Raw genomic sequence first — 123750 nt, forward strand, 5'->3', positions numbered from 1 at the left:
TGTAAAAAAAAAAAAAAGACATATCCAATATAATTTTCTTAATGTCCACAAATCCTATGAAAAGTCAAAATCCCACGTGTCAAAGTCTGAATAGCTTCTCACCTGCCAGTTAAATAAACAGCTGGGCATTGTAGTTTTTAGCTAACATTACTCAAACGGCATCAAATTCTAAATTTTGGAGGGCACTGTGATTGTGCTGTGAGTTTGTCCCACAGCAACAGGATGGTTGTGGGACTCGCTGAAAAGTGTCCATGTTCATGGTAATAAAGGAAGGTGCTGCCCAGTGCAATGGAGCTGCTCACTGATGCATTTCAATAGTGCATGGACACCAGTGGAGTTTTATGGCACTAGGTAATAACACACATTCTTCAGGTGTGTATTTTGGTCTTTTCATGGGATTTGCTAGTAATATTAAAAATATCACTAGATGTATCTTTTATTCAATAATACAGAATCAGTACGTCCCATTCTGCTGGGATTTTGGAGCAGACAATGCCAGTGCTATTCCGTTTCAGCCTTCACTTTCACTACCTCAATCTTTAATTCACTGGACCATCTGTGTAAAAGCCTGAGAGGCTCCTGTGTCAGTCACTTTAAGTATTATCTGTCAGTCTCTTCCCTCAGCAGTGTCCCAGCAGTGATAACATACTCCAGTGAAGCCTGCGGAAGATCTTGGATACTACCTCCTCAATTATGATGCACAACAGGGACAGATAAGGAACAAAAGTGCTGTAAGAACAGATTAAATATGACTAAAAATGCTTGATGCATGTATTTCCAACTGCTAGGATTACTGTAAAGGCTGGGCATCCCATCTGCTTTTACTCTTCTCCTGCAACTGCTTATATGGTGTTAATAAGAGAGACAGACAGTGTTCTTCCGGTTCCCAGCAGCTCTCACACAGACATGTAACCTGATGATGATGGAGACAAGAAGGACACTTGAGGAGGATATGATTTAAAAATGAGGGGAAATGGGTAACATAAACTCCCATCGTTATCTTTCTTTCCGTCAAAGTGCTTTTTTGTTTTAAAGTTAAAACTGTACAGTATTCATATACACAATGTCTGGACATAGAGTAGCATGCTAAAAATTCACAGTTAAGCCTGAAAATATTTAATTTTTCTAAAGATGGGTTTATGTTTTCAATGCGTTCGAATGCATTTGAGTCAAAGAATGGTTACCAATAAAAAGGGCCATCACACTGGAGATTAAGGTCTGAATGGATATGCTTGAAGAGACTCGCCTTCAAGAAGGAATTCTGTCCTTCACAATATAGCTGTGTGGGTGCATCAGTTCTCAGACTATATCTATCTTGAAGACTGGTCCGAGATGCAGAGACCTACCCAATATCTAACACATAATGATGTTTGCTGTAGAACATTTTGTTGGAGTCTATAGGGCTCTGAAATGGGGGTATGGCATTGTTCACAGGTTATATGGGACTGAAGCCAGGGGAGGCAGTGTGAGTCGCAGTAAGTGCACATTCTGATCCTCCCTGGCCGAGCTTCTCCACACCATGCAGGCCTCTGTACAGCCTCTCTTCCACTGATGCAACCAGCTTATCTGCCAGGCTGCCCTCTGCCTGCAGGGAGACCTCCGATAGGATAGCTTGACTGCTGTTGTTGTTTCTGTTGTCGACTCTCCGATCCATGTAGCTCCGGTGTGTAGTCACAGTGGTCAAAGACTGGCTAGTTAGGCTTTCTGTGTCCTCGACTGTAGAGACTTGGCACCCATCGCCCTCTACAGCTGACCCTGTACAACCAGAGCTGCTCTTTGCTCCATCCGTGCCTTCAGATATTTTGTCAGCTGCACACTCTGTGGCGTTCCCTGCAGCTCCTTCATCTGATGGATCTTTTATCTCTCGACTTTCTTTGGCTGCTTCCTCACAAGCCGCAACCTCGCTGGCCTCTTCATCAGCAGCACTCGCAATTCGTGAGAGTGTGCTGTGATATCTGGTGTCCAAAGGGTAACCGGCACTGTCACCCCTCCTCAGCGGAGTAAACCTCTGTCTCTCTAGGGATGGGGAGTACCTGCCACCGGTGCCTGACCCTGGGTCGCTGTATTGCTTGTGTCTCTGCCACTGCTTCCGGATGTGAACTCTGGAGCGGTGCCTGGTGCGCAGTGGAGAGTCCAGCTGGTCGAACCGGGGATCATGACGGAGGAACTCGTTGAAAAGAGCATCTGTTTTCTCATCAATGCTGTAGTCACGACGGCGGAGGCGAGTCCGGTGAGGGCTGGAGGGCTGTGAGATTGGCTTCAACAGTGAAGACATCAGCTGTGACTGTGATTCTGGAGGTTTCTGATTATGAAGGGATTTTAGAAGTTGATATGGTTCTTGAAGGGTAAGAGTCTGGCTGCCAGTTTGTCTCTCTGCTGCTTTCTCATCTGTCTCTGTGCTATCTGCCATCTCGTCCTCCAGCTCCTCCTGAAACAGCTTGGCCTCGATGCTTTCACACACCGAACCTTTTCTTCCAGAGCTGGTGAAAAACAACCTTCTCTCAGACGCTGTCTTCCCTCTAGGTGCTCCAGGAGTCCCAAACAGTCGCATCTCCTCAGGGGCCTTGGTTGGTGCTTCAATGGAGGCATAGCCACTGTCCATCTGAAGGAGCTTCCGATTACCTGGCTCACCCTCCCCACCAGCTCCACTTCCCACCTCATTGTCACCACCTGACGCTCCTCTGCTTCCTCCCTCCAGCACCTCTCCCTCTGCTTCTCCTTCAGGGTCATCATCCAGGTCCTGGGACAAGCAGTGGTCAAGGCCAGAACGAGCTCCTGTGCCACCTAAAGATGAAACACTGTCAGCGTCACTGCGGATGGACTCCCGATCCGTGCTGCTTTGGTCTGAGGAGGCATATTGCTCCAGAGAGGCTCTCAAGCTCCAGATGTCTCTGTACAGGGAGGGATGGGCCTCTGAGCTCTCCTGGCGAATCATGAAAGAAAGAGACGCACCTGAGTCTGCCCTTCGTCTGGCCTCAGCTCCTAACACAACCTCATCTCCATCATCTACCTCTGCCTCATCCTTTTTGCTTGTATCTGCTGTCACAACATCTGTCTTTATGTCTTTAGTTTTCCTTAACATGTCTTCAAACCTTTCCTGAATGGCAGCTTCTTGTTGTATCCCAAACAAGTCGCCGCCTTCTGTTGATTCAAGCTCGTCTCCAAATTTTGTGTGTCTTTCTACTCCTGTCCCATTGGTCGTGGCCTCTTCTTGCCTCAGGGCGTAGCAGTCGCCTGTTAGCAAACAGTGTTCGTCTCTCCTGGTGCTGCTGCTACCACCTACCTCCACCATAGCCTCTAGTTTTAGCCTGTACAGATGGACAGCAGTCGGTTAACGGTAATTCTGGAAATCTGTATCTTGCAAGTGATTGGATTACAGACAGGGACATACCTGCTGAGGAAGACTGAGGATGCAGGGTGAGATAAAGACTCTGCAGAGAGAGACTGGAGTTCACTGGTCTGGATGGGAGTGTGCGGAAAAGAATCAATGAGATCATCTTGCAGAGGAGAAGAGTCGCCTTCGGTGTGATCAGTGGTTTCACTTGCTGCTCTCTGTCTCTGGAAGGGCCTTCGCTTGGGGGATCCTGGTAGTAAATCACAGGGAAAGAAAGCTACTTGAGGTTCTTGTCATATGTATTTTGTTTTTTGTTCTAATGTTATTCGTTTGCAATGGTAAGCCAAATCTGACATTTATCAATGCATTGCATTGATTCAAACCTTTGGCATCCAGACTGGCAGCCCGGTGACTGCTGTCAAATTTCCACCTCCTGAAGTAAGGCCCTGCCCCCTCCAGGCTGGCGTGACGCCGCAGTTTAGAGAAGAAATGTAGAACTGAAGTCTGGCCTGGAGCTTGACTCAACTCTCCTCGCATTCCCCTTTCACTTTCAGCCTCTCCCCTGTCCCCGATAACCTCCATCTGACGGAAGAGATAAAGGGAGGGGAGGATGAAGGGAGGTGATGAGACATTTTGGAAGGGCTGAGGCTGACAAGCTGAGACGAATCGTGACGGGCAGAGGCAAAGCCCTCAAGCGACAGCAGTTTGTCATATTGTCACTGAGTTGCAGTGATGACTGATGTTAGTGCATCAGTAGGTATAAGCCTGTGGCAGCTGCACCTCAAAGCTTTGTTTGTGTGTGATACAAGGGTATCAGTGCACACAGAAGAATCTATCTGCAAATGTATTTCTGAGCACAGGCTTCCTTTAAAACTTTTCCCAGACATTCCTAAGAGTCTGACCCTGAAATGTTACCATTTCTTTAGCGCCAAAACCTCAGGACTAAAATAGTGGTTTAACCCAAACCCAAAAATGTTGAGTGTACTGCCATATTAACAGCTCTGTGAGACTGTACTTACAAACAGTGGGACTATGACCTATGGTATCTGCTAATAAGCACTAAATGCAACTAAGACTGATCCAAATATAGTTAGTTTTGCAGGTATTTTGGTAATACATGTTATAGATTAAACCTGATCTGACCCATGACCATTTAAGTCTTAATGAAAAAAGATGAAACGCACTGTCTGGGAACGCGTATGCTGTGTTTTCATGGCTGCTGAGCCCTGTCTGGGTCCCTGGTCCAGGATGATGGAGTGGTGGTGGTCTCCTGGCAGACCTCCACTGAGACTCTGTCCCATCCAGTCAGGGACTCGTCTCTCAGTGGGCTGCAGGAAGAAAACAACACAGGACAGAGATGAGAAAACAAACCTTATTTATTGGTTTTGTATTTTTGAATCAAAGTCAAATTAAAATCTTCAAAGACTGAACCACAGAGACGACACGGTACCTGGTAGATGGTGAGGGGCAGCTTTGGAGCTGCAGTCTCGCTGATGTTGACGGTGCTGCTCTCTGTTGAGTCACACTCCATGATGGTGAGGATCTTCAGGTCACACGGGGACGGTGGCAGGTGAAGGTGAGTCAGTCTGGCTTTTTTTAGGTGGTGGAAGTCACCTTCAGTCAGAGTATACCTGAAGAAGACAAACCAATAATCATCTAACATCTTATCCAAATGAGCTGTAAATGCGTGCCTTAGGCTCAGATAAGCTATACCTTCGTCCTTTGTCCTGAGTCGTCCTCTCCTGTTCGTAAAGGGCAGATTCGTTGAAGGAGACCCTGCGGCCAGTAGACCCAGTGGAGACAAATCGTTCTGACTCTCCATCGTGACAGCTTGAAGCTGAGAGAGCGTCTGATTCATCCAGACGAATGGTGATCTCTGAGTGACAAAGAGGACAGCGACAAATTGAGGGAAGCGATGGAGTAAGTGACAACAGTGGGCTTAGAATACTTGTATAGGATAGATGAACTTAAAAAAACACACTTCTCTGACCTTGAGTGGGCTGAGAATCCTCAGCATAGGTGGTGTTTGTCTTCTCAGGGTCATCGCTCGCTCTAAGAGAAGGGAAAGTATTTTGCTCTTTGTGTTCTTTCACGGAAACAAAAATGCCCTGTCACATCACAGCACTTCATATTCAGAACAGCTTTAATCCACTGCTGTGAATAATCGTGTCGGCTCATGTTATCTTTGTGCGTTTGCAGTCCCACACACTGTGTCACTCAGTAGGTAGCACCCACCTGGAGTAGCGCCGTCCACCCATGCAGCAGCGGTGACAGAAGAGGAGCAGCAGGGAGAGCAGGACCAGCGTCCCCCCGGCAAAAACACTCAGCAGCACCAACAGCAGCACATAGTTCTCCACCTGGCCCGCCGACACGGGCACCTCCTGGCACGGGGTGCAACCAGGAGAAGAAAGGTGTACATGTTTAGTCAGAGCCACATTTTTCATTTTACTGATCACATCACTCTGAAATGAGTCAGTCTTTCATAAAGACTCACAGGCACATGAGGGCTCTTATTCTGTCAGCTGCAGTTTGGCTTTTTAAACACAATATAATTTGGCCTGTCAACAACTTTGAATAATAACAATAAATAATGCAAGTAGAAAACAACTTTTCCTTGCAGATAAGAGTAAAATTTAATAAAAAATATTAGAAATGTCTCTATAAATGTAACCTTCAACGTCCGTATCAGTCAGACCCTGGTACTCACTCTATTATTGTACAGGTTGCATAACATCAATTTAACGTGCATTGCTTCCATTCAGGTGACATAACTCAGGCCTGTATTTGCACAATAAGGCAGCAGCCTACTTATCTCTGTCAGGTTTTCATGTTGTGAGCTGCATTAGTCGTGCTATTACAGTGATAGATTCCTCTCCCTTTGAGCTTTGCAGTAATGTGGAATATATTATGCTGTCAGCTAATCCTAATATTTAATAAGGACTGGAATTAACAGTGAAGGACTTTCTTAAGACATTGGCTCCCCACAACACAACTGCTCCCTTCTCTACTCTCTGATTAATACTCTTAGTCTTGGCTGAGTGAGCCTGGGGATGCTAATCGAAACGTCAGCAAGACCCCTAATTCAATTTCCCAGCTCTTCTCAATGAGGGGGAAATGAGGCCTCGACAGGCTAAATATGGAAAACGGAGGAGGTGGATGAGGAGGAGGAGGAGGATGCAGACGCGTATGAGCAATCCCCACACCAGACTTTCCTGGCTCTTCTTCCGATATCAGATTCAAAAGAGGGTGAAAATAATCGGGCTCTTTTCACGGTCACAAATGGAATAATCATCTATTGCAACATTTTGCATTATGTAACGTACGAAAATGTGAAACCTAGTCATTGTGTGCACAGATCAGCCTTTAGATGATGCTGCAAGGTCATTACAGCAAAACCTGGATGTACAAACACTATGCTTTATTGATTCATCTGCCTATGACTTCCTTAATTTATCATTTATTTTATTTAAATGCCAGAACACATATAGACAACAGTTTTTAATCGTGTATCTGACGAACAATCAGAATCCCCAAAGAAAGATGAGACAAAGAAAAGCAATGAATATTTGAATTTGGATTGAAAACAGAGCTGAGAATATTGAAAATAGCTGCGGATTAATTTTCCTGTTGATTACCTCATCGATCCAGCTCTGAGGTTGCATCGGAGATGGAGAGGACAGAAATATAGCACGTATTAGAAATCAGAGGGTGTGTGTGTGTGTGTGTGTGTGAGAAGGAGCTAAAACAGCTGTTTTTACGGCGATGAAACCAGTAGAGGATGATGATTAAGTGCATCAAAGCAAATAAAAACACCCTGTTTTTAATTTTATCCAACTATGAACCTGCTTCAGGCTAAAACGCGTTGAACAAAGCGCCGTGTCACCACATTAATTCCTGTATAAAACATTTGAAGCTGTGTGTATTTGATACAACATAAAACTGTTACATGCATGTGTGCAGCACCCACATGTTTGTTTTCACTCCTCAGGGGACTTTACATTGACTTTCATTTCATTCATTTCCTGGAGACCAACCCTGATCCTAACATAAGCCTTTCATCACCCTAACTTTACACCCTAGGGCGATTAGTCATCACCTTAAAAATTCATTGATTTGCCTTGTGGGGACCAGTCCCACAGAGTGTCCCAGGCGTGCACACACAGGCTTTGTCAGTGTGTCTGTAGCTTAATGAAATCTGCTGTTTTTACAAGCTCAGCCAAACAGGAAGAACCACACAATCAATGAGCTGCAGCAGCGAAGCTCCTTGCTGATCTTCAAGGCCATGTTTCTAACACTGTCGAGGCAAAAACCAATCTATTCTCCATCCACACAGACAGCTTTAACCATCTATAATAATCACCACTGCTGGCTCAGATATCCCCCCTGTCCTCCAGAGACCACATGGCACACAAAGCCAGCAGCACACTGAGTCCTGCATGGTTTTGAGCCAAATCCTCTTTGGATGCAGATCAGGCCATCCACTATTGTCTCACCTGGGATATAATACCTATTACTGGAGCATTGTCATGTTAACTCAGCTCAGTGGAGGTCCAGCTTGACTCATTAAGCGACTGTGAAAGAATTGTACACCAGACTACAGACACTAGGTGATGAAGGTGTGAACAGCCTGAGCTGATGGTGTTGGATGGAGTGGGAGGGTTGGACGCCGAGGTACTCACAGTGGAGTTCTCAGTCAGAGTTGTCAGAACAGGCAAATCATTGCTCATGGTCCAGGTCAGCGTGAGTGAACCCTGCAGAGGATGAAGAAAGTCAGACAGAGCTGCTCCTCCTACACAGTCACGTGATTTTTGTTATTTTCTACAGGAAGCTCAAAGAGCAACCAATTTAAAGGACAAGACTAGTAACATTCAAGTGTTTTCTTATCAACAAGTGCCAGGAAAAGAGAACCAAATTCAAATTCAACACATAATTAACTCCTGTTTGAGAAACATCTGTTTGAAATTGTAGTGAATATCAATAGGTGGGGTTATGTCTGTAGCTAACATTGAACATATAAAGATATATCTTTAAAATATACTGATATCTTCTGACATTCACCTCTCATCTCAGTCTCTAGACAATCTAATCTTTGTAAAGTGACCAGTTCTGTGTTACTGTGTGTATCTGCGCCAAAAGCAGGAAGAGAAGTGGATTAAGAGTCGGAGAAAGGCAGAGGAGCTGGCAGCACCTAATTATTTAGACAGAGTGTGTCCTGGGTAACATCAGTCTATGACTGTGTTCATTACACACGCTGCTAACACTGTTGCCATAAGAGTCACGTTTTATATAAATCTCTTAGGGTCATAGGTCATTTTGTCCTTGTGTATGTGTCTTGAGGGTTTTGCTCTTGCTCAAACCACACATTTCTCAACACAAGCAAAAGGCAGCTTTACAGTATAAAACCTTAGACTACATTACATATTGCCTTTCGTTCTTGTTTTATTCATTTCCTGTTTGGCACTTTGAGTTTTTTTAGATGACCAGAGACAGATCTGCTGCTGGACACATCTCACAAATAGATAACTATATTGTTACTTATTGTTACTATATGTCCCCATATGAACTAATCTGTCCATGTTGAGCGATTCCAATTTAAAACATCCATTCATCAGTATCTTAACTTAGTCAGTTCCTAGGATGTGATCTCTTCACCTCTATTTTAACACAATATAATCATATTATTATGACACATTTTGAATCAATTCAAATACTTCAATCAAGCCGTTCACATTTTGAGTAGCAGACATTATTACTGTGATTTCTGTTGCAGCTGTTATTAAACACACACTGTGTTTTTCCTAAGCTGAACATCTGCATCCTATTTGTGGCCTAAACAGTAGCGACCTCTTTGCTTCACCATCATTTGGTCTGTCAGTATCTGATGACGGCAAACTGAAAACACTGACCCCGACTGGTGGAGGAAAATAAATCGTGTGTGCGCGCGCGCGCGCGTGTGTGTGCGGGGTTAGTTTCCAGCGTCTGGTGACATGTTACATCCTCGCATCATCCCTGGCTTCACCCTCTGTGGTTCAGCCACACGGGCATCAACATACTTTACAGCGGGACTGCAGTGATGCTGTCCGTGTCTGAAGGCACAGACACCGTCGGTAGGAACTGAATCACGCAGAAGGGGAGAGGGGATGCTGCATATGAACCTGACGTGTGACTGGATGGTGATGTTTTCCAGATGTGCTGTATCTTACGGTGTGTAGAGGCGGCGTTGAAGCAGCTTCTCTCCGCTCTGTGCAGACTGACTACAGCGACCCACTGCAGCCGGAGGCGCTCAGCAGCAGCAGCAGCAGCCTCAGCCTCAGCATCAGCATCAGCAGCATCTTCCCCTCTCCTCTGAAATCCCGTCCATCAAAGCTGTCCCACATGTCGTCTGCTCTCATCCTGCGGGGAATAAATCATCATTAGTCACAGAGGAGCCCTTATGTGCCGGACACAGGGGTCTCCGTCGAGGTCCCGGTCCTTCAAATATATCTCACTAAATCAGATGCTGCGATTATCTAAAAGCGGCTGTGTCACATAGCTCAGATTTAAGATAATAAAACAATACCATAATACCAGAATACACACTGACCAAGCCTGTAGGTCCATGAAGTGGTGCTGATATGAGCTGGACAGAGATCGGACTCACCCGGCTGTAGACTCCGTTTGAAGCGGTCCACAGGCTGCCTGCCCCGTCTGCATACTTTAATTTGGGCTGCAAATAAAGACCGTAGTTATGAATGAAACCACACGCGATTAGACACACCCACCGCCCGCTCCCGACGCACCACGTGACCAGCACTGATGATGATGGTGGTGATGATGATGCGAGATGGAGGAGAAAACCCGTCCTCATTCACAGGAGCTTGTCCCGCATGAATGGCAGCTGCCTAAACAGCGCCTGATGTTATTATGCAAGTAAACGACTCTAAATGTGTATTTTAATATTGTTTTAACATTGTTTTTCTGTTTGATTCGTATTCTGCCTGCAAGTCTTTGTCTCCTGCTGTGGAAAGATGCGTGAGGAGAGATGGCTGTAGTGGGCTTTGTTGTCATTTCATATTGCACCACCTGGTGGCAGCGTTTCACTACTATTTTTATGGTAGGTTACTTAAAATGGAAGTTTTGATGTTTTTTTTATTTTTTTATTTTTAAAGTAAAATTGAGTCCAGACCTTCAGGGATCGTGGCGAGTCTCACAGAGGACTCCCAGCTAAATATAAATCATATTTTCACTTCTTTCTAATTACACTGAAGCTGCATAATTTATTCTGTAATAGTTTTTCTATGAAAGGTAGTAATTTATCAAATTATTACCAACCAGACTGACATACAGTGAAGCAGAGGCCAGGTAGTGTTCCAGTATAGGAGTAGTTACTCCTTCATTTATAAGTGTTTCTATACAGTATAATGACACTGACGTGCAATGTGCACTGTAGTTCATGGGGGACAGTAGTAGGGGCCCAAACAGGTAAATCTGGCCCAGTTGAGACACTGATGTCTATCTCTATGTCTTATTGGTATCATGTACCTACTGAATAGACCACACTCAAGTTAACAGTGAAATATATAAATTAACATAATCGAACATAATAAATATTTCATTTGTCTACTTTTTCTACTTTGTTGACAAATAAAAGTCCTACAAAAAATAAAAGCTCCTTGCAATCCTCTGCAGTGTACATGCCTAGCACAAATAGCAAATGCTCTACAGTAAAGTGGCAGCTGGATGATTCTGTGCAGGAGCACAGTGAGTCCGAAGCGGCACAGTTAGGTAGGTGTCTGAGCAACACATTTTGTGTTTTTACACTAAAACTTTCCCCCAGAACTTGAGATAACTGGCTCAAAGAACAGCTGGTTGACTGACAGAAATAGACGCACACACGGGCTAATTAATTCGACTGAGCGGGATCAGTACAGAGCAAACAAAATGACCTACATGTATGTCCTCACTGGAGTTAAGTGACAGAACCTGCTGGAGGAGTGTGATGTCACTTTTCATGGATGGATTCAGAAACTATTGATTCAGGAATGTGACCATGTTGTCAAGTCTGCGTAAACGATTATGTCCTTTCATGTCTCCTCAGCAAATGGATCTTACATTCCAGTACATTTTAGGACTGGATCTCCAGTCCTTTTCCACTTGCTTAAGAGGGTCTAATTTACTCAAAAGGCCTGAGACATCTCTTCAAACATCTGAAATATAAACACAGAATATGCTTTTCAACGACCTGAGTCTTGGTTAAGAGGAAAAACTGCTGCCACTCTGGGCACTTCCACAGCTGTGTGTTTTTACACTCAATCTTGCATGTATAATCATATGAATGCATTTGGTATGTATATTTATTATATGTGTAATACAATAAACATTATGGAATTTTAAGCTTTCTCTGAAAGCAAAACAATTATGGTCGACTAAGTGATGACCATGACTTTTCTAACAAGACAAATGTTGTTTTACTTCACTCTCAGAACACGAATAGTGTCGCTTTAAACTCAAATCAGGGTCATGCATGTTGACATGACTGATCTCAGCTTGTGGCTGTCAGTGACTTTTATTCTATGATTGTTTGTGTTTTGTGTTTTTGCAAAGGCCCAAATAGGGATGGGCATTAGACTGTAAATGCTTGTGGTATGTGGCAATGGTCCATGCTTTGTACTTGCCCTGATAAAAATAAACATTGCAAGAAATAAATAGCATTTTTGAAGTCTGCTGTGCTTTAGTGTATAGATGAACAGACTGTCTGCACTAAAGGCAATGATTAGAAATCATTTGATCCAGTGATTACTGTAATTCTCATCCTAATTAAGGAGGTATTTAAGATTGCTGAAGAGCCTTTAATATTCTCCTCCATCTGTGTTTCTGAATTTGCAGGCACCACAACAGTTATTTGACATTTTCCTCTCCCATTAAGAGATTCTTGCTAAAATATTGAGGATCAGTTCCTGACATAGAGTTGTCCTTATCTCCAAAATTCCTGGGAATCTATGGTATAAATACCAGAGGATTCAAACATCTGGGAAAGCAGCCATGTAAGGATGGGAGGAATGTGGAGGAGAGAATGCACACTGCGTATTAGTGTGTGTGTGTGTGTGTGTGCGCTGGATGGTTGACGTCAGTGCTGCGTCTGTGCATGCTCTGGAGAGCAGGACATCCTGTGGAATCATTCTTGGCGAGGCCCGGAGAATGTAAAGCAGCAACCTCTCCCTTCTCGCTGCCATAGAAAATGTCAGGGAGGAGCGAGGACAGAGGAGGCTCAGGGAGGACAGGATGGCTATCGAAATCTCAATGAGGCATCGGGTTCATCAAGTGACTTAAAAGGAGAAAAGACCAAGAAGGTTTCAGGGTGGGCGTTTCTTTTGAATTCCAGTGAAGTTCAACAAAGATTAAGATAAAGCTAGGCTTTTCACTCTGATTCACTGCACGCATAGGTGGCAGCATTTTCAAGGATATTGCTCATGTTTTGAGATAATCTATCTATGAAGCATGTTAAAATGAAAAGACTGTTGAATCATGGGGAATAGAGCAGGAAGAAATGCTGTTTTTCAACATGTTGCAGAGGTTGGTTGTTTTTAGGCACCAAAGACAAACACAACATGCCTGTATTGAGGAGAGTGTGGAGAGTGAGTGAGGGAGGAAGGTGATACAGGAGTGGAGTGACGCAGGCTGAATAAAGCAGGGGTGTTGTGGGTGCAGCTATTTTTAGCCACCATGAGGAGACACATATTAGCTGCATTTCTCTGCCCTCCCCGGTTCCCTACGTCATTTTACTCCAAGCTGGTCCTCTCTTTTGTACATCATGTGATAGGTGCAGCCCAAGATCCCGCTGCGGACAAGAGGTGTGACACGAATACTAAAAAGCTGCGGATCTGAAAGACTGCAGAATACAAATGCTCCCTGTCTCATCCCCATCAGTGAAGTTATTTTGCGTTCATAGATGTGCATGTGATGGACTGGTCAGGGTGTTTCCCTGCATGGCTGAGCAGAATTCAGCACCCATGTGTTGTTGAAAAAGAATAAAGGAGAAATTGTTCAGAATATTGTGAACACAGTGTAAATTATAAATTCAAATATGCTGTTTTGGCCATTATGAATAAAACTGATCTGACTTGATTTTGAAGCCTTTTAATTTTAAAGGCTATTTGTGCAGCAGAAAATCAGTATGAAAGACTCAGCAGCTCATCTTTAACATTTTAACAGCTTAATATCTCAAAGATTTGCAGGAATATAAAATGCAATTGAATTCCTATAATTTTAGTTTTAAATAGTGGACTAATTCCAAATGTGTCTTAGAGTTGCAGAGTATGTAATGACAAGTCAATATTATTTTATTTTTAAAATTAGTCTATAAGGCTATATGGGCTAATCCGACTACCACACATTAACACCTTTATCTTTTGGCCAGACAATAGCTGCATCAAAATAATAAAATACAAAATAGAGGAAATTCAAAAGAGTTTTTAGGTCTTCAAGCTGACTCACCCGAAACCCCTTTGTTCAGCATCCACCATGGACACTAACCAGCTACAGTTGTGACCTACAGATGAGTTAGTTAGTTAGAGTTGATGTTATAATGTGACGCCTTGGGATTTTTAAAAATACATCGTCATGTCAACACTGGTGGAGTCATTACAGATTGTGATTGAACCCTTGGGATATTGTGAATAATCACATTTGATATGTTACAAGTTACAGTATAGTGTGTCATTAAATTGAGAAATCAGGCAGAGGTTTTGACATCATGACATCCTGAACAAAATGTTACGGCTGTGAGGGGATTGCATCATTTATGAATGGTGAGTAGGGACAAAACAGGGTGGAGCCCCGCGGGAAACGAGCGTTATGATTGGACAGCAGAATCCTGTGGCTGCCTCTGATTGGCTACATGTTCCGATGGGCGGAGCTTGAATTGACAGGGTCGGAGAGTTTTACGCTCCGTGGAGTAGAGCTGCGTCCGCCACGGCCAGAAAAGGGAACTGTAGCAGTTAGATGTGGTGCTGTAGTCTGAATTTTTAACATTACTGAGGGATGAGGTCAAAGTGAAAGCAAGAAGAAAAACACCCTCGCTTCTCGTTTTAATTGATTCTAGTCAGCAGAGTCTGGTTTTAATTGGGGCCGTTCACACTCAGGAGGCTGAATGGAGCAGCAGCAGCGAGGACTGACTGGCTGCACCCGGGCCCTGTCTGCAGGCTGCGGGGCTGGGGTCTCCACCGGTCAGCCTGTTATGCGTCTGTCCATCACCTCGACCACCGGCTGCCCGGTGGAGCTCAGCGTCCCCCGGGGAGAGACCGTCCAGGAACTGAGGGCACGGATCTCCCAAAAACTCGGGCTGCAAACAGACAGGATCGTCCTCCTGCATAACAACAGGTGAGCCGTTTTGTTGCACTGCGGGAAATGTATGTATCAGCTGAGGCTCAGTCTGTGTATTTTTATTGCACCGAGTCACTTGGAGTTGACCTTTTTGTTGTATGCAGGCAGCTGACCGCAGGACGCCTCCTGGACCTCGGTGTGGCAGATGGCAGCAAACTAACGCTGCTCCCTGTAATTGAAGCTGGTTTAGTAGTAAGTGAACCGACCCACTTGCTCAGCTCACTAACATTTCTACACATATGGAATCAGACTCCACTTCACTGTTTTACACTGTTTTTACTGCCACAGTGCTCCACTGCCAGAGCTGAGAGGACCATGATGGATGTTTTGGAAAGTTTAACAGAAGTCCAGGTGAGAGTTCAGTTTAATGTTTGACTAACTCAATACAAAGAGAAACTTGAAGATCTCACACTATGCACTGGTGTGTGCTTTTTGCATAGTTTGTGTGGTAGGAGGTAACACACCGTCCGACGAGTTAACGAAAACAGCTCAGTCCTTTGTGCAATACATTTTTCAGGTAATCCAGTGGGTTTTCACATGGTTCATTTTGCTCATTGCAGTATAAGAATTCCGTAAACCCGTAACAGAACACTTGATTGTTCAGTTTATCTGGAAAATCTTTAAATGACCAAATTTGGAGAAGCCTGGTTTTATTCAGACAGAATATCTGATTCAGCTGCTGTGGAAAATAGAAACCCCACATGTTACATACACACGGAAACATGGAACATGTCATTTATAACTAAAGGCAATGCAGCAATAGACAGAAAGCTACAAACACACAGACACAGTTACAGACTTTAGGTGAAGAAAGAGTGCTGGGACCTAAAGTTTATTTTACTGTTTACAATAAATGACCTTCATTTTTTTTCTGTAGTGGTGATTTATTAATTGTATTCATTGTTACTGGTGGGGTACGCCCTTCCAGCCACCCAGATTTTGAGGAAATCGCAAGAAACAATGCATGTCCATAATCCAATGCATCCACAGGACTCTCTTCTGTACTAAATAACCAGACTGGGTGTCTACACTGAAAACAGCTGTATTGTATTTTTGACAAAGTACTTCTTTACTGTAGTTGTCCACACATGCTGTAACCACCAGTGTCACCAAATGAATTACACTAAAATGTTAAGTGTTTCTTTCCTGACTGTTCTGCAGATAAGTGACTTCCTGTCTGGGCGCTCACCTCTCACCATTAACCTGGGTCTTGGTACCCACGTGATGTATGTGCAGCTCCAGCTGTCTGCACAGGATGTGAAAAAGCTGCAGCAGGACAGAAACGTGACAGTTCAGAGCAGCGGAGAGCAACATGCCTCCACCTGCTCCTCCAGCAGCACCACAGGATCAACTACCTCACCTGCTTCACATACCTCGACTCCAGCCTCACATACTGCGGACTCTGTGGGCCCGATCTCACTTAGCGCTCAAAGACCCAGAGCTTCCCCCACCTCTGTCCCTGCTGTAAACCTCCATCACCACTCTTCTCCACATCACTCCTGTCCTCCCCACTCTATACACATGCCATCCTCTCTTCTTTCAACCCCGTCGTTGCCCTCAGGTTGTCCACATCCCAGCTGTCCACTACAAGCAGCCACGCCAGTCTGTGCACCCGCTCCCATTGTCTCCAGTCCTGGACCCCCAAGCCCAGCAGCAGCCTCAACCTTCACTGAGGTTGTTCTTAGATATTCTACTTCAAAATCAGCCCCAATCAATGTGTTACCATAATTTCACCACTATGTGTTTTAGCATCTATTAGTGACTTTCCTAAAAAGTCAGACATGACTAGTTTTACTAGTTTAGTTTTTCTATATTCTTCATGATGGAAGATGAAAACAGGAGACAAACTTTTCCTTTTTGTTTTACAGACTAATGTTCATGCCTCATCCACTGCAGAGCTGCGCAGGCAGCCAGGGGCAGTCATAGAAAGTTTTGTGAGCCACTCTCCTGGCATCTTCTCTGGGACTTTCTCTGGTAAGTCTCCCTCTGTGTGAGAAAAGAAGCTTTTGATTAAGTCCATTAACAGCAGCTCAGGTTCTTTGTTCTCATCCACATGTATCCACCTCATTTTCTCACCCGCTCACTGTGCCCTGCTCTCTTCTTATCCCATCAGGCACTCTGGCCCCTTGCAGTCAGGGTGTCAACAGCCATCCCCGACGTGGCATTGCCATCATTCTCCAGATTCTCAACGACCTCCTCAGAGCTGCCTGCTGCCACCAGGGGGCTCCACCTACCCTTCCTCAACGGCCCTGTCCTGCTTTAAACCTTCCAGTTGGCCCAGTGCTCACTGCAGAGGATCCCAGCAAAGCAAGAAGCAAACCACTGCTGACCCAGAGGGCAGGGCACTTCAGTAAAGCTCAAGGTCCGTTTGTTTTGTAAGCGGTGACAATCTATAACACGTGCACGCTGCAGGAATAAATCCATGAGGATTACTTTCCTGTTGTATGAATACTGGATGTATTTCAGGCACAAGGGCAGAAAAATAGGGGCTGGTTAAAAAATAATGGCCACATTTACTCACAACAGAAGTCCAAGTGGTTGTGCTAAATATATATTTATTCACATAGCACTGGATGAAGTATTTTATAATTTATTCTATTTTTTGCAGCAATTCCAACATGTTGTTATTTCTTCCCTCTTCTGCAGGCGAGGAGAGTCCCTGCCTCCACTCCTCCACAGAGGAAAATCAAACCTTGCACTGCAAGCTAGAGCGCCTCCAGTTTTTGATGCACCAGAGGCGTCTTCGTAGGCGTCTTCGCAGGAGCTCACACCTCTCACAAACGTCTCGCCCGTACCAACATCGACCCTAGTCTACTGAACAGAAAATATCCATTCACTGTGATCGCTGTGGCAGCTTTCTGGTAAGCAAAAGACGCCTCCCTCCCCTTGATGACCGGACAGTCACCCGGACCCACTGAAGGTTTCTGAGAGGGAGAGGCTTTAATGTTATTTTTACATTGTGAGTAGAACTGAAGAATGTAAGCCCAATAGATCAGAGGAGTCTGATTCCAGTGGCTGTTTCTGTGTTATTTCATCTCAATGCCTCTCACTGTTAACATGTAGCAAACATCACACAAAGTTCAAATGTACATTATACATCTTAGTGTTTTGTACAAAGACTTCTTACTGTATGTTTGTTTATGTATTCCAATGCCTTAAGTGTACTGGAGTCATTAATGTAAACCGTACGTTTTTCTCTGTGCAGAGGGCGTTCTGCCAAATTATTTTACTTATGCAATACTGAAATATATGTAAACACAAAGAAAGAATATGGAAAAAAATATTAGAATAAAATGAAAAGCATATTTGAAGATATTTGTGTGTGTCATTTTTTTAGATAAAGGACAAGTACCATTGCTGCCCTTATTTTCCTTGCAACTTCATTTAGTCAAGGCAGGACACTTTGTTTTCGTTAAATCCTTCACTTTGGCAAAGAGAATTGAGCAGGTAAAGCTGGTTGTGATATTTAATGAAAACCTGCACTATGTCATTGTGGAGCAGAGAGCACTAAGCTTTATTGTATTATGTGGAGTGAAAATACTGTGGTGCTCTAACTCATCCCAAGCCAGTGCTGGTGTCTGTTCCCAGAGGGAATATTTGTTCATTTAGTAGCTGCTGGTTTAAAGACATAAACTATCAGCAGAACCTGCAGCTCCCTCCAGCTTTAAGAGTTTTATAGTAAGTTTCAGCTCTTTCTTTAACTGTCTAGTCCCCAAATTTCGTGTTTACGGCATCATTTTCTGCAGCAAACAAAAGCGCTAAAACACACTGGATTCAGCTTGGGTAGCACCAGCTGTTGGTGTAGGCCTCACACCAGTTAAAGTGAGTGAATTCTGGACTTAAGTTTATGAAATGGACAAAAACTTTGTCTCTAAGTGAAGTTATCAGTGTTTTCTTATAAGTAATCAACTTAAAAAATGATGATACGGAGTGACAACATGTTAAAAGGTAGCAGTGATCCTGTTAGGTTTTACATTTCCAGACCACCTTTGCAAAGTTAGTGAAAAGCGTTTCTATATAGATACAGCTCAATGTAAAATTGGTTAATCACAATGTGTAATTGTTAAAACTGCACATCCATCATGCTACACTGTGTATAAGTATTATATAAAGTGAAATAAAATGTCAATGAATAACATTTCACCAAAATGTAATTAAAAAATAATTATATAGCCTGTGTACTTTTTACTCATTATTTATTTCCAAAATTATATATGAAATCCTGTTTAGATAGAGTTTACAGTGCAATATCAACAAAAGATTTTACTTTTATCTATAGCTTAATAGTGTAACTAAATATTAAATAGTGTTTTGGAATAGAACTCCACATTATAATAAAACTATAAATACAGCTCTGACACACCAAACTGCTGGTTGTAAATTCAGTGCGCTGTCATTATAATAATAAAAACAGTAATAATAATGCAATGAAAGTGCTATTTTAAAAAGCCTAAAATTGTTATCATGCTGACATTTCACGTTTTCTTCAAATGGCGGGCTGCTCCAACATTAACCCTGGTGTTTCCTTTGCCGTACAGTAGGTGGCGCTGTGTGTCGCCCCGTCGCTTGGTGATATGTCAGTTAAATGGCAGAAGAAGAACAGCAGTTAAAAAGCGGTGCGCGCACTCGTCCTCCCGCATTCGACGCGCAGCCTTGGTCAACGGACGTCCCGTGTCTCCCTGCGGAAAGGTAACGCTAATTATTTTGCGTTTAATTTGTCCTTAGTGTGTTTTATTCGGTTTTTTTCACAACTCTACGCACGATACACACACATTCTTTGTAGGCCGTATTTAGTATTTAATGCAAGGTTCAAGAAAGCGGTGTTCTGTGGGCCGAATCTCATTAAAGACGGTGGAAATTGTTTGGGTAGCTTTATACCGTGCTCAAATTACTCTTTTGTGAATAAGACAAGTGAGAGTGGTCGAAATGTGTGTTGTATTGACTGTTACCGGCGGTATTTGTGTAAAAATGTGATGTGCTGTATAAGTGGGTCGTCGAAACAAAAGCGAGGCGCAGCACCTCGGTGCCATTTTGTGGCGCCGAAAGAAAAACGAGCTCATCCGCTAGCACGGCGGTAGGCCTGCCACGTTTGTGGGCCTGAGGCCTAACTCGGTTGGCGTCAATTGTTCACCTCAGTTAATCGAATTATATGTGTAAATGTATCTGCTAGAGTATTAAGTGTTATTAATCATTAATAAACACAATTGTAGAAATGCGGTGGCAGGAATGGCCATTTCGTGCAACTTTAACTACTTTTACTGATCCTCGAGCAGCCAGACCCTGGCTATATTTTCGGTGTTTATGTACATTTGTTTAACGTCGGTGCTTATTTATTCATTTTAGCGAAATAACTTGACACTTAAGATGTCGGACGAGGGTAAATTGTTCATCGGAGGCCTGAGCTTCGACACCAGTGAGGAGTCTCTGGCTTCGGCCTTCGGCAAATATGGGACAATAGAGAAAGGTAAAAATCACGACGCCTTCTTCATTGTATTTGCTTTAGACAATAGATCGGACATGAAGCATGTTTTTGTTCATTTTTAAGCCTGTCTAATATTTTTTTTTCTTTTATTAGTGGATGTGATCAGAGACAAAGAGACTGGAAGATCTCGCGGTTTTGGCTTTGTGAAATACGATAATCCCGAAGATGCCAAAGATGCACTGGAAGCCATGAATGGCAAGGTAAACACTGCGCTTTAATCAGTTTACACATTAACGTTTTTGACGGTTTTGACTTTAATACGAAATATTAACAATTGCACTAACAAGGCCTTAAATAACACATTTCACTTTAATGCCTTTAAGATGGGTTTTTTTTAATTAAAATGCACCTTTTGTGTTGCAGACGCTAGATGGACGTGCTATTCGCGTGGACGAGGCAGGAAAGGGTGGACGCTCCAGAGGAGGTTTCGGTTCTGGGCCACGAGGTGGCAGATTCAGCGGCTCACGAGGAAGAGGTGGGCGTGGTTACTCACGAGGTGAGAACTCGTGTTAATACAATAGGGTTTGTTTTAACCATCATTTCCTCATTAATGTCTGTCACTATGTGCTGGCTTTGGAGGTGGCGGATACAGTGGGGACAGGGGGTATAGTGACAGGAGTTACGGTGACAGAAGCTTTGGAGGTGGAGAGAGGAGCTTTGGTGGTGGAGGATACAGGAGTGGTGGATACTCCTCTGGTGGCTACAGAGAAAACAGGTAAGTAAATTAAAGCTGCAGTTGGGGCTTAACAACACTTTCACTAAGTTGATTTAATCTAAATTTTGTTTCATTCTCAGGGGTCAGGGTGGATATGGAGACCGCTCTGGGTCCTACCGCGATGGATATGACAGCTATGGTAAGTATGAATGATATGCTTTTTGTACTATATGTTTAGATTTTTTTGTTGGGGCTGTCATTTTCAAATTTTAAAACATGTTAAACCCCCCCCCCTTTTTTTTTTCTTCAGTATTTGTTTGATTAGGCCTGCACCTGTAAAGTTTCTCTAGTTGTGCGTAAACAAGGTTTTTCGTCAAACACTTAAGCAATTTCGTGGCCCCAACATACAATGTCCCCAGTTTTGTAAATGAACCCAAGTTGGTGCCTCTCTGGATATGGCTGCCCCACTGACAAAGACTGGCAAGCAATTTGAGAACTGTGAATGTTGCCTATTCAACCACTGCTCGTATCTCTTTATGGAACCCCTTGTGCAAAAAATGAGGGAGGGTTTTTGGACTGTCCTGGTGGGTTGAGGGGATATTGTGAAACTCGTGTTGGAACTTTCAGTGTCTTTACCTGTGTGCCCACTTCTTATCCTCAGCTACACACGAGTAAACATCTCCCTGATTCAAGATCATCACTTGGCTGGCTGTATTTCAAAGATGCGCTCCTCAAGAAAATGTCCACGTGTTATTGTTGACTTTAGTTTTGTAGTTCTGTTGTAGTAGCTCAGGCATCTTTAAGGAAGAAGAAAATTGTAGCCATGAGTTTTGGTCATTCGTTAAACCATGTTACAAATTGCGTTTCAAGACTCACCTTGCTTGATTGGACTTTCATTCTCAGATGATTTTAACTAAGGCATCTGTGACTGGGTAGTACCTAAAACCTAATTTGGGAGATCAGAGCTCATCACATGGCATTTCGTTGAACAGCTACCATCGCTGTAGACTGTCAAGCATGTTAAAGTGTTGCCTGATAATTTTTTTTATCCTTTAGTTTTTTTAATATATATACATATGTTGAAATATAAGATGGGGTTTAAGGGTTTTTTCCTTATTTTCCCCTCAGTCTCTGACTGACCTACCTCCTGCCAGTTTTAAACTGAGTAAGGGAAAGATCCATTTACTCTCAAACCTTTGGGGATTTTGTGCTAAATTCCTTTAGCTGTTGAGGGAAAAAAAAAAACTTTAGCTGAGGCTCCTGTATGTTCAATTTCCCAAAAGAGTGAATTCCTTTCAGACTGGTGAACTACACATCCGAAGTGGCCTGCTGTTCATGAAGTTGCAAATTGCAGCATGCTACAGTCTGTCCAAGGTATCTTCTGTGCTCTGCTCAACATTTTAAATGTGCTGTAAAATGGACTAATCTTGTTTAAGTGATCGAAAAATGTATCTTAGTCTCCCAAAAGAGAAATCTCAATCGGGAACAGTTTTGTACTTTATGTTCTTTGTATGATCAGCATTTTTTGTCAGTTTGGCTTCATGGAGCCTATTAAACGAACTGTGGAAAATAATCTTGATTCCTTTGCCTTTCAAAACTACCAAATGGAGGAGTTTGAGAAGATCTGTAGGCTCATGTTACTGTAATGCTGTGACAAAGTCACCCGTTGCGCATGGATGTCTCTGGATGGCTATTATAATTTGGCAGTTCAGTCTAAGATGCAATTGGCCATTCTAAAGTTCGTTCGATAAGCTAATCATCTGGTTTTCAAAAGTAAAGTGCCCAGTGACTCCTGTACGTTGCATCCAACCCATCAATGAACAGATGTGTTGACGGACAGCGGTATAGCATACAGAGCCTGAAACAAGTTGTTTGACTAAACTAGTGGTAAATGGAAATGCTCAAACATCAGCTGGTTTCTGGTTATGTTAATGCTTCATTGCATTCAAGAGGTCAGCTACTTCAAAAACCTACAAGTCCTTGGAGTGAAGTGTTGCGCCTACCAACAAGTGCTCATCAGAGATGAAAGCTGCTCTCTTGCCTAGATCAAATGTGGAGAGAGTAGGCCAATGCACGTGAGGTAAAAATCTCCTTTTGCTTTGCTCACATCCTTAAAACTCTGATCTCATTGTTTCCATGAATACTTTCGTTAGTGGCTTTTTGTAGTCCTCTTGCTTCAGATGTCTCCTACAAACATGCCATGGCCTCTTCCCCAGTTCTGATTCTTAAGACAAGTCCATTGAGAAACATGTTTCTATGAAGCTCCTCTGGATTATAGTGCTCTACCCCGAGTCACCACAAAAGCATTGGTCTCTTAACTCATGGGTAGTACTGTGTTCAGCCCACTTCTGTTCACTGCATTAGTACACAATTTTGCTCCAGTAATGCCCCACAACAGTCCTAATTGATGTGCAAGGTGTTTAGGCTGTATTTATTTATTTTTTTTCTCCTGCATATAAGTGGTGAGTTTCAGACTCATGAATAGTGTTGCATGCATTTTGATGTCTTGTGCTAAATGTTCATTTCTAAGTTTAATCCATCTTCATCTTTGTCTTTAGAGTGACTCCAATGATGGAGGCCTGACTGGATCTCCTTGCAGATGAAGCATGCAGCTTTAAATTGCAGCAGTTGAGTTGGATGCAGTTGCCAGATGCAGTAAGTGATTTGCCTTCAAATTTAGTTCTTGTACTTTGGTACTGATAGAGGCTATTTACACTCTGTTCCCATTGCAGGTCCAACATTCAGCAGTGGTGGGCCAGATGTTAGCAGTGGCTGCATAAGAGGGACATGCTGAGTAAAAGTTGGAAGCTATTCTGACTATCAAACCTTGGCTTCCCTGATTTCAAATGCTATGGCTGGGAACTGTCCCAAGGGAAGCTTAAAGGGACAGTGGGGAAAAGACATGACAGAACTGTGCCCTCGGACTGTGGTGTTTTCTGAATTCACTTCTCAGGTAGTGGGTTTACATTAAAAATGTGCCATAAGAATCATTTTATCATTAATTCAGTGCACAGGACACTTGAATGTAACCCTTGCTGTTTCAAATAAAATTGTGGGCAAGTGACAATCATCTTCTGTTTTATTTATCATTTAGCAAGTGTTTTTTTTTTTTTTTTGTTTTGTTTTAATTAAGGCTGGTTTTGGAGGGGGGAGCAGATCTGAGGAATAATGTGAAAGGTGAAAACAGCTGTCCTGTATGTGTAATTATTCCTCATGAGTTTGTGTAAGCATTTTGTCTGGCCAAGCTAAGGCCTTTTTGATTTGCTGAGATTACCATTAGGTTAGACAACTAGCAAGTCCCCTAGGCTGCTGATAATGCAGTTTTGGGGTTTCTTAAGCCTCAAAGTGCATTTACTTTTTAAATGAAGTGAAGACGTGTCATTAAGTAACCTTAAATATAGCAATCTTAGGTGTACTTGGGTGTAGTGCTTGGTGAACACAATCCTATCAGCTATGTTGTAAACTGAATCATTACAGTAAAACCAAGTTGAGGTACAGAAAAAGAATTTATTGACAATTTACAAGCTGAATTGAGCCAAGAGCTCAGGTCCATGTGGTACTGGCTGTGGAAGGTTGTGGAGCTCAGGATACATCTTAGTGGTCTTGGTTTGCTTAAACATACCACAAGAAGCCAAAACGCTTGCGCAGAAGTTCTTCACGTGGTTTAAGGTTGTACAGCTCTTCTGATAGGGGTGTGACCCAGCGGTCTGTGTGAAAGACAGACTCACCGACCTGCAAAGTGTTAGATAACAGGTTTAAATCCAATATCTGAAGCATCTGGATCTGACATTAACTTCAATTATTACCTCTTCTCAGCTAAATAGAAATACAGTGGTGCTGGGATAGTAGCATTAAAAAAAAAAGACTGCATTACTACCAGACACCTGTGGTAATGTAATTTTATCCAGCCATATATCAACTTTTTAGGGAAATGATTTTGGCAGAAGACAGTCATTTACAGATTTTCATGCATTTGTATTGGTGTCTGTTTAGATAAATCCTGTTTATATTACTGATTACGTAATGGCAGACATAAAATAAATAAAACTGTAAATTAACAATTTAATGATAGTTTACAAAAATATATCTAATATAAAATCCTATACTGAAAACTAATGCTGTCTATTGATGCAAACAGTTGAGAGGTGGTCCATACTACATATTGTACAGAAATATGGATGAATAACTATGAATATTTACAATTGGTCTAAAAGCTTAACTTCCCTAAAAAGGCCTAAATTAAAGATCATGAAATCAATGTGGTCTTTTTTGACCTATCTGTGCATGATTGTTTCATTACAGCCACAAAAAGAGAAATAAAAAAATCTCTTTACCTTCCAACCTGGAACATCTTTCATGAGAATCTCTTCCTCTTCTAAGTTTTCCCGCAGCATCCGTAAGACTCTGGTAAGAAGGGTAAACCCAAAGGTTACATAAATAACCAGCATGTGGTTACCACCATCAAATGCCGAACCTAAGCATGTGTTTATTTTATTTTTTTAAATCACCTTCGGTCATGTTCTGCCTGCAGCAGGGGCAACAGAGCTATCCTCGCTTCCAGCTCCTCAATCTGTAAACGCCTGCAGTACACAAACACACATCACCACTCGTTTTAGCTCGACTGTGAAAAAAACCTGAAGCACAATTACAAGAATGTTCCTACCTCCTTTCTCTGTTCCACTTAAATAACCTCCAGTAGCCAAACACCATGAGGCCGATGCCGATGCCAAACATGCTATATCCTGTTGATTAAAGAATTCATTAGATGAACTATCTAATTATAAACATCTACTTTACCACAGTTCATTTAGTTTGAAGAGACATTTCAATGACATTATCAGGTCAACTACAGATTCTCAACATGGAAATCTGTCTGGTCATTGTCAAACCAATTGTAAATCTGCAGCAGTTGAGACCCACAGATTTTGACACAGATCCATCCATCATCTATACCCGCTTATTCCTCTTTAAGGTCACAGGGATCTGCTGGAGCCTATCCCAGATCTCTCTGGGTGAAAGGCAGGGGTCCACCCTGGACAGGTCACCAGTCCATCACAGGGCCACATAGAGACAAACAACCTCACACACTCATACTCACTCCTATGGGCAATTTAGAGTCACCAGTCAACCTGACATACATGTTTTTGGACTGTGGGAGGAAACCAGAGTACCTGGAGAAAACCCACACAAGCACAGGGAGAACATACAAACTGCACACAGGAAGGTCCCTGATGGGTTTCAAACCAGGAACCTTGCTGTGAGACAACAGTGCTAACCACTAATCCACCGTGCTGCCCTTGGGCACAGATCATTGCTACTAAGTACACAGAGAGCCTAGACACCTGTGGATGTGACTGGCTGTGATCTCCACAGTATTTAGCATAAAGATGCTGCAGGCAGCGCCATGGCTCCATTCTTCAGCTTTATAATAAAACACATTTGGCTCTACATGCAGGATTGTAAAATCTGAGCCTGGTTTAAAAGCTACTTCAGCCTGAACGCATTCATACGGCGTTTTAGTTGGATTCCTTTGTGGGAATACTTTTTCTTCTTCTCTATGTAGTATTTTTGATTTTTGTGTAGTATTTCAGGCTAAATCAACCTGAACATAACTATAGGAATAGAACCGGACTCATTTAAGGAAGTTTCAGGTTTTGTTATTTTATCAGGATCAACCTGCAGTGAAGCCAGTGCTAACATCTAGCTACCACCATTGTCGATAACAATTGGAGTAAAACTATTGTTCATCCCCTGAAACAATACAATGCTGTTAGAAAAACACATGCTCGTTCCTTCGTATGACAGACATCAATTTAAATCACCACCAATAGATTTGAACAGATTTTACTTTGAGCTAATTTAATCTGTTTTTGTGCCACCGACCCATTAGCATTAGCTGTCCAGTAGCAAATGTTAGAAACATCTGTGCATATTCCGCATTGGGCTCGTGAGCCTGTGTACGTTGAGTGTGTGCCGCATGTACCCGAAAGTCCTCGCTTCGGTAGATTTCTCTTATAATCAAACGGAGCGTAGCCTCCCGAAGGAGCCATGTCCTGCTTCACCTTGGACCCCGCCATCTTCCTCCACCCTCCTCTGAAACAGGCAGGTGACGTCACTAGACAGACTCTTCTTCTTCTGTTTTCCCGAAAAGCTGCAGCTGCGCTCTATCGCCCCCACCTGTCCCGCAGAAAACCTCGCATTCTCCATTTTATGACGCCCTTGTTTTTCCATCTTCTAACCTATTGTCGGACATGAGGTAGATGTTTATTGTGTAACGTCCAGAGCCACTAGTTTCCATTCATTCAAATCCACAGGGAGAGATCAGAAAGTCTTTTCAGCAGGCATGTTTTTTTTTTCTGTTTTCTATGTTTGTGCACTGTATACTGGAAAACCAATAACAACCCCATTAACTAACAACCAACGCCAACTTGTTCTCTTTTGTCACAGATGACCTGAACTCACCAAGTGCCTGAGGGATTTGTTGGGTTTAGATGATTTGCGATTTTGTGGTGTACAAATAAATTGAATTGAAATTGAATTACTGTATTTATTTAAATGAGTATCAGAGTAGTAGTAGTAGTAGTAAAAGTTTCTCAGAGCTGTTATTTTTAATTAGCCTATTTCACATATGTTATTAACATATGTGTTGTCACAAATTCAACTGAATTGTGATATGTTTTACGTACTAAGGTGTAGGGTAAAATGTACAATATTTTCCACTGAAATATAGAAATACACAATAGCAGATAACATAAAGTAGCTCAAATTATACTTATAATTACTTGTGTAGATGTACTCAGTTACACAACACAGCATTTAAGCTGTAAATTGACTTGGATACTTTAGTTTACTGTCTTTCTCTGTCCTTAGGAGCCAACCTGTCCTTCCAACTACTGCTGATTCAATCCATCCATCATCTATACCCACTTATTCCTTAACCAGGGTCACAATGATCTGCTGGAGCCTATCCCAGCTCTCTCTGGGTGAAAAGCAGGGGTACACCCTGGACAGGTCACCAGTCCATCACAGGGCCACATAGAGTCACGAATTCACTGGTTAACATTTGTCAAACTGCAACACTGAATGCCTTATCATAAAACAACGTTTGGGAGCATTGAAAATGTCACATCAGTCTCTGTTTTGCTTCAAGATGTAAAGTCGTGCTATTATTGCATCATCCAACACTGTTTCATTCATACAAATATAAAGTGTTTAAAATGTATATTTTTATTATTTCTTAGGAGCTAGGAAAAAATTAAAACCAAATAAATTTTAACATAAGTTTGTACAATGCAATTAACATCAGGAAGCAGAGAAATTATGCAATATGGTGAGAGGTACAAGATAAAGACGGTCTGTGTATTCCAGGGCCTTGGTAGCTGGGACTTTAATAAGTGATTGCTGTCTATGTAGAGGCCGAATATCTCATGGATTATGGTCGCAGACATCAGAAAAGACTTCTGGCTCCAGTGTGGCAAATTCAGCTCCTTCAGAGATTGCATTCTTTCGGGCAATGACATAACACTCGAAATAATCTTACAATGTCGACATTAATATAAAATACGTAAATTACAGATGGTAATTACAGATGAATCAAGCAACAACACCATGCTTCTTGAGCTAAGGTGCAAAAAGAAGAGGGTAGCCATGCTCTTAAACAGAAAAAAAACCTACAATAAACTCTTCATTTGTGGAAACCACAATATACAGAGTGATTTTTAACATCAGTTAAAAAAAAATAACTTATTGTAAATACAAAATAAATTCAAAGCTTTAACTAAAGGGGTGATGCACTGGAAAGTTTACAACTTAGTTCTTTTGTTGTTGCTTAAAATAAATGTGAATTTTGTTGAATGTGAACTCTTGGGTACGACTTTAACCATTCAAGTGTCAAAAGATTGGGTCACTTTGACCCACATCATGGCAGACAGGGCTCATAAGCCCAGAACAGAGTACTCATTTTCACTCAAAGTACTCAGGGCACACATAACCATTATTTAACTACGTGAAGTTTGGAGGACAGACGTACCCAGGGGAAGCCCTTCAAGTATTTGTATTTTCTTTGCCCCAACCAAATCAAAATGGTTACCAAAGACCAGCGAAGCACAAAATAAACCACAAAAATTAAGAAAACTAACATAACGATCATACAAAGATAAGCAAGGAACGTTTCTTCACTTTGAGAGATTGTATTTGCTTAACAGTCCTCCAGGGGGTGCTGTTGACCTTATTGGAGTTGAGGAACTTGGACAAAAACTAACAATGAATAGAAGAGTATTTCAATTATTTCCAGGTATTTGCAGTCTGCGAGATCGACGAGCGAGAGGGGATCATGTCCAGCAGGTACTCCCTCTGACGAGCGTCTACAGTAGCCGATGTCTTATGACCCGTCAGGCTGGGGTTCACATAGGCCATAGTCACTCCTGTGAACATGCAGCAGAGCAGCAGGTTAGTGTGTGGAGCAAGCTGCATGCTGTCCATTTCATATTTTCATAGACTGAGAAAGAAGCAGTAGGATTTAACTTAAACACCTAAATATATAGTCACATCCCCACAAAACACACAGAAATAAAGGAAAAATGACAGACTTTCTACTCTAAGGTATAGCAGTGATGTCCAGGAAAAAATAATACACCACCAAAGTTGAGGGACTAAAGTAGGAAGATGGAAATCATTTGCAGAGAAGGAACTGAAGAGTGGGATTGCCGTGTCCGAAAACATTTCCTCCTGTTTTATTAAATGTTTTTTTTTTCTAATGTGTGTGATTATGCTTCTTCTTTGCACCTTTTGTAAAAGATTCCCTAAAGAGAAAACTTTGGGCCTTGGATGTTAAAGGATTGCTTTTGGACCAGACAGAAATTTGAGAGAGAACAGATGTCAGACGCCAGAGTTGGGCTGGTATTCATGTGAGTCTACCTGTATTGCTGTTGCTCTGCTTCTTCCATGCAGTGGATGAGGCACTACCTCCTCTGATATTCCTGCGGCCGTAGATTCCACTGCTGCTCACCTTTGAACTCTGGACAGTGCGGTGGGAAACATGGGCATGCTTACCTGGCCGGCTGACCAAAGCTGCGGCCGCCACCGCACTCTGCAGCTGGGAGGAGGAGGAGAAGGAGTGGGGGACACCCCTCACCCCCACTGATGAGACACCGTGGGACAACTGGCCCTGGGAGCTCTGAGGTAGTTCAGAGACACAGGGCGGGTTTTGAGTTAGGGCGGTAGTGACTTGACAAATGTTTTTTGTAAAATAAAAGCTGATTCCAACCTGCTTAATGGAGTGATGGTGAATGATGCTGGCTCCTCGGCTGGCCTGGTGGTGGTGCTGCAGGGAGGACACCCTGGCCTGAGCCTGCTTCAGGTGCTGAGACACCAGCTGCTCTTTCATCGATGAAGAGGCAGATGAAGAGGATGAGGAGCTACTGTGTGAGACTGATGAGGACGTCTGCTGAATGATTCGCTGCTCTATTTCCTGCTCTTGTTGCAGTGCTTTGACAAATGCGGCTTTCAGCCTATTGGTATGCTCGGCTTTCAAAGCCTTTTTCTGATTGGATGACATGCAGTCTTCACAGAGCACTGCCCCACCTTTAGTCTTGTCTTGCCTCCAGCGGCAGGTGAAATCAGTGTTGCACTGACTGCAGATGAAGGGGTCTCTGATGAAGGGCTTGGGCAGGGATACACCTGTCTTTCCTGGATGGAGAAAAATTCCAAATTAAGAGGCACTGATCAAAAACAGACAGATGTTTGCCATAATATACATTTTGAGACTGAAATAGACAGTTATCCAAATTGAAGGCGCACACTTAATATTATATGTATATATATATATATACACATTTATATATTTGAATGTTTCTAACAACAGTCACAAAGACAGAAAAGCTACCTCTGTGGATGGTATCCAGCAGATTCTGTACCACTTCTTCCAGTCCCACCAGGTAGATGAACTCATTGTTGGCTGCTGAGGGGAGGAAGTTAAACTCTGGGGCAGGGGGCTTAGGTGGGGGAATCTCCAGGAGGGTTTTCTCTAGTTGTTTTCGCAGGGCAAGTTTAGCGGCAGCTTGACGGCTGGCTGGAGAGTCCTGCACGCTTACCACAGACACACCACTGCTTCCTGAGGAGGAGCTCTTCAAACTGGATGCTGAGGCCTTTGAGGACAAGTAAAGAAAAAAAAAAAGAAAGGAGTGATCAGAATATATTTGACTCATCTGAGCAATACAGGGCTATCAAATGGCTGCTGTTGTTGATTAACTGCAAGGTGACAACACTGATTACACAGGTTGAGCTCTTTTCAACTACTACCTGTATTTAATAATTGTACACTTGAAACAAGGGACAGACCCTAGTGGCTCTATAGATACAAAAATAAAATATCTGGACTTTTCTTTTTCTGTATTCCATGTTTTGTTTGAACATGGGTCTAACTTGCCTTGATGGAATCTGCTAAGTAACGTTAAATGTCTGTATCATGAATCAGGTAACCCTGCTGTGTCAACACCGATGCCTGCTGCTGCAGCTGACAGACTTTGCAAAGCCTGCTGGGCTTCCTATGGGCCTGCTGACAGGCTGCAAGGTTGTTTTTTTTTTTTTTAAATGAAATCACTTTTATTGGTTGTTGTCAGGGCTTTGTGAGAACTCTGTCATTTCTTTACACTACACATTTAGACCTCAAACCTGAAGATTCCTTCATAGAGGATTACCATATTCTGGTATCTTTGAATTGCAGCACAGCATTCAAAAGTGATTGTTTATGTAAGTCAGTATATTTTTCTGTAATTGTGCAATTAATTTTAGTCAGTAAATTTCTTCGTTTTTTTGAATGATATTTGTGATTAAAACGAGAATTACAAGCTTTTCATTATAATCACATTAACAACTTTTGTACCCCTGCCTTTCACCCAAAGAGAGCTGGGATAGGCTCCAGCAAAACCCTGTGACCCTAAGTAGGAACAAGCGGGTATAGATAATGGATGGATGATGCAATGAGTTGCTTCTCATTACTTAAATCTGTTGAATGACATATCCTGTGGTCATGGAAAAGATGTTACCCTGTTTGGAAGGGTGTAATTATTGGACTGCATCAGTCAAAGAAGACAACTACAGAGATTGCTGGAACTGCTAAATTTAGGTTAGGAACTGTCTAACGCATTATTAAAAGCTGGAAGGACAGTGGTGAACCATCATCTTCGATGAAGAAATGGGGTCATAAAAAATACAAGGTCTTGGCAAGAAATGAATGCATCTCTGGAAGGAAGTAAATGTGGTGACACTGCATAAACTTATCGAAACGATAAGCATGTTGTAATCAAAGCAGAAGGAGGTGTGCAAGTTTTTTTTTTCTCCCACTTCACAGAAAAGTTCATTCTCTGTGTATGTGCACTGGAGTTTATAAGTTTCCAAATTGTACTTGTGTAAGTTACAAACTGTGGTCAGAAAATCCTGCTTGTGTGTATATGAGCAGAGAGAAATGTTCAGTTTTTAACATGAGTGTGAAAGCATTCTTCTAATGTCAAACTCTGCACACACATCATTCTGCACCGTGACAGTCAAGTTTCCAAGTGATGTAACAGCACGGGGGAAGGGGACTTATTTAGGATCTCTGAATTTGTTATTCCTATAAGACACTGACCAATGTGTTAGCACCACCGCCAACTCTGATGAGACCTGTCTGGGCTAAGCCTCTCTGGCCCTGGGCTGTAGGGGCTGAGGATCTGGGACCCAACAGCAGAGGAGGGGGTCCTGAGCCTGAGCCTCCAGAGGCAGCCAACTGCTGCTGCTGTTGCTGGCGGAGGGCCTGGATCTGCTGTGGAGATACAGAGATGGGCTAACCAGGACAATGAGAGGGATGACACAGAGGGGCATCACAGACAAAGGCAGTGGAGGACAAGGGAGGGACATCAAAAGCACCAAAGCAAAGGGCACACACAAAGAGAGAGAGGTGCAAAGAGAGAGCATGAGTCCTACGTTTAAGTTTAGTTATTTCCCTGCAGTTTGTTTCAGAGAGTGAAACACAGCAGCAAGCTGAATGCCTAAGGATATCATTTCCCTGACAAAGCCATTATTTAAACATATAACAAATACAATATTAACACCTTAGCATGGTGATAACATTGTTGACATTTGATCCTGACTTACCTGTGCCCCCCTGACCAGGGGCGGCATGATGATCTGGGAGCCATGTTTGGACGACACCTGCTGGCCTCCTCTCAGCAGTGGCGGAGGGATGACTGTACCTGAACTCCTACCTGTCAAGATCTGGTCAGGAAAATAAACATCATCAGAGACAGTATGAACTACAGTATGAAGGTTGTGTCTCACTAGTATGCTGCCTAAATGCATGTGTGATTTTAGAGCACTAACCTGCTGAGAGCCTTTATTGCTGGGAATGGCTCCTCGAATTAGAGGAGGAGGAGCAGAGGAGCTGGAAAGACCAGAGGGCTGAAAAACAACAACAAACACTGTGCTTAAAGTGGAAGCCTGTGTTTCGGGGATTTGTGAAACTTTGTGTGACCCGGTGTTGATGTGGGTAGTAAGTCTTATTTACCTTCTGGAGAGTGTCTCTCTGTATCTGGCTCTGTCGGAGTTTCTTCAGCAGCACCAGCTTGGCCTCCTCCAGTCTCAGCTCCTCCTTCAGCTGTTTAATGATGCGCCCCCTCTCTGTTGGGCTGCTCTTCTGTACTCGTCATAGATTGCAGATCAGAACATCAGACACATCACCAAAGACAAAGACACCTTCCAGAAACTGAAACGTTATAGTGTGTTTAGGAGCTTCAGCTGGTCTGTGAGCCCACTAACAGACATGCGTGGTTTCGATTTGAACTTAAGAGTCCAGATGCATGTCAGGAGGATAATATCATGAAACACATGACTTTTAGCTGTGCATCGCTTTGTCTCACCATGAGAAGATCCGTGTCCAGTTCTTTAAAGTGGCTCATGCCGTTCATTGGTGGACTGGGAGAGTCATTATCCGACAAGATGATGACATCATCATCTTCAGGGGATGGAGGGCGTTTCTCCTTTTTTACACTGTTAGAAAAAACAGAAATAATGAAATATATATTTGAATATTTCATAAAATAACTGATATTGTACATTGTGAACACAAAACAGGATTGTATGAATTTTGTTAAAACGATTACAAAAATAAAATGTTAGGATGTATTTGAACTTTTTCCACTATGGGGAAAAAGGTATTTAATCATTTTCAGGAACATTTTAAGACCGCCTGAGGCAAGATGAAGTAGTACACCTCAACTGGATCAAATATTCACATCCATTAGTAATGTTTGTATCAATGAAGGTCTGCTCCTGAACCACAGTCATAATTTATGACCACAGGTTGATCCACTCAACTATAATATAGCAAGTCCAGACATCTCTCTACACAGCTTCCCTTCACATTGATGCGATTCCAACAACAACAGAACAATCATAAATGCCAAGGAGGGGCAAGGTGGGACTTCAAGCTCCAGTAAAGGTTTTTAAGCCACAATGAAGCGCCTGTTTGAGAACACATATTTCCTGTTGAAACAGGATATCGTGGCAGGGCATAATAGGCGTTTGGCGGTGATCTGTATAGGGCTAACTACGTCATGTAGAGCATGCTAAGGAAAGCAAGTGGGAATTTTTCTTTCTACAAAACCATGTGATTAGGCATATTTTACAAATATCCCTGGCCAACACATATAGCTTCTACTGCAAAGTGACTAGTTCAGCTGCAGGCTATATGTGAGAGCAGATGACCTAAATTCTTTGACTAGTGGCGCTCACAAACTGAAGAACATGAGTAATGGTCCTATAAAAAACAAGGATGACCTTGTGATTATGCGATTACACAGATTATGCATTTCTGTGAAGCATAAGAAGTCGTTAAAGTCAACGCATGACAGCATGAGGCCTGTCTCTCCTTTTGTGTGTGTGTATATGTGTGTGTGTGAGTGTGAGTGAGTGTGAGTGTGTGTGTGTGGGTGTGTGCATATTAGTCTCTCCTCAGGGCTTAGCGCCATCATCACTTCCTGTGGATTAATCACAACTCTTCCAAAGAAGTCACATGACCTCAAAGTCATCATCACGTGACACACTCACTTTTCCTCCCACCCTCCCCTCGCTGTTCCTTGCACTGTGGAAACCATGGCAACAGCCGGCTGGAACCGGTTTGTGCCACACAGCTTCATTTTGTGTGAGGGGAGTTTTTAGGGTTCAGGTGGTGCTTGGGGGGAAAATGGAGGTAGACTAAAAGATAAAGTTAAATATTCCCTCTGAGCACAGCGAGCCTCAACCTCACTCACTCCCCTAAACTGTGAGTTTAAAGAACAGCAGGATCCAAAAACTAACTTTAAACCTTTTTAGACTTTTTAGACTTAAGTTGTCGTTTCCCTTTTCGTAAATTTTTGTAAGTGGGTTTTAGAGTAAAACATCTAGACAGGCTTTAATAACTTCCTGCTCATTCACAGCAATTATTTTAGTTTATGTGGTTGTCACAGCTGTTTATAGAGTTTATTGTCAGCAGTTCCTCACCCTCTGGAGGTGCTCATGTCCACGGGCTGCTCTCCCATCTGAACCTCCACTTTAATGGTGGCCTTCACCTCGCCTGCTGCCAGCATGCCACTGGGTGCCCTTGGCTCTGTCAGTCGAACCCGGGTCCTTGTGTCCGTAGAAGGCTCCGCCCTTGACTTGCTGGCTCTGTCATTGGACTCAGTCCGATTGTCTGAGCTGGGTTCAACCATCTGCTGTCTCTGGGTCTGCTCCTGATCATCCTTTGCTGGCTGTGATGCCAAAGGTAAAACTAAAGACAATGGCAACCGGCTCTGCTCTTGCTCCTTCTCGTGCTTTGATCCAGTGCTAATCCGGCTCTGTCCATCCTGTACAGGGTCGGGTTTAGAATTAGTTTGTGCCAGTGCTGTAGGTTCAGTTGCGTCCAATTTAGGCTTTTTGCTTTCATTTTTAGCACTGGAGGGTTCTATAGACTGGGGAGCAGCTTCTCTCTCCAGCGCCCTCTTCTGGCTGCGTGTCTGGCGGACGGCCTCCTCAGACATCCCCTGCAGAAAAAGGGAAAAAACAACTTATTATCTGGACTGGACAGCATCTGTTTGAATAGTTAAAGCCCCACAAGCTACAAAAATTCAGTATTTAAGTCTTTTCCCAAACCAAAGTCCAACAGATTAGATTATAACACACACACACACACACACACACACATAAACCAAACTATAATTAACAGGAATGATGACCAAAAAAAAAAAACACACACACATGGGGTCAGCTGAACAAAACAGTGAATGGGGTCAAAGTGGCACTAAAAGGTGTTTATTTGTCTCTATTCATTTTGATATTGATGTCAAATCTAACTAACAGGTAAAGTGTGAGCAACATGGTCATCATATCACCAAAGGTCTACTCATTCTGTGTGGAAACTCTGACCATGTGTAGCCATTTAATGTTTATGAGCTTATGCATTTGCCTCAAATTCAAAATAACGCTCATGGCAGCCATTTGCAAAATGAACTGTAGGCTCTGATTGGGTGTCACATTTAAGTTTTGCAATCTGAACAATATTTGACAATAGTCATTTTTTCCCTTTTTCCTGAAAGTGTGATTGTGCACCTATCATTTACAGCTTAAACAGATAAAACTGACCTTGAATCAGTTGCAGGGGACACAGTGTGACTAAAATGGCCCTCAGACAAAAACATGTACAGTCACATGACCAAGATGTAGACTTAAGTATAATCCCAAAACGTCCAATTATCCAAATTTCAGTCTAAACCAAAAACCAAAAGAATGGAATAAAAGCTGGAGGTTAAGTGCTCAATGTTCAGTGGAAAACCAAAAAGAGCAGAGAGTCACTTAATGACAGCAACAATGAGAGCTAACAAAAGAAAATGTTGCAATAACACATCAAACAGCTGGAAGAACATGACAACAATGTATCAGAGTTAAAAGGGACTTGTGGGAATTTATAAAATGAACTGAAGCATAATTTCTGTTGAAATATTCATAACGACCAATGATTCCAAGTACTTTAGTAATTTATGAAAGCAAGAGACCTCTGCTCATGTACCGCCTTTCCTTCCCTAAGTCAGGCACCAAGATCTGTTACCGTCTGTTATCCCCTGTACAACAAATTCAATCCCACCAGATGTTGACATGCCCACAGTAGTGGGTGAAGAGACATACAGCCGTTTGTTCTGTCAGATGAGCGTCACAGATGTGTGCCAATACATGGTTCATACAGACCCACATTATCCCTGCACTGGTGGCTCTGAATCCCTGAGTGTCAGCTCGGAAATGAGAGCAGACACAGGGAGATGACAGACCACATGGGTCAATACATGTTTGTCTATATGGGTTTGATAACCGTATGTTGTCTGATGCACTTCCCATATCAGTGTAGAAAAATTCATTTATGTGTAACAGACACCATATTGTTATCTGTGCAATAACAATGTGTACTATAGGAGAGTCGGTATTAATATAATTAGTTCACTTGTGCTTCACATTCTCCAACCACTCATATCATTCTGTCTCTCTCATAAACACACAAAAAGATCTGATAGGAAAAGGAATGCTTAGAATAAAAAGGGCTGGTGTGCTTCAACAGACTGTCAGATTGTCAGACAGCTTCCAAAATCCCTCCCCTGTTCACTATCAAAATTAGGACTGCACGGCATTTTTTTTGTACGTTTCTGAAATGACACTTATAAGCTCTCAGATGCACTCTCAGCTATTTCTGTTATTTTTACGTGTGCAAAACCGAAATGCCTGCCAGGAGAGACGGTGTGCCATATGCAATAACAGGGTCCCCCTGTCAGATTTTCAACTGTGTACAGGCATGTCGTACGCAGATTGACAATTAGGCCACTGGATGCACTGATATTTCTCCAGTGTGGGCATGGATCAGGTAAAAACAAAAACCCATTTAACTTCCAACAGCATCACACAAGACATTGTACAAACTAGTTCTTTTTCACCATCACCCAGCCCTTAAACATGTACAAAAAAAAAGTAAATGACCAGTCCAACAAGTGTGTTAACGTGCGTTCCTATCTCAGTTATCATCATGTGTTGTGCATGTCAACAGCATATCCTGGTTGCAGTAAAGCTGTCCCCAGCAGGGTCCTCTGGTAGAGGCCTTTCCTGGTTTCTGATCGTTCATTGCCTTGTGCAAATCTGAATTATGAACCGATGTTACCTAGTCAGGACAACAAATAAGCAACAAAGATCAGGAAACTTTACCGATGACCATGTAGATGATAACTTGTATTTTCACACTTATTTTTCGTTATACATTTGATCAGACACATCATATAAATCCAGCAGACACAGATGCAACTCAAATAGTATTCATCTGCAAATCTCCATGTAATCCGACGCTACAACATAAACAAATCTTGACACACCTGCAATCAAATATTTCTCAATGTAACCTGTATTTCCAGAGTAAGACTCAAAAGCAGAAAAGTATTGTGCATTGACACGCGCTCATTGAAGTGACTTTGGTCATTATCAAATGTGTCAAAGGTAAACACAGCGTGACACATATGGCACGGTACGGGAGACAACCTGTGCACAAAGTTCACAGACTCTCAAACAGAAAGCATAAGTAAAATTCAGAGGTATGCAGTCAGACAGTCAGGACATACTGGACGACCACAAAAAAAAAAAAAAAAAAAGAACTGCATCAGAGTGAGGTCCTGAATCATACTCATGCATGTATATTATAGAATTAAGGCCCGGTCCTGCCAAGTGTGCCAAGGCCCTCAGTCTGCCCAGTGACACACAACAGGAAGCTATGTTTTGTTTTTTCTTTGGAGTGGGGGGGGGGGATTACAATTAACCCTTACAACCTGGGCTACTTCTCTCACACATCATACACACTTTTACCTCCTCCCCTTCCTGTTCTCAGAACGATTATGAGGGCAAGCATGAAGCACACTCATTGTATCCATGATGTACCTATACAGCGTACATGGAGCCACAATGCAGCGCGATGAGTGATCATCTGATAACAGAGCTAACTAAGTTGTTTTTAATACCCTGACATCACTAAGACACACATGACATGACCCTTCCCAGGATTCAGTGGGACACACAAAGCACTTTTCCTAAGAACCGGTTTAAACCGGTTGGCTAGTGTGTGTGTGTGTGTGTGTGTGTGTGTGTGTGTATGACAGAGAGAAGCTGAAGCTAGTTTTAACCCTTCAGATGCTGGAGCATACACAGGGCTTGCACAGTGACGGCTATTAGACAGTGCGTGTGTGTGTGTGCGCGTGTGTGTGTCTGTTGGGGAGGGGGAGAAGAGAGGGTTAAGATGGCATTATCAATTCTGGTGCCTATTACTGAAAACTGGTCCTGCAGGCCACCCCCCACCCCCACAACCTTACACGGGCACTAACTATGTTTGCGACAAGGGATCTGAATGGCTGACAGGTTTCACATTTCATCTCCACGGCAGTGTACACACATTTCCCTCAAGCCCACCCACCCACATATATACACACACACACATATGGCGAATCAAACCCCACCCACCCATGAACCTGACTGCCAGTGCACAGCCTCTGAATCTAACTAGTACTGAAAAGAAACTTTATATGTCTTGCAAACAAAATCACACATTCACACACACGACAAAACAAAAGGGTTACTGTACAACGTCCATTTCAATAATATACCATCTTCACCAGTTTGATTATGTAAGTTTCATTGTTTGATTATTAAAATTCTTTCCATTACAATATTATCTTGATTAATATTTAAATAAGATGGAAATCCTCAAACAACACTGTAAAAACGTCATTTTCATTCAACAGAAGGTGACGATGATTATGATGGCGTGTCCTTGAGTTTGTTGGACGGCTGCATTGGGCTTTAACTCTTCTAATACATATTTATCCGAATAATAGTTCCCCATCTGCACTACTTTAAAAAATATCAACATACACCCCTGTCGAAACTTGTTTGGACAGAAAAAAAAAAAAAGAAACATTGTCTCTGTTGTCTCTGCTGAGAAAAACACTTCTCTACAATAATTGTGTAGAACACTAAGAGAGATGTGTGTTAAGATATTAATTTTCTTTATGATAATTGATGTAAAGGATAATACTGTTAATTATTACGGTACAAGACTTATTCGCCAACACCGGTCCAAATAACAAATTTACTTTGAATAGTTTTGAGTGTCAGTACTTCATTTTTGATACTGGATAAAGTGATTTCTCAGTTTTTACTTTATTTCATCATTGCTCTCCAGGGATTTTTAAAAGATTTTATCTGTTAAAACTCCCATTTTCCATGTATTTCTTCAGTGTAATTAAATCACAATGATTTCTATTACATTATCAAATTGTACTTGCCTTTTTGAAAAGTCAGAATACGCGTTCTTTAATCTGGCATCAGGTTTCTCCCACTATCAGGGGGGCGCTCGTCAGAACTTAAAGTTTATTTACACCTGTCTAGCTTTCTGCAGAGCGTCTTCTCTTCCTCCTGGGAGGCAGTTATTTATCTAGTCACTCATGGCTCATGTCAATCATCAGTCACTCAATCATTCTTCACTCAGGCCGGAAAACTCACACTCAGCCATCATTGATATCTGGCTGCGTTCAGCATTTTATTTACCCACTGATAGACCTTTTAGCCTGTGAAAACATACCCAGTGTGAGAGAGTTTCAGAAAACTGTGCAACCACGTAGCCGCAATACAAGATGAAAATGCTGCACCAGCAAAATAATCTTATCAATTATCTGACTGCATCTGTCTGAATAACAAGATGAAGCAAAACACTACAGATACAACCTCTACTGCGTGGTAACAATAAAAACTTTATGTAACTTAGTGTAACTGAGCAGTTTGGCTTTGCAGCTGGCCATGGCTGAAGCTCACATTTGTGGGTCACTGACTTGCTCACTTAAAATACTCTGGACAGTGCTCTGTGCTGCAGCTAACGCCACAAAATCTGCAGAAAAAGCAAACTGCTCCCTATATATTTGATGAGGTCATGGAGTTTTGATCTATCAGCTCCACCGTGACCCCTGTGGTCACGGGCAGCAGCCTCGAACGTGGCCAGCAGACGACCCTTTCCAGAACAGTGGCTGATTACACAACTGCTCTGGATCAGTTTTGTGTATCAGTGCTTTCTGGAAAACAGGGCTGAACCTTCTGACTCACTCAGTCTTATAATCGTAATACTATGAATACAGTCATTCTGGGGTGGAGAGAACTGCTGTAGTTCAGTAACATCTGAATCAGCATTCTCCTCTCTCCTTTAGACAACCCCGTCACCAAAAGCAACCTGTGTGTTGTTCACAGTGACAGTTTATAAACAATGCAAACATGCAATGGATTGTTAACATGCAAATAATACTTTACAAAGCCTTTGTTCTCAGTAACAACTGTGTGTTCACTGCAGATCTCCAGAAAGACGCAATAAAGTCTCCTAAAAGCAGACCGCCATCACACCATCCCCAATCCAATAAGGGTTTTTTAAGTGGCTGGGTTGTGTTGCCCCTGTCTGGCTGAAGTACTAATTAGCCAATAATTACTGGCAAGAATGTTAAATGTATTTCACCAAAGGGAGAGCAGGTACTTGATTAAACTGAGAGTAAATATATCTCAATGTAGGTAATTTTGTGAAGAAAAAGATTCCCTGGATCCAGCTGCAAAAAATCTTTTTATTTTATTTTATTTTATTTTTTTTTTGCTTTGCTACTTTTCTGTAATAGCAAAAATAAATATTTAGGGCTTTTAGACTGTTGTCCACACAAAAAAAGGCATTTAAGGATGTCCTTTTAGACTAAAGTGAATCCTTTGTAATTAACTATCATTTTATAAGCAAGAAAATGATGAGAAGATTAAGAAACAATGAAAATATTCTCTGACATTGAGTAACATTAACCACTGCAATAATAGTCACAAACAGCAGCTTAAAGCCACTGATGTGTTAGTCCTTTTTACTTCAGTTCAAATCTATTGGCCTACACCGGATTATTTATAGGCAGACATAGACATGTAGTAACAGTGCAGACATTAGGTAATAAGACCTCACTGAAAACCTACATTTAAGCAAATCAAAGTGCAATTAAGTTTTAAAAACTCTCCCAAAAAGTTACCAGTAGCAGCCAGTGCCTTCGCAACTCGAAATAAAAAGCCACACGTGGTTTTGAAAACAAGAAAACTGTGCAGAAAATGGTTTCATGGTACAAATCCTGAGCCTCAGCTTTGTCCTGAAGCGCTATAAACTCGTACTCGACTGTGTGTGTGTGTGTGTGTGTGTGTGTGCGCGCGCGCGCGCGTGTGCGAGAGAGAGAGGAAGAGGGAGTGTGTGCGGTGCGTGTCGGAGTGTGTGTGTGTTCAGCTTTAAGAGGAGGAAGACTACGGTTGTCACAGAGAGAAGTAGGAAGATTAGCTACCAGATAGCAGAACCAGCACTGGTGCCACGGGGCTTAAACGGGGCAGCAGAGTCCACCATTAATGTCACACCACCCAGTCCACCGTCCACACCACAGTCAGCCCTTTAAAAACTAAACCCAGCCCCCGGTCCATGTGCAGCAAGCCGGCTTTTGTATTATTGACGCCGCCTCAGAGGAGGTGAGCGTGTTATTAGTTAGCGAGCTAACATTAGCTGCATCGCACAAACAAAAACACGGAGCCGCTCTGGGCTCGGACACAAGCTGCTCCCGTCTGACCATCACCGCCCCACTGGGACTCCGTGCCAAACTAGTCCAAGTCCTCCAGCCGGGCAGCGACTCATCAACATGACCCACACAACCAGAACCGAGCCCGAATCGCTGACCTGGCTGTACGCCGATGCGGGACAAGTACCAGCTCCAAAAAAAGGGGGGTGGGGGTGGGGGGAGACACTAACTTTCATCCTACTGCCCTGAAAGTGAGCCTGTCTGGGACTGTTTACCTGGGTGTCCCCTCCCGAGGAAAAGCCTTCGAGTCGGAACTCGAATAAATTTCACCGACCGGCCCACGGACTGAGCTTCGCCGCCGGCGATCTAACGTTATAACCCTTACCTCGTTTAACGACTTCTACCGCATGAAACCAAGTGCGGACTCATATTTAGGGACTGGCAGACTGAAGAAAACGCAAAATAAAATAAATTTGGCTGAGAGAGCCCCCCCCCCCTCTCCTCCCCAGCGCTCAACCTTTGGCTCTGCGGAGAAGTGTTACTTTTCAACAGCCCATCAGCTTCTTTATCGTCACAGATAGGTGGAGGAAAACCTGGCTCCTCTCGACGAGTCCGAATAAAAGGCTCCCCTCGATCCACTTACCAAAAAACTTCGGCTTCGCCTCAGTCAACTTACTCGGTCGCTTTGTCGCCCGTTCTTCTCCGATGGTCGACCAAGAAATGTTTAATCTGCAGCTAACCTCGATAAATCGTTGCTTTTTTGAAATCCAGGGGATATCCTCTTTTTTTCGGCCCTCCCCACTGCCGCGTCTGTTGCCAAATAATGCGCCTCAACACACATGGAGCCGCTGCGTCCTCTTAGTGGGCATGCGCACCTCGGCATACCAGGGCGACAGGATCACATCATGCAAGCCGCTGACCACCAAGGGCCAAAGCAGGGCGACCGTGCCAGGGGCCCCGGGCTGCTCAGGGTGACCCTTGACTGCACCAACAAGAGCAGACATCTCCACACAATTACACACTTACAGTCACGTCATGTTACAGTAAGGACTTTCAAAAAGCATCACACATTTCCCCCCAAAACACTCAACAGCATCACACGTGTCTGCCTCACGTTAAACATAGGGACCTAAACTGGCAACCCCAGGTCAGGATTCAGACCTCAGGTTCACTTTATTTCCATCATGCTGAGCACACTGGGTCTGGTTATACCACAACATGAAATATGTGACAAGTGCAATCAAGCAGCATATACAATAACATCAATTTGCATATTGTGGGTAAATACGGCTGCAACAGCATGCCCTCTGTATCTCATGAGGTCATGGGGCCCCATGTGAGTTCAAAGTCCCAGACTCACTGTATGGCATTTTGTTTCTGTTAAATTAATCCAAATTGTAATTTGCACTTGAAATAAACATGGTCCTGCATCATCCCATAATATTGTAACCCCATCTAGTGTCTGACTTTTAATACCTTAATTATTTTTAGTTTAAATTGTGCTCACTAAATAAATTACAGCTGACGCACAGTACACCTGAGGCTATGTACAGTCTACTTTATGGTGACAGCACACAGGGCAGCTGGCGGAGCAGGGGTTAATAGTAATACAACTGAGATGCTTTTTCTCTCAAGTCCCATGTTCAGTTAATCAGGGTAAGTCAGAATGTTAATATTGTGCATGTTTGTTTTAACTCATAAAGCCCAGTAACTCCAGCATCATCACCACCAAACCCCAACTTTTTTTTGCTCCTACACCAGCATCCTCAGCGTCACGCAGTCTCTCAGCAGGGAACTGCATCAGCATCTCCTCTGGATGTGTATTCCAACCTCAGCATCATCTAATTACCTCTTGTCTCTGAAGTACCTGCACTGGCATCGCAACGTCAACCCCAACACCGTTAACTCACGTCTCAGAGGCCTGTGCTCTGAACTCAAACAACGCACAGTATTTACATGTCACTTTAGCGGTTAAGAGAAGGGTTAGATTAATGAACAGTGCCGAGCTGCAGTAATGCTGAGATCCATGCATGTAAGTCCAGAGCACACACAGCAGGGTTACTACATCAGAAGTTGCAGAATCGCCTCCATAAAGGCTCCAGCTGCACGCCTCTTTCATGACAAGACCCCTATCCCTTCAAAGCTTCCCTGTGAACTGAACTAATCCCCTCTCTTCCACAAGCACCCATATAAAAGCACATATACACACACTTAATGTATGTGTTTGAAATACTGTGATCTAAGTAAGAGAAGTCATCCATAAAGACTGAAGTGGACAGGGGCTGCTGTTCTCTAACAGGTGGAGGGGGGTCGTAGTGCTCGATTGCTTTGTCAGCCTTACCCTGCCGTTCTTTAAATAACAAAAAAAAAAGGGCTCTCTCTAGATGATGCTGTGTCATCAACTCTGATTGTTTCCGTTCTCTCGTGCTACCACTGCATCTCCTCTGAGGCTGCAGATTGTCTCGTAAAACTGCAATCAAATCTGTACCAAGGGGCCATCTTCTCATAATCACCCTGCCCAAAGCAAAAAATTAAATGAAAATGAAAAAATACTCTGGAGCCTATAGGTAATGATAAATCTTTCTGTAAATATTATCAGTGTTCTTTGCGGATACTGTGACAGGTCGCTGTTGCCTCAGTAATAATGGGATTAATCAGGACCAGCTACACCTGGTCTCACTGAGGTCCTGTTCTCTGGAGTTTGTCCTGGGATTTTGGATCATTTTCTCCAACCTGGAAGAAGGAAAAACAATAAAACCTGTTGTTGCTGTTGTGTCAGACTGATGAGGTTCAACCTGTGGCCTTCACCAGGGTCATTGTGAGCTGCGTATTTATAAAACGTTGTATGAGCATCACGATAAAGGCCACATGCTGACACGATCAAATGAGTTCACAGATCGTCTCCACCAAGTTTCACGGTAACACATCCAATAATCACATTTCACATTTCATTCGTGTCATCTTGCTGGAGGAAAAGTCAAGGTGTCACCAAAGTCATTAAGATTCATCCTCTGGGGGCTGTAAATAAATATCTGCACCAAATCTGTGTCAATTCCTGTTGGCGGAGAAGAATCTGACCTGCTGCTGCTGTAAAAAGTCAGAGGATGACTAAAGTGATTTGGACTCATTCCCTGCGGACTGTCTGTAAGAAGCTTCATAACAATCCATCCAGTACTTATTGAGACGTTTCACTAAAAACAAACAAACAAATAAATAAAAAAGTCACTTTGTTAAGGTGTTACAGTATAATACAATAACAACCAGTTTGTGGTGCTTATAATAAAGGTCAGGTTATAAGATGGGCATCATTTAGATATATGATATAATCTTATGAGGGTGAGCTTTGTATTGGATTTTATAAAACTGTGAGGTGCTGTCGTTTCTCTGTCCACCTCATCTATGTACAAATTGCACATATTTTATTTACTTATTGTTTATAAACAGTAGCATGTAGCTTGAGGATAATAAAATGGGTAAAGGTGTTATTATTTCTCAATGAGCTGATAAGCAGGGGGTTAAATGAAGGAAAACTGGAAAGGTGAGGTTTTAAAGTCCACGGATCAGCTCTGAGAATCCATCTGAAGTCAGGTCAGCCTCCTCTCCCTCTCTCCCCGGGAGGAGCAGGCCTAATGGCCGCCCCTTACACCATGACAGCTTCAACTTAATCCTCATTAAGGACTGTAACAATGCAGGAAGTCGCTGCTGCAGTCGCGATTAGGCGGGTTCACTATTTGGCAGGAAATGGCTGCGTTCAGCGGCGTCCAAGACACCTAGAGCGTCCAAAACTTTTTACTTCTCACTGATCTTTTCCCCTTTTCTGTCCATTAGTTTCTCCGACAGCAGCCGCCACGAAGAAATAAGAGAGGACAAAAAATAAATGCGATAATTAGGTGGAAATGCTCAAATGTTTACTTCAATATAAAAAACATGGGTGAGCTCTCGGAGGGGGTCTCCGCTGAATACCGACGAGCTGACAAATCTCATGTTCACACGTAGACACATTATTGCTGCAGTTTCAGTGAAGACCACCAAAAGTCAAAATCTATTCGTGAGTTTATGCTCGTAAGACGGCTCTTATTTTGTCAAAACTCTCTCTATGTTACTTTATCTCAGCAAAAAGTTAAATAATAAATCTTTTATAATATTTTCATTACTATTCACGTCCATTCATATCTTGCATCCTATTTGGTCATCCTCCAGTTTACATGTGAAACATATAACAAACCCTAATTCTAATATTTTCATATAAAGTAAATTGAAGCAGCTTGTATTGATATAATGACATACACCAGTCAGATACACCAAACTATTACAGGCTGGTTTGTCTTCAAAAAGTCCAGATAATATGTGTGGGCAATTTTAATAGTCCTGAAAACAACTTTATATGCTGACATTTACACTGCACGTCTAAAGACTCCACTAAAGTGTGTGTGAATGTTGTTGTTCCAAGTGTAATGGTATTTTATAATGAGATTACACCCATCTCGAACCAGTGTCATAGGGAATGCATGTAGGGAGAAGACATATAGCATATTTTGAGAATAAATGCTGAAAAATATCACCACAGATAAATACATCATCCTGAATGGTATGTGATATTGTGATATGGTGTGTATATTTTTGATCTGATGATTTTTCCTGTCTTTGAACAGCAGACATCTGGTTTTCTAGGTTTAAATGTGATGTGATGTGCAGTATGCCACATCACCTCCAGGGATATCATCCACTCACTTTTTTCTGTCTCCTGCAGTCATATGACAGTAATTCATCTGTAACCTTTATAAGCTTGGAACAGCCTCTCAGATAGTTAGATATCAGCACTGGTCTGAATCTTCAGGCCTCCACAGTTTCTTCAGCGTTCAGTCACCTTGTGCCATATTTTGAAGCAATAATCTCTCTTCATCTACAGTGCAATGTGTATTTACAGTGATACTTTTAGTTAGGTTCTCTACACAGGCACATTGGATCTGAAATGAAAATGCTGGTCACACTGTATTCAGTACCTGTCATGGAAACAATATGTAGAAAAGCATAAATAGTACAGACACCACCATGCAGAGTGCACATTAACCTTGTAACCTGTAGGATCTTCATTTTGACCAAGTGGTGGATGCTAATTAGCTGCAGTTGATTACATTTTTTTTCTTTGCATCCTGTTATTGAAGAATGCTGACTAACTGTAAACTTTAGAGAACAGGGCATTAATCTTAGCTCTTGTGGTTGAATTGCATTCTTTAAAATTTGGATATCAGTATTAAAAGTTCAATTCATGACACAAGAGGCCTGGGTGGTCAGTGTGCTAAACTTTCAGTGGACGCCTTGAGGTGCTCTTTTAAGAAAATGGGGTCACAATAAACAGAACCTTTTAATGTTTGGCCTTACAGGACCATTTTAGTATGTTTGCAAGTTTTAGCTCTGTTTCTGTATTTCATTCACACGTTTAATTTTTTAATTCTTAATATGAATTGTCTATTTTTTTTTTTTTTTACACATCATATATTTTCGTACTGTTCCAGGCATCCATCTGTTTCAACTAAACACAAATATGCAAACACTTGAAACTTGCCTGAGTCACACAGTCCATCAGTTTGATAATGTAAGTGTTGTCCTGAAAAGTCTGCACTGGCTTTTCTTTACATAATCTTGAAATAAACTATTGCAGATGTCACGGTTACAACTTAAGCAAGAGCCTGCTTACATATTTACATAATGTAAATGAATGGAAAAAATATTTAAGTTTCTAAATTGCAGCAGTAAAACAGTTGTCTATGATGTAACGTGTACTGTATGTGTTTTGTACTAAGTAGAATAATATTATCAAAACCTCTGGTATGGTCCTTTAAAGTCAGCTCTTTCATAATCACTGTCTTATTTCAGTCACCTATAAATAGTGAGCATGTATTGACTCCCTTTGTGTTAGGTATCCCATAGTTTTGGTAAGTCGGATTTGAGACTTTCAGACAATATGAATAAACATGTCAATCTACTTTTGAGTTTTTAAAAATGAAAGTAAAACATGCTGAAGTTAAACACGTATAAAATGGCAATGGGGAAAACATAAACATTCAATCTTTATGACAATATAAAATTGAGTACATAAATCTGTATAGCAAATGTAACGTTGCTGCATGAGCAGAACTACACTGACAGTCCTGTTTATCAATGATAGCAAAGAACAAATACAACTTATATATTATATATTAAAATCACAATTAAATAAATAAGTTATTCAAATCAGCATCTGAAAGAAATTAGCAAAACAGAAAGAAAAAAGCCTCCTGCCAAAAAGAAAAAAAAAAAAACAATTATAAAACAATTATTTCAGAATGTTTACATGATAAAAAAACAAAAATGTGAGTTTCATCCCAAAACAACGTATGTGCAAACAAGTAACAGTCTTATTTAGTAGAAATATTAATATCATAACTGGTTTCGTGACTCCAGGCATAATGTGCACAGCATATAGGCATACACCACAGTGAGAGTGAAATGGTTCAAACCTAAGGGGAAGTACAGCCAGGCAGCAAGTTGACTGAGTGTCAACGGCTCCAAACACGTTTTTGATGCATCACAGTCTCAAATCATTCAAGTAAATTTTCTCACCATCAAAACATTAAGAAACACTATAGGGGGTTAATTTATATCAGGTGGTTGAAAGGTCTAGTAGGTTTGATAAAATTTTAAATTTTCTTTAAAATGTTCCTCCTCAGTAAATAAACTACATGTGCAGCTGTCCACTCAACCACCGAATACATCAAGCATACCACTACACAACATTAAGATCATTACAGATATGGCATATTGTATAGCCAAATGAATCCTAACTAATACTGTGTATCAGAAGACAAACAGTGCTTTGGAAAACATTGATTTCATGCATAACAATAGCAACAGTCCCATTTGACTGATTTCATTTGATGGGAATTTAGTCTTAAAATCCATTTGTTCTCTCAGAATTTCAACTTTTTTCAATTGAATTTCCTTAACAAAAATACCTCCCCGATGGCCTTATAAGAAAAAGTGAAATGATTGAAATGAGTAAGGACAAAGCAGTTAAATTTAGAGAAACAGGCTGACATTTTCAGAAATATTCTTATTTTCTTTCTTGTTGAGGCTTACAGTAGATAAGAAGGTAGCTTTCACTTCAGCTTCCAGTCTTTGTGCTAAGATAAGTTAGCTGTCTGCTGGCGGTAGCTTTACATAAAGTTATTAAAGTTAAGTTTCTAATTTCATTATTCTGCCTCCCCTTTCTCTTACTCTTTTATTTGTGAGTTTCGTTTTCTCTCTCTCTCTTTTTATGTCTTTTCCCCCTACAATTTCTCTTCTGTCTCCCCTTTCCCTGTCAGGGTGGGATCTTGCTCTCAGAGCAGGCCGGCCAGGCTGGTTGTAGGTCCGTTCTGAGGCTGAAACTGCACAGGTGGGAGGCCATCTGTCCACTGCAACACAACACATTCGTTTTTTGAAAAAAATCCAAGCAGGTTTCACTGACTCACTGTTTATAGGTGGACTGACTGATGATGCGCTTACACTGATGAGGTTGTGTTCAGGGAGGCTGCAGGCTGCGATGTGGTCCTGCAGGAGCTGCTGGGAAAAGTTCTGGTGCATCTGAGCTGCCTCGTGGGCATCAATGGTGTTTCCACAAGCCTTGTTGAGATCTGCTGGGAAAAAGCTCATTGTGAGTATTGAATTGTGTGTGTGAGACTATTGACCACAGCTACAGTTTGATGTCTAACGATTTTGGATCCTGATGTCAGATTCACTCCTGAGTACGCTTAGACGTATCAAATTGTTGCAGCGTGATTGTTTCCACTGTCCACTTCTAATTCAGTTGTGGCCTCATTACTCTGTGGTGTATTGGTGCTATAACTGGATCATATTATTGCTTTTTCTGCTCTGTTAGTGGCTGGTATAAAAAAAGGCTGAGTCCAAGGCTTTGATCCAGATATTAATCCTTCCTACTGGGTTCAACATTCGTAGTTCACATATAATGATTAATCCCACTGTCAGATCAAAACACTTACTGACAAATAACTTGGCCCATGACCGAAGAGATCCCATGAGATCTGCTGTGGATACTGATCACTACCAGGGTATGTATCCTAATGTTTCAGGTGACATCTGACATTTTATTTAATGCCATCATCAGACTAAAAACTCCACTGGTACGTTAAGAAAAATGGTCAGATTACATTTATTTTTAACGCACAACACATTTATACACCAATCATCCACAACATTATGACCACATGTCTAATACTGTGTATGCAGGAGTCAGTGCGGCGGTTGGATGGCAGATGTGTCGCTCTGCAGCTCAATGTGCATCATTGTGAAGCTGTTTGCTTTGCACACATTTGTCCACCATTCAGTGAAAACCCGATGGAAAATGAGTGAAAGCTGTGTATGTGAGGACAAAATATCTGGTGCTAATCACAGTAGACTGGGAACACCTGACAAGACCTGCAGTTTGGGAGATGCTCAGACACAGTCATGCGCTATCACCATTTGACTATTGTCACAGTCCTTAGGTCTGAACGTGGGCCTGTTTTCTTGCTCTAAAACATCAACTTTGAGGACTGAATGATCACAATGTTATGGCTGAGCAGTGTGTATTCTAGGTCGAAGATGTTGCATTTTAGGACACTCCATGACCTTTCCTCTTGTGCCCCCATCAGGCACAACAGACCTTACTCCAAACTGCTAAATTCTGCCTCTGGCAATCAGTTGAGTATTTTCACTATGATCAATAGATTTAATTAAAATGTCAGCTTGTTCAGGTCCTCAATAAAGTTTTTACCTTCTTGTTTTACCACATTTTGGTTCAATGTTCCTTTTAACATATTATTAACCACAGTGTGAGTTAAGGCTGAGTGACAGCTGCACCTTTCAGAAGTGCAGAGGACCAGAGCTGCACAGACATGTCTGGGATCTTGCTGGCCAGCTGCATAGCAGGAACCACCATATTGTTACTTTCCTGAAAAACAAAATGTGGAATCAGACATGTAGTCAGGATAACATCTGTAGAGCTAAAAAACAGTACTACTGTGTGTGGTCAAATTGATGCTATATTTGGTGATTCGTGGACTCACTCTGTGGTTGCCCAGGACAAAAAAGATGTGGCCCAGCAAGACTAGCGAGCAAGCGGTCAGCCTATTTAGATCCTCAGCATTTGACATCTTCAGAGTCTCCCTTAAAAATCTTCTGTTGATGCAAGTTTAATGTGTTAGGTTTCTTAGTCTTAGGCGAAGACTTAATGTAAAGTTTGCTTTGCTCTTAGTAAAACTGAACCGCAGCTGTTCTTACTTGGCCTCATTGTACCGTCCCTGGAAGAAAGAGAGGAGCCCTCTGATGTAAAACGCTGCGGCTCGTAGACAATGAGAGCTGAAGAAGTAAAAGTTGAACTATTTTAAAAATCTGCAGAAAATATACAACAAATATTTATATTGCAATATCGTCTCTATCGTTACCTGACAGGGAAGTTGTGATCAGGGTTGATTCTTTCTAGAAGGCTGTACAGCTGGTGATCCAAAAAGTACGTTAGCCCCAAAGTAAAGAAAAAATATTCATATGTACGATGTTCAACTCCTGGAGGAAGGAGGTGGTTTATTTACCTCTTGATGCCTGTTGCCTTCCCGGATATAAACACTGGCCAGGTTAGTTACAATGAATGTCCACAGCTCCTGGTGTGTTGTCATCTAACAGAAGAGAAAAAAAAAAAACACACTGACAACACTGACTCATCTAATCCTCACACAGCCAAAGGTTTTACACTCTAAACCTTCAGAAATGTCAAAAAATGTACTGCTTGTACATGAATGTACAAAACTCACCACCTAGATCTCACCTGTAGAGCAGCAGTGAACTGAGCCTCAGCATTATCCATGCAGTTCACTGAGATACAATAGAGGCCCTGGCAAAGAAGAAGAAGAAGAAGAAGAAGAAGAAGAAGAAACACATATAAATGGTTCACATTATCTGGGACAGATACAGCTTGACAACTGTAAGCAGTTATTTAAACACAACCATAAACAAGAAACAAGGGAAATGTCCAAAAACATGTTAGAATACAATGTCTGGTATCACATTTTTCTTATCATCACCATGCCGGCATCTCTTTTGCTTTAAGAAAAGTGTGGCATCTTTGCCTGTAGACTTACCAGCAGTGTATGAAGCTGGGCAGCGTGATTTGCAAATAACCTGGGAGATTGCTGGCAAAGCTGACAAACCTGAGAAATCTGAACACAGACAAAAACAATCCAAATCCTAAGCAGAGTAAAACAGTGTTATAAAGTCTATGCTTCTGTTTGTAACCAGTAACAGTCTGGCAACAAAGAGATTTTCCTTCAGACCTCTTGTAAAGCTGTTGCCTTGTGTCCAGTGACGAGCCGGCACATGATGATATGCTCCAGCAGGATGACTTGGAACGTGGACAAGATGGGATTGCTGTCCAGCACTTTGAAAACATAAGGATGGATCCGAGCTGATTCGACATCACTGACACTGGAGGGGAAGTAAGCAGTGAGAGTATTTCAACAAACTTACTCTTCAGCTTCTCCAGTTGCATCAGAGCTTTGTCTGTGTACTTCTGTGCTTTCTCCAAATAGCCCGCCTGCATGGAGTGCATCACTGTCACCTTTTGTATAAAAAGAGAAAGACAAACATTTCCTGTTGCACAACATCAAACATGCTGCTCTTTTCAGAATTTGTGTTATTTGTGGCAAAATCTCACCAGATACACAAGCACACACATGTGCTCTTTGGGCAGCCAGTGGAAGAGAGCTGCTGGGTTAGTTGGAAGGATCTCGTCATCATGGAGAGTAGAGATGGTCTGGATACACTGCTGAAGCTGCTTTAGACATGGCTTCACGCTCTTCACCTAAAACCAATGTACAGAAAAAGACTGTTACTCTGAGCACCATATATCAGTTTTTCACCATAAACATGAACAGGACAAGCAAGCATACTAAGAATTTGCTGCCATTACCAAGAAAAGTCATTTCTGTGGTCACAGAATAATAAAATTAGGGATCAGATGAATGCAAATGTACATTTAATCAAAACTCAGCAATGGCACTGATATGATTTTCCATCCATCCACCCATCCATCCACCCATCCATCCATCCATCCATCCATCCATCCATCCATCCATCCATCCATCCATCCATCCATTCATGCATCCATTCATTCTCTATCCTGCTCAGTCCAAATCATGCTGGAACCAATTCCAGCTGACACTAGGTGAGAGGCAGGACACACCCTGGACAGATCACCAGTCTCTCACAGGACTGACAAATAGTGGCAGATGAACATTCACACTTACGTTCACACATATGGGCAATGTAGAGTTTTAGAGTCACCAATCACCCCAATCTACATGTCTTTGGACTGTGGGAGGAAGCCCAAGTACTCAGAGAAATCACATGAAAACAAAGGGAGTGTATGCAAGCAAAGAAAGACCCTCAATTTGAACAGGGATCAAACCAGAAACCTTCTAGCTGTGAGAGGACAGGGTTAACCACCACATCACCCCGACTATGACACAGTTTTTCAGTACTGGGATATCTGGTACCTGTCCAGCATCGAGGTAGTGCGTGACCTGCAGCACAAGGAAGAAAACTCTGAGAGACTCCTTCTGAATGGGGTTTCCCTGCCAGTTTTCCACGATAGTCCCACACAGCGTCAGCAGAGGGTGCACCTCGCTCAGCTTCCTCTCCATCAGCAGCAGCTGCAGAGCAACAGAATTGTACGGTGAAGAAACAACACAAATGATGCCTTTGTATTACAGTGCCGTTATTTAACAAAGAATTGTTTCAGCTTACCATTCCTTTACTTAATAAGAACAGAGCTCTGCAGGACATGAAAAGAACAATAAACTTAACATGAGATTACGAGCTTTAAACCATGGATCAATATGCAATCTCTGTGCGTTCAAACACAAAGCTACCTTGTGTACTCTGAGCCCATGACCCGGGCATACTCTGCTCCAACTCCTAGGAGGTCACAGGCAGACACCAAATCCCTCTCCAGTGCATGTAATTGCTGGGAAGGAAAAAGCATCCCGAACATAAACGCTTCAGACCGATTTACCAAATAGAAATAAGTTTGTACAACAGGATATATTCTTACTGCCAGCTGAAAAAGCAGTCTGCAATGCCAGTAGGGAGTTTGCTGAGAGATCTGGATGGCCTTCCGCAACACTGGTTTGGCTGAGTCCACCAAGTTCTTCAAAATAGAAGCCAATAGGTATATCACTAAAACGGAGCAAGAAATATGCACTACAGAAAGTACTTTATTTTACTCTTGCACTTATGTTAAGTTATTACCCTTATTAGTCCCACAATGGGGAAATTGCATTACCACCCAAAGTGCACACACACAGGAATGAACCCACACCCGGAGCATGTTAAAGACATAGTTTAACACTACCAACACATTACAGAATTATCATGGAATGACAAGATGCTATTGTAAATAACAGCAATATTGTAAAGTTTTGGAGGTATGCATTTACTATATCATGATTAAATAAAAAATAAATATATTAATTGACAATTAGTTCACATTTTGTCTATTTTTTTGGTAACTGAGCCCAACCGATCATGTCATAATACTTAACCTTCCCCTAACCAGCTCCCTCTGTCTACTCTCAAGTTCCATGTTATAGCCGTCTTTCCAGATTGTCAGGACCAACAGGCTCTGTCTACAGCTGTTGATTATTTACCATATATGTTGGCATTGACGGTGTGTTTTCCTCATAGTAGGAAAAATCCCTCTCTGCACCTTGTCATATACACTGAGTCGTTGTATTTAGTATTGGCAGAGCTGTGCTGCTCTCTGCTGGACAACGCTTAAATGTAATGCACCTTAACACTTTTTCTCTGGTGTGATTTGATTTTAATGTGCCATGGAAAATTCACCTTACCATGATAAACAAGACAAAAGACAAAAACGATTTTCATTTAACATGTTTTTGTTTTATATATGACAATAACACATGATACAAATACATATAATCCTGTCAGTTGTATTTTTAAAAATTCTTATCAGTCTTATTATTTATTTATTTGTTTGATAAAATCTGTCACTGATGCATGAGATGGGCACACCTACCTGTTGACAGTAAAACTCTGACAGAATACTTGCTGCTTCAAACTTGACATCTTCAAACTGGGAGATCTGATATCATTCATTAAAGAATTTCACCGGCCCATTGCCAACAGGATTAGTGTGTAAATCCTGAACCAGAACATGTACCTGATTTTATAAAGGACGCACTAATTTTAAAATACACAACTTGTACTGATTTGCATCTAATCTTCTGCAGTTAAAGGATACTTGCTGTGATATAAACCACTGTGGAGAAACAAAACCCCCAAAATATTAGAGTCAGCTTCACACTTTGCATGGACTTTTGAATTGGTGCAAGTAATGAAAAAGCATCACACACTGAATCTGCTTCAAAGTGGCTCGTTACACCACAGCCTGGTGTCAGACACAGCGGCTGCTACTCACCGCTTTCTCCAGGTGACTCTGCGCCAGCTCGCTGTTCTTTGTGTGGCGGTACAGCACCGAGCCCAGCTGCAGGTGAGTCCGGGCCTCGACCCTCGGGGGCGGTTTGAACTGAAACACCGCCTGCAGACAGTGCACGCACAAACGGATCTTGGGCGGACTCGACGTACGGAAATGTTCGGCAAAGCCTAGCAGCGCCAGGTACCAGGGCTCCGGGGCCTCAGTGGTCGCTGCCATCTTCAGTCTTCCGAGCACAAACCAAAACAGAAGATACCACTTTACCGACGAGCCGAGGTCTGCTGCATTTGTTCCCAGCTACAGCTGCCTTCTTCCCACCGCAGCTGTTTGCATGAATCTGAGTCAGTGCAACAAAAACTTCCGATCATTGTTTCAAAATAAGACCGTTTAATGACATTAAGAGGAACTGAAAGCACATTTATGTCGTACTTTTTATGACAGTGTTATGACAACAGCAACAAATTCCATGAAACGGTACTTAACTGTCAATATCTACTAGATATAAAAGTTTAAAATTGGAGTATTAACAATTAACAAAAGACTCCTTTATTTTGAAGAGATAGTAGTGTAATTACAACGCTCATTTCAGGTTTCCTGGTTTTGTGTCACATAACAAGTTTAACATAAAAACGCAGCCTCTCTTCACCTATTAGATATTGTATTTGTCATTTTTTAAATTCAGGACACCAGTGATTTAAAAAGTTACTTCCTCCAGGTGAAACAGCCTGTTTCCGGAACAAACGTTTTGCAATGTTCCAGCCGAACACATATACGAGTGGGACCGTTTGCGGAATTTGCTATTCGCTTAAATTATCCCGCACAAAACACGCCCGTGGTCGTTTTTATCTTTACAGTCGGCTACGAAAAGTACGTAAAGCGACAGCGGTGGTCGGTTCATTCATAATAGTGCAGCAGGCTGCCACCCATCTGCTAACATTAGCTATTTCTAGCTGTACGATAAGACTTAGTTGATGCTTCTCGTCTTTTGACAGCATTGTTATCACCCTTCATCACAGAGCCGAGAATAACGTGTCAACATGGCTAAACGGAGGATCACACAGGAAACCTTTGATGCTGCTGTCAAAGAAAACATGGAGGAGTTTGAGATGGATCCCGATGAGGCTTTGAGGGAGGCTGTGGAGCAGTTTGAGTCTCAAGGTAAAGAAACAACCATGGCTGATTAATGCATAATGTTATCGACTTCATAGAAGTGAAGCGGAGCCACATATGATCTGTGTAAACCCACAGTGAAAATCAGCCTGATCCCGGTGAAACAGACGCAAAATATCAGTACATACATACAGTGGTGTGAAAAAGTGTTGGCCCCCTTCCTGATTTCTTATTTTTTTGCATGTTTGTCACGCTTTAATGTTTCAGATCATCAAACTAATTTAAATATTAGTCAAAGATAACACAAGTAAACACATCATGTAGTTTTTAAATGAAGGTTTTTATTATTAAGGGAAAACAAAATCCAAAACTACATGGCCACACTTTTTCATTGCTATTCATATCATTGCTTTAAAAGTGGAATTACTGATTCCTAAATTGTAGACACTTCACTTATTGAAACTTAGTGAATTGTTTATTATGGTAGAGAATAATGGAATAATACTCAGGAAATATGTCAGTAATGTGGTGCTTATTTTTATTGCATTCCAAAATGATAGTAGCTTTCCTGTGAACACTTAGATTAGTTAAAATGTCGCTGAATGCGTATTTGATATCTATTTATCTTTATGGAGCTTTAAGAGGTTACAGTATGTCCTTCATCCCTTTATATGCTTCGATCTTAAATAATACGTTATTAATCCACACACAGTTAGACTGCAGAATAAAAGTTATTAGGTTAATTTGTGTAAGTTATGTTTTCTCTTTTATGCTTGATATTTTGTGTGTGAAAGCATTAAGCATTATATAATATGTGGCAGGTGTGGACCTCAGTTGTATAGTAAAGGCTGTACCAGCTGTATCATCTGATGAGAAGCAAGAAGAGCAAACACATGAGATCATACAGGTAAGCCCTGACCTGATATATGAAAAAGGCTGCTTGCAACCTCACTCTATGTTCACTTTTTTTTTTTTTTTTTTTTTTACTTGCAGGCCTTAGATTCCCTTCGTATTGGAAAAGATGTTACAGAAGTGATGGCAGAGATAAAACACTTCACTGAGCAGTGCTCACTTGGATTTGCACAAAGGTACCTAGCTGCCCAAAAAGATGCCTACCCTGTCATCCTCTCATACTGCAAAAAAAGTGTGGAGGAGCAGGAAGCTGTGCTTGCCACCCTATCCGCTCTGGCTGCACTGACAGATGGACAACCAGACTTGTTGGATGCAGAGGGCCAGCAGTTCCTTTTGGAGGCCCTTAAAAAGTACGGGTCAGATTCCTCTGTGACGTGTGCAGCCATCTGTGCTGTGCGTCACTGTTGTTTGAAACATGAACAGAACAGGCAGGATTTGGTAAAAAGCGGAGTCTTGCCCCTGCTGACAGGTGCAATTACACAACACAGTGGTTGTGTGGATCTGTTGAAGGAGACCTCTGCAGCTCTCAGGGTCATGACATTTGATGATGATGTCAGAGTTACATTTGGGCACGCACATGAACACGCCAAGCTTATTGTTCTTGAGCACAATGGGCTGAAGGTCTTAATTGAAGCTGCAAAAGGTATGACCAGCTGATCCTTAGCTATCATGCGTGTTTAGTTTTGTCTTTAATTTCATTAATGTCATTTCTGTATTTCTTTCACAGCTCATAGTGATAATACATCTGTTGTAAGTGAGCTTTGTGCAACTTTGTCCCGTCTGGCTGTAAGAAATGAGTTCTGCCAAGACATCTGTGATCTGGGAGGATTAAAACTCATGATGACATTGCTTGCAGACAGCTATGAGTCAGCGGTACAGTACAAAGAAAACAAGGGATTGTAATGCAAACTAGGTTATCATTCAGCATCCATCTGTGTTCTGCCCACTGAACTGTATTCTTAACAATATTCATTTTGCAGGAGCTGGTTCGGCAGATCCTGAGTGCAATACGAGCCATAGCAGGAAATGACGATGTGAAAGATGCTGTTGTTAATGCTGGTGGAGTCCAGCTCATTGTCATTTCCATGAACAGACACATGAGCAACTCTGCTGTGAGTTAAATGTCATAGCTACATGTTCAATGTAAATAGGTTAGATTTACCACAGATTTAGTAAATCAGTTTTATTATTGGTTGTGTATTGCTGTGTAAACAAACCGTGCAAATGCCCCAACACATTGTGCTTTAGGTGTGTGAGCAGGGCTGTGCATGCCTATCTGTTCTTGCTTTACGTAAACCCAACAACTGCAAAGTCATCATGGAGACTGGAGGTGCCTTGGCTGCTCTGCAGGCTATGAAGGCACATCCTGATGCGGTCAATGTGCAGGTAATATGAGGTCATTAATAATGAATATGCAGACCCAGTGACAGTCTCTCAGCTCTTTGTATCACTTTCTCTGTTTTTACATACAGAAACAGGCATGTATGCTGTTGAGAAATCTGGTTTCTCGTATGCATAACTACACCCAACCAATCCTAGAGATGGGAGCAGAGGCCCTAATAGCCCAGGCACTAAAGACCCATCAAGACTGTGGTGACGTCGGTAAAGCAGCCCTCAGAGATCTGGGATGTAAGGTGGAGCTTCGAGAGCTGTGGACTGGCAAACATGGCAGCCTCACCAACTAAAAGTAGTGACGAGCATCCTCAAAAAGAGCATTACTGAGTTTGCCTGAAAGGCAGTTATAGGCTAGATATGTTATGATGTTGGTACAGAGTAAAGGAGGATCTGCCTACATGGCAAAACGCATTTGTAGTTGTAGAAAAGGCTCATGAACAGAGTAAATGATCACACCACCAGTCCCACACAATGGCCTTGAGAGGTTAAAAATAATTTCCAGTACACAAAGTGCATTGTTGTCCTGTTTCTTTTCATTTTTTTAAATATGCTATTAATATTTTATTTGATCATTTTGATGCTAAATTTCTATCTGTAACACATTTGTGTTTATGAGATGTGAAATGTAAATTTTGTGTGTTTGGTGGTATGGGTAAATATAAATGTATTTGCTGCTATGCAAATAGTTTACCTGTACTCATTTGAGCAGATGTATTTGTTATAGTTAGTTATTTCTTTTTTGGGGGGGGCTTTGTTCGTATTATTGCAGTGTGAAACCTAAAACTGACACTGACAAATATTCTTCACACTGTCAACCGTCCAGTTTTTCTCGGGATTCTCCCGTATTTTACAATTCCATCCCTCTGTCATCCCGTTTACATATTTTCCCGTATTTTTCCCTTGTTTTGAATCTTTCTATGAAAACAAATTCCCACTGGGTGTAATTGATATGTTTGCTACATTCGTCTCTAGTAAAGCAGATGGCAGTATACAGAACATCAGCTGTAGCATTTAATATAAATCCCAATGTTGACAGGTGTGTGTGTGTAAGGGGTGAAGCCTCAAGCTCTTCTCTTCTAATTGTGTCGAAAAAGCTTCAAGGCTTCAGTCTAACTAAGAACAGTGACATCTGGTGGCCAACTGAAGCCATAGCATCCTCTCAAGAGCGCGACTGAAGCTCTGACTTGAATCGTTTCAATCCCATGTCAGCAATAAAAGTTCAGAAAAGACTGTGTGGTCGTTTTAATCTGCTAATGAGTCTAAACAAACAACAAGGCCAGAGATCCTTCCTGCTGCTGCTTTGCAACTGATTATGGTGTTTGGATGAACACAGAAACATCTTTCTTTTTGTTTAGTGTTTTAGTCAGAAAACCTTTAAAGATAATGGTATATCAGCCATTCGGGGACTTGTATTGCAGTCGCCATCAAAATCACCACACCCACCAACATTCTCCAAATCTCTCTAGGCAGAAGTAAAAGGTTATGGTTAAGGTAAGGTTGGGATCAATGTGGCAGACTTTCAGGAGTGTGAGCCATAGAGAAAGGAGGCCCATCAATTCAGAAAACTGTAATCAGGAGTGTTCAGCCAATCAGAAGCTGGAAGATACCAATTCATATTGTTTTCCTTCACTCCACCCTCATCTGAGATGGTATCTTCCAGCTTCTTGTCGATTGAATACACCTGATCCAGGTAATCAGCAGTGAGTAAAGCAGAAATAGTTGGAAAACAAGCAGAATAGTGGTCCTTGAAGGTTGTCCACTGCTGTTCTATGCTAACCTTCACAGTGTACACAGAACTATGCCATTCTCATAACATTATGATCCTCGGCCCACCCCGCAGTTTTTGGAAATCAGGATTTATTTATTTATTTTAAATTTTATTTTAAGACAACCAGAGGGTGGTCCAACTTTTAATTGAGTTCATGCTGAACAAATTAATAAGAAGCATAAACTGAACAGTTTAACTCCATCTTTTATTAAGACAAAAGAAGCTCATTCTGTCATCCTTAAAATAAATCCTGAAGTCTTTAATGTGCTTGTCCATTGATTTTACTGACATGCAGGAATTATACAAATGCCTTTGTATAGTCACTAGTGATGGGCAGGTGAAGGCTGATGAAGCTCTTTTCCTTCTAATTGTGTCGAAAGAGATTCACAGCTTCAAGGCTTCACTCTAACTAAAAACAGTGACATCTGGTGGACAACTGAAGATACAACTCCACAATTTAGCTATTACTGTTACTCATTCACTAACATGAGCCTTAGTTCACCTGTAAAAGAACGGGCAGTTTCGTTTTCTCGTTGTGGGCAGAACCGGTTGCTCTTGTTGGTATTGTTGTGTTTCCTTTTGGGCTGTGTGGATGTACTGGAAGGATACTGGGGATTAGTCACCGAATTATTCCAGCCCAGTGACTGTCAGCCAGTCTGGTTGAGACCAATTGACGGTGTGTAAACACACCTGTTAACCATTCTATCCCGCTATCATCCCGTTTACACATTTTCCTGCATTTCCCCTGTATTTTTAATCTTTCCATTAAAAAAAAATCCCACTGGGTGTAATTGATGTTTGGTACATTGGCCTCCGATGCGGCAGGTGACAGTGTACAGAACATCAGCTGTAACACCTACAGAACTCACTCAAACGGCACCCGCCAATAAAACAAGTAGAAGAAGAATAGCGGTGGGGGAGTAGTTGGATATCCGTTATTTTCAAATTCCAATGTTGACATGATCATGATAAAACTCACTTTGATGCTTCACAGCTCTTGCTGTGTGGCTGTGTATGAATAGTCATCAGACAGTATCTGGTAGGAATGAGGCTGAATTTACTTTAGTCGCTAGTTTTTTTTAAAACAACCCTGGAAAAGAGAAAACTATCAAGAATGTTTCCTGGTCACGCCCCTCTAACCGACCTATCCGAGCCTGCCCCCCCACCTCTCTGGGACTTCATATCCCACAATGCCGCTGTACTCGTCCTTGTCAAGCCTCAGTGTTGTTGAGCTAACGTTCACTGACAGCAGTAGTAACGACAGAAACACAGCAGCGTGCACAGTCTGTCAAAGCCAGTGCTGGGCTGAGTCTGAGAAGTGTTTGGAAGACAGTGCCTTCAATATCATCAGGCTTATTAACAAACTCCGGTTTACTGTTAATATTTTTGTCGGAGAGAGTAACATTATCGTTAGTGTAGCTGCAGGCTAACAGCTAGCTAACGTTACTTAAGCTGCTATTTAGCCATAACTTAGAAACTGCTTGCTAGCGGCTCAAAATAACACACCGAGTGAGAGACGGTCAAAATATCACAAATCCTCAGGCTGGTGTCACAGTTATAAGGTAAGAAATCTTATTTTGGTAACTGTGTATATTTCGGCAGGACTAGTGGGCGCGTCAGAGTATTGGTTGTTTAATGAATAAATATAAATTTCTGTAGTAGCTAATACTGGAGACTTGTTTGTGGTTATTCAATGTCAATTGGTTATGTGTTATTCAATGTCAATGTTCATACCAATCATGTCAGAAAAGTAGTTGCATATGATATATTACTGCTTAACACACACCTTGAACACCTCTCATAATACAATACAGCACCATAAACTTTAAAAATCCCAGTTCAGTCTGATGACTGATCAAACATAGTCATAACGTCAGTCAGATAGTTTGTTAAGCATCAAAACCACATGTAAAAATTTGCTGTTTATAATTAGACTGACGAAACTTTAAAATTTAGTCTTTACTATTATTTTCTAACATTATGCGGAAAACTAAAACAGCTTAGTGAAATATAGCATAATTATAAGGATTTTTGTATTATTATTCTTTTGACATTAACTGTATGAGCTGTTCTTGTCCTTGCATTTACTGTTTTTTTTTTCCAGGCAGTTCTTGGTTTATATCTTGACACTTTCTGAAACTGTATTTTTCTGATACACGGGTATTTTACTCTTGGTCATTAGTTATCACAGATGAAAGGACAACTTGGTCTCAGAAGTTTCTCAGCACACAAGGAAACACTGCTGTGTTTTGACCCAGGACGCAGTTTTTACAGGGACAACTCTCCTGTTGTGTGTGTGTGTGTGTGTGTGTGTGTGTGTGTGTGTGTGTGTGTGTGTGTGTGTGTAGCATGGGAATAGGGTATGTGTCATAGATGGCTAGTGGGGGAAATCTTGCAGGCACAGCCAGGCCTGAGGCAACTGAACAGACATAGCTGGTCAGTCAGGGACAAGGAACTGTAAAATAATATGCATGAGGAAGGAGGCTGTAGGGAGCAGTGAGAGATGGCATGTGATTAAGGATAGTGGGTGAGGTGAAAATGGGATCTAAGCTTGTTGAATGTCTGGCTTGAAGCTTTGTTTGTACTGCTGCCAATATTTTACTGTCCAGCTTTTCAGAAGACCCCCTGTTTGCTTGTTTAGCCTTTTCTCTAGTTTTGCTGAACTCTGTGAACTCTGAATTTTCGCAGTGTTCTATACACAGCTTTGTTTCACAGTAAACTCCTACTCTTAGGTATACCTCTTATTGCTCTGAAACATTACCAGCTTTTTTTTACTGTTATGCAAAACAAATCACATAAAGATTTATATTCGTTCCATTCATCCATTTTTTTTGCTGCTTATCCTTATGGGGTTGGGGTTTGGCGGGGCAGATCGTCAATTCATCCATTATTTATATTGAATATTGCAAAAATATTGTTTCTAGAGCAGCATGAGCACAGTTACGATATAAACCTGATAATATCTCCCTGGAAACAACTCCAAAGACTAAGCAACATAAATAACATTCCTGACAACAAAACACTGACTGAAAATAAATTTGAATGTCAGTAATCAGTCAGTATATTTTGTTATTGTGTGGAATGTTAATAATTACTAGCAGGTTAATTGTTTTTTTTTTTTAAATCATAATATGACAACTTTATACACACATTCCCACAATTCATGACATGTTTGTCAACTTTTTATTTTTTTTAACTGTTAGTGTAATTTAAAGTTGTTTTCACAATAATTGTTTGTGGAACATGTGTACTGAGCCTGTGGGGGTTGAAGGTTGCATCAATAGCTGATTTGTGCAGTACATTGATTAGCTCAGTGAAAAACTAGATGTGATGGCAAGACACTTATCTGATATGCTAGAAAAGGAGGAGTTGGGGTTCTAGTATTTCAAAGATTTTCAGACAGACACCTTTCACCTATAAATCCTTAACTCTGTCCTTCAGGGGGTATACTTATGTTTAGCTCTTGTTTACTCAGTGTCTTTATATAGCCTTCATTCTGTGGATTGGAGAGTTGGTTAAAGGCAACTGGATTATTTTCTAGGTTAGTTATTTACTAGCGGTGTGTATTGTTTTCATAGTTTCTTGCTTAAATATAGCCATTCTCTGTTAGTCATCACCCGCTGATGTGACATTCCTTAAGTTCACAGAGAATTGCAAAAGAGGGACGAAACTAAAAAGATTTCTCTGCTATCAGGCTCCCTGGGAATAACAAGGGTAGAAACCTAGCCACTCAAATATGTCTGTTTTTTTTTTTATATATATGTATTTTTAAAAAGTGATCTAAAATTGACCTGTTTCTCCTTCCAACTCTCTACTCTGTAGCTCTCAGTGCCTGGTGCTGATGTCCCTCTGGCGGTTGAACTCATGAGTTCCCTCAGTGACAGCCGTGTGTAGTCCTCTGGGATGGGGAGCGGGGTCCAGGAACAACGGGCATCACTCACGCAGGGAGAAGTGCTGCCGCTGGCTTCTTCCAGTCAGTCAGAAGTGAGCTATGAGGTGACCTTTCATAAACATAACCCTTACTACCTCAGAATTGTCAAATAAAATCTCCCCCAGTTTAGGGAGAGAGATATTTGTATGTGTAAATGACTTTTCACTGTCAAAAATGACTAAAAGATCTGCTCATATTTGTAAGGTTGCTGGTTAGTCAGATGTCATCCATTATCTTTATGTAACTCTGGTTTAATGATCAACAGCATCTCAACACTCCTTTGTTCAGTTAAGGAGTTTTTTTTTAGTTCATTTTTCCCATATTTTAACCTATTTTGAAAGTTGTTGAGAGGAGTACGGGAAAGAGGGGGGCAGAGACAGAGCAGAGGGAAGGAGATTTGTGATAAATGTTAATAGACAGACCCAAACTGTCAAGTGCAGGCACTTTGAGCTTGTACATGCTGCACCCACTGAAACCACTCAGCTATTTGAGCACCCCAAGACACAGTTTTTACAGTATTGGTGTTGGTGACTCTTAACGTGATTCCTCCATCTCTGTGCAGGGACTAAAGCACACTCGGTCTGTTCTCAACTCGCTCTTCTCGGGGGCTTTAGCGGGAGCTGTGGCCAAGACAGCTGTTGCTCCATTGGACAGAACTAAAATCATCTTCCAAGGCAAGTTGAATGATCTGGTGACCTAAAAGTGGAAACAAATGACCCACATGGATGGCATCAATTTATATCTAGACTTTATGTTGCAGTTTAATTAGTTCTGTTTCTACTATGACATAAATGCGTGATTAGTTTAAGTGAAATGAGAATAAATAAATATACCTTGTTTTCCAGTGTCTTCAGCAAGATTCTCTGCTAAGGTAGGTTTGACGTAAAGAATATGTTTGTTTGTTTTTTTTTTTTCTTTTTTTAAAATGCGCCGCAAGTAACATACTGATTAATAAGAATTTGAATATACTTACATTTTTTGCAAAGTACGTTTTTAACATATTCATTTCCAGTCTGACCTTCAAAGGATATAACATGGGAACAAGATTGAATAAAATAGATTGTCATCAATTCAGAATGAGCGTATTAGTTCATGTGCATTACAGGAGGCCTACAAGTTGATCTACCGCACTTACCTAAAGGATGGCTTCCTTAGTCTGTGGAGGGGGAACTCCGCCACCATGGTGCGAGTCATCCCATACGCTGCCATCCAGTTCTGTGCACATGAGCAGTACAAGACACTGCTGGGAGGGTACTATGGCTTTCAGGGGAAGTAAGTGTCATTTTATACTAATGCTCAGGTTCTGATATGAGCGTTGATGCCTGAAAATGAAAAACTTTGGTGTACATTTGTTTTTCTCCATGTTCCAGAGCTCTGCCTCCAATTCCGAGGTTACTGGCTGGGTCTATGGCTGGTACCACAGCAGCCATGCTAACATATCCTCTGGACATGGTGCGAGCTAGGATGGCTGTAACGCCCAAGGAAATGTAAGGCCATCCAACTGCTAAAAGCACAAACTTCAGGAAATATTAGGGCCCTTTTAACACCAACAACAGCACTGCATCCATTCATCATAAGATATAATTGATATAAGATTGTTGCTACAATGTCCAGGAGTATGATAAATGTGAAACATTGTTATTATAGTACAATTCATCCAGTTTTAGCTAATTGTTTTTGCTTTTTTTGTCTGTTTTAGGTACAGTAACATTCTGCATGTATTTGTGCGGATCTCTCGAGAAGAGGGCCTCAAGACACTGTATCGAGGTTTTACTCCCACAATGCTGGGTGTTGTCCTCTATGCTGGTCTCAGCTTCTTTACCTATGAAACTCTGAAAAAATTACATGCAGGTAATGCACTAATGCTACCAAGTCTCCATATCTGTATTTCTGAATAACCTCTTTCTTTTCTTACATGCATGCATCTAAAGTTCATGTTGAACATGTAAAATACTTGTTGTGAATCCCACTTATGCCTTCCCTGCCCTTCTAGAGCACAGTGGCCGCCAGCAGCCCTACTCGTATGAACGTCTGGCGTTTGGTGCCTGTGCAGGTCTCATTGGCCAGTCGGCATCTTACCCTCTAGATGTGGTACGGCGGCGAATGCAGACTGCAGGAGTCACAGGTCACACATACGGCACCATCCTGGGCACCATGAAGGAGATTGTGTCTGAGGAAGGGGTCGTCCGTGGACTCTACAAAGGTCTTAGTATGAACTGGGTCAAAGGTCCCATTGCAGTAGGGATCAGCTTTACTACCTTTGACCTTACACAGATTCTTCTGAGAAAGCTGAATCAAATGGGCTATACTGCTCGATAATAGCGATGCAAAGGGGAAAGTAGGGATAGTATAACATCCCCATAAACCCTGTGAAAAGAAACAAGGGGGAAGTGTGTTTCGCCTGTTAGATGCAAACACACACTCAGGGTGCGTGGGCCGCATTAATGTATTGTCTCGCTTTATCAGTGTGCCACGAGGGAAATGCGACTTCTGTAGACAAGAGGTATGTAGGGTGGTGCCGTGTACTTGTACACACTTTTGTCATGTACATCTAAGTGCAATATGCTCAGTGATTTTGTGTACACACAGATTATAATGCTCCTGCCCTTGTGGACCAGGCCTGTGAGTGTGTTTGTCTGTCAGAGTTTAGAGGATCACGCACACACTGTCGTCTCCTAACTGCCTTGTGTGTCTGCTTCAAATGCAATGCAGATCACCACTAATTTGGTATTGACTTTTATGACGCATATGATTTAAGAAAATAATATGCCTCCTTCAGTTTTGCTTTGCTGTGAGTGAGTTTGGTTTAATGTTATACCAAAGGATGTGAGCTAATTGAAGATTATATAATGTTTGTGGTGTTAATATATGTAAGCACAATAATCTTACCCAGCATGGAGGTAACAGCATCGTCACTGTCACTGAATAGTTGATTTTTGTTTGAGTGCAGTGGAGCTCCAAAAGATTGAATTTACAGATTTTTATTTGTTCTTTGTAGTTGAGCTACTGTGCTGAGAGAAGACAGATGATCTATATTTTACTAATGCCAACAGATTTAACTTATAAAGAGTGCCCATATTATTTTGCTTGTTTTGACTGCAATCATATAGTGGGCTTTTTAAAATATTGTCATTGTAATTGACATTTTTGTGGGCTGATGTATCAGTACAGGTGATTAGAAGGATTTTACTTGGGAATACCAGCTGAAAATAACTGTTCCAGTTTAACCTCACACTGACATGCAGTCTCAAGTAATGTTTCTTAAGCAATTTGAGGTAATTTTCCTAACTTGAAATCATGTGGTGATTCAACAGTTCAGCAGGAACACCTGTACAGTCTAGCATACAGTACCAGTCAAAGGTTTTGGCCAACTTTCTCATCCAGTGGTCCAAATGATACTCCCACTAAATGGGATGTGGTAGCTATGCTGGTTAAGTGTGCCTTGAATAATTGTAGTTTTACTAGCAAAGCCTTTGTTGAAACTTTCCAAGTTTGACTGACTTCATGTGTTAATGGTAGACTGTTGTTTGTCTCTAGTTAGCTGGGCCGTTCTTGCTATAAAATGTACTACTCCAGTTAACCAAGAGGGCTGTTTTCTGTGAACCAAAACTACCTCAGCTCAGCACCACTGATGGTCTCAAACAAATAAAGAAAGCAAGAAATTCCACTGATTCAGTTTGGAGAAGGCTGAAAACCACTGTTGGTGAGCCTTAAGAAGCTGGCAGAGACACTGCCATCAATGTAGTTATTTGAGGTATCTCAGTTATGAAGCATATTAGCATAAGCATTAACAAAGTGGAAAATACCACAAAGAAAAAAAGCCATTGAATGAAAAGTTGTGTCCAAACCTTTGACTGACCCTGCACTCCAAACAAGCACCACTTTGGAAAGTTTACGATGTCCCATTATTTTTGACTGCGAGATGTATTGCTTTAAATCTATGGTAATTTTATTTAATGATGTTGTTTTGGATTATATTGAAAGGGGGAGATATACCCGAGTATATTGAGAGGTGGTGATGGACATGCATAGTATACAGATGTCTTCCGTTTGTGCCGTCAGTACGGCGGGTACAGAGTCCGTCTCTTGATGGCTTTGCTGCTATCCACAGCCGTTTTGAGAAGACACTAGTTCAGATTCTGAGAGGTCACTGAAATACAAAATTCTTTGGTTGGAAAGGACTTACAATGTGGAGCTGCAGCAGTATTTTCTAATGGACTGACTTGACTGGAAATACGCACACGATCTAGTAAAGAAATCATTTGAGCCCTCTGTTACAGGCATGCTTTTGTACATTTTGGCGTTCTCAGTATTATACCTTTACCTCAGCATATAATCAAATGCTCATGAAATTATCACATACTGATATCCAATTTTTATTTGATCATATCTGAGAAAGTTTAAAATGTATTGATGTAGGGTTACAGTCCTAAAGAGTGTCAGAAGTTTCTATATTTAGACCCCGGCTCCCCACAGTGTATCAGTAAATAAACAGCAGTGTGCAGGGCCAAGTGGAGTAGAGAAAGTGAGAAAGATAATAGAAACCTTTTAATTGATAAAGAGAAAAAGTACAATGATTTGTTTTTTATCATTCTACTAGGTCTGTGCAGATGATTACTTTTGGCATAGATTTTTCTTAAAATGATTTAATCTCCTGACAGATGCCCATAACTATGACCACAACACCCATAACAGTGCTCAAGTCTTCTCACCAGCACACAAGCCCTGCAGAACGTTTTTTTTTTTAATTATGGAAGTGAACTGTAAACCTCTTGTCAGCAAATATTTTTGTTTATCCATCAGCTATCAACCCTGGATTTTTGTCCATTGTTTAAGTGTATATTAGGTTTTTTTTTTAAGCATTAATTTTGACATTAGTGCATTTCTTTTCATTGCTAGTGGTGATGTGATACCTTAATTTTGGTACCATTTACTAGAACAACTTATCAAGGAGATCAAACAACCGAACTGTTAAATGCTATCTAAACATAAACAAGTGCACCAGCACTTTGTTAAACACTGCTAGGGTTACATTTTGGTCAGTACCAAAACATTTTGAGATTTGATATCCTGCTCTCTTCAGTAGGTTGCTATGTTCTATCCCCATTCATTCAACTCTTCTTCTCATCCATCTTTCATCTTCATTCTCATGGATATTGTGATCGTTTTCATCTATTGTACAGTGAATCAGGGGAAATGTAGCATTGTGGTGGCACCTGGCAGACAGTGGAAAACTGCAGCATACTCGTGTTAGTGAAACTGTTGATGCAAGTTTAGTCTTGTAACAAGATCGATGTGTTGTCTTTATCTTAGGTCGCAGGAGTATCTGATCAATAACAGGTTGGACGCTGCACATGTTCTGAGCTGAAGTTGGCAGGAGTGCAGTGTCGTTTAAATTATACAGTACCTAAAAACCGAGTGAGGGGTAAATATTGACTCTTAAGTGCCTAGCAAGGGATAGTAACATTTTTACTATGACTGAGCTACTTCTTCTAACTGGTGAAGTCTCTTCCATTTTCTAGCCTTGCTTTGGTCCTGAAGTAGAAATATTCTAGGAGCAGCAGGATAGCTTGATGGCTGGGAATTGTTAGAGAATGAATGTACTAGTACTTCAGGTCCAGTTTTTGTATGTAAATTTTGTATTAACTGCCTTGCAGGGTATTAATGCCTAAGGTGAGATACATGATATTTGGCTCACTAGCAGAATCAATCAATCCATTCGAACTACTTTAGGACTATTTTAACAAATGTATGATGATTTCAAAGTTGAAGCATAAGTTAATGTTACATGGATTTCAACTGGAAAAACGTAAAGAGGTACAATGGTATTATTACTCCACTGATCTTCCTATAGATCTCTGGAGATGCATAAATACATGATGAATACAATGTACTGGAAAAAAAAAGACAATCATCAAATGCCAAAAAAAAAAGTGTATTTTGTTTTTTACAAGATTTCTTTTGACTTAATGAGCGGGAATACTGACACAACACAATAACAAACTGGTAAATGTTTGTATTAGATTAACTGAATAACTTTGCTATAATGAAAGCAAAATTAATTTCTGTAACCCTGTTTGTGGGTGAACATGCAGACATACAATGCTAATGTATTTGAAACAGATCATCTTGTATTATTCTGTTTTAGCACCTCAGTGATAAAACAGTTTTTGTAAATCTCAGTGATTTGTGCCAACTGAATGTAAACATACTAACATCATAATATGTGTCCAGTCTGTACTGTAGGTGGTGTATTTGTTTTGAAATATCAAGTTCTCAAATAAAACTGGATGTTGACAACAGATTAATTTATGTTCATTACTTGACTCTTTTCCTCTACCTGAATCCCGTCTGTCTGCGCTCTGCTGTTCTGCTTTGCATGGGAATAAAACTCTAGATGTTCACCGTGACCCATACAGACAGTTCACAGACCAGTCTCTGTTGAGGGGGCCCACATTTACTCTTTCTTGTTTTTATCACTCATAACATGATAGAAAAATAATCAAGACGTTCATTGCATAATTATAATGATGTCATAGTGTAAACATGACTTCTGTAATAAATATTAAATATAAACATTTGAGATAGTTATAAATGAAATATGTAAAGCAATACGAAAATTTATAAAGAAGTGGGAAAATAAATATATATAGGAGGCAGTAAACACTATAAATATCTATATATCCATAATATCTCTATCTAGGTGGATTGATAGATTTGGCTTTTCTTCTATTTATCATGAATATTTGTTTATTTCCTTCTGACTTTTAGGCCTTAATACAAAACGTTGGTCTATTGAAGGTAAAACAGGAAGTAAATAAATAAATCTTTAAATAGGTTAAATGTAAAAAATGTTTTTAAAAAATAAATAAATATAGAAATGAACATGTAAGTGTGGCCTTAATAAATAAATGTGGAAATTGATAAATAAATAGATGGGAAAAATAAACAATGACCTATAAATAAATAATAAAAATTAAATTAAAAAGAAGAATTTCCATATCATTATTTAAAATGATAGGCGATGTAAAAAAAATACTCCTGTTTTCCGATATTTCACAAAAGCGTCTTTGTTACAATGACATATTACGGCCGCTGGAGGACGCTCCATCCCCATGAATGATTGATCTCTTTCGCGCAGGCGGTGGCTCCACATGTGGCCGGTAGGTGGCGGTGCAGGCTGCAGGCTCTGGGAGCTGGGCCAGGCTGTGCAGCTTCTCTGCCTGAGGCCCTGCTGGCGCTTTGAACTTGACCGTGAACGCAACACAGAAACACATGAACAATGAAGAAGCTGATCCAATTAAAAACACACCTAATTAATTAAAGCGATTCAGATGTATCCACAGTTTGTAGAAAACATAAAAAAATATCCATATTTTATTTTGGTTAGAAGAGATGTTGCTCTCTGTTCTCTGAGCATCTGACTGGGGGTCCAGCTTCAGCTGGACTGGGAGCTCCGACAGAGACTTGTGAGAACATGGGAGAAAAGACCCCTGGAAGAAAGGAGCAATGGGGAAGACAGAGGACTAATTAGAGAGTGGAGGAGGGTGGGATGGACGGAGGCTGTCGAAGGATGTGGTTGCTATAGATACCTGGCACGATGCCAGGTGGAGGCAGAGCCAATTTACATTTATTCAGATGATGGCTGCTCCCTGTGTCTCTGAAATAAAGGAAGCAAAACCAACGTTGGTTTTCCAGTTTCTTCCATCACAAACGTAATCATTTCCCCTTTAAACAAGTTTTAATTGTAGGCTAATGCAAAACCCACTGAAAAGTCATTTAAAAATACAACATTAACCTACTTCTAATTCTGGTCAACATCATTAACATTAGGCTGTTTATATTTAATGGTATGTTTGAAGCAGAAAATCTGTCTTTTTTCAAAAATACCTAAGAACTTCTCTTTTTTTTTGAAATATGGTTTTACAAGCCCATTGTATTCTAGGCCTGTGTGCAGCCTCATATGGGCCTGGATGCATTCTTCAACTTAAGCTTCAAAAAGAAATTCAGCATTCTTTAATAAATAAATGAATAAATAAATAAAATGAAGCTTACATCAAAAGAAGCATGATGTTTTTGGACAGGGCCTGGATAGCATATTATTTAGCTTTTCAGGAGTCTGGCCTGTGGTGTGTTTTCAAAGTTTACAATATTTCTGATTTGTGTAAACCATTTTTTTCCTGCTCTAAGATGCAAAAAAACAAAAGAACAAAAAAAAAAACAAAATCAGCAAAAATACATTATTTACCAAAAGGGCTAGAATGTTAAAACTAGGAATAAACAGAAATAGAAAATAAATAAATTTAAATAGAGATAGTGTTGGGGTTTAAGTAAATAAAAATCTGTCGCTTTACAATTTTCACCTCCTCTAATGCAGCAATACACATTAGACCTGCTTTAATTATGCACGTGATGGCGTCAAAGTCAAAATATGTTTAGTTTGATAACAGAATAAATTCACCACCACATCAGTGTCAATCTCAGTGTTGTCTTTATTAACCACATATACACTGTAAAAGACACACAACTTGTGCAAAAATATATATTTCCACTTGACATTTTGACAGAATATGGGACATGGCCCTTCAGTAAAAGCAAAGACACTTGAAAACATAGAACTGGGTAAAATGCAGAAGTTAAATTGATTAGGGTATTTAACAGCCATACTTCACAATCATTAAAAAATATACAAAAAAATCACATTATTTACTTCAATTATATATTAAATATTCAAATATATTAATTCTCAAGCCATAAAACACATATGCTTAAACAAATCTTTAAGACAAAGCTGGCGAAAGAAAACTCTGTGTCTAGTGTCACATGTTTCTCTTTGTTGATTCAGATTTAGTGGCTCAATATCTGTGTTGATTGTACAGCAGAAAATTGCTAAAAATTGCTAAACTGGTCCAGGCAAATTTGGCCAGAAATCCTTTTCTTTGAGGAAGATGTTGTGCCAATCAGCAATTTTCCAGTTTGCCATCAATCTGCAAATAGACAAGAATATGGAGGAAATTAGTGACAGAACTGGGACACAGATTAATGAAAATTGCTCTTTTACAGCTAAAACTAGGAACAGTGCCACTGCCTGAAATAACAGCTTCCTCCCATCACGTCCTAGTACTGACACAGCAGTTTTGGACTAAACTAGGAAAGAAAGAAAGAGGAGGCTGAGGTGGGAGAGCAGATACAGAAGGGGCTCCCTCCTCATGATTACTAATATCTGTCTGTGTTTGAGTCTACACTCGTCCACCTCTGACCTCTAAAGTCTGGAGCATCAAGAGGGCACACTGTCGGCAGCGAACCCCGCAATTATGCCCGAGGGAGAAGACACGCACGCACGCACACACACACACACACACACACACACACAGACACACACACACACACTTACTTCAGTTACACTTTTCCTGTCTGGTTTTCCACCATCATGACCAGATAAGGATCCAACCACCATAGATATGATATTTAATCCTAATCCAGCCAGACTTTAGTCATGAACACAAATCAGCAGCAATGACAAGATGCCTCTTTATTTTATAAAACCTTAAATCCCTTTAGATTCATAGGTGTGAAATGCCAGTATTTAATATTGCAGCAGTGCAGAAGGAAGGACAGCACAGACAGTACAGGTGTGTGTGGGCTTTGAGGAGGAGAAGTAGGGTTAGTTATGATTGAGGGGATCAGAGATACACATCCCTGAATAGATGCCGTGTTTCAGACACTGAGCAATTATGAGGGGCCTTCCCAGGCCTGTAGGGCTCTCCAGGGCTCTTCTCCTGCCCACGCTGTCCCAACAACTGGCTAATGCAAGCAGGGGGAGCCCACAGTCCTGTCTTCACACCACACACACTGAAAGCAACTTGCAAAGAGTGTAATTTTGTTAAATAGAAGCTTTTTTTTCTTATTGCAATAAAAGCAGGAGTAAGGGGGTAAAGTCTGTAGCTTTAACAACATTACTGTGACCCTTAAAATGATGTAATGTCATTATACTTGCAGACTAAAATATGAATATGAGCCAAAGATAGACATGTATATGCAGGGGGTCAGAGGAAGAGGATGGACCATTTCCAACCGTGACTTACTTTAGCATATCGTTCCCTCATAACATAAAAGGCAGCTTTTATGTTTTCTGCTTCCCAACAATATAGCCCCAAAATAACAGCAGGATTTTTAATATCTTTGCAAAAGCAGACGCCTTTGTCCCCACATAAAAAAAAATCAGTGTTCCCCTTCATTTATCGGATTCTAACTTTGAGAACATGCACATAGGCAACTTTTTTCCATTTGCTTTTGGCCAACTAAAAAAAATGAAAAAGAACAGTGGTGTTATTTTGTGTAATTGTACTGTCATCTATAAGTCAGTCGTCAAGGCCGTATAAAGGAAATAACCTCAGCCGCTAACTTCAAAACATCTGGTGAACAAAGGACGAGCTGCTGGAGGAAAGTCTTTTTTAATTTATGATGAATGATGATAAATGTATTTAGCTACTTCATACTTTGACTTGATTTACATGAGACCTGACTTGACGTTAATGCAGAGACATCTTATATGTATATAGGTCGTTCTATTTTTATTTTCAATCTTTCTTACCCTATTTATTGTTTTATAGATTTTCCTTAGAGATGTTTTTATATTTATAGTTTTGATGTAACAGCCTTTATCTTTCTTGAGTTTTGACCTGGTTTAAACAGTAAGAAAGCAGCTAAAAACAACATAAATAATTCAATATTGTATCTACACACTGACAGGACAACTGTAAGTCTCTGCTGTAAAACACTAAAAGACATGAAAGACTCAGATCTTAAACTGGATATTTCCTCATATATAGATATCAGAGACTTAATTTGTCCCCAAAAACTTAAAACTAGCTTTTATTTTCCCACTGTGCTGACTTCTGCAGCATGCAGAGCACGCTGTCCACCAAACCCTTTCTCTCCTCCAGTGGACAAGGACAGACTTTAGATGATCTTCACATAATAACGAGGACAGTGAAAATCTGTGTGTGCATGCGCAAGTGGGTGAAAGAGTTGCAAAAGTAAGAAAGGGATAAATAGATTTAGAAAAACCCTGTATTTGTATCCTCCTTTCTATATTTAAGCCCCCTCCTCAACACACACACACACACACACTCACCCCTTATGCTGACAATGTGTCCGTTCAACAAAGACGTCCCTGCAGCCCCCTCATTATAAATACATGTCATTGGATCACAGCTCATCTGAATCCCTGAGTCTGCTGCGCTCTAAGTGGCCGTGACTGAGCCCTGAATGGGTGGCCGAGCGACAGCTATACCAATAGAGCCAATAGTGTGTGTGTGTGTGTGTGTGTGTGTGTGTGCGCGCGCGTGTGTGTGTGTGTGTGTGTGTACAGAGACATCCACAGCTCCCAGCCTATGGGAATGAGGTTTCACAGCAGGACAAGGTCAGAGGTCAGGCAGTCTGTTACACACACACACATACAAAGTTTGTGGGATATTTCACTCATAACAAAAAGTGATGAAGGAAAAAGAAACAGAGGGATGAAATCACAATTAAAGCAGTTTTGATTTGGATTCAAGAGTGTGACAACAGTTAACTGGTGCATGTGTGAAGGGGGCCTGCTTTAAATCTGGGGCAATAAGTTTCTTGCTGCCTCAACAACAAAGCTGCATGAATCTAGTCCTGGTTCACTTAGATGGAGGGAACAAGGTGTACATGTGTGTATATTATTTGTGTGTATGTGTGTTAAAAAAGCTCATCCTATCTCGTTTTGCAGGGGAAATGCGAAAGTGTCTTTCTCCCTCTGGAACCACAAACCAGGCCACAGTATTGTACTCTCATCCCCCCCTCCTCTGTCAGCCTCTCTCTCTCTCTCTCTCTCTCTCTCTCTCTCTCACCCTCTCTCTCCCTTCCTGTCACCACCAAGGCTTCTATTTCTGAGTCAAAGCGTTTGCATTTCTCCCCGGGTAAAACAAAGTTTTGCTCTTTCTACTCTACTTTCACTCTAGTTTTGTACCTCGAGAGATATGACCCAGGCTCCACTGGAAATCAATAATTAAAGCATAACTAATCACAAGCAGGTATACACACTGACTTATCTTTAGCTTGGTTTTAATAATTGTATGATGTAAAGAGAAGCCCTGTTCCAAAACGTTAATGTATAAGTGAATGTCAGGTGCACACTGGGCTCATTAATGCAGCATACAACAATGAGCAGAGGCAGTGGTGGCGGTTTCCCATGCTAATCATCTGTGCTAGCCTGCCACTTCCCAACACCTTTGCCTATATAAGTGTCTCCTCCCCCTCACTAAACGAGGACCCCAAATAGCTGCCTGCAGATGCTGCCTGCAGACGCTGCCTGATGGGAAACAGAGGGTGACATGCTCTCTGAGTGATGGCTTAGCTGCATCTCTCATGTCGAGTTTATTCACACAGGGTTTCAATGAAAACAAATATGCTTTTAAGCTGAATCTGTCCATCATAGTTAAGTGACAGATAATCATACCCTGCTAAAATTAGGCGTCTTTCTTAAAACAATATAAAAAAAAAACTGCTCATTTGCTCAGGAATCTGTTTAGTGGAGTTTAGGTTTTCACTATGGAAAATCACCTTTATACAACATGTAGATTAGTCGTAAATGTATGTACCCGTAAACCTGAAAGCTTCTGTCAAAACTCTGCTGATTAATTGTTGCAAATACAGTTACAGTTAGTTATTCGTCGGATTAAACTGTAATTTACATGATGGTGAAGGACACGTTTTAGGTGCAAGTTATTCTTAAACTAGGCAATAAATTGTAAAGATTTTATTTTAATTTATTGGCTAACAGGGGTGTATTTATATCGCCTTTTATAAATTTAGTAATGTGGAAAAATTGTCAGAAAAGTTAATGTTAAGTAACTTAAGTGAAATAAGTCTAAAAACCTAAATCTGCTGCAGAGGCAACAGTCTGGGTCCAGTACAGCATATGGTTCTTTACTCAGTATTGAGACAGAGAGGAACAGAGCAAGTGAAAGAGCACAGTGAAGAAAACACTGTGAAATGGAGAATAGTGGAAAGCATGTGAGAGAAAACATGAGACTGAGGGACAAAGAAAGTGCAAGAGAGATGTGAGTCTCAATAAAGTGTCAATGCCAGGCTTCCTTTAGGCATGAGTGAGAAACTATGAGGCCTGGCGGTGTCTGAATGGTTTGGGAACACATGCACTAACCTGTGGGCACAAACACACACTTTGACACACATATACACACACACACACACACACACACACACACTCACACGCACGCACACACACACCCTCCCCACTGAGCCAGAGCCTGTGCCAGTGAGACAGGTCTATGGGTCTATTGAGGGAACTGGGAGGGAGCTGTCCCTTTCTGTAGAGCTAATGAAGCCTGCACCCACAGGCATAAAGGAGTGGAGAGAGTTAGCACTGCACTCCTTCATCCATTCACTCACTTCCTTCCTTTACACAACTCCTGATGAGGTAATGCTTTCTCTCTTAAAGAGATACCAAAAGTAATACACCTTTACATATGCAGTTCTTTTCATTGGAAATAGATCTTTTGCACAAATGAACTGCTCAGGAAACTAAATACAATTTAATGTAAGGAAACAAACAACCGCGTCTCTGGCTGGGTAAAAATGATGCATTAGATGAATGAATAACTCTGGCATTATTCTGTATTTTTATTTAATGGGTGTCAGTCTGATGTGTTAGTCAATCTGTCTGCAGCTCTTAACCCCAAGTCTACTTGAAACTATTGAAGACGTAAATTAAAAAAAAAAAAAATCGAATTAATAGCCTTTTTTTTTAAATTTCAAATAACTACCCAAAACTGCTGGGCATTGTAGTTTTTGGAGAAAGTCATTTAAACCTCATAAACAGCACATTTGCCACTATGAGTTAAAACACATTTAGTTTTCTAGTAGGTATTTGCACCTGCAAGACAATTTATGTATAGATTCAAAAAGACATGGTTCCCATGTTAAGTTGGACAATCCTCATTACTGAATCTCCCTTTGAGGATTAATAAAGTAAAAATTAAAATACTAAATATCTACAGCCTTATCTTGTAAGATAATAAAGATGAAGTATAGATAAAAACATTAATGAGGTTTCCCAGTATGATTTGACCAAAATCAGAATGGTCAACAATAACCTAAATCCAGCAGCTGAATATAGGCTCTAAATGGCTGCATAGATTTCCTCCTTCATGGAAATGTTGAGTCCTTGCACAAAGCTGCCATCAATCCCAGAAGAAACAAAGAAAGGCACTACGCTGGAGAGACTGAGACTAACGTGTCATTCAGAGAAGAAATGTAACAGAAAGTAGAGATGTGGGAAGAAAAGGCTTCCAGACAACACCATCACACTTTCAGCAGGGGTGGTCTGACTTTCGGCTGCCTGTCTGTCTGCTTGTCTGCTACTCTGCTGCAACTACAAGATGATGAAGGAGCACTTGTCCAAGTCCATACCCAGTCTAGTCCTCCCTGAATAACCAGACTGTGCTAACAATAGATGGCAGTGCTTATCAAACAGCCTGGCAACTACATTTGCATCCTACAAGACCCAGACGACAGCCAATGTGGCCCTGCACACACATACACACACACTCATGAGCCAGACAGTCCCTTCACTGGCCTTGACCCATGAACTCCAGGGTCCTCTTTCACCTGCTACAATAGCAAGGGTGTCTCGCCAGCACCGGACTATTCTGCATATGTTCTCCTCATATTCCCACGCTCTGAGCTCAGACCTCCAGCTCAGACTCTCAACGTGTCACTTTTTATACGGTACATCATGGAGATCAGCATTGTCTCTGTCAGCGTGTCTGACTTTTTTTGGGCCTCAGGTCAACCACACCATCTTCATGACTTTACTACTGGAGTTGAGTCTTTTCTTCTTTATCCTAGCATCTCATGCCTGCCTGCTGGACAAAAAATATATAACACGGTCGTGGTTTTTGTGTCTAATAACCTGCTTTTTCCCATATTTTTGCTTTTCATCTGTGTTATATTTGGAAAACCATATCATGATGAAATTACGCCATTCATCCTACTTGGCCTTCCTCTCTTCGATTTCCTCCCACTGTACCTGTGTTGTTGATTCTCTCTTTCCCAGCACATCAAGGGTAAACTCAAGACTCGCCTCGCCTTTCCTTCCTCTTCCTGACTCTCTAACATTTGCCATTGGCTGCAAGCAGCATCACATCGCCTTATTGGCTGGTGTGACGGACTGAAACAGTGATGCGGCTAACATGAGGCTTCAGCATTGTAGGAGTGTTTAAGTGTTATTGTAAGAAATGGGGTAGAGCGTGTTCCTGCTCTCCGACAGACTGCCAGATGTAGAAGGGTGCAACACTCAGCCTCAACCTTGAGAGGCGTGCAAACGACTGTGACTGAATTTGCCTCGGCGCACAGCATATGGACGCCCTCATTGCTCTATGCAAATTGCCGAGACACATGTTCACAAATACAGACAAACTGACCCCCTCCCCTTCAATCTCATTAATGGTTCCTCCTAAAACCAGACACCCCCCTTCAAGTAATAACCCCCACACTAACACCCCCCACTCCATCTTCCCCTCCTAGACCACCACTCCCCCCTCGAACGTGAACGGTCTAGACCCTGCAACCCTCTAACTCTCTCAATCCAGACACCCCAAAATCCTCCCTCCCCCTTTCCTCCCCCCTCCTCCTCGCTCTCTCTCCTCTCCTCAGCTCCCATGACCAGCAGACAGACCCTATGATTCGCGTGACCGCCATTTTGCTGCCCACAGTAGACCTAACTGTACGGCGCAGCAGCTGCCTTAATGGGCAGATGCAAATACGAAGGCTCCATTGTTGCTCAGCCGCTCAGACGACTCTCATCGCATGAATTAACGGCCCAAAATCAAGACCTGCTCAATCAAATGCAACCATGAAACGACTCACTGCCGAAATGCAGAAACGTGAGATATTCATTTATACAATTCTTCAATCCTTTGACTACACGAGCAGCTCCAAACATTAGTACACTACGTTATGAGATTAGACATGTTGACTATTTTTTTTCATTTTATGCAAGTTGCCTTTCAGTTTTTTCTCATTTTCCTCTCATTGGTGTGTTCTTAGGAAACTGACTCTTCAACGCTCCAGTCCAGTGTTCATCAGGCAGCAATTTTTATGGTATCGCTTATTTATATGTTTCATGTGCAACCCCTTCCTGGCAAAATCAGTCCCCCCACAATTTGCTCAGTACCATGGTAACCAGACACCCATGTGCATGGAAATGAGACTATTATGGTCTGTCTGTCTGGAGTTTGTTGGGTCTATGGGTCCCTTCTTAATTACAGTCTGGGTGCATGTTTGAGCATCTCTGCTTAATGCTTTCATTGGTGCATGATGTATGTCTGTGTGTAAGAAACTATGAGTGTGTTTGCATGACGGAGCGCTATCTGATTAAAAAAAAAAAATCCCCGGCTTAATCTTTTGTACAGTGTCACATTTGCATGCGGGGGAATCACATGCAAACGTACACACCATATGGCACAGTAAGTCCAGACTCTTGATCTTACATGCACCGAACACCTCTCACACACATTTCAGGGTGTGAAAACTGCACCCCAAGAGAAAAACAAACACAGAAAACACTTTAAAACGTAGCTTCACTCCTGATTGCTCGCCACCATGTCGCCTTCATAGCAGCAATTATCAGCACACGCCAATGACAAGGTGGTTTATGCTAATGCAATTAGCCCCGATTTGCATTCGACAACAGCTAACGGATGCACAGATGGTAGACAACAGAAATGCGCCCACCATCTTTGGCAGAGGGAAAAACTGGCGGCCATTTTGTCTGAAGCTGTGCCCATCTGGATGAAAACAACCACACTGCAATACCGTGACAACGGTACAGTTTGGGAGCAGCGGGTGCACGCTGCTGCTGCTCACTGGCAAACACTCTCAAGGCCAATCATATAGAATACAACAGCTCCCTGATGTAGATAATACATGGATCTTGAGCAGTTGTGTCTGTGATCTGTGATCTGTGATCTATTTCAAAATGTTCAGGTTTGTGTGATGTAATTTATGAGACTTTATTAAAAAACGTATTTAAGTTGTTAATTTCCAAATATTTCTTTAGGTTCAAGAAAAATCTTTTAAAGCAGTTGTCAGCACTATAAAATCATTCCCAATGAACCAAAGTGGGGTATAGTCACACACACGCACACACGCACACACACACACACACACACACACGCACGCTATTTTAGGCAATATGAGGTTGTGAGAGTGAATTCAAAGTTGTTCACAGAGTGGAAAATGTGGAGTGCTAACGAGAGATACTTGCCATTTTACAATCTCCACTACAAGGTGGGAAGGTCCCTGCTCTGTGATCTTCAGCCTCCTTCTCAGTTCAGTCAGTCTGGAATTGAATAATAGACATCACGGAGAAAAAAGATGTTCGTACTGCATGTGCCGGTGTTTCTGGTGCGAACAAACATGTCTACGACTCACCATAGTAACAGCAAACCAAGCGTGAGAGAGAAAATAAAGATCGTACTGTCTTTTTGTCAAATGTAAAAACTGGTTGGGGAATAAACAACAGGCAAGTTCAGAATGGAGAATGAGTCAAAAGCAGAACTTCCAAAATGGTTTTAAAGCAGCCGGAGGCACAAGGTGGGGAATATGTCAATCTTATGAAGGAAAAAAACAGAGAAAGGAATATCCCTCTCAGCAGTCTTTCAATGTTCTGGGTATTTGGGGAGAGCTCCCCTTCAGCAGAACCACACACAGCCAGTGGAGATTGGGACTTGAGGTCCAATCTGAGGAGCAGGGGCTACAGCTGAAAGGGCCATGCAAGGCCTGTCCTTTGGAGGTCTGAGGGCCCCTAGGCCACAGACTAACGCAGGAAACCCCACTCTGAGCTGTGCAGGCTCTGTGTTTCATATTGATTTCTCCTGCATGCTGGGAGCTCCAGAGGTGCTTCTAGCCTTCAGGGACCGTCTCCATCTTTGCCAACCCACACACTACCCCGCCCCGCCTCGGCTTCGCTGGCTCTGTTGGACCCCTGGATGGAGGTACGGGGCCACAGGAGGAGAGGAGAAAGACGAGAGCCCATGGCAATGATGATGAGCTCCACCAGGTCTCTGAGTTCAGTCATCTACCAGCCTTTATTCAGCCTTCCAACCACCCACCTTTGTTTCCATCTGAAAAAGGGAAAATAAAGAGTGTTTTTCAAAATCTCACCTTTGGCATTCAACATCCCTCTGCTCAATGCAAATGCAAATGTAAACACTAACACTTTGATTAAAAATACGTGGGAAGAAAACACCAACTTGGGCTTTTGTAACCTGCCCCAAGGCTCTCGCTGCTATAGAGAAACAAATAAAAATTCTCAACATGCTACATGAACCACAGAGGCATCATCATCTCTGTTCACATTTTTAAATGTTTTCCAGATATACAAATCATCCTTGGTAAAATCATCACACAAAACCTAAATTATAAAGAAAATGTATTTATATATTATGTTACATACATTTTGACCAAAATCTATTGACAGGTATAAATAATAATAATAAACAAAAAATGTTATATGTATGAAAGCATTCTGAATCCTGCTTTTGTGCTAATACAATAAATTCCTTTATGTTGGGCTTTGTTCTTTTCTATAAGAGAAATGCATTGTAGGGGCCTCCTTCAGTACCGTACGCCCACTAGACCCCATTTCTGTCAAACCCAGCTGCAAAGACATTCTAACTCAGAGTGATTTGCTGGAAAATGAATAAGTTAGAGAAAGTAGTGGGTAGTGGGGAAAGTAATGGTCAAGGTCAGTTATGGCATGGTCTGTTGGTAAGTTTGTGTTTGCTGTTATGTGAATATTCAACATATAATGTGGTGCGCCCGGAGTAGCCCTTAGCTTAGCCTGTGCAGGGGCTTGACGTGGGGTGATATTGGGTGAGCCGAGGGAAGATTCAGACACAATGCCCCCATTGAGAGGGTTCAGACATGGGTGTTAACTCGCCATTCCTCCACACACAATAGGGCCCCCCACTAGAGTCGGCGCAGGGGACAATGTTAGTTCAGGGCAGCCCTCCACCCAGCAACTAAGAAAAGCGCTGCATTATCAAGATGGGAGAAGAGGGAAGGATTGGCGGGAGGGAGCAGGAGGAGAGAGACTAACGTGAGATATGTTTGTGTATGAGGAAGGAGGGAGGAAGGCGGAGGAGAGAAGAGCCATGTGACCCGTGGCTTTGGACTTAAGGAACCAGAAAGATGTCCAGAGATAAATCACAGCAGCATCAGGCAAACTGCAGCCTTAAATATTTCCCAAATAGTTAATACAAATATGTCTCCTTCTGAAGATATTCAGCATCATTATTCTAACATTTAACAAGATATTCATCATAAGCCTATTTAGTACACAATTAGTCTAGATCTTTAGGCCATCTTTTGTTTCATCTGCTTTCTCTTGGCTTTTACTTAATAATCATCATATTATTTTTAATGGTAATTCACCATGTGGTCGAGGGACAGCAGTTGAAAATGCGCCTTTTTTTTTTTTTTTTTTTTTTACAGTGGCATATTTACAGTGATGTATTAAAAAAATCCAAACACAGATGGTTAAGATATATTATAGCCACATGATCCAACATTAAGGCTGAAATTACTATTAAAGACCATTACAGAATCAGTCAGATATAAATACACGTTTATTTATATTTTGTAGAATTTTACTTGGCTATTGTAGTTTCATTGTACGATGCCAAATCAAGGCCAGTAGCAGCTGCTTCCAGCTCCTGCTTCTGGTTGGATAATATGTAGCTGAAGTTGTCTGTACTTATTACTGTAATAAATTTAGATGACGCTGTGGAGCCTAACTAAGCTCACTAGTCCATGCCCACCATGATTATTGCATTTTTGCTCGAATGTTTTATTTCTATTTTGAAGGAAAGCTTTTCTGTTAGTTACACAAACAGTGTTTTAACATTGAGAAAGCATACTAACAATATTTAAATAATTTCAAATAATCCTCATACAAAACTAAGTCAATGGGTACTTAGCTCCACAACATGTGTTTTCTGGTGATATCTCTTCTTTTTCTGTACAAGTCTATAAAATACATTACTGAGTTTTAATTAAAATACTTGTTGCACTGTCACAACAAATAAAGGCAATACACAGAGAAGAACCCTTCCCCAAAAAGTAGACTCAAAGGGGTGACACATCAACAACAGAAAAAGGAAAGAAAATAAATGATCCAAAATGCAGCAGCACTTCGTACGTTTCAAAGGTTTCACTGAAATACATGCACAGAGCCAGGCAACGCGCATGAAATGACAAATATGGGAGTTTATCTGTAGACGTTAACGGCATCACATTTGCTGAGAACAGAAATCACATCCTCCAATGACTTCAGCATTTTTTAAACATCTTTAGTGTTCCTCCAAAGACCGTATAACAAGCGTTTTGCTTGTTCACAGTTGCTTGTTATGCTCTTATACTCTGCGGTTGTAAAAGAACACTGTTTTGGGAGACAGTTTGGGAGTGAAGCTGACAGCGTTAACAAGCTGTTAGTAATGTAAGTGTATTTGCTTTTATTCTACTCTCCTTTTCCAGACAGGTGAAATTTCCTCTGGCAAAACAAAGTAGGGTTTCTGTTTAAAATTTATAGAAGAAGATATCAGGTTGGCTGTGTTTGAGGTGGGTGATGGTGGTGGTGGTGGGGTGGGGGTGGGGGGTGGGGGGGGGTGGGGGGGTATAGGTGTAGCTGGAAAATGTTTATGGAGATCCTGTGTCTCTCTGGGAGCCTAATAGAATCCTGTAGCTGGAGTGAGAGCTCATTGTGGCGGTGTAAAGGATTACACTGGTAAACTGGTAAAACGGGGGAAAGAGCCCAAACACTCTCTGCCTCCTATGGAGAGGCAACGAACCATCGAACAATGAGAGGGGAGAGTACACTGCAAGCTGACTCATTTTATCAGCTGAAAAGAGACCTGGCGATAGAAAGAAAGTAGAGACAGGGAGAAGATAGAGGAAATAGATTAGGGAGATCATATACATGCATGTGCACGGGCAGAGAAGAAATGCTGGCGTTGGAGTAAAGAGTAGAAGAAGAAGGGAAGCGGGGGTGTGCTGCGTGGACGACCGTTTCGGTAGTAGAGGGTAATACGGGCAAATGATGTCTGTCTTGCTTGTCTGTCTGCATCCTGAGTGACAGTTTACAATCTCTAAGGCAGCAGGCAGGCCCAGCAGGTTGGCTCTTTGGCTCCATACAATCCCTCATTTCCAAACCTATTTTTTCTCTCTCCATCTACCCTCCACCTCCGGCTCTTGTCTGCTTCCTGCCATTTCTAATCTCTCTCGTTCTTCCACCAGAACCACCTCTCATCTACATTTTGTCTGCATTTTCATACCTTCATACCTTCTTTAATCATCAGTTCATGTTGACTGTCCTTATGCTGAATGTACAAGACAGCCCTTTTTTAGACTTTAAAATGAAAATGCAGCTCAGTAACATGTTTCCTAAAACTTTAGCTACAATAATGATTTCTGACAAGCCATCGCTAGCTTCTGCTTTTTTCCCCCTTTACTCATAACCACAAATGATGAACTGAGTCTGTCTCTCAGAGCTCCACATTTGTCAGAAAACTGTCAGCTGAGTTTCCAAACATGTCTTAGCGCTACAACCACCTTCTTTCATGTTAAACCAGCAGATGAATCTTCAGCCAGTGTTTCTAGCTTGAGCTTCTCTATGTGCTTTAGCATGTGTTGAGAATGTATCCACGCAGGGTTTATTGGGGTTACTACAAATTTCTGAGGTGAGGAAACCCCCCCCCCCCCACCCTCCATCTGATGAGCATGATGACCCACACATATTTCCCACATTTTTAACAGACAATATGCAAGTAGGGCATTATTCTCATCTCATCTTCTGCTCAAATGGAAACCACACTGAGCATAATGCATCATCTGCATTCTGCAACCTGCCTTGCTGAAAGACTCCTCTCTGCTCCTTCTCTCGCTTCATCTCTGTTCCTTCAAAGGCTGCCGAGGGTGTATTCAAACAGCAGGATACACACTCAGCTAACAAACCTCATTAAGGGCCCATACACACTTTCTCAAGGCTAACACTAGCTGTCACAGATTCCCTCTCAATGCACACACTGGTGGCCACACTGACCACAACAAAGCATCTTTACAGAGCTAATTAGAAGGGTCCCCCTCTCTATTTGAAACTCATCTGAATAGAAGGGAGCATGATAACAGGGAAGGGAGAAAGGGGTAGGGAAGGAGGGACAGGCAGTAGAGAGGAGAGATAGGGAGTTGGTGCAAGAGAGAGAAAGACAATAGAGGATGCTTGCTCAAAAAGGTAGCAGGCATATCTTTCATAACGTGGAATTTAGGCTGGGAGCTCGAGCAGGTAGGGGGAAATGAATTAGTGTGACACCGCTCTGTGTATCTTGGATGCAGCGATGGCAGGGAGCGGGGAGGGAACTGAGTGCAGCACTGATTTGATTGGTGTGCCAGTATCTTGAGAGAGATAGAGGGAAGGAATGGGTGTGACACCAGCGTCTTGGGGAAGGTAGCAAAGGAGCAGCTGCTGACATGGACGACGTTTCAGAAAGCTGCAAGAGAAACGGTGCTCTTAAAACATGAACGAGCAAACACACAAACTGGGGGGAAAAAAACACCACATGTGAAATTCGGGGACACAGTTGAACACTAGACTTGAAGCAAATTAACTCAATAATTGTATGTCACTTTTTGTTTTTTTCTGCTTTACTTTTTATTGTAATTATTAACAGTTTTTCTCATAGAGCACATGGTGATCCATGTTCTCTGTCTAAAACGTTGTCGCTCTTTTTTAACTCCACATTTTGTATTAAGAAAAAGAAGGTCACAGTGGGAGTTCAGACCCAAAACGTCCCTCTATAGTTGCCATATCTTCCTCCAACCCTCCTCCATTTCATGTTAGAATTTTCCTTTTGTGTTTCCCTGAAACTAGCCGTGCATGCGTCTGTGGGTGTGTGTGTGTGTGTATGCAGACAATGCCAAGTTGACAGGGTCTCGGATCAAGCACAAGGCCAAGTTTGTCTCTACAGACTGAGCGAATGGACACATCACCAACTACATAGGTAAAATATTGCACTGTTTCACCACATTCTCCGCAATTTTTGCATCATAGTACAAAAAACACAGAATTAGCTTATTCTAAAAAATTAACAATTTATATTATATGAAAATGAACTTTTTTAATGTAACAAAAGCAGAGTGGAGTATATAACCAATTTAAAAATCCAAAAAAAGAAAGAAAGACTTAATGCTCTTTTCAATCCACAACAGAATTTTAAGTTAAAGTTATGACCTAATTGTTGTCCCATCAAGCTTAGTGGCCCCTGATGAGTGTGCAAAGCATTCTGGGAGAAGAGCAGGTGTCCCCATGTCACAGAGTTTCCCAGACAGCTTGTTAATTTGCACAACTTTTACACACACATCTCTCCCTCTATGTGTGTGTGCATGCATGTGTATGTATGTGTGTATATATTAGCGATGGGACTTGACCCTAGCGAGCTGCGGCAGTGTTTCGCGTCTTGCTGGGCGTGGGAAAAAGACGGGACCCCTTTTCACAGCTGCCTCGGCTGAGGCCTGGACTGCTGGGGGGCCCCTGTACCCCCTCCACATAGACACCCGTCCCCCCCTTGTCCGACTCCCCCCGCCCTTTCCTCCTTCTATCCCATTCAAGCTCCGGACTACTGGCTTTCAAAAGCAGGACCCCCTTCTCAGCCCTTCATAAATACATGTCATTATTCAAGAACTAGTTTGCATAGGGATTCCAAAGAGATCTCCACTCCGCTCGTGAGGCCTGAAGCCCCTCAGCCTTTTGGACCGCACAAGTGCAAATTTCGACTTAGTAATCTCCCTGTGTTAATATTTGTTTTAAAACGGTGTGCACACACACAAAACTTTTTCACCAATATTGCAACTTTCTAAACATTACTGTCTTGGTGCATTATTTTTTTAATTTTCAAATATTTTTCTAGGAATGTGGTAGGAGATCTGGACAAACTAAAACCAGTGGAAAGACAGTTTAGCATGACTATTAGCGAGTGCTAGTCTGTATTCCATCTGCCACTATTGTACTATTGTACAGTACTTCACACACACACACACACACCCTTCAACCCCTTTATAGCACCCCACACCCCCATTCGCTGCAATGCATTAGCCTACTGCAGAGATTTATCTCCTATCAGCCTGTATAATACTGAGGTTATAATTTACATTCACTTTAGAAAACAGCAGCACAGGCCGGTCCTTGCATATGCTAATATAAAGCTTGGGAAAATCTGGGCGACTGAAAGAACGCCATACTAAAATTTGAATAACTGAGCTTTCTATTGAGCCTCCGGGTTGTGATACCATGAAGATTTGACCTTGCTAACAATATGTACTTATTGTTTAATTCCTAATGCTCAGCTATTTAAGGTGAAATTGGAGGGAACAAACAGTCAAACTTAAAGCTGCAAATGTTTCTGTTTCGATGTTGCTGAAATAACTAACATCTTTTTGGTTTACATTTGCTTTTGATTTTTCTCAGAAACTTTAAATTTTTAAATTTGAAGTTAAATATTAAAGTGAAACCAAAAATAACTCACTGAACTGATCATCTTATTATAGACTTCCCTTGCAAAGCATTGTATTTTTGAAGCATTTTGACTTAATGCTGCCGTTGCTTAATTATGCATGAGCTATACCTTAATGCAAACTGATACTTTGCTCATGATGATCAGGAGGCTTTGGACAAGGGGAGGGTGGCTCCTCAAGGTATTTGGGGCAAAAAGGACAGAGCCACCCAAACACTCTTTCCACATGAGCAGTCCAAACGTTCGATGAGCCATACGCCTGCGCTCTCCTAACGGGATAAAGAACCGCAGCAAAGATTACACGGCCACCTCCCCTGCACCTACCACACACTCTACCTGACAAATAGGATCACAGCTTTTAAAGGGATAAAATGCTGAATGTATGAGAATGGAAGACAGAGATGTGTGTGAGGAGGATGGCGGGTGATGTACAATGTAAAAGACATGAATGCTTCAAGAAAGGAAGGAATGATGCAACATGGCCTTACTTCACTCGCTTAAATCGCACCGTTTACACTGTTCATTTGGATACAGTCTATTACAGCTCCACACTGTATGTATATATCCAGACAATAGTGTGAATGGTATAAAACTGATACTGTGCACACAAAAAAAATGGCAGTACATGTCTTTCCCGATGCCCTTTTTTGTTTGAATAACATGCAGTGACGTGAACTTTAAGTTTATTAAAATAAAAATAAAATGATTCTCCCCTTCCCACACACACACACACACACACACACACACACACACACACACACACACACACAATCATCTCCATCCATCTCTACAAAATATAGACACCAATCCACCACCATTAATACTGCACCATCACTATAGAAACAAAACTATCTCCAAACCTTCAGTGTCTTAAAGTTTGACCCAAACCATTCTCTTAACTACATGGATTTATTGTTATACCGAAAATACATTACACAGAAAACATGAGCTGCTTACGCACTGGGCAACATCATGGGGTGTGAACCACATTTATGTTCATCGTGCATGTGTTCTTGTTTTAAATATTTACCTGCAGTATGACTGTTCCTCCCAATCCTGTCTGGTGGATGATTGTCATCACTGTACATTTATGTAAACCTCAAAGCTGAAGTTGACAGCATTTTCCTTTAAAGACAGAAGAAAAGAGAATCAGTACTTGCTTTAATTTTTTATCATCATAGGTTTTAGGAATAAATAAGTGATTTTTAAAGCAGTGGAGGGAAATGAAAGACAGAAGACGAAATAAATACATTTGAGTTGACCTTGCAGCTAACAGCAGTCTCCTAAACATGTTTTTACTGTCTTTACAAGTACTGTTTTCGTCCATGCACTTCTCATTATTGTGCTTCGCTGCAAGGTTAAATATATTTTCTGTTCTTTACAGGAAATCATGCTTGATAAAAGTGTTTGTGGAGAGGGAAAAATATGAAATGTCATGGAAAAGCCATACTAAGCAATAATGAAAAACTAAACCACAAAGCGATGGTATAGAGCATGCCTCATCTGGGTATCCCAGTTGCTAAGCTACTAAAATACAGACTGAACATGAAAATAAAAACTGAATATAAATTCCCAAAAGCATCACTGTGGTCTGTAGAACTGAACAAAAAGATTGCAATTACATAACACCATAATATTTTAATCCCTGATTTTCTTTGCGTGACCACAGGATGCAGGACATAAAAAATCAAACTGTATATACTGACTCAAACTGTACACGAGCTCTCACATACAAACGTCAACAACACACCCTTTGAGCTCTCTTGTTTAACGGCGCACATCAAATATTGTCAGTCATGGTCTAAATAGAGCATGCTGAGACTTCAGGGATATTCAGTCATCTCCAAGGCTTGCTGATTCCGCTCTAAGAATAGATCAAACTCAGAGCCGATGTCCTATTTTGTTCCTATCTAGCAGGGAAACATGAAAATAATCCACCCGGCAAAACACAAATTTGAACCTATCTGCCGCGTCTAATTTGGATTCATCTTCAGTGATGAAAGCATGTTCAAAACAGGCTGAAGATGTTCATGTACAGCCTGGTACAGATGCGGCATGATGTTGATGTGTTATGCTCTGCAGTTTGGGTTGGTTGGGAAGCAAAGATGCAATCAACCCACACTCACATGATGGAAAAACACTGTTTCTGTGGTGTTATCAAGCATCTTAGCACACAAGAGCTCTGTTCTGCTTTTCCTCTATATCTCATTTGCACCAAGTGATCTACACATGCATCCAATTATACATCACACTCCTAATGTCAAGTTAATCACAACCAGGGGACATGACTCATTTTGCACTGAAAGAAATAAACTCGGAGGAGTCAGGGAATGAGTCTGCAGGTTAAATTCACACAGTGTCAGTTTTTGGAGTAAATGAACAAAGGCTACCAACTCATAGGCCTACAGAAACCGCCATAACCAACATATGAGATCTTAGAAACCCATCTGCTGCTGCTGCCAACACCGTCACGTGAGTCCTGGATCGACCAATCGCATGACTCCTTTAACTATTTCTGTCTCACCCCTGAAGATATTACAGTTTTAACACCCACACAGTTATGACAACTACACAGCAGCGTGCACTGGGTTCTTTTAGTATGTTTTCCTCATGCATCACTCCCTTAAGTCCTAAAGTGAAACGAAAAACCGGTTTATTGGACCCGAACAGGCCCCAGCATCACCGCGATGCCCAAACCACGAGCCCTAAAAGCAGCAACATTCACGCCCTCACAAACGCGATAGTGGCTCCTCTGAACTCCTATCTGCAAGAGGTGAACGGCCTCCACTAAAATCACTGTTTTGCTGAGCGGACCTCTCCTCCACCAGCAGCAGCAGAAGCAGCTCCGCTGCCTCCGCGGTGGCGGCTTTCAGCCTCCTCAGCATCAGTTCCTCCAGCTTCCTCCCGCTGCTGCTGGCAGCTGGCTCCCCGGCATCATCTCCTCCTCCTCCATGCCGAGCCTGAAGGACCCCTTGCTCCGAAGTGTTCGGCGTCAGTTCGTACTTTCGGTTCTCTAGCTTTATGAAATTAAAACTCATACAGCTAGATAACCAAAGACACAAACTAACCCATCGTCTCTTAAAGGGGCCGCCTCTCTGAAGCAAACAGGGAGAGAGGGGGAGCCTGCCCGTGGTCACATTGCACTGAGAGCCCCTCACATTGACACACACACACACACACACACACACACACACATACAGAGAGAGAGAGAGAGCAGCAACAAAGCTGCTCAGCTTAATAACACAGTCCTTATTCATATTTATCTATAGATCTATTGCTTTATTTATTTATATAGAGGTGAGGTGTGTTTCAAACACACAGGTCACATTGGTTTGACTACACACTCACATTTACACTCATACACACACAGGTTGAGTGATGCACTAGACAAAATAGCTCCTATCACCACGGGGTCAACTTTTCTCTATCGACATATTCATAATAAATAAAGTGTTAGAATAATAATAATAGAAAAAATATTCAGGACTTGCAGGCCACACACCTCGTCCTCACCACAACCATTCATTCGTACATACATCTTCAGGAGTTAGAGCTACCTTTAGTCAATATTGTGGCTTCGCACTGCTCGATGTTGGGCCATTATGCTACAGCACCAGCCCTGACACTAAAGTTGCCATTAGACACCCTTTAATTGTGCGTCTGTTTTAAGGTCTCATCTATAGTCTTCTACTTCTACAACACCCTGCAGGAATCAGCGTAATAAACGCACAGCAGCAGACTGTCAAATAAAGAGTCATCTAAATTAGATTTAATCAACTATGCCTCAGTCATATAAAGGCAGCACCCCACTTACTTGCAAGGTTGCCAGGCTAACTCCTCTCCACTGTAGTCAGTATCATCCAACAATTTCAAGTCCGCCTCGGATTTTTCGGTTTTTATTATTGTCTGGTTTGATCGCGTCCAGTGAAACACTAAAGAGAGAGAGAGTATAGAAGCTATAAAGCGTCCTGTCTCTGTGGACCTCTATAGGAACCACACGGTGTCCGCTCCCAGATACAGGCGAGCTGCGACTGACAAGTGCACAGAGTCGTCCCGGTGAGCAGAGGGGAGAGAAACTCCGCCTCAGAGAGGGAGAGGGAGAGGGAGAGGGAGAGAGGCGGGAATCTGAAAATATTAAAGCCAATCTGAACACTGGATGCAGGTGTGTGTCAATCACGAGCTGGTTCCCCCAATTATCCTCATTAATGAGGCCATTTAATTCAGTGCGCGAAACATTTCTTAAAGCAAACTGGGGCTCATGCAAATCTGGGTCAGACCTGATTCTGTGGGAATGGCTGCATCCTTGAGAAATTAATTAGATATTTTTTAACCTATAACATTTTTTTTTGATCAAGTGAGGCTCCTTTACTTCACCGTCACGTTTACAGAAGCGTTTTCTTTAAGCGTTATAATCCTGTTCATACAGTGTAATGGGAACACAAACTTCACGAAATCCCTTTAATCCTTCACAATAGTCTGCTGCGTTTTAAAGAGATATTGAACGAAGACGCTCTTTTGCTTACAGCTGATGCTATGGGTTAGAAATCCTGAGACATTAAAGCTTAAACATTTTTTTTTAAATTTAGGACAGACTATATCAGCTGATCTAAAGAAGCCAACCAGGAGGAAAACATTATAAGACATTTGAAATACTAAATTATGCCCAGTCAGATCTCCCCTCAGTTTAACACTAATCTGTGATTTAATGCATTTTTAACAGTAACGAAATAAGGTTAATTAGCTGGCCTGTATTCCCATTATACTAGCCTATAATGTGACCCCATTATGTCCTCGATAAGCCATAGCTATACGTTTTTACATTATTACACCAATTAGCCTTGTAGCGGCATTTAAACAAAACCTTGAAGTCTGTCCTCTAATCCGAGTCTTTTACAGGATGCAGTGACTCCATAAAGGAGGAGAAAACACTGCAAGAGTCGTGTTTGTGTATTTTAATGGTATTAAAAAAAACAAACAAAAAAAAATCGCCCTATAGAGGCACCGAGCAGAGGAATTCAGGATTTCTGTCCTTGGTGCAGAAAAGGCCCACGCCTGGCCAATCCTGATCGCATATTCAAGCTATATGCAGCCTCATCGAGCGTGATATCATGATATGAGTGATATCTAAGCTCAGGAGATGAGATAGTGAGCGCGATAACAATCACACCCTTTGATAAAAGAAGTCATCGACAGAGACAGGGCCCGAACAGCAACTTGCAATATCTCCCAAAGTTTGAAAGGATATTTAAAAAAAGGTGCAGGGATCAGTGTGTGTGTGTGTGTGTGTGTGTGTGTGTGTGCGTGCGTGTGTGTGTGTGTGTGTGTGCAGGTAAACCAATAAAACAGCACGGAGCTATAGTCCGTGTTTGCATCAGATAGCAGTTACATATCTGATTATTGCGCATGGGCAATCTGTTTGTATCATGGAGGTGCAGCGCTCCTGTCAGGCTGCAGCCCGGGCCCGGTTCTGCTGTATGAATCCTATTCTGCTCTGCATCATTTATAAGTAGATCTAATCAGCTGCGGCCTGTGCTGTTGTTACCCCATAACTGAACTTACACAACCTATAGTGCCGTAGGCGCGGTTTAAGTAACGCGGGAAGTCCTGCCCATTAAAAACCAAACAAACATATAAATAAAAAATCATTGTTGAATATTAGCATGAGTGCGGTTGCACAGTCCTCATTGCTCCTGAGCATGCGCGGCCAAGGCGTTAGACTACATGTGTACACCTATGGAGTAGTGGTCACACTAACGTACCTGTGCATGGTACATGCGTAAATAAGGTGCCTCCAGAGCACGTAAATAAAATCTAAGAAAATACACCACACTGGACCTAATGGTATATAGCTTTCTATGGAGCTTTGTCTCCTACAGGAATTGTTTTTATCAATAAAATCTTTGTTTGTCAGAGCTGCAAGTTTTTAGTAGAATTTAAAGTAGTGCAGTCATAAATTAACTTCAGTCTTCAAACACAGAAATGAGATTAAGTCCAGGAGGCGCAGATAAAATAATCTGTTGAACGAGGTGTATGTGTGTGTGTGTGTGTGTGTGTGTGTGTGTGTGCGTGCGTGCGCGCACGCGCGCGCGCGCGCGTGTCCTCAGATGGATTTTCCCACAAACAAATGACAGGGAAAATTTAACCCCCACCTCCCCACCCTCACCCCCTCCCAAAAAAGGAGAGAAAGAAGTCAACATCAAGTTCAACAACGTGCCGGAGTGAAATTTACATCACAATCAGGTCTGGGATCCTCGAGGTCCCCCCACCCTGCACAACTGAGTCTGGCGTCAGCCCCGCTACACTTTCCCAGGCTCTCAACAATATCTCCCTGCTGAACTCTGCACTGCAGCGCTGCCTGGGGCCTCCTCCTCCTCCTCCTCTTCCTCCTCCTCTACTACTACATGAATACGTCTCACATGAGCACATGGCAGCGCACAGTCTCATTAAATATTCCGGAGTTTGCGTAAACTTTTACTAAGGTTTATTGAAATCCTCCCCCACAGATTAGAAACATAAGCTTTAAAAGATTTTCCTGATGATCCCAATCGAGTCTCCGATGCTTCAGGGCCTTATTGCACTTTATAGTATTTTAACGCGCTGTCATGTGTCTCAGACATCCCAGTAATAATTTCTCATCTGATATTAGCAACAGAAATGAGTGAAATCAACTAGCAGATAAAATATAGTAGTCTAGGCACATCATAACTTCCCCTGTCAGTTATCAAATCATGATGTCCTAATCAACTCAATCAATATCAGATAGGGAAATATGAAATAACTTAACATTTCAAAATAAAGGCCTAATTAACGTGCGCCATGTTGCAGCTTGTCAGGCTAAAGCCTACTTAAAATATTCCTATTTTAAATTAAGGATCAGGTCTACACATCTCCTGTGGGTTTATTAAAATAGTAGTAATATAATAGTAATTAGTGGAGTAAAATTTGCCCCAGAAATACCTCCTTCTTCTGTTTGCAACCAATCCAAGTGAAGTCGATATTTAGAAAGAGAGAGATCTGCGTCCTTTCCTGCTTGGCAAAGCTGCACCGCGGCGCCTGTCATTAAAATCCATTTCCTTTCCATCCTAAATTCTTTTTACCTGCTAGACCCGGCTTATTTTGTATTTTGTAGAAATTTCCTCTCTTACCGGATAAAGCGGGTCAGACAGGAGTGTGAGAGCTGCGGCAACACACGGCGAGAGACTGGAGGGGAGGGAGGAGGACGATGATGATGAAGGAGGAGGAAGGAGGGAGAGGAGGGAGTAGAGCCGAGTCAGGGCCTATCAAAATTGTCAAACAGGCCCTAGCCTATAATATCTGAGGGGGGAATAAACGGGATTATAAAACGGCCTGAAAGCAGGTTGCTCATAGTTTCATTTACAGTTAGAAATCACATGCACAAGAAACTGCGCAGCCTCAAAGTGTGTGGATGTAGAGGTGAATAAAGGGCGTCATGTATGACAAAGAAATCTTTTTCTCTAAACATGTCATTTAACAAAACCCAAACTTGCCTGTCCTCGTTAATATAATGTAGCTACAGAGGGGAGTCTTGATTTACATGTAGATCATCGTGTAAGGCTGGGCTCTAAGGTTTATCAGATCTATTATTTACTGTATCACGCTCACAATAACCTTAATGAACAGGTGATATCAGACCAGGCTACTGTTGACTTGTTTGGTGTTAGTGTTCAGGGTCGTCTAGTTCATAGACGCTAGTCCACAAAAAAAAAAATACATTAGGGAATTATCCAAGATTCTTATGTTAGCTAGTTTCAAATGTTTGTTGGATGTAGCCTACAGGTGTTTACTTGTTTATGGTCGTCCTCTTATTTACATTAAAGTAATAAATAGAGTTAGAGTTATTAGTTGTTTCTCAACTGTTAACCAGCAGATTGTGGCTGTTCACAGAGCAGCAGAAATGAATTTTAACAAGTTAGATCCCAAAGCAACATGGTAGCCTATCTCTGTTTAAGGCGCATGCGCCAACTAAAGAAATACGGTTCTAAAAAAAAATGCATGAGGCAAACGACGAGTCTAGTTCAGGTTAACTTGTTCAAATGCAGCTAATACAGGACGAAACAGCGACACACCTTGGTGAGAAGAAACTAGATCACCTGGGAACACAGGGAGAGTGTGTGATGTGGTTTTATAAGGTTGTTTTCAATAGCACGAAGCTTGTGTGTGTTTACACGGGGATTAAAAGAAAATACAGCCTAGTCAGAAAACTACAACTCATTCTGGTACAGATAAAGTCTTTAAATTCAAACAAAGATGTAATATGCATAGTCGAGTTTAGAATTAAATAATTATTTCCTTTCATTAAGTAAAATAATATAAACATATTTAAAATATATTTTTAAAAAATGACTTACTGGAAAGCTACGACCATTGTGAAAGCAACAGAGTTTAGAAGATAAAGCCATTAAATAGCTCTATTGCAGGTCTATTTGTAGGCTATGATAATAAATGTGGGTGGATGGTGTTACATATATTTTCATTATGTCAGATTTGAAAAAAACACACCAGTGCACACTTTGTTTTAGTTTTTATCAGAAATTTACTTTTTATAACTGAAACTGAATTAAAAACCTACGTTTAAAAGGCAGACTGAAACCAAGGTTAATATCAAATGTATTATTATTGGTATTAGTATTATTATTATTTCACATCATGGACAAACAACAGGTTAACAAAACCTAGGTGATGAGTGTGACCATGTTTTAAAATTGTTTATTTTTATATTTCTTATCATTTCACATAGCACCTTAACCCCAGCGCATATAGATGATCTTAATAACACAAAGCAGAACTAGCCTTTTGTTTTTCTGTTCTATTTATTATTATTATTATTACTATTATTATTATCATTATCTTTATTATATGATTAATCATATACTTTATCACATTAAAAAGTTAAATTCCATATTATTAGAAAATATTGGGATACATGTAACTTTAAATGAAAATTAAACTGTTACAATGTGCACCCAAAAAAAAACAAAACACCTACACGTCTAATTCAACACAGTGTCTAATTTATACAGCAAACCTCCAATCACCTCATAACTTACTGTAAATTGAAGGTTGTAGTTTATTTAACTTTTTATGTTTGAAAATAAATATTTTGTCAGCAAACTGTTGGATTTCATAAATGTTTATGAGCAACTGTATTCATAACAAGCTCTTCATGTTTATCTAGCCTTTATATCACTTTATCTCTGATATAGAAGACTTCTCTACAATAGCAGCATATTTTATTTAGAGCACAATGAAGGAAAAGAAATTAGAGTATTTGAGAAAACACTTTAACATGCATTTAGAATAAAATTTCACTTCACTACTTTAGTGTAAGTTTTCTGAATATTTGTGTATTTGGGATTCATCTGTACAAAGTTAAATCCATGATAAAAATGTACTTTCTATTTTTTGATGTAACTTAAACACTCAGACCTGATATAAAGATTCTGTTTTCCAACTTTTGAATATATGAGATAATGGCAATGGTTGCTTTAAACACTACTGTATGATCTTAAATTGAACATTTTAATTTACCAAACATTAAGTACCATACATTCCCAGACCAATTAGTGAATTTAATCAGCTTTTTCACAGTGCAGCTTAGGTTTAAATCTATAAGTGAGTAAGAATGACCACCATAAAAATATTAAAGTTTCCTCATAGATTGGGTCTCTTTTATGTGTACAGTGTTGCTGTTGATATTTCAACTCACAGGCCTTATTCAAAGTCAAACAGCTTCAAATTTAGCCTGAACACTACATTAATAAAAATGTCTTAAATGTATCACTGCTATTTTCCTACTATTTAACATCCTGTTCATTTTGTACATTTAAAATATTTGGGGTTTTAAAATACTAACTGAGTGGATGGCATGATGATACAAAACTTTTACAGTGTGATTTTTAAATCAAAAAGATTTTGTTGAATTTGATAAAAGTTGACAGGAGACAGAAACTCACTAAATGCAAGATTAACAAACGATTTCTGAGTAAAACCAACACGATTTATAGTGAAAAATCAACAAGATGCATTTTCAAAAAAGTATTATGTTCTATGAGATTAGTTTAAGACCTGAACAATTTTGTCTCTTAGAAATATATTAAAAAATATAATAAAAGAAATCCAGTGTTTAATCCTTAATGCCTGACACTACTTTAAATAATTAGTTAAATTAAATCCTTTAGCTCATTTAACTGCCTTTACTTTGAACCAGAGATCAATACCACCTTAACTCTGACAACAGATTTTACAAACAACAACAAAAAAAAAATCTATTTTATCAAACTCTTATTTCACAGCACAGCACATTCCAAACTTTAGTGATGTTAATGTCACAAATAACACATTTCTCTGAAAAAGCTCCAGAAAATGGCAAGAGCACCAAAATGTAATTAGTACAGAGGAGATGCAGGGTTAGCAAAGTTGTAGAAATGTGTTCAGCTGTAAATTCAGAATAAACTTCTTACCGCAGAGGGCTCGTGCAGAGAGACCTGTTAATTCCTCCTCTGCCTCGTGTGAAAGAGGGACACCGAGCCTGTGCCCTCGTGCCTTCATTTGGAGCAGGCTGGGTTTTATGATAATCAGAGCTGACACCGACCTGTGCGCGTGAATAGAGCAGGGCGCCCTCGAGCCTCCGTTCCCACGAGCCGCATTCCTGCGGTCAAGTTCAAGCTCAAAGCGCGAGCCACCATTACTATGCAAGGCGTGCCGCGTGGCTAATTCCAAAAAGGCGCGCGCTCCGCAGCGTGGGAGAGTTTGTCACCTTGTAGGGTATTGAAATGCAGATAGATAGATAGATAGATAGATAGATAGATAGATGGATACGCTGGGAGGCGTTTTTACCTAAACACTAAATGAATAAATAGAAAAATATGGTCTATTGAATTTTGTTATTGTTAACTGAAATGGAAGTCTTCGTTTTCACTTAAAGAATAATTACGTATCTTTTATTAGGTCATTCCTATAACATTATTTGTAGTGTTTTTTGTACCCTTTGCTTTGACTTTTCTTTTACAAATCGTCATATAAATCAAAAAGACCCGTAGCCCAAGAATATAGCATGTCTTAGCAGATAAAGCCCTGGTGTTAATAACATTAATAACAAATGCATTTCCAGGATCTGGTTAGTGTACATGCATTTGAGGGAAATATTATCTAACAAAACAAACATCTGCTTCTGCTGTGTCTTCCACCTGATGTTTCCTCTTTAGACTCATACAGGCAACAATGAACATGAAAAGCTGAAATTTACTGGCTAAAAAAATAATCAGAGGTTTTAGAGAAAGCATTAAGAATAATTTTCGTTAATCCTGGCAGAAGTTTTTATTTTTTATCTAAAAAGAAACAAAACTCATTTTTGGACACTTAGGGAGTAAGAAAGAACTGGGACAGTTCATTACTGCAGTGATGCATCTAGACAAACAATAACACTAATGTGATTAGAAGAATATTTTATATATATGCATGGGTTGTCAGCTAACACTATGTTGCAAAACATTCTGTGGATGAAATAGGGTATATGACTCTGCTGGTTAAAGCATTGTATGTGGTAGGTTTAACCATGCACTAGATTTAACATACGTGTATATTTTATGTTTCTTATGTTGCAAGATGCTTTTACCTTAGAAGACAGTAACGTTAAAGTTAAAACTTGAAGAAATGTGTTGGTAAAAGGCAGAAAAAAATAATAAGAAGAGAAGAATAAAGATTTTGTTAATAATCACTATGACAGACTCTCTCATGGGTTTATTTCTAAAGAGTTACAACATAAACAGTTTTATATGTCACTATCCAGTTAAAACCTCACACCCTGTTCCCCAGTAATGCAAAGACTGTGACGCTGTTGACATGTACTTTTGATATTTGTGTGCATGTTAATTCAAACAAAATTTCTGAAGAGATTGTTTATAGTACAGTACTTCTGTAAGGTAAATACTTGCTACATGTGGGGTATTTTATGGTGTCTTGCAATAAAAGACCTATCCTAGTGTCCCATATTCCTTCAGAATTATTTTAAAAACCTTAAAAAAGTCATTTTTATCTCAGCACTGAATGCTGAACACAATTTCTTATTGTTCTTTATGAATGTGCAGAATTAGCATGTGCTTTATTTATGTATTTATATTTCACAACATTCAAATTGCGTGGATAATTTGCAGCCAATACTACATTTGTCTGTATGAGTGACTGGGACCTCAGTCTGAGTTTGATGTCAGAAGCAGAAGATTCCCACATGTAGGTAAAATATGTAAGTCTGATGTGTCTAGCCAGAGTATAATTGGCTGGCTCTGCCCCAGACAGCCCTGTCCCACCTCCCCATGTTCCTGCATTTGAGGTCCCATAAAACAGCGTCTGGCTTGCTGATCCCACGACCCCTGGGGGAATAAATCCCTCACTCATGATTTTAGATGGTGCGGTTCTGTCTGTGATCAAGAAGAGTTTTACATATCAGGAAGTTGTTCCAGTTATTCCAGTTATCCTGATTTCTCCTTGTCATAGTTTCATGTTCGATTGTAAAATGTTTCTTCCATTGTGTTGCATGATTCACAACTCTGCTTTTTTACTGAAGTCCCTTTTATTGCATTGAGATTTAATGATGGATATTTACATATACAGCCAAAGTCAATATGACAGTGGTCAACAGAAAAACCATGTTAAACATGTAATTAAACCATTGAACCAGTGTGTTGCTTGACCATTGTTCCACATTTACAAGCCCATATACTTCATGTTCACTAGCCTCCTTTTTACAAGCCCTCTTTGCTTTGGCTGTGAAGGTTGAACATTTTACTCACAACTCTCTGTGGTCCTGCTAAGAGAAGCTGATTGATTAATCGGTGTGGAGGGAAACATCTTATGTAATGACCACAAAGAGGGCTGGCCAGGTCAGAGGTTAGATCAACCCTTGACCCTCCTGAGCTGCAGAGTGTGCCGGTGACCACGGGGCTGTTGATGAACTCATGGACTCATGGACAGTGCATTTGGTGACCTTTGGTGTCACTTGTTGGACAGCAGACGGATGTGTCCAAAACCAATTAGCACTGATCAGTTGACCTGTGGAGGCAGAAAACCACAGTGCTGATGTTATTTCAACAGAAGAGTTGAATCTGAACAATCAAATCCTGCTCATGAAGGATGGAAATGTTTTTCTACCACTTCAGTCAGAAAAAAAACAAGGATCTTCCATGTTAACACCTTTCATTTACACATCCATGTTTAATATGTAACATACAGCTAGTGAAAAGACACAGAATGTAGAGGATTATAACACATGCTAATGAAGTTGTAATGTTTAAGTGTTTGAAGGAAATTTTTTAACTCAATGGTCCATTTCTAGATTTCTTTTGAAGTTGTCAGCTGCATCACATGTGCTTCAAAAGAAGTTTCATCAGCTGTCACAGAGAATGAAGAACCATTCACAAAGAAATAATAGGCCTTTATATATATATATATTTATATATATATATATATATATTTATTTATTTTTTTTATTTTTTTTTGGGAGAAATATTTTTCATATAAAAAGCTAGTAAAATGATTAAGGTCCAGATGTGTCATATGTATTATCAAAGTCTGGTTGTTTCAGTACTTATGGGGATTTTGGATATGGTCCTCCATATTTTTAGATGGATATACATATGTGAGGATGAAGCACAATCTCATCCTCAGCCAACCGTATAAGCCAGACACCCAGTCAAATTCACGACACCATGTCAATGAGACTATTTGCACCACTTTAAATATGATGAAACACACCAAGGTAACATTACAAAATGCTCCAAAGATATGTAGGCTACTCGTGATTTAACTGATTAAAATCAAACCTTATTAATTTAATTCTGAATTTTCATTTGTTTGGATTCAGTGTGAATGATGCAAAATGTCACTAGATTCACATATTTTTTAACCAGTTTCTTGTGGAGGAAGCTGGTCTTGAGTAAAAGACAAAAAATCTTCTTTGTATTTGTATTTTGCCCTTGCATGATGGTTAGTCCTAAGCGAGAATGGATAGACACTGGTGGGCAGACGTTACCCACCCCCCAAACCACCACACACTCACACACCGCAGGGCAGTCATTTTTCACCCAGCCCTATGGGCCTCTGACAGGTCTGGGAGAGGGTCTGCCTCCCTGTAAGGCAGACTGGCAGGACTGACAACTCCGTATAGCAACGTTAATTATGGGCATCTGCTTGGACGCCCCAGTCTGGAGGCCTTACAGGGTCCCTGGCTGTTGCCATAGGGACGGTGGAGAACCGTTGGTGGTTTTGGGGGACAGACAGAGACCCCGTTATTCTCCTGAGGGGTGGCCAGACATGACCCCCCGTGATTCGCTCCTTTTGATTTGGGTGGGAAACAGCAAGCAGCCAGTCAGGAGAGAGACAGATCATTTCAGGTTCATTCTGTGGAGTGTGGGTGCCGTTCCTGTGAGTCTGACAGAAAAGGCACAGAGCAAAAACAATTTCTGTTTCAAGAATACTGTATCACTGCATGAATGGTGGTCCCTGTTTTATATGTCTTTGATAAATTCAAAATGTTTATTTATGTGTTTGTTTTAGGGAATTTTGTAAAATATTTAAATATTTTTACGCACATGCACATATGCAGGAAAAGGCCAAGCAAATAAAATTTACACCAGACACATGCACACTGAGCGCCTGGACTTTCTTTATTCCACTTTGCATATATTAGCCAGTGTCTGTGTTCTGAAATGCATTGTTGTGTTTTCCCACACTTCCCTATTGATGTCTCTTTTGTCACTGTGAATAAAAGAAGATTGATGAAACTGGGGAGGGGGGGTGGTCAGAGGCCTGCTCCTCCATCCACATGAGGAGGCAGCTGCAGAGGCTGTGGGTGACCCCTGCTGGACAGTATGTGAACAGCCAATAACACTCTTGGGACACTGAGATATGCACAAAGGTTTTTATTAGCATAATAATTTTTCACCTGAACCTGGTTACTAGGTGTTATATAGTCACAAGAAAAGAGGGGTGGAAGACAGGAAACAGGAACATTATTGTACTTAAAAGTGTCAAACACATTAAAATGATCCCTCATGAGAGATGCACTAAGGACTACTATTAATAAAGAAGCATTTACTATTGTAGGTGAAAGTGAAGATGATTTTTGTATCTTCCAGGTAATCAGCAGTTTGTTGGTTAGCATAGCATCAAATTCTATCACAGGGGTGGCCAACCCTGGCCCTCAAGAGTCACTGTCCTGCTTGTTTTCCAACTATCCCTGCCCTACCAACTGCTGATTACCTGGATCAGGTGTGATCAGTTGGTCAGAAGCTGGAAGATACCAATTTACTTTGGTCGGCCCCAACTCTACCCTCATCTGAGATGGTATCATCCGAACAAACCTGATCCAGGTAATCAGCAGTTGGTAAAGCAGGGATTGATGGAAAAGAAGCAGGACAACGGCTCACAAGTAATAGCACCGCCCATCCCTCTTTTATGAGGGTCATCATGTTTTTGTATCTGCGTGGAGTAATAAATACATTTTCTTCTGAAAGTATTTGAAATACTGCTAAATTGAAACATCATCAATTTATAGCTTAAATAAATGCACCTAGTTACATTCCTCCACTAAATAAAACAACAGTCTTGGTAGTGGACACAGTGTGGAAAACTGGTTCCTTGGGAAATTCCAAAATAAATGTATCCTTTTATTTTGACAGGTGCTGCAAAGAGAGGTGTGCATGCCTATCATGTGACACCAATCATAGCCACTAGATGGCCCTAAAACATTATTATCTACACTGCATCTAAATTTCCTCCCACTTTTCTTCTTCCCTTATGGGAAGTTATATTGAGTGCCCTTTGGAAGATGAAATAGATTAAAACATTTCTACTTTATGATAAGTGGAAGGACATGAGAGAAGTATTCATTTTCAGGAGACGCCTGGCTTTCATACTTCTCAAGGTTTACAAGATGTCACATATTTAATGCAGTCTGCCTAGTGTCATCGAGAAATCTTCCTTGTCAGGAGCGTTGCAAAAATCTGAGGAGCCTTTCTCATCACTTCCTGTCTGCCAGCCGAGTCAAACTGACTCTGAGATGTAATTTACTGGAACACCAAGGACAAGCAGCAGCAACTTGGTGCCCTTCATGAAAGTTCCTCCAAACATTTATTAGCACAGAAGTGACAGCAGGGAGCAAGAAAGGGAGCAAGCAAGGGAGCTATGAATGTGAGCAACCGTTGCAGATGTATTGCAGTGACGAGACCATTAGCGGTAGAATGCTGTAGAAAGAGGAGACAGAGGGCAAAAGGAGGCGACCTAATATGAGAACTCAGTGAATGTCACAGTTCACCTCTCCTGAGGTTGCTGAGGTTTCAATTAGACTGACCTTTTTACCCAGGAGGTTAAAGACCAGGCCCAAGCTGTGATCAATGGGATTGTTAGCCAGCTGGCCAGGTGTGCCTGTGTGTGTGTGTGTGTGTGTGTGGGTGAATTAGTCTAAACCTAAAAATCAATAAAATATGGGAAAGACTACGTGTATGCACTGCTCCTCTGCTTTAAGGTGTCTGAGCATTCAGTCAAGGGCAAAACAGCAGTGTGACGCATGGATATTTCTGCTACTGAAGGATTTACAGGCCTGTGTGCATAATCCTCACACAACACGTCCCCCTCACCTTGCCAGACAGACAACAACAACACAACAGACGCAGAGGTGAAAGAAAACTGTGGTGAATTTAGTGGATAAATGAATGATGACCCTGTTGCACTGAATAACAATGAGTTATAAAGGGTAAATTTGACAATTAATGGACTTAAATACTTTAAGGAATAACTTAACATTTTGGTAAATACTAATTTGCTTTAAGGTAGAGACTTAGCTGAGAGGACTGGTGCTATTCTCATATCTTTCCATTAGATATAATCTTAAATATTAGCTTGGCTTAGTACAAAGATGTGAAACAAGAGACGACAGCTACAGCCTGAGAAACAGCGCAACACGGTATGTTCAATAATAAGCATTACAGATGCTGTTAGGCAGATTTAGTTCTACCAAGCTGACTACTTTCATATTTTTTTATCATCTAGTAGTGTCACTTTTGATAGAAAGAAGCAGGTGTTTTCAGTTAAAATTGCTATAAACCCACTGTACACCACCTGGTCAGCACCAAACAGCGAACAGACACACTTAAGAGCTATCTAAGTACTTAAGTAATATTGGTTCGCTATGTGTCTGGAAACATGACATCAAATGTCAAATGTCAATGATGATGTTGTTTTGGAGCTGGTGGGTGTAGGATAGGTGATGATATGTCAGTGATATGTTCCTAACGTGTTTCTGCTCAGCCCAAAATTACCAACAAATACGTTATTGCAGTTTTGCAGCAACTCTCAAATTTCATATTGAATTAGCATGACTATATGTATGGATTGTATCGCTCTAATTGACACTTCTTAAATAGTCGTGTGTCTTCAAGATGCACAACATTTCCAATGGAGTTATGTGCCCTAAAAAAATATGTTGGATTCGTGCTGTGTTAGTGTTCTCAAAAGCCAAATGTGTTGCAATTAGGAAAAACAAACAGATGGGCATTTTCATTAGAGGCGTTAAACGTGGGTGTGTGGGTGTGTGTGTGTGTGTGTGTGTAAGAGAAAGACACACGCACACACACACACACACACACACACACACACACACACACACACACAAGGGAGTTAATTTAAGTTTTCAGAGTTAATTTACAGGTTTTGTGACAAACATTGAATCAACATAAACAACAAAATCATTTGAAAGCTTTAAAGCTGTGAATATATATATTCTGTAATAAAATGCACATTACTTCTCACTGCAATATAATGGGAAAGTGTCCTTTCAATCTAATATCAGCATGAGCGTTATTACCTCGTGCTGATAGGTCTGTTGTGCATGTTAATTTAATCTTTAGCAGCAATCTGTTTTAACCTTTATATTCTAATGGCTTTTCATTTGTAAACTAAAGCTAACACTCCTATACCTAGAAAATGAATTCACGTCTGGTCAAAGTATTCTGAAGTGATGGGAAAGTGGTATGGTTCATTTCAATAGGAGTGAGCAAAGAAAGGGCTGAGGCACAGGGACAGGGCTTTATAAAAGCCTCCATGAGAGAGGTCTACTCTGTTATGAAATACAGTCCTTGAACATGAGTGAGACGTCATTGGTCGGTACGGTGAGAAAGTGGAGCATGTTTTTTAGCAAACTTGCTTTTAAACAAAATGAGGCTGGAAAAAACACACATACAAGACCTGGATGATGAAACAGGGTTAAACCTGGAGAAAAGTAGGTTAAGGAGTGAGTCTGCAGATTTACTTGATCATTTAGTGAGATTCCCCCTCAGTGTCAGGGAGGCAGAGAGTGAGGCAATAAGACTGAAACACACTCTATTATTATGCTAACTAGGGCAAGTCTTACCTGCAGCAATGTAGAAAATAAAGAGCTCACCTACTTGTTTAGTTCTTTCATTACGTTACAATTTCTGTCACTGTGCCGAGCTATGATAAAATAAGTGAGTGTCGAATGTCGGGAGTGTCGAGTAGAGTCATGATGCGTAAGAAGAGTCAGCTGAAGTAGAATTACAGCAGAGTAGATTAAAGTTGAGTAGTTCAGACTACAATACGCTGTAGACTAAAGCAGAGCTGAGTAGAGTTAAAGTATTAATTTTAGAAATTAAGCTTATTCATTGAGCAGCATGATGAATTAGTGGTTAGCACTTTTGAATCAGAACAAGAAGGCTGGTGTTCGAAACCCAGCAATGTGGAGTTTGCATGTTCTCCCTGTGCTTGTGTGGGTTTTCTCCAGGTACTCTGGTTTCCTCCCACAGTCCAAAAACATGTATGTCAGGTTGATTGGTGACTCTAAATTGCCCATAGGAGTGAGTGTGAGTGTGTGAGGTTGTTTGTCTCTATGTGGCCCTGTGATGGACTGGTGACCTGTCCAGGGTGTACCCCTGCCTTTCACCCAAAGAGAGCTGGGATAGGCTCCAGCAGATCCCCATGACCCTAAATAGTAATAAGCGGGTATAGATAATGGATGGATGGATGAATGCGGATTACTAATTGGGTGCCATTGGGGCCAGCTGGGAGCTTTCTGTGTGGGATTTACCTGTCCCACCACACATGTCTGCATGGGATTTTTCCAGATGCTCCAGCTTCCTCCCACAATCCAAAGACATGCAGTTTGGGGTTGGGTTAATTGGTGAAACTGCCTGTACACTGTAGGTGTGAATGTGAGTGTTTGGCTGCCTGTATGTGTCAGTCCTGTGATAAAATGCTGATCTGTTCGCCCTGCCCATTGTCAGCCGGATAATATTTTTGTGACATTGTCAATCTGGGATGATGTTAACGAACATTATAAGCCCGCATTCTGCGTGTATCTATCTGCATCTGTGTGTTTCTCCTTCTTTGCATATGTGTGTGTTTAAAGGATAGTGTAATAGCCGAAGGCTTTGACAGCTTTGACAGCTTCCTGTTTTCAAAGCTGTGCGGTTTTTATCTGCTGCTGTGAAGAGAGCGACTGCCACAGATACAGGATTAAAGCTGGAGGAGGAGAAGGACGAAGGCTGGGAGTGACACAGACCACAGATGCTGCACAGCAGATCTCATTAGAGACTCACTCACACACAAATAGATAATTTTACTCATACCTACACACCCAAATCATGTATGAGAATGTACACAGAAAGGCACATGCATCAACACACACACACACACACACACAGCTGCTCCTCCACACATGACCTGAATTTTAACTGCCAAGGTAGATCAGTGCTTAATTGAGCATGTAAAGGTTTTTTTTTTTTCTGCATGTGTGTGTTGTTGGGGGGTTGGGGGCGTTAAAACTGTCATCCAGTCTGAATTAAAAGCCCTTGCACAGCAGCTGAACTGTAAGACAAGCACATATATATAAACACAAACTAAGGAACTGTAAATCACAGTTCAAAAACACAAAGGAGGTCAAAAATAGTCTCATTCTGTCCCAGAAGCATGACATTCACTCATTTCTATTATTACTATACTATTTTTGATTTAGGAATTTGTAGCTGTTTGTTCTCTATTCCCCTGACCTCTCTGTTCCCTTGGTTTCTAACAGTCTTACTATCGCTGTTTATGATCGTCTTTTCTTTAAATGTCTTTTCTAAAGGCTGCCAAGAGCCTGCTTCATTTGATTCCTGGTTAGTATTTTTCTCCTAGAACTTTTCAACCTTCAAAGCCATGCCTTAAGTTTATGACATGCTCCTTTATTAATTAACATAATAATTAATGAATGATCGTATATTACAGCTGTCTTAACAGATTTTCACAGAGCTTTCAAGCACATTTCGCCAGTGAGTTTTTTTTTTTTTTGTTTTAATTATCACTGATATGATACCTTTGTCCTTATGTGATCATATAGCAGGAACGCATTTATACTTTTATTTATAACGACCGCCCAAACTGAGCCTGGTTCTGCAGGAGGTTTCGTCCGTTAAAGGGAGTTTTTCGTCTCCACTGTCGCCAAGTGCTTGCTCATAATGGATTTATTGTTTTTTTTTTAACTTTTTTGTAAAGTGCCTTGAGATGATTGAATTGTGATTTGGTGCTGTACAAATAAAACTGAATTAAAATTGAATTTAATTGAATTGTGGAAGTCAAATAACAGTTTTATATCTGTATTCATGGAACACACTGAAAAAAAAGATTTAAATTAGCACAACCACAGCTAATGGTAGCATCTGGTTCTAAAGATGTTTGGAGATACACAGTTTGAAAAGTTTGCTTAATGATGCTGCTAATTGTAGCTCTGGTGGTCAGCCAAGTCAGGAAGATTTATGCTGAGGGTCATCTGAGTTTAATGGCAGTCCACAGAATAATTGTTGAGATATTTCAATCTGGACCAAAGTGGTGTCTGAGTTCTACAGCTTTCACATTTAGAAAAAAAAAGGTGAACTTTTTCATCAAATGGACCATGAGTTGAGACTGTATTTTTGGAAAGCTATTGTTTCCAAAGTCAACCTTTCAGAGCCTATTTGTTAAGGTATAACCACAGTGTTCATGGTTCAACTGACCATGGGATGTCATACCCCACCTTTCTCCCAAGGTTTCCCTTCTTTCTGACTGTCAAATAAAGAAACCTACTCAAAAAAATTTTATACTAAAAAGATAATTCATTTTTATGATGAAAATAACTGGTATTATAATAAAATTTTCACATTCAGGGTCTCTTTAGAATAAAAACCTTCTTCTCAGTCTTTCCACAGACACAGCCCTGGTTTCAATCTGTCAGTGAAACCTCCACAGAAAACATACATACACACAAAGAAATCATGCCTTCAATGAAAAATCTGTGACAACTTGTTTGAGAAGACCTTGTAAAAATAATGGTTAGACAGTATGGAGGTAGTCCATGTGGGTAGCGTCTCACCATGTCTCCCCGACTTCCTCCACTGCCACCCTGCTGCCACTCAGATGGTGCCTCTTCGCTCAGAAACACAGCATGGTGGCTAAATTATGTGTGAACAACTGCCCCATCAGCACAAAGTCGAGAGTTTATAAAATCCAGTTCAGTTTAGACTTCTTTCTACTGGGAGATATCCTGTTTCCGCTCTTGTTAGGTGGTTTGGAAACTGGCTTGTTTGATCTCTTCACATTAACAGTATCGCCATAAAACCAAACCCATGAAGAATGAGTCTGCCCAGCAAGTAATTAGCAACCACAGCCTAAACACACCAGACATGTCGAGCAGCTTGGAGAAATCATGATGCTGCTAAAAGCCTCATTACATTCTCTGTTTTCTACCACGGGCAGCATTGCGTTACTTGGCACTAGTATTTTGCTCCCGTTAAGATGCTGTAATAGCTTTGCAGAAGTCGTTTTTGTGTCATCATCCTCATTCAGCTTCCCTTGAGTATTCCGTGTTCGCCATTGTGTGTTGATGGCTGCTCCCTTGCTGGAGCATGATTGACACTGTTTGTCTGTTTGGGGAGGTGGCTGACATTTTTAAAAGTCACAGCGCACATTAACACTGAGCCAGACCTGTATGTGTGTGGGTGTGTGTGTGAGGGGATTTTATGTGGTTTAACACTATTATCCAACATTTAGCCTCATAAACTGAGCATATGCAATCTCAGATATTTATCTTTTCCAATTTTTGCAGTGCAACACACAACAATATGCGGCATGTTCAGTATTCATAATTCAGGATTTTGTGTCAAAATTGCAACTGCTCTGCTGCAGCTATAAAACAAATATACAAAAAAAAGAACAAACATTTTCAGAAACAGTTATAGTGTGCTGATAATCTCAGGGTGTTTTCATATGTTCAAATTCTTTCCCTGGAGCAGCTCCCCGAGGCCTTTGCAGTAAAACTCCCAGAGTTGTGTTTAATGCTTCTGCAGCTCTTCCTGCTCCTCCTCCTCCTGTTGTGTTCTGAGGGAGTTGAAGATGCAGTGAGAGCCGGATGAATGCCCCACTGCTCAGTCTGTCTTTGTTTTCCACATCACTCTCACAGCGTTGACAGGGCCACATCAACAAACTTGTCTGTAAATGGGTCTGCTTGTAAACTAAACCCAGTGACTTGATCATGAGCATCAGTGGCAGGCCTTAAACTCTGCTAGTATTTCTGTGTGTGTGTGTGTGTGTGTGTGTGTGTGTGTGTGTGTGTGTGTGTGTGAGCCACTGACCAATATTTACATATATTTCTCTTTTTGCCTCACATAAGTATTCCAAAACACGGCATTGTATTTGAATGCCAACGTAACCAAGCCAAAAACTAACATTTGCAACAGGATTAGAGGGAAACCCAAATGCATCTATGTTTACACACTAAATATGATTAAATATGACAAAAATAGATTCTCTGAGACATCCAACGGCTTTGTTTTGTATGGATTTTTGCATTCGAAATGAAGATTTTGAAAGAAAATTTTTTTGTGTGTGTTTTGTGCTGCTATGTGACACAAAGACAAACGCATAAACACCAGTAGAATATAATGAGGTATTTAGGTGGCTGAATGAATTAACAATTGCTCTGAAGAGGTTTAGCTGCTCAAACCTTGTTGTCACTCGTCTAGTCACTCAGCGCTGCACCCACGCTCCAGCAGATTTATGTGCTGACATAAAACAAAAAGCTTTTGTGTCAGCCAGAGGTGCACTTATCTAATATTCACACTTACACCGTTGTCAGTGCAGCAGATAGTAGGTTACAATAGAAAATCAGACAACGCTCATGAGTCTTTGTAAAGTTTACGTCAGAAGACCACAAACTACACTGTTCACTAACAGTAATGGAATGAATCAGTGCTTCTTATGAGAAAGTCTTGTGTCTCTATGGACCTGACACTGATGTGTGGCTCTGTGTGGCACAGAGATGCAGCCCTCAGGTTCAGTTCCAGAGGACCAGTTCCGCATTACAAGTCTTTCCCCGTACAGTTGACCTTGTTTGTCCCTCAGCCAGATGTGAATTTCTTAGTGCTGGAGTAGAAACATAGTGGCACAAAGCTGTGTCATATTTAAATGTCTTCCCTTCCTCTGAAGTGACTTTTTTGAGTTCATAAAATAGACACTGCATCATATTTAAAACCATAACTTTTCAGGTAGCACCACCATCAACTCATTTTATGGAAGTTTTGACACCCAATTTTCCCCTAAAGCTACTCTGATTCATATATTTATATCAGGAGTGGATAAAAAGACTATGTTTAATGTGTAATGTGATTTCTAGTGATGAAATCACAGAGAGTTATCACCCAGCTCTGCAGTTCCTCTGCTATAGCTTGCACTGTGATTTGCAGCATTGTTCCACTCGTTGTTATGAGCCAAAGGTTTACTGTGCCGGCTCACTCTCACCGCTCTCATCAGTCTGATTTTCAAAAGCAGCAGCAAGCAACTGCTGATAAACTCAATGTCAGCACCAGACTACAGACAAAGTTAGAGACACACTGGTGAACATAGTGGAACATGTAGCAGCTAAGGAGCCAAGTATTTCCCAAAAGTGTTGGTGGAGCCCCACACAGAGCTAAAACTGGTGTAAAGGCTGGTCTTACTGTACATATAGCATATCACCATACAACTTTTAATGATTGTTATTGCTTCTCCATATCTAATTGATGTGTAAATTTTGCTAACGTAATATACTTTGTACTGAGGCACATAGAGATGGGCTGTCTTTAAATAAAGATTTTAGTTTGGAGTCATCCTGATTACCATGATTAGTGGCTCTATTAAGATTCCAAAACCAACTCCTGCCTCCATTACACAAGGGAAGATGCATAATTCAAAACCATCTTGAGCTCAGAGCAACAGACTGCAGACCTGCAGCATGATGAATAACAAAGAGGAGTCTGCTACTCTTCTACTCACTTTATCATTGAGAGAAATCAGTGTAGGAGTTGAACCTGTGGTCAGATGGCTTTGGTCAGAGCTGCCACCGGCAACAAACAAGCTTTACTCCCTTTCCTGATAATGTGCTAATGAAGAGTGGCGCGTGTTGGTTTCTACTGACCCTGCTGCAGTGATGAGATGTTGGTTGTTGCCATGTTGTGAAATGAGACAGTTGTTAGGCTGCAGTTAATGCTGTTTAGCACCAGGCAAATCTTATTCACTGGATAGATACAGTATGATCTCAATTTGGGTTTCATTTGAATATAAGGCCCCAGGGCCAGTCTTGCACCAGTTGATTTTAAGAAGTGTGTTTAAATGTGCAGAGACAGGAGGATATAAGGGGGTTTAGCTGATGGTCAGGTGGTCATTGTCAGCTCAGAGGTAAATTCACAGACATGGGATCAATCTTTGAGGTTTATGTAGGAATCGGATTATGGTCATACAAAGTAACCCCCCACGCACACCCACCCCTACCCCCACCCCCCACACACGCACACATGTTTTCACCCCTACCCTCCTCCCACCATGCAGACCACCACCACCACCACCACCACCCTTGATTCCCCCAGTTTGAATGGGGGCGCTGGAGCCGTCTGCCTGTCACCGCTTCCCTCTTTGTTCAAACTGATTTGCTTCTCTCCCTCAGTGTAGCTGCTGGCGAGGAGGGGGACGGAGGGTGCACCTTGTTGTGTGCCTGTGCGCGCTTATCTGTGCGTGTGTGTGTGTGTGTGTTTGCATCCATTCCGAGCTGGCGGATAACAGTGTGTGAAGATGCCCGACGCATAGGCTGCTGCTCAGAGAGGAGAGGATAACGCTGAAGAAGGAGTGAAAAGTCCAAGACGCGGAGCGCTTGTGCACACGCTCAGCCCGGTCTGTGCAAAGTGCTGTTTCACCCTTGTTCCGTCGTTTCTGTCTGTGCACCCTCTGGGAGCTTTGGAGAACACCTGCACTGAGGCGCAAAGCTTTCGCTCACATTTCCGAGGATTGCACCAGTAAGACACATCTCGTTTCGTGCGACACGGTAAGAGTGAAAGCATGAAGATTATTTGCCTTGCATGCATTTTTAATGAAATCAGTCATTTGATCAGTGTGTTATAGCTCAAATCACCGGGTGGCAGGAGGCGCCTGAGTCCGCTCAGCCACTGGAAAACCATTTCAATTACTTCAGTTTCTCGGCTAAAATAACACTGAGCCAAAAAAAAAAAAAAAAAGAGTGCAGGTCAGTTGAAAGGATTTTTTCCAGCGCTCGCCACTTGGTCCATGTATTCACTAACTATATGCGTGTACAGCAAATATAAGTAATAAGTATTTCCTGTGGTCCAATCAGAATCAGCGCTTTACTCTCGCACGGTCGCAGCTTCAGCTTTACACAAATCGCACCCGTTTGGGATATCTTTAATTATTTACAGGTCGGAGCTTTTAATATCGGTCTATATTTACGACCCATGTAGGGGCATGCATAAATCATCAACTCACCAAGTAACCTTGTTAGTGTGGCCTTTACACGGTTTCTTCTCACGATGTCTTGCCTGCATCTTAGAGGAACTTTATTCTTTGGGCTCAGACTTCCTTTACATGCATCAACATTAAATGAAATCAAACGGGGAGAGCACCTTCAGTTGCATCATGCAAATGTGAAAACACAGGTGTTGGTGAAATCTATTATGTAAATCATCAATCAAATCAAGTCCTTTGGTGAAGGAACTACATGTGTTGAATAAGTACCAATATCAGAGCTGTCAGCTGGGCATGGCATCAGAGATACTGTGTGGGAACTACCCGATCAGCTTCACTTTAGCTTTACATCACAGCACCTTCTGTTTCTGTGCCTCACAAAACTTACTTTGCTTTTGTGCTGAAAATATAATATGGCAAATGACGCGAAGTGAGTGACTGCATGGTGCAAAGCAGGTGAGCAGAAAGTGAAATTGATGAGTGTGGGCTCTGTAAACAAACACTGGCATGTCAAATCACAGTGAAAGAGGAGAACAGTTCAGGTCACCTTGACAAATGAGCTGTATTGTCTGAGTATATGAGAGCCCCTGCAGCCCCATAAAGCCTCTTCTGCTTCCATTCACAACCACAGTCTAGAGGAGTCTAAGCCTTTTCTTCTTTGGCCTTGTTAACGTGCCCACCTCCAGCTTTGTTAGTGCCATGAGACGGGATGAGGATAACTAGGCAACACCACGGTGTGGACGAGCCTAGGCTGAGGAAATGTATGAATGCGGTGATAACAGAGATGTAATGTCTGCGGGATGAGGAGCAAGGAGAATGGAGAGGAATGAGGCTAAGAGACCCAATTGAAAGTTTACAGCATGCATTTTTCATCCTGTCTGAATGTGTGTGTGTGTTTGAGAGGTTGTGTGGGCATCCATGAGTCCCTGCACGCATACAGTAGTTCGCGTGCATGTTTCTGTGTTTTTCTGTCTGTTCAGATGACTGCCGAGGGATCACAGAGTGATGTAAAGAAGAAAAGGGTCTGATTTTTAAGGAGAGCACCAGCTCAGTTCATCTTTCTTTCTGTTGCTGCACACTTTGCACTCAGGCTCAGTGTTGTTTGTCATGTCTGGCTGTGAGCCGTCTGCAATTTGAGGAGTCACTTTGCATCAGTGGAAGATGGAAAACGAGTCTTGAGATGCTTTTAGATTGATTAAATATGGCAGAGCTGAAATATTAGCCGATTATTCAACTAGTTGAATAAAATGCTTTGATACAACCTCTAAATTGTGAGAATTTCCTGCTTTTCTTTGTCTTTGTCTGGTTACGGTAGCAAACATTTAGGTTTAGTTGGAGACAAGCTATTTAATTATACTTCCCCATTTTACAGACTAGACCAAACCAGCAAAATGAGAAAATAATCTGCCAGACTGAAGATGAGACAATTGTCGATTAGTTGATTGATAAAAAATGAATCAGTGGCTGTTTTGATAATGGATTAATAATTTTATTTATTCAAGTTCTGAATAATTATGTTTTTCTGTGTGTTGTGTTATTGTAGATGCGGTTTGGACCATTTATTGAACAAAAAAAATTAATTTAAGACATTTTTTGAGCTCAGCATTTATCACCAAGCTTTGATCATTTTTTAACTAATTTACACATCATGAAAACCATTATCAGCTGCAGTCGGATAACGTAGCAGACAGTTTTTCTAGATGAAATTATTGAGAGGAGAAAGTTTAACTTCAGGGGTTTAAAATGTGCGTTTTTTTTTTCAAAGAGCTTTGCTGTTCTATTTTCAGTAGAAGCCAGTGTCAGTCGGGGTTTTATACTGTTCTGTGTGGTATAAAAGTAGCTATTCTAATATGTCACTTAGGTGATTATGGGGTCTATGCCCCCCCAATACAGTGTTAATAGCTAACACAATGGCACTATATAAATGCAAATCAGCACCAGCATTCATTCATAGGGGACTAGGTATGATCACAACAAGCTTTACCTCTGAGGCAGCCACAGGCTTGTTGCTTTATAGTGACATTGCCCTGAAAATGCACAGATTTTGATGGTAGTGTTGTACTGCAGCAGATGTTTGAGGCTTCCTTGTTGTTTTATTTTGTCCTAACTGTAATTCATAAACAGCAGACCCAACAATCAGTAGGCTGCAAACTGAAGTGTGAATTTTATGATGACTTTGAACTTTGTGGTCAATTTATAGCCAGAAGGGGAATGGGCTTTAAACTAACAATGAGTTTTGGGACTGTAGCACAAACTGTCCATGTTTTCAGCACTGGACAGCTCCCAAATTTCAGAGCCCAATGAGTGTAGCATGAACATTTGTCAAATATAAAACAAAGCAATGAATAGTTTGTGGTTTGAACTGCTGGGTTCGGATGTAATTTCAAACTCAGTTACCCTCTCTTGCTTGAATATTGAAACCCTCTCGCAGAGCGAGTCCCCAGATGCCAAAACCTAAAAGGGATTGGACAAACCAATCCATCAGTCAACTTCAGTCTTTAGCCTGGGAGGGACTAAAGCAGCCCACCAGGCCAATCATTACAAGCGTAGATGGGACCACAGCTGAACAGCTCACCCACACAAAGAGAAAGGTCCCCCTCTTTGTCCTTGGCCCCAAGGCTCTCCCTTTAAGGTAGTGACTGGTCAAAGACAAATGTTTGGCCTTGGAGTTGGGTAAGAAGATGGGACCACCAAAGTTTTATCAACTTCTGCAATGCAGAGAAAATTTGAATGATTAGTCACTGTCAAAGAGATAATTGCAGTAGTGTTACTTTTCAATTGTTCTGTTGTCACTGTTTAAAATATCTCCAATTCTGTCTTATCGTTGTTATTGTTCAGTGCTGATGTGAGAATGAGGACATAGCTTCTGCCTCTCCAGGCCCTTGAAGGACAAGGCTCATTTTTTCCTTACTCACCTAGTTGATATTCCACAGACTCAGCACAGCATTAAAGACGAGGAATTCTTGGATGACGTCCCGACAGCATATCTTTGTTTATGCCTATTATTCTATTTCATTTCACAGCTACTTGCTTCTCTGTCCACCTCTGCATGTGGATGAAGCTGCAGCCTTTGTGGTAGTTCTGAACATCCAGGACATCCAGTGAGAGTGTGTGTGAAGCTTGAGATTTAATATAATCAGGATGATAACTGTGTCCAATGCACAGGGTCCTTCATTGGCTTTGTTACCAAGGGCTAACCTCTGAACTTTCACCTCTTTGACCTCTGCTTTCTTTTAGACACAGCTGGTGTAGTGGCCACTTAGACAGAATGATAACAGCTTTTAGCTACATATATTTGACCCCTGACCCTGAAATCTTTATATTGTTCAATATTTGTCCTTGCTTAAGCAATTACCTATAGTATTTGTAAACCTCATAATTTAGTTTCTGTGGTTTTCAATGCTGACGATATTTTTCATAGTAGCTATAAAATAAATTTTAACATGTAACATGGAAGGAGTCATTCATAGTGATGAACCCTTTAGAATAGATAGATAGATAGATAGATAGATAGATAGATAGATAGATAGATAGATAGATAGATAGATAGATAGATAGATAGATAGATAGATAGATAGATAGATAGATAGATAGATAGATAGATAGATAGATAGATAGATAGACTTGTGAATCCCTAAAGGGAAATTCAAATATTATTATCACCCAATTATCACCCTACTCTGCAATTCTCTGTAGAGAATTCATTCTCACTGTGTCATTTACAGCAAGAAATTTATCAGGTGCCCAAAAATGACTAATAAATGATAAAGTTGTTCTGTGTGTAAATTAGCTACTCTTTATTAACACTTTTCTGTACTTCAGTAGGTGGTAATATGTTGATGTTGTGTTCACAGCTTCTTGCACTACACACAACAAGTCTATCTTTATTTCTTGGTTTGGTATTTTTTTCCTATTTATGCTCAGTAAAAAGAAAACAAAATAGATACATTCTTACTCACTCTGTACTGACTTTACAATTTTAACCCAATAGTATGTCAGCTTGGGTTAGTAAGGTCTTTTTAAGTAATAACATTTCTCTTCACTGAAGAGTTCACTGATAACAAATCCATTCAAAGATTCACTAGTAACAAATGAACTGACGTCAGCATGATTCGAACATTTTTATCACCTGACAGAAATGAGCAAATTTCCCACCTTCCATGTGTACGTGCATACCCATAATTAGTGCAGGTTCCTTACATATTAATTAAATGAATTTAAATTCATTTTTGTTGAAGCAGCTGGCTAACATACACCGAATCTCAATTACCCAAACACCTTTTCACATGCACACACAACAAAAACACACATATGGCTATGCCAGAAAGAAGCTGAGAATGCAGAGGTGGAGAGAGAAAATGAGCATATCTGAGATCATCTGCTGCAGGCCTGTTGAGTTTACCTGCACAGCAGCTTAATAGCTCTACAGAAAGGTTTGGAAACAGATGGATGTTATAAGCTCTGTCAATCTCGCTCAGGAATGCACAAATCACTGGTAGTACATGCATTAAACATCAGTATATGTCCTCTTGGGTACCTACTGTATTTTGAATACTGAATAATTAATGAAAAATATGAAGCAAAGTTGTAACTACCTATAACCTACTTACAGTTACTATAAACATAAGTCACGATTCAAAGAGTTAGTCCTGTCTATCACAAATCCTTGAGTAAGATCTAAATTGCCTTTGATTTGCACTTTATTGCACACATATAGCCAAATTTTAGCTTGGCATTTACTAAGCATGTTATCAAGACAATTTAAATACCCCTTGTCCCCATGCCCAGCCAGATCAATGGTGTCAGTGTGAGAGGATGGAGTGTGTAATCTTGAATTAGAGGGACCAGCAGCTTTCCAGAGTCTCTCCATCTGAAGCCTAGGCCAGAACTGCATGAGTCATTAGTTTGCTGGGAGTGTGATTACTCACCACACAGGCACATTGAACACAAAAGCTATCTGTGCGCTTGTGTGCAGGAAGTGAATACCTAATTCAGCCCAGTTCACTTTCTCTCTGTAGTATCCTTTTTTTGTTTTTCGCTTTCTGAGCAATTAATGTTCATGTACAGTGTTTTATTACCTCTGGCACCAAATCACCTTTTTAACATAATGTTAGTGGATTTTTCCCTGTCTGGACAATTCATTAACGAAAATTGCACATAAAAGTCCAAATTTCAGTCAAGGAATTTATTCAGGATGGACTGGCTGCAGCCTTTCTCACACAAATTAAGAAGAATTACAGCACTTCCAGCTTTTTTGAGGAGCTTTCATCAGGGCGATGCACAGCGACAGAATGACCTTCCTTTCATTCCTCTGCCTTCATCTTTCTCCTTTCTCAGCTCACCACTTTGTCTGTCACTAATTCATCTAGAGCTGTTATTATGCCGTTCACTCTGGAGGTAATAGTTTTGTGAGACAAATGGGAAGAAGAGGGAATCACCTTTTCCTGTTGGGTCCGAGTAAAGGGAAAGAAGACTTACAATTCGCATCCTTACTGTAAAAGAGACCCATGTAATAATAGCACAGATTGATCTGAAGTCTTTGAGCTTCTACTCTGAAGCTAACTCGTATTTTTAGACATTAATTCTGCCAGTTCTTGTAATGGAGCTGTTGCTGAAAAAGGATTGAGAACTTATTTGTATGGAAATATTAAAATAATCATAAGTTAATTCTCCAAAGGGACAAGAAGAGGTCGAGCTTCTAGATATCAAATGCCAAGAAAGGGATTTTTTTTTCTTTGCTATGAAAAGTAAATGATTCCACATGAAATAGCTCTTTCAGTGGAGCAGGGCAAAACACTGTCCACTCGCAACAAACAGGATGATGGTTCGAGCCCCAGACAAAGCAGCTCTTTCTCTGTGGACCTCACATGTTAGAATTGTGTCTGCGTGAATTTTTTCCGTGTCTGCCCACAGTCAAAGACAAGCAGGTTAGGGTTTAGGGGGGATTGGTGCCTCTAAATAGGCCGCGTTTGTAAAAAGCTCTGTCTCTATCAGTAGTAGTAGCTATCTATCTGTACTAAACTGGCAGTCTCGGTTCGTGTTTGCTGGGATTGACGGGATAAGTGAAGGCCTGCAGGATATAACGTTAGTTAGATAAAACAAGGTCTCAAACATTTTAGCCTTCCCAAAACATACAATTACAAGAGCAAAGTAAGTAAGTATTGTAAGTATTGTATTATTATTGTAAGTTAACATAAGCTGGAAATGTAAGATAGGCTAATTAACTGAGGTGCTAACGTTGCTAGCAAGTTTAGCTAACGTTAGCAACGCTAGCATGCTAACTATACCTGAGGTAGCGCCACATTTCTTCCTTTTAAGCGAAGCATAATATTTTAACAATAACACACAAGTCTAGCCTCTGTGTTAATCTCTAGTTATCTTATCTGAAACAAATACTCCTATTTATAAAACAGTACTATGCTGCCTTGTCCTGTAAGCGCAATGCCACAAACAATGAGGTAGTTACAACATAAGATAAATAAGTAAATAAACAAATGCCAGCAATTGTTGACAGGGGTTTGAAGTGGTTTAACAAACTTAGAGTGATATTAAGGCCATGTGTCCCTTTGTGTTCTTGTCAAGTGTGTGAAGACTTTGTGTTTATGTTTAATGCACACTGTACATTACACCAGCATATGTATGTGTCATGAATAACCTTTGCCCTCTATGAACACACACACACACACACACACGTATGTGTCAGTGTAGTGTGATGGAGGCATTGTAACCATAAAGCTGTCATGCTGTGCTAACAAACATGATTCATCTTAGAACCACAGCAGCAGCTGAAATGACTTGTTCCACAGTATTTGTGCTTTTTCCTTAAACAATTTTCCCACCAACTGCAGAACTGAAGGAGATTTGGGTTGAGGGGCCCTTTTTCTTCCCTGTGTGATGATGATTATGACGCTGTTTGGTCTCCTGCTTGAACAGATTGACAGCTTAGTGCTGAGCCATAGTGTAGGTCTGCCAGTCTTGTCTGTTAGCTCTCTTTGGATCTCTGTCACTCCGCTCGCTCTTACAATGAGCTGAGAATGCGTCCCATTCAGACAACATTGTGAAAATGTGTCGGATGGACATCCACATTGAAGTCCACTGAAGCATTTTAGAGACTTCTGGCTCGTTTCTCCAAGACACAACTGTGCATGTGAAAGTGAAGAGGGGGCATTTAAAGGGAGGCGTTCACAACATCTGATGTTTCATCCGAAACAAAAGATGGTACTAGTTAGTATGCTGCTGGTGTGATAGGATAGCCAGTGCCATGTATGTTGTAAATCCCCTCTGGTAACACTTTGAATGGCTGCTGTCTATAGGCACACAGTGTTGTATGTTGTATAGCATCCATAGAAAAGTCCACAAGCTGAACTATGTATTCTCTTGCTGTGGATAGTGGCAGCAGGGCCCTTGTCAGTCCCAGGCCCTCAGATTCAACACTCGCAAATGCTCTTTGCTTGCAAGACTGGGCAAAGTTCTCTGTGTCACGACCCTCTCCAAGCCTTTAGAAATGTCTTGTCACCCACCCAGCTAGCTCAACCAATGGTTCAGGCCTTCAGCATGCAAGGAGTCCAATGGCTCGACCCCAATCTGTCACAGCCCATCACAAGGTCCTAACCCACCTTTAGAGATGGGATGCCTTAGAGTTTGAGGCACAGCAAAGTCTCACTCTCATCAGGATCCTTTTTTTCTAAAAGTCCAAGACCAGTGTGGTTTCCTGCTATTAAAAATTGTTCAACAAATTGTTGTTTAATGACACTATAGTTTGGCAGGTGTCACTAAGGACTTTCTTGTCTGAAAGGAAAGTTTTTCTTTGCCTCACACGCCCCAGTTTTATTCGGTTGAAGGTTTTACTGAGCTTTCACATGGTCAGAGAAGAGAGCCACCATTATTCTTGTAATTTATAAAGGATTGAACTGGTGTTGCATAATCCTCTTTCTGAGCGTCAGGGATGCTGTTGGCATGAGTTGCTGTTACCTTGGTGAATGCAAAGAGGCCATTTGCTTTCTTGGATTATTTACTTTATGTAACTGAAACCAAGACAGTTTAAATGTGTTAGAATAATTCCTGCTCAAAATATATTACATTTTTGAAATGGTCTACCATCAAGTCTCTGTTGGTAATGTTTGTGTAGTAAATGAATAATTTAGAGTTATCTCTGTTGCTTAACACCCTTTACAATCTGCCTTATGGTGTAAAACAAAGCTGTGTTT

General features: G+C 41.1%; 8 protein-coding genes and 1 long non-coding RNA gene across 20 annotated transcripts; 4 read left to right on the forward strand and 5 right to left on the reverse strand.

Annotated features, from left to right (window-relative positions):
• Positions 1 to 1435: 1435 nt before the first annotated feature.
• cbarpa (CACN subunit beta associated regulatory protein a) lies at positions 1436 to 8076 on the reverse strand. Its single transcript, XM_026313388.1, has 9 exons — positions 8014 to 8076; positions 5570 to 5715; positions 5325 to 5386; positions 5048 to 5210; positions 4785 to 4965; positions 4519 to 4662; positions 3718 to 3916; positions 3392 to 3584; positions 1436 to 3308 (listed from the first exon to the last, which is right to left on the reverse strand). The coding sequence occupies exons 1-9, from the start codon at positions 8059 to 8061 to the stop codon at positions 1436 to 1438; spliced, it is 3009 nt and encodes a 1002-aa protein (XP_026169173.1). The 5' UTR covers positions 8062 to 8076.
• Positions 8077 to 14281: 6205 nt separating this feature from the next.
• On the forward strand, positions 14282 to 18006 carry LOC113135004 (midnolin-like). The gene is made up of 7 exons (XM_026314636.1): positions 14282 to 14692; positions 14800 to 14887; positions 14984 to 15046; positions 15857 to 16369; positions 16564 to 16669; positions 16809 to 17057; positions 17342 to 18006. The coding sequence occupies exons 1-7, from the start codon at positions 14463 to 14465 to the stop codon at positions 17503 to 17505; spliced, it is 1413 nt and encodes a 470-aa protein (XP_026170421.1). The 5' UTR covers positions 14282 to 14462; the 3' UTR covers positions 17506 to 18006.
• Positions 18007 to 19301: 1295 nt separating this feature from the next.
• On the forward strand, positions 19302 to 22405 carry cirbpa (cold inducible RNA binding protein a). Of its 2 annotated transcripts, none has more exons than XM_026313852.1 (7): positions 19302 to 19384; positions 20039 to 20159; positions 20271 to 20377; positions 20541 to 20673; positions 20757 to 20892; positions 20973 to 21031; positions 21494 to 22405. In XM_026313852.1, exons 2-7 carry the CDS (start codon positions 20060 to 20062, stop codon positions 21505 to 21507), a joined length of 549 nt encoding a protein of 182 aa, XP_026169637.1. In that variant the 5' UTR covers positions 19302 to 19384; positions 20039 to 20059; the 3' UTR covers positions 21508 to 22405. The 2 variants fall into 2 exon arrangements, with proteins under 2 accessions (XP_026169637.1, XP_026169638.1); XM_026313853.1 differs by having other exon boundaries at positions 20541 to 20652.
• A 1914-nt stretch (positions 22406 to 24319) lies between these two features.
• On the reverse strand, positions 24320 to 26947 carry ndufa13 (NADH:ubiquinone oxidoreductase subunit A13). Its single transcript, XM_026313580.1, has 5 exons — positions 26816 to 26947; positions 25496 to 25574; positions 25341 to 25412; positions 25167 to 25236; positions 24320 to 24564 (listed from the first exon to the last, which is right to left on the reverse strand). Exons 1-5 carry the CDS (start codon positions 26907 to 26909, stop codon positions 24445 to 24447), a joined length of 435 nt encoding a protein of 144 aa, XP_026169365.1. The 5' UTR covers positions 26910 to 26947; the 3' UTR covers positions 24320 to 24444.
• A 1089-nt stretch (positions 26948 to 28036) lies between these two features.
• Positions 28037 to 43291, reverse strand: LOC113134282 (transcriptional repressor p66 alpha). Of its 6 annotated transcripts, none has more exons than XM_026313567.1 (11): positions 43105 to 43291; positions 35347 to 35867; positions 33726 to 33855; positions 33374 to 33502; positions 33190 to 33267; positions 32965 to 33084; positions 32459 to 32653; positions 30716 to 30977; positions 30098 to 30519; positions 29884 to 30007; positions 28037 to 29255 (listed from the first exon to the last, which is right to left on the reverse strand). In XM_026313567.1, the coding sequence occupies exons 2-11, from the start codon at positions 35862 to 35864 to the stop codon at positions 29116 to 29118; spliced, it is 2118 nt and encodes a 705-aa protein (XP_026169352.1). In that variant the 5' UTR covers positions 35865 to 35867; positions 43105 to 43291; the 3' UTR covers positions 28037 to 29115. The 6 variants fall into 6 exon arrangements, with proteins under 6 accessions (XP_026169352.1, XP_026169347.1, XP_026169351.1 ...); XM_026313562.1 differs by having other exon boundaries at positions 29749 to 30007; positions 43138 to 43290; XM_026313566.1 differs by having other exon boundaries at positions 29749 to 30007; positions 32459 to 32629; positions 43105 to 43290.
• A 5465-nt stretch (positions 43292 to 48756) lies between these two features.
• Positions 48757 to 56239, reverse strand: mau2 (MAU2 sister chromatid cohesion factor). The gene is made up of 19 exons (XM_026314176.2): positions 55972 to 56239; positions 55795 to 55812; positions 55570 to 55635; positions 54586 to 54681; positions 54404 to 54498; positions 54279 to 54306; positions 54029 to 54184; positions 53188 to 53334; positions 53001 to 53091; positions 52808 to 52911; positions 52616 to 52693; positions 52303 to 52368; positions 52070 to 52153; positions 51926 to 51975; positions 51762 to 51839; positions 51548 to 51659; positions 51342 to 51432; positions 49989 to 50116; positions 48757 to 49897 (listed from the first exon to the last, which is right to left on the reverse strand). The coding sequence occupies exons 1-19, from the start codon at positions 56203 to 56205 to the stop codon at positions 49823 to 49825; spliced, it is 1797 nt and encodes a 598-aa protein (XP_026169961.1). The 5' UTR covers positions 56206 to 56239; the 3' UTR covers positions 48757 to 49822.
• armc6 (armadillo repeat containing 6) lies at positions 56129 to 60633 on the forward strand. Of its 4 annotated transcripts, none has more exons than XM_026314180.1 (8): positions 56129 to 56262; positions 57003 to 57144; positions 57918 to 58003; positions 58090 to 58651; positions 58736 to 58881; positions 58989 to 59120; positions 59257 to 59394; positions 59481 to 60633. In XM_026314180.1, the coding sequence occupies exons 2-8, from the start codon at positions 57024 to 57026 to the stop codon at positions 59691 to 59693; spliced, it is 1398 nt and encodes a 465-aa protein (XP_026169965.1). In that variant the 5' UTR covers positions 56129 to 56262; positions 57003 to 57023; the 3' UTR covers positions 59694 to 60633. The 4 variants fall into 4 exon arrangements, with proteins under 4 accessions (XP_026169965.1, XP_026169964.1, XP_026169963.1 ...); XM_026314179.1 differs by lacking the exon at positions 56129 to 56262 and adding an exon at positions 56752 to 56853; XM_026314178.1 differs by lacking the exon at positions 56129 to 56262 and adding an exon at positions 56753 to 56853 and having other exon boundaries at positions 56979 to 57144.
• Positions 60634 to 62378: 1745 nt separating this feature from the next.
• On the forward strand, positions 62379 to 71410 carry slc25a42 (solute carrier family 25 member 42). 3 transcript variants are annotated; one of them, XM_026313654.1, is made up of 8 exons: positions 62379 to 62733; positions 64979 to 65167; positions 65665 to 65776; positions 65948 to 65973; positions 66208 to 66374; positions 66473 to 66589; positions 66802 to 66953; positions 67096 to 71410. In XM_026313654.1, the coding sequence occupies exons 2-8, from the start codon at positions 65075 to 65077 to the stop codon at positions 67419 to 67421; spliced, it is 993 nt and encodes a 330-aa protein (XP_026169439.1). In that variant the 5' UTR covers positions 62379 to 62733; positions 64979 to 65074; the 3' UTR covers positions 67422 to 71410. The 3 variants fall into 3 exon arrangements, with proteins under 3 accessions (XP_026169439.1, XP_026169441.1, XP_026169440.1); XM_026313656.1 differs by having other exon boundaries at positions 64979 to 65155; XM_026313655.1 differs by having other exon boundaries at positions 64994 to 65167.
• An 11070-nt stretch (positions 71411 to 82480) lies between these two features.
• Positions 82481 to 93727, reverse strand: LOC113134813 (uncharacterized). The gene is made up of 3 exons (XR_003296096.1): positions 93534 to 93727; positions 90750 to 90844; positions 82481 to 83278 (listed from the first exon to the last, which is right to left on the reverse strand). It is a non-coding gene; the product is annotated as an uncharacterized LOC113134813 (long non-coding RNA).
• Between the last annotated feature and the right edge of the window lie 30023 nt (positions 93728 to 123750).

This window comes from Mastacembelus armatus, chromosome 17 (genome assembly GCF_900324485.2).
Source record: "Mastacembelus armatus chromosome 17, fMasArm1.2, whole genome shotgun sequence".
Lineage (NCBI taxonomy): Eukaryota > Metazoa > Chordata > Actinopteri > Synbranchiformes > Mastacembelidae > Mastacembelus > Mastacembelus armatus.

Bases quoted from the DNA above. Each gene is read 5' to 3' on its own strand.
- cbarpa (XM_026313388.1), bottom strand. From the start codon at position 8,061: ATGAGCAATGATTTGCCTGTTCTGACAACTCTGACTGAGAACTCCACT. The intron at 5,211-5,324 runs GTCAGAGAAGTG...TTTGTCACTCAG, and splicing joins GGATTCTCAGCCCACTCAAG to AGATCACCATTCGTCTGGAT. The intron at 4,663-4,784 runs GTACCGTGTCGT...TTCTTCCTGCAG, and splicing joins TGCCCCTCACCATCTACCAG to CCCACTGAGAGACGAGTCCC.
- LOC113135004 (XM_026314636.1), top strand. From the start codon at position 14,463: ATGGAGCAGCAGCAGCGAGGACTGACTGGCTGCACCCGGGCCCTGTCT. The intron at 16,370-16,563 runs GTTGTTCTTAGA...TTTGTTTTACAG, and splicing joins CAGCCTCAACCTTCACTGAG to ACTAATGTTCATGCCTCATC. The intron at 16,670-16,808 runs GTAAGTCTCCCT...TTATCCCATCAG, and splicing joins CTTCTCTGGGACTTTCTCTG to GCACTCTGGCCCCTTGCAGT.
- cirbpa (XM_026313852.1), top strand. From the start codon at position 20,060: ATGTCGGACGAGGGTAAATTGTTCATCGGAGGCCTGAGCTTCGACACC. The intron at 20,674-20,756 runs GTGAGAACTCGT...CTGGCTTTGGAG, and splicing joins TGGGCGTGGTTACTCACGAG to GTGGCGGATACAGTGGGGAC. The intron at 20,893-20,972 runs GTAAGTAAATTA...TTTCATTCTCAG, and splicing joins GGTGGCTACAGAGAAAACAG to GGGTCAGGGTGGATATGGAG.
- ndufa13 (XM_026313580.1), bottom strand. From the start codon at position 26,909: ATGGCGGGGTCCAAGGTGAAGCAGGACATGGCTCCTTCGGGAGGCTAC. The intron at 25,237-25,340 runs GTGATTTAAAAA...CCTTCTTACCAG, and splicing joins CAGGCAGAACATGACCGAAG to AGTCTTACGGATGCTGCGGG. The intron at 24,565-25,166 runs GTAAAGAGATTT...AACACTTTGCAG, and splicing joins AAGATGTTCCAGGTTGGAAG to GTCGGTGAGTCTGTCTTTCA.
- LOC113134282 (XM_026313562.1), bottom strand. From the start codon at position 35,864: ATGTCTGAGGAGGCCGTCCGCCAGACACGCAGCCAGAAGAGGGCGCTG. The intron at 30,978-32,458 runs GTCAGTGTCTTA...TTGTCCTCAAAG, and splicing joins GCGGTGGTGCTAACACATTG to GCCTCAGCATCCAGTTTGAA. The intron at 30,520-30,715 runs GTAGCTTTTCTG...TTCTCCATCCAG, and splicing joins GCTGGATACCATCCACAGAG to GAAAGACAGGTGTATCCCTG.
- mau2 (XM_026314176.2), bottom strand. From the start codon at position 56,205: ATGGCAGCGACCACTGAGGCCCCGGAGCCCTGGTACCTGGCGCTGCTA. The intron at 52,154-52,302 runs GTGAGATCTAGG...CTCTTCTGTTAG, and splicing joins AGTTCACTGCTGCTCTACAG to ATGACAACACACCAGGAGCT. The intron at 51,660-51,761 runs GTAAGAACAGCT...TTGCATCAACAG, and splicing joins GGACGGTACAATGAGGCCAA to AAGATTTTTAAGGGAGACTC.
- armc6 (XM_026314180.1), top strand. From the start codon at position 57,024: ATGGCTAAACGGAGGATCACACAGGAAACCTTTGATGCTGCTGTCAAA. The intron at 58,004-58,089 runs GTAAGCCCTGAC...TTTTACTTGCAG, and splicing joins AAACACATGAGATCATACAG to GCCTTAGATTCCCTTCGTAT. The intron at 58,652-58,735 runs GTATGACCAGCT...TTTCTTTCACAG, and splicing joins CTTAATTGAAGCTGCAAAAG to CTCATAGTGATAATACATCT.
- slc25a42 (XM_026313654.1), top strand. From the start codon at position 65,075: ATGGGGAGCGGGGTCCAGGAACAACGGGCATCACTCACGCAGGGAGAA. The intron at 65,777-65,947 runs GCAAGTTGAATG...CTTGTTTTCCAG, and splicing joins AACTAAAATCATCTTCCAAG to TGTCTTCAGCAAGATTCTCT. The intron at 66,590-66,801 runs GTAAGGCCATCC...TGTCTGTTTTAG, and splicing joins GCTGTAACGCCCAAGGAAAT to GTACAGTAACATTCTGCATG.